The following is a 144,179-nucleotide window of genomic DNA, read 5'->3' on the forward strand; positions in this document are numbered from 1 at the left end:
GAGCAAGCGACGCCACTGCAGCAGCACAAAGAGTCAACCACTTAACCACTACAGGCATCTTAACTGCTCAGAGGAAACCTATACGGGGAATTCCAATGAAGGTTTGCCCTCTCCGTCTGTGTAATGCCAAGGAATCTCAACAGAGGAAGTAATCAATCTCGTCCTCAGCGGGCTCTTTCTGAAACCGTCGTGTCCCAGCCGCATGTGAGCACAGACGGACTGGTAGGCGCACACTGCCAGTTAGGAAGGCATGAATCAGAGGGGGAAAAGAGGTAAAAGCAAAACAGGAAAGACACAAATTAGTGTTGTTGGATCTATTGTGGTGAATGATGATTACTCATGGGGACCATCAGGAGGTGTAGCACATTACTGGAGCCACGCCAACAAGATCAACCACGGAGAGGAAGGGTTTCAACTTTGCTGTTAGAGCTGAAAAAAGACAGCTTCACATATTCACAACTTTTCTGGTTTTCCTAAAGCTGGAGTAGTTAAACTTCCATTTTCATGAATAACACTGGAATCAAGGTTTTGGAAATTTTAAACCGGTATCCAGGAAAATACAGCAATCTGAGGGCTGATCTTTGGAATGACTCTGCTCTGGTAGTAAATCTCCTGGGTTGGGATCCACATGTGGTGTTGATCAGTCACAGCTAATATCACCTAGCACCCTGTGTCCAGACAAACACAGCTGCTATGGAATTAATGTTATACAATCGGTGGACACGCAGAGGCAGATAGAAATCCAGGTTTTTAATTGGAGATAAAAAGTATGAAATTAAAATGATGAAATCTACACCACATAACCTTACAACAATCACATAATGGAGCGGCAATAAAAGTAGACAAGATGCTGACTTTGATGGATCATTCAAGCAATCCTTAACAAGATGATTAAATGAACTGGAAAAATGAAGCTGAAACTAATAGTCATGTTGTCGTTAGCTTACAATGAGCTCTTCATGTCTACATAGTGAGCTACAGTAAAACGAGCAAAGCAAACACCGGCTCCAGATAGAGCCTTTCGTTTTTATTGCCTGAAGGCCACCGTAGTTCTCCGACACTCTTGTGAAACTCTGCTAAAGTTAGCCACAAGGTGAAAAACCATGGTAACGCCTCCACCGCCTGACGTCCGTTACTCCAAAAGTAGGTGAAGTGAAGTTCACACTGTTACCACGGGTTTCCACTTGGCGACTCACACAACCACAGTCTTGGATGGGAAAGTGAACGGAGGGGTATTCAGTTGGTTGCAATCACACACACTGCAGGGTGACATCAAATCCGACACACTGTACCTTTAAGTGACATTTTGGGAAATATAAGTTATTTGCTTTTTTGTGAGTTACAAGCGTGCACAAAGGTGTTTCTTGTTGGTAGCATTATCCTCCAAAACAGCATAGGGCTTAAAGAAAGACGTCAAGAGTTAAATACATTTTAATGAAACAAAGGTTGGGCAGGGATAGACTGGTTACCTGTCTGTCTCTACATGTCAGCCCTGTGATAGACTGGTTACCTGTCTGTCTCTACATGTCAGCCCTGTGATAGACTGGTTACCTGTCTGTCTCTACATGTCAGCCCTGTGATAGACTGGTTACCTGTCTGTCTCTACATGTCGGCCCTGTGATAGACTGGTTACCTGTCTGTCTCTACATGTCGGCCCTGTGATAGACTGGTTACCTGTCTGTCTCTACATGTCGACCCTGTGATAGACTGGTTACCTGTCTGTCTCTACATGTCGGCCCTGTGATAGACTGGTTACCTGTCTGTCTCTACATGTCGGCCCTGTGATAGACTTGTTACCTGTCTGTCTCTACATGTCGGCCCTGTGATAGACTGGTTACCTGTCTGTCTCTACATGTCGGCCCTGTGATAGACTGGTTACCTGTCTGTCTCTACATGTCGGCCCTGTGATAGACTGGTTACCTGTCTGTCTCTACATGTCGGCCCTGTGATAGACTGGTTACCTGTCTGTCTCTACATGTTGGCCATGTGATAGACTGGTTACCTGTCTGTCTCTACATGTCGGCCCTGTGATAGACTGGTTACCTGTCTGTCTCTACATGTCTCCCTGTGATAGACTGGTTACCTGTCTGTCTCTACATGTCGGCCCTGTGATAGACTGGTTACCTGTCTGTCTCTACATGTCGGCCCTGTGATAGACTGGTTACCTGTCTGTCTCTACATGTCGGCCCTGTGATAGACCGGTTACCTGTCTGTCTCTACATGTCGGCCCTGTGATAGACTTGTTACCTGTCTGTCTCTACATGTCTCCCTGTGATAGACTGGTTACCTGTCTGTCTCTACATGTCAGCCCTGTGATAGACTGGTTACCTGTCTGTCTATACATGTCTCCCTGTGATAGACTGGTTACCTGTCTGTCTCTACATGTCGGCCCTGTGATAGACTGGTTACCTGTCTGTCTCTACATGTCGGCCCTGTGATAGACTGGTTACCTGTCTGTCTCTACATGTCAGCCCTGTGATAGACTTGTTACCTGTCTGTCTCTACATGTCTCCCTGTGATAGACTGGTTACCTGTCTGTCTCTACATGTCAGCCCTGTGATAGACTGGTTACCTGTCTGTCTATACATGTCTCCCTGTGATAGACTGGTTACCTGTCTGTCTCTACATGTCAGCCCTGTGATAGACTGGTTACCTGTCTGTCTCTACATGTCAGCCCTGTGATAGACTTGTTACCTGTCTGTCTCTACATGTTAGCCCTGTGATAGACTGGTTACCTGTCTGTCTCTACATGTCAGCCCTGTGATAGACTGGTTACCTGTCTGTCTCTACATGTCAGCCCTGTGATAGACTGGTTACCTGTCTGTCTCTACATGTTAGCCCTGTGATAGACTGGTTACCTGTCCAAGGTGTACCCTACCGTTGCCCAATGTCAGCTGGGATCGGCTGTAGCACCGCTTTGCATACATCCCTTTGGAAGAAGTGCATTCATAGAAAAGTGTCTGTGTGTCTGTTTACATTGAGAATAACATATCCATGTCCACTACAACACTTGACGACACCTAGGCCTCCGTATTTCTGCCATAACCACTCCTAACAAAAGCACTCAAGGGTTACTTATTATCACAGTGTGCGGTGCAACAGCCGAGTCACAGCCAGCCATGAGATTTATCGCAACACAGTCATGACTAAACTGAATCCTTTAAATCACCCCTGAAGCCATGTTTGAAGGTACACTCCTCTGGAAGAAAGTTATTGCGCTCGTCGTCCTCTGGGACGGCGCAAATAACTGCACACTTGCATAAAGCATCCCAACCCTGCAGTTTCTCCCCACCTGTCAGTACTAAAGACTAATTAGAAGCTGCTGTGTGAGCTTATCCTGCAGCTCCGAGGGCCCGCCGGAGCCCCGCTCAATGGCTCCCAGAGGCCCCCCTTCCCAGGCAGGAAGATGTCATAGAGGAACAGGAAGGAAAAGGCCTGAGCGCCCGACCCTGCCGAGGCCCTCCCTGTGGGGCCCTGGGCTCTGGGTCAGTGCCAGCTTAGACTTCAATGGGGGCCCAGATGACCCAACATGCTCAGCGGAAGTTTTTTTTTTCCTGGGTGGGAAAGAGTCAAACATCATACAAAACTATTAAGAAATGCAATGGCGATAAAGTAAAAGTTAATACTTGTCCATCAATAGCAATCTGTGGATGCAGGACATTTTAAAAAATAAACATGTACGAGGTTCTTGATGAAGGACAAACATGGAGGGAAACAATAAACACGTGTACGACTGAAAAGGCTGAATAACTGCATAGGCATAAGTGACAATAGATCAGTGCAGAGTGTCTTTGGCAAAAGATATGCTAATATAGCATTGTTGTCCATTAAAGCTTAGGATGGTAAAGGCAGACATAGATGGGGAAATATTTGTATCTTTTGTCAAGAGATATACAGGAAAGTATGGAGTAAGCACCCCTGACTGGTTTCTTATTAAAGTTAGCGATATCCCTGTACAGGAGAGTATAAAGTTCCATCTGAACGTAAATTAACTTGTCAAAGTCGTCAGCGGCGCTTTCCCAATCTTTGGCCCATCTGGTAAGCATTAGTGGAGGATACCATGGGGCAAATAGGAAGGGCTAAGATTGCGATACAGTTCCCCTCCATCACAGTCTTAACTTGAACAGAGCCTTATGGTGCTGTAGCTCAACGGTTTGACAGGGCAGACACCTTCCACCCACTCGCTGCCTCTTGTTCAGCCCTATAGTTCCAGCCAGTAATTGCCATTGGACACGCATTACGGGCCCTTTCATGGGACAGCAGCCTTGGATAGACCGCTTCTGATTTTTATGATTGTTTTCCATTGATGGGTGGAGTGGGAGAGCAGGGAGCAACCCAGTCCTCTGCAGCAGCCAAACGGCCAGACACAGTAGTGTGTGTGTGTGTGTGTGTGTGTGTGTCTGTGTGTACTTGTACTGATAGACAATTTGAAGGCCGATATTATTACTTTTTTTTTGTGTTACACTTTTTATCATGTTCATCATATTCACGAAACATTAGCCCAGGGGTCGGCAACCTTTTGGATATGAAGAGCCATTTTTAAATGTTCTTGTTAATCACTGTGCCATATCAACATTAAGATTAACATTAAGTTAAATTATGACCCCACATCAAAATTTAAATCTTTGTTCTATCCATAGAGGCAGCGTGCATAGCAACAATTAAAAAATGCAACTTTTGAGTGTAAAGTACAAGATCAATAAAATCGCTGAGCCCTCTGCAACTGTCTCGGATTAAGTCTTGACTGTAGAATTGTCTTAGTATTTCCAGAGGTGGAAAGAGTATTTCATTTGTCTCCAGTAAAAGTACTTGAGTAGTAATGTACTTCAATAAAAGTGTGTGAGTCAAAAAATAAAATTGCATTAAATGTCTTTACACTAGTGGAACAACATCACTGATGACCAACAGTCCTTTTCTATGGACACTTTGCAGCCGAGCAAACAACTGATTATCAATTATAAATATTTAGTCGCCTTCCTAAGTGTTGCCTTATAGAACCCATAGACACAAAACTCAGACAGTTACACAAAAATAACTGACAAACAAATAAAACATGTACAGACACTACGGTGGGTGCAGCGAGCATGATTATGCCTTCGACATCAGTCAGGAAGGAATCTCAAGTACTGTTTATCAGAGATGTGCGACGCTGCCTGCTGATCTCCAGCAGGGCCAATATCGCTGAAATATCGGTGTAGCCGAGCAGATGTGTGGGCGAGCGCTCTGTACGGGCTGACACACTCTCCTCTTAGCAGCGGACACTCTCGGGACTATTGTTTCCCTCCCAACATGCAGTGGGAGGAAGCAGTGGAATGACCTGAAACATTAGTACAGACAATATCAGTCCACCGGGGCAGGGCTCTGATTGCTCTCTGCTTGGCTCCTGCTCCTGAGCTCTACCTCAGTCTTTGGGCGGCGGTCCTTAATGCAGAGGTGAAAGGTGACTAATCTGAGGGCTGATTTCTCCTCCTGTCAAAATAATACGACAACATGCCTGCAGTGACCGCTCCGAAGGAGGAAAGAGGTCGGCTTCCGCAGCGGCCTGACGTCAATCACAGCGCCAGAGACTTTCTTAGCAGAGACGTGGCGTTTCCTTCATGTTAGCTTTGCCCTGTGGAATACTTCTCAAAAAGACATGTCCCTGATTTGTTTCCCTTTCAGAGCAAATGGAACCCCTTTTACCAACAATGAAGCAGATTCTTCAGAAGGGCATTTCCATCCCGGTTTTTCCCAGCATATAATTAAACTGCACTGTGCACTTCCCTTCAACCCTAGACTTTACTGCTGGATAATCACAGGTAGCATGTGTTTGGCAGAGATTCATAGGTGCTAACTGTCCCCTCGAACCAGAAAAACACACACACAAAGCAACATATATTAAATTCTGACACCGCATGGGAAATAGTCTCCGAAGTATAAAGGAAGCCTGAATCTGCATTTTAACAAGACATGAAGAATGATCTTGGGGCTAATAAATGCAATTGTTCAGTGCTTGGAGCCTCCTGTTACTGGGAGATGGATGGGAGGAAGAATATACGTCTGAAAACTTTGAACCAGTTTCAACACCCACAGCAATTGTTTAGAGGATATCCTCAATCAAGGCCCCCGAAGAGCACAATGAATAGTCTCGCTGACAGAAAGCTGCTGCCCCCACTAACCTCCTCGACCTGCCTGCTGTGGGGTGGAGGAGAATGAGTGTGCCGGCATAACCTGAAGGCTTATTCTTTTATCAGTGCTCATAGACAGCAGTGCCAATCTATTCAGAGGCTAATTGTGCATTTCCTAAACAAAACAGACATTTAAACAGAAGTTCAATAGCAAAACATGAACAAAACAGCAGCAGAGATAACCATAGACTGTATAATAGAAGTGGATATTCACGGTGATTCATTGGTTTGTGGCACTTCAACTTGGTTTCACTTTTTGGAACCGGAGGTTGGCGTCTGCAGATAACAGGGGTGGTGCAAGGGTGATATTGTTGTCCATTTTACAAACCTACTCAGGTGGGAGCAAGAACCTCTGATATATAGAGTTGGTCAGGCAATAAGTGAGGGAACAGAAAAATATTAATAAATAACTACAGATGAAATCATATTATTAATTTGGACAAAGGACTTGTGGACAATTGATTTACTTGTTTTGTTAAAATGGCAATAAGCTAAATTCAAATACGAATAAACCAGGTGTAGACTATGATGACATTCCTATGACATTCCTATTATTTCAAGTGTTTTATGTTCCATATTAAATCTTACATGTAAATGATTCTGTGTAAATGTAATATAGCACACATGGTAACCCCATGTGTAACGTCACAATGCTAGGATTTGTGGGTCATTCCCTCAGTCTGCATTGATGCCTTCATGGACCTGATGGTTTGACAGGTGGACTGACCTGAACCCTCAGGGACTTAATGGGAACATGTATCAAAGACCGTGAGTCTGTGAGTGGACATTGAAATTGGGCCAAAGAACATCTGGTACTCTTTTTTCATATATAAAATACTACAGGCCCCGAGATCTTCTTTCTGTCAATTAAAGGGACTACTTTTAAATAAAGTCAACTTGATTTCAGAATCTGCAACATGTGAGAATTTAAAATATTTCCAGTCTTGAAACTAGATTTGATAAAGAGACAGCATTATGCAGAGCATTGATGTTGTATTTAAGTATTGAAGATTCCTAATCATGTAATCTTTTCTGTTTTCTTTTTGTTTTGTTTGTCAGAAGTGTTCTTCAATAAAAAGGGGGTTGCTGAAGGATGAGCGGGGCTCAAGTACAACGGCATCCATGGTTTTTGAATGTTAGTACGCCCCCTTTTGGACATAAAAGGACTTTACCTCCCTATTGATTTCTTAAATGTTTTCCTGACTGATCCTCCTCCCATGACCCAGGTCCTGCTTTGGCATCCAATTCTACACGGAAAGAAAGGACATTGTGTCTGTGCTGTCATGTCATCCTTAACCTTACAAAGGGACAGCAAGCAGAAACCCATTCAAGTGTGACCTCTGTGTCACTTGCTGGAGCCAGAACATCTAAATAAGGCCAGAATGTGAGGAAGTTTGGTTGGAGGTGAGGTTGGACAAATAAATGACAACCAACACAGCTCAGCATGATCAATCCATCTGTTTTTAGTTTCATGTTTGTTAAAAGCCACATTTTCACTTTGACAGTAACATTGTTACAGGAGCTGAATGTTCAGGAATAGCCTACATATATTGATTTCATAGGGAGAAGCTAGCTAACAAATGTAACGTTATTTTACCTGATATGTTTTATCCAGCGATTCTTTTTATCAGTGAGGAAGAGAAAGAAGGAGTATGAACTGCTGTTAGGGTAAGTAACTTTACATCCTGGTACCAAACACACAGACATACTATAGCTTCACTGTGACATGGCACTTATGCAACTTTGGATAGTATTTCTAATCACATATTTTCACTCTTAGTTATACGACAAAATGGAACTTTCTTATGCACATATGTTTTCCCAAAGTAAGATGCCATGGTGGTCCGCCAGAAGCGAAGTTGCTAAGGAAAAGGAAGTATTGGCCTGGACATCTGCTGCAACATCAGAACCCTAGAGATATAGCCCCTGTGTACAACTGTTTGACCAATTATAAATGTTTTAAAAGGTGCATGGGATAAACGGATCAAGAGACGAAGGGGACCCCCAGAGACTGCTTTTGAATAGGGCCCAGAGTTTCGTGCTACACCACTGTCTGCCAAACAAACATAACAGTGACAGATACTCTTTTTCTGTTGGTCGGCGACTGCGACGTGGTTTGTCCCTCCACGGCCCCCGTTGCAGTACTCGCGGACGTAGGTGTCGGTGGTCAGCCATATTGTCTCTGATACAGCAGAAATCACACACTGGCATTGCCACACACCGGCGACGGAGGGAGGAGAGGACCGTTGGCTTGACGAAACTCAGCTCACTGGGAAGCATTTCGGTCGTGGAACTGATCAAGGGGGTAAATATACTCTCCGGTGTTCCCTACGGCTGATTATGTAGACTCCCTCTCTCTGTGGGAACTAGCGAACGGTCGCGTTAGCCATGCTAAGGCTAGCGGGCTAGCAACTTGGGCCCGCCTAGAGCTGATAAGTTACCAACACCTTCTGCTCATACCGACAGCTATACGCGTCGGGTGGTCTAGCTAACTAATGAGCGTTTGCTTTAACGTCGGTCATCGTAATATATTAGGGTTAGTTATTTTAACCACATCATGACCAAGTCCGTCAACACCCTGCAAATCTCCAGTTTGTACGCGTTTGTCGACATAACATTAACACATCGCATAATTTAATGTAGAATTTAACGTTAACTAAACTCGCCCACATAAGTTGTGCACCCAATGTTGTCCCTTTTGATGCAAGACGGTCGTGGGGGCATTTGAGAAAGTTCCGACTTCATTGCATTTAGTGCCGCCTGGTCTAAACTAACATAACGTAGAAGACCAATGCCAAATGGAGGAGTCGATCATTCGATACGCAATATTTAGTTACTGAAAATTCGTCCTTTCGTTTCTCGCCGTGAGAATAAGACATCGAGGCTAAGGCCAAATTGATATTACTGGTATTCACGTCATGCTAGCTAACGTTAGCTGGTTATCTGTTGATGTTGTGGGTTAACGTAAGGTTTTTAGTTAACGCTGGTTAGGGAAATACTTTGTCAAAAATGTGGTAGAATGTAAATCGGTCAACTGAATAAACCTTAACTAGTCGACCGTTAATACGGAGCGTAACGTCAGCTAACGCGACTACGTAGGCGACGTACATAATGACAAACGATTTACTTGTATAGCTCAATAATACAAATCGCAAATGCGACTCAAAGGCATTTACGATATGTAACCTGGAAGTAAGAAGTTAACGTTACTAACGCGTGTGGGTCACCTGGCTCATCCAGTCGTCCCATTATTTGACACATTGATCTCAGTGGGCGTCGTTTCACGTAAAGGAAGCTGCCATTGTATACGACTCGCTGCGGTTAATGTTATCTAATGCAACTGCTGCAAGATATTCTAACTACAAAGGTGAATATGTTAGAGTTCATTTTTTTACTGGGGTGCTGATGCATAGAGGTGTTTCTGTTATCAAGCCCCTCCTCGTTGATGGCATTGGAATTGGCGATAGAGACACCTGTCAGGTACATTGCATCATTGAGACAGTCTGTATTGCAAACTGTTAGGTCGTTCACTTGTTGTTTAAAACGTGCAGAAAGCGCTTGCTCTACCGCTTTCATCCTGCCTTTCTGTCCCACCGGCCATTACTTAGGAACCAAAACCTGTGTGCTAAGATGATTATGATGAAGTTGCAGTATGCTTTACGCTTTACCGACTAAACTAAATGAAGTCAAAGTAGCTTTACTGCTTTGTTTGTCTGTTCGTTTGTCTGACTTTCACCCAGATGTTGTGATGTTCTTAGACGGGAAGCCTTAAGGAAAGTTAGTCTAGGAGACTGATCAGAAAGCTCTGGGTAGCTAGGTTGCTCTGCACTAAAATCATTAACATCTCCAAGTAGGTATGGTAGATTGATTTATGGAAGAAAGAAAATATATCTGCTGGCTGTCATTGGTTGTTGGTCACATGACATGCAACACACACTGCAGCATTCAAAAAGTTGAGCTATTTTTATTTTGGGGTGCACACACTGAACCCTGAAAAAGAGGCGCTGAGGAACGTCTGCCGTGACATCATTGCTCTCTCTTTCTACATTGATGGTAGAGGTGTAACGATTCATTCAATTAATGGATGAATCGATTGTCAGTCCTACCGATTCAACTAAATCGATCTGCTAAAATAAATAAATAGACTGAATCATTTTGGCTTCACCAATAATCGATATAAATGCGTTTAATCGGATGAATCGTGATTCTTAATTATGATTGTTTTAATACGTTTAAGACACTCTCTCCCCTGCCAGCATGTAGTCTATTGAAAAATGTTAAAAATAACTGAGCAATACATTTTTGTATTCAGCATACAATATTATGCAGGACTACTGTTTTATAGAATAAATATGTTAAATAAGTAATTCTGTGGTCTGTTTATTTTTTCACCTTTCAGAAGAATACAGATAGTCTCACTCACATTATTGCATGTTTATTTCATGGATATAGAATTTTGGTTACAAGTTACTGAATCGAATCGTGGTTTACAGAATCGAATCAAATCGTTCCAAAAAAAATTGTCCTTGAATCGAATCGCCAACTACTGTATCGATAATCGAACCGCTATGAAGCCACAGATTCACACCCCTAATTGACGGTGTAGACACATGTAAACAAGGCGTCATGTGAACAGCTCCTTATGCTGCATCACGTTAGCTTGTTGAACTTAAAAACACTGGCAAATGAATGTATAATATCTACATTTAAGTGGAATCTCCCTTATTCCATTTCATGTAAATGGCCTAATCCAGTGAGGTAAATATTATTTCTTATCCCACTATAGTAAATATGATATGTGTTTGGCATAAGGATTTTAAAGCAGACCAGATACTGCACATACTTTCCTTATTATTTCATACATTTATGGAAAGGTTTCCATTGTACAGTGTTACTTGCTTCAACAAGCTCGGAAAGGAATTAAAGTGTTCGGTAGCTTTGATGGTCTGTCATTGGTGTTATTTAAAGAATGGATTTGGCTGTGAATGAGATCAATAATTACACCGCTTATCCCGTCCTGCCCTAGTAATTCAACAGGCTGTCAATACTTTCAGGAGTCAGTGGGGATGTTTAAAACATGGTGTTAAATGAACACTCAGCTAGAGCTGGAAGTTATTCTAGGCCTTTTCTATCTGGTCACCACTCGAGATGCATCGATCAATCGGCTGCTGAACAAAACTGGACAGTCATCAGCTGTAAACACTGTAGATGACAATAAAAAGTAAAAGGATAACATTTAGAATTTACACTAGCTTCGGTTAGTTGAATTTAATTTCTGTGATGGTTTAAAAAAAAGAAATTATCTGGAGCCTTGCAATCAATTATAGTTCTTAGAATGAGAATCCACAAGTCAGACTTTTAAATATAGACATCGGTCAAGAACATTGCAATTGGTCTATCTCTTGTCATTAGTCAATGCTTGTGACCATAGGTACAGGACGGTAAGAGCACCATTGTTGAGCTGAAGGCTGGGCTCCCTCCTCACTAACAGCCTGGCAGAGTGCCTGTGTGTGCTGCAACAATCCACCTTTGATCTGATTCTCCATCTTACCCTCACTAGTCAACAACTTGTATCTGTTTAAAAAAAAGAATTCCTACTCTTGTTTTCACTTTGTGGGGCGGATTCAATCAATGGTGACTTTGGACCTTTAAAAAAAAAAAAAAAAAAACGTATATAGATTTTAACCTTTCGTCGTTGTTTTACCAACTGAGGGGAAGGGTAATATGAGGACTCTGAATTTATTAAGGCACACGGTCAAACATGCTCTGGAGTGAGGATTTGTGACTTCTCTCTGTTTCATGTAGTTGTAAATGGATGGAGCTGCTGCTGACACCTGATCTATCGCTATTAATCAATTTCTCTAATCCTTAATTTCCTCTCTCTCCTCCATTGCCAGCTTTCCCACCGTGCCCCTGGTGGCCCCTCCCCCCGTCCTCAGGCAAAGCCCCCCTCCCCAAACCCCTTGCCCTGTTGGGATTAACCCCCCTCAACCCCTACCTCCCCTCCTCTTCCTCCCTCCCCCCCCACCCACCCACCCCTCTTCCCTGTACTCCAACCGTCCTCCGCTGCAGTGAGATCACCCAACCACCTCTGCCAAGCTGTCGGACATGTCAGGACCCGTGCCGAGCCGGGCGCGAGTGTACACCGAGGTCAACACTCACCGGCCCAGGGAGTACTGGGACTATGAGTCCCATGTGGTTGAATGGGGGTAAATACCTTAGTGACACATTTGCAGCATGCTGCTAGACAGCTCTTCAATTCAACTGATGTTTGGTTGTGACTTTCCCCCCTTCTTCACAGAAACCAGGATGATTTTCAGTTGGTGCGTAAACTTGGGCGTGGCAAGTACAGTGAAGTCTTTGAGGCAATCAACATCACCAATAATGAGAAGGTGGTGGTCAAGATACTCAAGGTAAATCTCTACAGAGACAGAGGCTTGGATCAAGTCAGTAGCTCTGACTGAATGATTTAATGCTTTAATCCCATCTGCCTAACTTTGCCTCGTCCTCTTCCCTTTAGCCCGTGAAGAAAAAGAAAATCAAACGTGAGATCAAGATTTTGGAGAACCTGCGTGGAGGTCCAAACATAATCTCCCTCATCGATATTGTGAAAGACCCTGTCGTAAGTATAGTATGTTGATTTTCAATGAGACTTGCGTAATTAGTACAGCAGATGTCATATCACTTTTTTTTTCTTGATGACATGATTTATGTCATTACTGTACCAATAGCGTGGCGAGTCCACCACCTGTGCAAGCTTATCGATTTCGCTTGGGAAGTATGTGTCTGTAAGTACTTAGCCAGCTCTGACTGTACGTTAGATAAATGTATTTAATGTTATAACGACTGTTCCTGTGTTGTCGGGCTCTCCACAGAATGAGAGAGTTATGACCCAGGACTGCCACCATAATCGTTGAAAAGTAGTTTCTTCCCCATCAAGATTTTATGTTTGGGTTTTAAAAAAAACATTGTTACATGCTGAATCCCAAGCAAAGATTTTCTGAAATGCATTCATAGAAACCACAGACAGTATTATTCACAGCCTGCGGAGTCCTTTCACATTGCAAAACTGAGAATATTGTAGGGCTGCAACGATTCATCGAGTTACTCGATTAACTCGATTATGAAAATTCCTCGAGGCAAAACATCTGCCTCGAAGCCTCGTTAAATTCCTATGACGCGCCTATGTGCAGGGATCCGATTGTTCCACACGGACCGTTGTTCAGGAAGCACCAGCGCGTCATACACGGTCATTCATTCTGAATTTAGTTGGCGCGATGGCGGAAAGTCAGACTCAGAATGTCCGTAAACGACAGAGAGTATCGGGGCTAAACAACGGTATCCTGCTTGCCCATGTGAGCGATTTATTTCTGACAACAAAACGAATGCGTAAAGTTGTAAAATGTGTGACTAGATGTCTCCTCGTCTCCGTGGCGCATTTATCCGTTTTGTTTATGTATATCGATCACTTCTCATCCGCCTTCTTGCGAGTGACGTATAGAGTTACGTTTATGCATCGGACGCTCGTATTGGCTCCCGTAGCAGCTTTTACAGCCAATCGGAAAGCCTGATTTACGCTTGGCTGTGAGTTGTTGTGTTTGCCCAAACGGACGGAGGAGTTCAAAGCAGAGAAAAGAACGGTCAAACAGTTACTGTAGTGATAGAGAAAGCTAAATACATAAATGGCACAAAGGAAGTATACACTATATACACACATATTTAGGGCAGGGAGAGGAAAGGGCCATTGCTGGCAAAACAAAACGTTAATTAAATGTTATCCATGTTTTATCCAAGTTGATTTAACTGTATTGTTGTTAAATTCTCACTGGCACTTAATAAATGGGCTTAGTTTTGGAGCCAAATTTTGGAGTTGGAATGAATACCTCTGTTTATTTTTTTTTAGAAATGCTTGATCATTTTACAGCCACATCATTTTCATTATGCATTATTTGTTTTGGTTGTTTAAAAACGATTTTTTTTTTATCCGATTCCTCGATTAATCGATCGATAAAGTGCTAAATTAATCGATTACAAAAAGAATCGATAGCTGCAGCCCTAGAATATTGTGACATCAACCCATAACTACATTGATAACAAATATTTGAATTGTAATACCATCAATCTATTGGCCTCAGCTCCGCGGATGATAACTTGGTGGTAACTGCAAATAGATCTCCATCATTTGCTTGTCCTCTGAGTTGAAACAATTATCTATCAAAAACATAGAATTAATACATTTTTGTAATTTATTGGTTGTTTGTCAAAATGTCCAGTTTTGCTGCTGCTATTTGTTCACTACCGTCATTTTAGTATCTTTAGGTTTGGACTGTTGACTAGACATAACAAAACGTTTGAAGATGTCTCCTCGAACCCAGGGAACTTTTGCCTTTAGAAATGAGACCCTAGATCTGCCTCCTCCCCAGATTGTAATTATATATTGACTGACGAAGATTGACTGACTATGCTGAGTGCTGATAACTGATGAATCAAGACACGGTCATAATGTAAAAAAAAAACTCTTCGTCTTTTCCCGTTTGCACCGTTGTAAATTAAATGCCTTTTGGATTGTTGCTCAGACAAATAAAGCAGTTTTAAGACTCATAAAAGAATATAACCATTAATAGATAAATGGTAGATGTTGGTTGATTGCAGCTCTAGTTCACACTGTGAGCATTTGTGGGTATGGTCAGCAGACTACTTGTTTATTTATCAAACGTTTAGTGTGCAAACACAATTGGCTAGCTACAAAAAAAACGTGAGCATTTAATTCACCCAAACAATATATTAAACTGCTCTTCAAACCCCATTTACCTAGAATTAGAGATGGGATGATTTAGGATTTAGGATTTTCATCACGGATCGTGATAAAAATATTAAGTTGATCAACGTTCAAAAGAAATGTGAGAATATTTACAAATACCCTGATAATGGACATTCAACACGTGTGGCATATGATCATCAAACGGAAAGTGATTCCACTATGTTTTAGTGCTATTTTAAGTTTAAGTTTTAAGCATATTTTGATGATTATTACTGACGTGAATGGTGATGATTTTGGCCAGGATAATGGTGAAACCAAATGTTCATCGGCCACAGATGTGTCTGTTGACTGTGTACATGCCGGCTGAGTTTCCTTGCCTTCATGTTTTACAGAAAGCAAATGGGCATGTGGAGACTTGGCTGTAGTGTTGCTCACGGTGTGGCTGCTTGATTAGTTTGTACAGTTTGTATTAGTACTATAGCTAATTTAACTGTGCCCACAATCTCTGCTAAATCTATTATTTAAACACTTTAAATACACAAACTCCTTTTTTTTTTTTTTCAGTCCCGGACGCCTGCCTTGGTCTTTGAGCATGTTAACAACACAGACTTCAAGGTAGGAACATTTTCTTTACTATACAAAACGTTGATGTGCAACATTGTGGAAACCTCCTTTTTGGCATACTTGTTTATTCCGTCCGTGCGTGCGTGAGATTGTGAGGTGTGTGAGATGGAGGAATATGAAAGTGCTATGTCTTCAGTGCCAGAAAGTCAACCATCCTCTGGTTCTATCCTCAATCATTGACACATTCCCACAGCTCGACGAGAGTGAATGCATTCCATTAATGTGCGTTTGATGTTTTTAAAGTAAGACATTGCCGTAGAAAGCCTAATGACATTGTTTTGGTCTCCAGCAACTGTACCAGACCCTAACAGACTACGACATCCGGTTCTACATGTACGAGATCCTCAAGGTGAGTCCTCCACGGTTCGACTGCCTATCTGCTCTAAATCTATAACCTCTAAACATCCTGAGGAAGGTGAAGCACAGAGTCCCGAAAAAAGTCTGTCCCTATTTTCTGTTCTTCTGGGTTTTTGAACATGCTTGTGTTCTCGAGTGTCTGTTTAGTCCATCAACATGGTGTGTTGTCTAGTAGGCAACATCTTCTAATCTCTTGCTGTTTTGGTGGTGACGTTCCTCTGCTCTTGTTTGTAGGCTCTGGACTACTGCCACAGCATGGGGATCATGCATAGGGATGTAAAGCCGCATAACGTGATGATCGACCATGAACACCGCAAGGTGAGGGAGCACTTTAACGCGGCCTTGTATCTGTTGTGATCCAATCCGAAATTACTAGTGGTCAAAGTCATCGCAAATGTCTTTTAGGGTTCATCACTAGGGTTGGGCATCGAGATCCGGTTCCAAATAGGAACCGGTTCCTAACCTCCGGTTCCGGAACCGTTAAGAAGCTGTTGGAATTGCGATCCTTTTTTTTTTTTTTTTTGGTTCTTAAACGTCCGCACTAGTTTGTTTGTATTACTCCGCTCGCACTAGTTTGTTTGTATTACTCCGCCCTGCGTGCGGAGACTCCGCGATAGAACGATCAGTAACGAGTAGTCTAACGCGCTACTATTGCCAAACCAGTAGTCAAATTAAAGTTACTTATCCAAATACACGGCGCGTTACTATTTTTGTCAGTAAAAAAAAAAAAAGATCTGCTTTCTTCTTGCGTCTCGGGGGTGACGTATGTTAGCCGACACCTTCACGGACAGTCGCGTGTAGTCGCTTTACCGGCAGAAACGCAAAAAATGGAGGGGGAGAGATACGCATTTTCCAGCTGGAAATACAAGCATTATTTCGACTTCATCTCAGCAAAAGATGGCAACATAAAGGTTCGTTGTTCACTCTGCGTTAACAACAAAGTGTTGTCTACTTTCAAGAATACAACGTCAAACTTGAAAAAACATTTAGAGTCACAGCATGGCACGACCACATTAAACGAGCAGGTCCCGCCCGGTGACGGTGAAAAGGCGCAGCGTGTGAATAAACAAGACGAGTTCTCGATTTCACGGAGCTCCTGCTAACTCAGTCTGTGCTGAAATGCGAGCGGAGTCTCTCTTGAGTGTTTAGTGGAGAAATGTCTCGCTGCTTGCTGGCCCCGCCCCCTCCCTTCGTCATCACGCCGCTCATACTTGAGGACTGTGCTCATCCTTGGTTTCATAAAAAACACTCCTAGCTGCTCTAATGCCGGTTCAATATTCATAAAATGTTCATTCATGATATTACTGCCATTACAATATGCAAACAATTATTTAAGTTAAGTGAAGTCAAGAAAGACTGTTTTTATTTTTTTTATATAAAAACATGTATTTTCTATCAGGACATAGTTTTCAAGTGCAACTTAAAATGGATACATTGTTGATGTTACTGTTAAAAAAGCACATCAATAAAGTGAGTATTGGCAAAATCGGTAGTCTGATGCAGCTGTTGAATGTAACTAATAAAGTAACTTGTAATCTAACTTAGTTACTTTTTAAATAGTCAGTAACTTAACTAAGTTACTTTTTAAAGGAGTAGTCAGTAGTCAGATTACTTTTTCAAAGTAACTGTGGCAACACTGGACCTGTTGACCTGCACCTCAAAGAATCGGAATCGAGAATCGTTTAGAACAGGAATCGAGGATCGGGATCGGAATCGGTAAAATCCAAACGGTGCCCAACCCTAGTCATCACACTGACAGCTGTTGTTGCCTGTTGGACTCAAATTCACCTTATGATTATCTAATCTAATCTAATTTTTATGGACAATAGTTGTCATTTTTTGTGATAATTGATTTCCAGTAATATACATACATATGCACTAAGCAAGCATATTTGTCAATTGCATTAGGGATGCACCGTTACCACCTTTTTTACAGACCACATACAAGTCCTTGCATTTCAGAACTTGTCATTACCAAGCACCAATATGAGCACCTAATAATACCATTCCAGTTCAATAACTTTGAAAACTTCTTTTGTTTTCATCAGATTGGTGACATTCAACTTTGTTGTAGCATTTACTCCCCGACAATCCAACTTTCTTTTTTGTCGATCATATTGATGGACCAAGTTGTGAGAATTCCATCATAATCTATTATTAGCTGTCATTTAAATTTGTATTAATTGTAAGACATGGCCTGGAGGATTCGACCATTCCACTTTTCTTTTCTTCTTTTTTTTACATTTAAAGCATCTTTTGATATTTTTGAATGATGCTGCCTGTCTGTTAATACAGGTGCGAGCCTTGCTTTGTGTCTGCGGCAGCAAAGTGTAGTGAAAACATTGTTTTAATTGTGGAAATGATTACTTGCATTTCGGGTCAGTCAGTCACGGTCCTTAGCCTAAAGCCAATGAGTAGTTGTGTAGCCTTTTTTTGGTTGCCTTCTCTTCTTTTTCACTATTGTGTATTTGGACTCATTAATGCAGCAGTGACAAATAAGTAAATAACTATTTATTTTCCTGTGTTGAACACCAATACATGCGTTGTCTGTTGCTCACTGCTTCATGTCCATGTCTGCAGTTGCGCCTTATTGACTGGGGTCTGGCGGAGTTCTACCACCCGGGACAGGAGTACAATGTCAGAGTCGCCTCCCGCTACTTTAAAGGACCCGAGCTCCTGGTGGACTATCAGGTACAGTTGTGTGCTACAAGTAACCAAACCCCAGTTTCGGCCTCTAGAATGGGAAACCGTGGGTGATGAAAGCTGCCTCCATACACCTATATCACCTGGCTCCAGATCAGCCCAATAGCAAAATTAGCTGGGTCTCAACCATACATATTTATGAAGCAGTTTGTAGAATTCATATACTTTGCATTTAAATTAGGGCCGGGACTTTAACGCGTTAATTAAGATGAATTAATTACACAAACATTAACGTGTGAAAGAAATGTACGCATTTTAATCGCACTTATTTTTGCACCGTGGAACGATGGGAAAAATCGCCATTCAGCTACAAAATATCGAGAAGATTTTTGGTCCATATCGCACAGCCCTAGAGTCAATCAACACCATGACTAAATACCCAGATACATTGGTTTTCAACTGAAAACTCTTCAATATTATCCAGTTATTTATTGCTGTCCGAGTGGATTGGATGTTAGTTTATGGGTGGAAATGTTGTGATGAACAAAATACCATCTGAACACAACATCAGAAACATTTGATAACATTGATGTCCTGGTTCTCTGCACATGCACCCTTGTCATGAATTGTTTTACGATTTCATAATCACATTATTTCCGTTACTGTTGGAATCACTGGATTTAATGAATGTTGATCAGAACCATCCTGCTGCAGCTGCTGCCTCAAACAAGGTTACATGCTTGTTTCCGATTGCCAGAGGGGAACTGCATCGTTTATGTAGTTTTCCATTCTATTGTATTCATGATCCATCGGTGCTCATTTAAACAGTAGCCCCTTTTAGACGGATGAATCCGCCGTAATGGCAGAAAGGCGAGTCAAAATATGCCGCGAACGGAGCGTTGATATAGAACTTTGTCTGTGTTTAGATAGCACCCCGGCGTTTATGGGGTCAGTTGACAATGCACAGAGAAGGATTCACAAATGTATTTTGTGATTTATATATAAATGACTCTCTTCTCATCTGATTGGCTACAGAGAGTTCCTTGTTGAAAGAAATGCATTCGTGAATCCAGCCACGTCAGGAAACATATATATTACATACATATTTTCATATATTTATGGATTTATATTAAATTTATTTAAAACAAGACACATTTGTGTGTGGATCAGAAATGTGTTTATGAACCTTATTTTTTTTACATTTTTACATACTGATATCCATTTGTGTGTGTATTGAATTGTATTTGTGAGAAGAGGGTAATTTATATATCTATATATAAATTACAAAATGCATTTGTGAATCCTTATTGCTTCGTGCATTAATTATTAACGAGACTGAACTGATCCCATAGGCGTTGCAGAACGAGTTGGCATCTCAGAGGTGTAATATTCTGTTGAGCCTTTTTGCCTCGGCGAGCGTTTAGACTGACGACCGGGGGGAATCGGCAGAATACTCCCGCGTCTCGTAGAGTTTTATGGAATTGAACTTGGGGTAATGTAGTTTTCTCTGCTTTAATCCTGTCTGTGGATTTGAGACGTGTCCTGTGTGTTGCAGATGTATGACTACAGTCTGGATATGTGGAGCTTGGGCTGTATGTTGGCAAGCATGATCTTCAGGAAGGAGCCCTTCTTTCATGGCCATGACAACTATGACCAGGTAAACACTCAGCAGGGTGTCGACTGCTTTGACTAATGTTTCTACTTTACTGCAAAGGCAATGGTTCTCTCTGTCAGAATGCTAGTTACAAGCTATGAGTGGTGGAGTGTTTTCATGATGACTGTTTACTTAAAACAAACAGAACTGCATTGACACATATTTTTGGCATTTCTGCCCATCGATCTTGAAGTGACACTGACTTGTGTCTGAAAGGGTTGAGGTGATCCATACATGCTAACCTTTCAGTATCAAATCATTGGCAGATTTTTTAGGATTGTCCAGTGATGAGAACTTTCTGAGTAGAGTCTTGCAAAGCAAAACATGTGTACATAACACTGATGCAATGTTCCACATTAACTTAAGGAAATACAGATTTTTCAAGCAAGGTGTCCTGATCAGGGCTGCACAATATTGGAGGGGGGGAAAACGTGCTATGATACCAAAAAATTCTACACATTTTGAGGCTTTTAAATATATGAATCTGGTGCTCTTTTAAGCAAACTTAAAGAGATGAGAATGTATTTTTGGTTGTAATAGAATTTATAGTTATGAATGGTGAAGACGAGTCAAAGTCACCCACCTGGCATGGGTAATGGGACAGGTCCATGTTTCGGGACAGGTCCATGTTTCAAGACGGGTCGCGACATCGCCGCTGACCCCTGATGCTCTGCAGTGAGAGAAGGAGCAGCAAGCATTAAGTCCACGGTGGCTGGAAGTGACAGGTTGAATCCTCCAGGCTGGCCCCACTCGTTGAGAGGTGGAAAATAAATCTACGGCTCATTATGAAACTGCCGTGTCGACCTAGACCCGGGAATGGATTAGTCGTGGCAAATGAAAACCATGCAACTTTTCCCTTTTTTATTTATCAAGCTGCAAATGTTGTAGCGTGACGTGTGTGAGTTAATTTGCTGACATCGCCCATCCTGCGATGCTGAACCGATATTTTTGTTTAGCTGTTATCCTGATGAATAAATGTTTGGCATTTTTATATCAGCTTGAAAAAAGGCACTCACATGGCGCAGGTTATTTCCTGAAAACCCCCTAACTTCACCCCCCCCCCCCCCCCCCCCCCCCCCATGATACACGAGTGGATAGATACAGTAAACACGTTTGTTTCATGGATGAGATTGCTTTTTTCTTTGTCTTCGGGGAAACTTGTTCATTAAATTCTGGATCAAGTGGGTCAAATATATAAGTCCCTATGCCCAGATTTTTTTTGTCTGTGGACAGCAGTAAAAAAATTAAATTGCCCTTGTGCCTTTTTAATAACAAATATGAACCGCATGGCAGCTCTCATAGAAACACTATGGTTTGTTGTTTCCATCACTTTTTCTTTCTGGTATATATTCCGGGTGCATCAAACTTCTTCTATAGTTGGGAAGAACTTCAGATCAGTTCAGCAATTTCCGATCATGCATCGAATCATTCATCAGATACTAGCGGAGTTAGCCAGAGCAGCGGGATCTCTGGATTGCTGAGCGGCAGGCATGTTGTTCTAATGTGGAATAATGCTGCACCTGATTACATGAAATTTACCTTGCAGTCCTACAAACTTATTATTTCAGCTTTTACTTTGCACATATCTTATCTCCTTCTTTGTCTATTTGATGTTGTTTTTAGTTATCCCTACTAGGGGTGTCACGATACCAAAAATTCAGTAGTCGGTACCAATACCAGTGAAATTACACGATTCTCGATGCCAATTTCGATACCATGGTAAAAAAAGGATTTTCCAAGATTCCATGAACTTGAAACATGAATTTCTTTATTAAAAATATCAAAATGTCATAAGACATACAAAACTCAGTGCAAGAGCACAGAACAACACAATAAAGTGCAATGTAGTGCAACAACTATTGTCCATAGACACATTCCAAACTTCCAGAACTTTCAACTTTCAAAGGTGCTGTGCAGAATCAAAACAGTGAATGTAACAGTGCAGCCATTCAGTTAACAAGATGCACATGCAACGTTCATGTAACGTTAACGTGTATTTCAGTATGGCAGATAAAAAAATCCTTTCATCCTTTTCATCCTTTGGATGTCGTTAATATGAATCAGAACTCACCGTGAATTCTTTGAATAAATCCGGATGACGGTCTTTCAGGTGCTTCGCCAAATTTGACGTATTTCCTCCTTTGGTCTGAAGACCACGGTAGCACCGTTTGCATATCGGCTTCTGCGGGTTCATTATTACGCCACGGTCATCTGCCTCAAATGCGAAATACTTCCATACCCGACTCTTTGTGCCTTTTTTATCCACAAGTCGCGGTGGAGCCGTAGCCGCAGTTGCCATCTTTCAAGTGTTTTTGTTTTGCTATGTGTAGTTCCACTTCTTCGTGAACTAATACTTCTGATGTAAGTATCGACTGGAGGCGTATACTGCCCCCAACAGTTCCGGAAGAGTAATGACACCGATGCCAACACTGGAATCGGTGCGATAGGTACTTAAAAAAACGGGCATCGTCGGTGTTTTGACATTTTAGAATCGAAAGGTACCGTAAGTATCGGTTCTCGTGACATCCCTAATCCCTACGGAAGTGTGTGTTTTGGAGATGCACAGCCAATCTTGTGGCATGATGTACACTGATGATGAAAGCATTCTGTTCTCTTGCTGTCTCCATAAAATAATTAAAAAAGAAAGTATCTCATACAGAGCTGACAAATAGTTTGTTCCTTGTTTGTGCTCCTGTAGTTGGTGAGAATAGCGAAGGTCCTGGGGACTGAAGACCTCTACGACTACATCGACAAGTACAATATTGAGCTGGAACCTCGCTTCAACGACATCCTGGGAAGGTGAGAGTTGTTACCGCTGTCGCATGATCATGATGATGTCTGATCTCCGTTATCCTTGGATTCAGTTGGTGAATAAGTTGTAGGAAGTCTGGTTTCTCCACAGTGGAAACGGGTCCATGTTAAGGTATTCAGCTACAGTCCTGTTTATTTTCTGTGTTTCTGGTAGCTCACTCTAGGGCTGCTCGATTATGGCAAAAATCATAATCACAATTATACATTGCCAACTCATGTAGGTGCTCGTGCATCTTAATAAATATAAAGATTTCATACAGAATGTTTTATTGCACTCAAGTAGTAATTCCTTTGTAAGATGTAATAAAAAAAATCCAATGTAACATTAACTTGATATTGGTATTAAAAATATTTTAATAGATAATTCATGTTTTGTTATGAATTAGGATGTTATGGTATTAATCTGAAAGGTAAAACCATCTCATTATACTCGATGGGCTTTGTGCCCTGTCATGTGACCCTAAATTGACGAAATTCCAACCCTGTTCTTAACGTTAGACGGGCAGGACTGATAACGTTAGCTGCCTAGCCCATCATTACGTTACTGTTAATATTAGCCGTTAGCCGCTAGCTTCATGATATCTAAAGGTGATATTGACAACATTCAGCCACTAGATGTCACACTTGCACTCCCGCCTTCCATTGCATTCATGTCACAACACCTCAATGGGTTGCCATTTCGTTTCACAACCTGAGTTTTCATAGTCGAGTGGTGTGACACTCGGACTCAGTCATGTCAACTGACCAATCTTTCTTGGTATTGATTACTTTTGCAACATGTAGCTATACATTTGGGTTACTTTGTTACTTGGGGCTGGTACCGAAATGTCGCCTGCTTACCGTCAAACTCAGCCATTTTCCCGTTTGTTCCACATTAACTGGCAACCCCAAAGACTCTTGACCCCTGACTACGCAGAGATACCACGTGATACCAACGTCGTTATTCTATTGGCTCACAAGCCTTGAAGCCGCAGCCACACATCACACATCTACACAGAGGTCAAGAAAACATTAATTTTGGACCCGTCAACCTTTTTTTAAATTATTAATTCACAATCAATAAATGTTATTGACAAGAAGTGATACTTTGATTCTGCACCTTTCAAAAAGCTCTGTGGATGTTTTTTTTAAATTTTTTTAATTCGTTTAAATAATGTTATCAATATGACCGTTAACAGACTTAACTTTAAAACTTTAATATTGTTGAAACGGGACATTAACTGACTCTGTTCCCCCAATAGACCGTGGTGTCAGTCTTGAAGATGCTTCATCAACTTTTTGTGCTACTCAACTTCCTCAGCATACATTAGGATTGTTTGCATATCAGCTTGTTCACATTCTTGCTTTCCCTGGGCGTAAGCCTCGTATACTAAATACTTCCAAACGGCACTTTTGCTTTGTTCATTTGTCTAAAACTGGTCTTTCATGTGTTCAGCTGCTAGAGTATCAGATTCGATACTAACGTAAAAGTATCAATATGTCTCCGCCTGTTGACGGGATTAGAAATGTGGGCTAAACCTTCCTCTGTCCCAGTGAACAGCTGATCTTACACCATAGGGTGATGGTATTCATGTTATATCTGACCCGTTTCCAGTTTATTTTTTATCCACAAGTTATCTATCAGCTCCAGAATGATTTTATGGCAGCTTGCGTGGTGAATTTCTATTATGAGGATAATCCTAAATGAATCAAACAAACAAGTAATTCAACCATTACTCTAAATGATTCACATGTGGTTCTCTCCTCCAAATAACCCAGCCTTATCATTCATGAAGTGAAATAGCCCATTAATCGACTGATGGTTTCATGCTGTCTGCTTTTTCCTGCTCCAAAATATTCTCATATCTGCCTTCAAAGTTCCACTATTGACCTCCATTTGTGACTATTCTTAGTGCTTATGCTGGAGGGAAAGAACTGCAGTGTAGTGTTGTCACGATACCAACATGTTGGTACCGGTACCGATACTGGTACCGATACCAACATGTTGGTACATGTATTTCGGCACTTTTCGATACTTTTCCATACTTTTTCAAATAAAAAGAGAATGCAAATAATGTAATAACTGACTTTATTTTAATAGAAAATCTTAGAACGATAACATATTAATCAGTAAATAAAATAAAATACCACAAAGACAAGCTTTTCTAAAGCACACAATTTTAAAATAATGCATGTATGCATTTTACAGCTCTGGAAAAAAAATAAGGGACCACTTCAGATTTATTGTAAATCAGCATGGCTACATGTATGGCTTTTTTTCCTGAGTAAATGACCTGTCGTTCCCTGAGCTCAGTGTGCAGGTCTGGGGGCTTCTCCTTTAAGTGTTTGGCTAAGTCGGAGGTGTTTACGCCGTTAGCCATGCATGTTTTAAACACCGTTAACACAGTGGTGCATTGCACATTTGTTTTTAAGCTAAAGTACGGCCATATCGCACTTCGCGCCCCTGGTTTGTCCACAAGTTGCGGCGTGGTGACGATTGCTGCAGCCATTCTCCTATCCGTGCTCCCCCCCTGCTGCAAGTACCGGTCCCATCCAAATGCCATATAGTACCGTTTTAAATGCCTCAGTACCCCGGTACCAAATTAGTACCGGTATACCGTGCAACCCTACTGCAGTGTAGTCCAAATGATTTCAGATGGAGAAGGAGTTTATCCCTGTCAGACGATCTTTTAAAAATTGTGTCTTTTGCGTCCAGGCATTCTCGTAAGCGGTGGGAGCGATTCGTCCACAGTGAGAACCAGCACCTGGTCAGCCCCGAGGCTTTGGATTTCCTCGACAAGCTTCTGCGCTACGACCACCAGGCCCGGCTGACTGCCCGCGAGGCCATGGACCACCCGTACTTCTGTAAGCCCATAATGAGCCAGCATCTTGGTTTATAAGAATGAAATCACAATCTGCAACAGCAATGACAAAATAAGTGCTTTCTTTATTTGTGTTGTTCCTGCAGTCCCCATCGTGAAAGATCAGTCTCGTGTGGCCGGAGCCAACCTGGCCAGTGGGAACACAGCTGTTAGCACCACCAGCATGATCACTGGTGAGAAAACACGAACGCCATGAAGTGATCACACTGCCAGAACCGAAATGCCACAATCACCACAATTCCTTCTTATGTGAAGACACCATTCTGCCAATTTACTGAGACGGTGGAGAATAGCCGACAGTTTAATGCTGCGTTCACACTGAAACGCTGCAAAGCAACCTGATTTATGGCGAATCACTGCCCGTGTCCTTTCAGCGATAGTTTCAATGTAGTGCGAGTGAATAGAAGAAAATACACTGTTGACCTAATATAAACAGTATAAACGATGTATGATATGTGATGATAAAAGAGGATTTATGATAAATGTGCATCCCATGCCTTTAACTTCCCCCTCTCCCTGATGTTCTCCTGGAGTTTCAGTTCCCCGATTCACCTCCCAAATGATCAAAACTTCATCCTACAGTCAGTGCTGTTTGATTCTATCGTTTAAATATGACCTACTCCTTCCACGTATTCATCAGCCGTGTCTAAACAGAGAGCCAGCATGATGCCCACGAGGCACGGCAGAGGAGCAGAATCAGTTGTTGACTTGGTGTTATTGTTGTAAATGTTTGGCAAATCTTTCAGAGCCGTTTCCAGATTCAACTTGGATCACTTAAGACACGATGGATGAACCATAATGTCCATTTTGTTCACCTTTACATGTATCTTGATCTTAAAGTCAGTGGTTCTCATAATGGGAACTATGCAGGTTTGAAACCTCTGTGACCAGTTTTCCTACATTCTCCGATCGCAGCATGTCGGCGTTGACATCAGCAGGCACCAACAGGAAGCTGTGCTTAAAACGGTACAAAACAAGGTGCAGGCTGAAAACATTCATGGTATGCTGTGATCTGATGTCTCCTATACTTGAGTTCAGTAGATTTCTTTGATAGTAGACTTCATATTTGTAACCAGACATCACATTCAACAGCATTTTATAAGACTTTTTCTGTAAAACGGTGCCCCCGCCAGTGCCTCGTTAACAGTTCAGGTGGAGAGTGGTACTGCAGGAGGGAGACGGACTGATGCGTCCAGAACAAAACACACTGGATGTTAATGCATTCAGATGAAGATCTGTGAGAAGTTGATGAGGGAAAGCTGCTAAAACCAGGAAGACACCACAGTAACTGTAGAAAGCTCTGTGTTGAGTTGAAGTGGATTATGTGGAAAAGATGCTCAGTCTAATTTTATCAGAACATTTGGTTATAAATTAGAACCAAATTGTTATTTTCCTTGTTTTTTGAATGGAGTTCTGCTTATGAGACACCAGCTCAGAGTGGGACGGTGTAACCAGCCAGTGGTTAATTTCCTGCTTTAATAATCTTTTAACTTAATTTGTTGACTCCTTCCTTCTATTTGGCTATGCCAGCTAAATCCTGGGCCTTGAGTTTATCTTTAGACTGCTGCAAACTCAAAACTGTTCTCTTTCGGATCCATTTAGTCCTCTAGCAGAGCTGCACACACATCACTACCCCGCTGTCACACATCCACACATATTTAAACACTGTCATACTTGAAGCCAGTATTAATAAAACAGGGTAACTTACTGTTTTTAACAGCAGCGTATCGCAATGTTTCTAGTACCAGTATACCGTGCAACGCAAGTTCCTGCTTCACCCTCCAGGCTGAGATCAGGGGAGATAATGGCAGCCAGATATGTGGTTGAGTCAGTCAGAAAATCCTTGGTGGAACAATGCAGAGTGAAGTCACACACAACCGTGGTGCTTTGTTCTTACCTACAGTGAGATGTGATTGTTGTATATTCAGGTTAAGGAGACAGTTGGAGTCCCTATGACCTAGATTTTTGATCCTTTGAACCTTTTTCCCTCAGGTATCTCTGCCTTGCCAGCCTCCACTGCCCTGGGCCCTCTCACTGGCTCGCCGGTCCTCTCTGCTGCCACTAACGTCCTGAGCACCCCGGTGCCCGCTGCTGCCGGTGCCCCACAGTGACACCCCAACCCAAATCCACACTCACCTCTCCCCAGGCTCTCCCACCTCCACCACCCAGCCTGGAGGAGGGGAGGGGGCGGGGACTAGACAGGTGCCACTCTGCCAGCCCTCACCACATCCAACCTAACTCAGTGTGACCGTGCCCCACCAACCTCCTGGCCGAAGGACGCCACCGTCTAACAAAAGAACGATGTATTTCCCTTCCGTTTTTCCTCCTCGAATGAACTTGTTAACCTGACATCTGAAATGAATGTTCTGTGTAATTGAAATATACAGGTGTTCCTTTCATTTTTCCCACACAAGCTGTAGTCGATTCAAAGGGATGTGCGCGTGTGTGTGTGTGTGTGTGTGTGTGTGTGTGGGGCGAGTCTGAGAGCGGCCGTCATCCCCGGTGTGTTTTTAGTTTGGATCGTGAAGGCAGTGGTCAGTAAGTACATCAGAAGAAGGCAAAAGACAGACGTTGGCTATCAGGACCAAAGTGAGCACGTCCTGTATAGTTTAGTAAACGAGAGCCAATGACACTGAATGGAGAAACGAGTGAGAACGCCCTCCAGATCCCAGCGTTTTGGAAGCGTTTGGTGCTGTTCAGTGCTCCAGCTGTATGTGAACACAATGACACTTCAACACTTTCTCTGCCTGAGTAGTTTTTGTCTTGCCTTTTTCTTACCAAACCAGATCACCAGTCTTCTTTTGATAATGCGACTCTCCGTCACGTCATCCATGTAATCATTTAGTTTTGTATGGAAATGTTGTGGACGCTGCTGGATGAGGTTCATCACCGTCGGAGAGGAAGCCAGGTAAGGTTCATTCAGGTTCTCTAAAGAAATGGTTTCTCAAACGTGCTGCTTTTCCACTTCCTTGAATTACTTCAAGTGGCTTTTTCTTGAATTCCTTCAAGACATAACCAAAGTTTACTCCGTTGGTTGGAAGATGAGACTGACCAAACCCGGTTTTGTTTTGTGGGAGTTACTCATATTATAACGCAGGTCAACAATGTGGCTAAATGAGATGAAACGTGAGCTCGTAATCATCTGCAGGTGACTGAAGTGCTGTCGGTGTTGGAGGTTATGTGACATGGGTGAGCTTTGTGACGAGTGACTCACTCTTACTGGCTTTCACCAGCATGTCGAGGGTGTTATCTGACTTGAACAGCACTTGAAGGGTAGAGTTCCCTGTGTCCTAGTGCCAGACTTGGAAAAGTGTAAGTTTTAGACCCTGCTGTACATATGCATTTTTTCTCTTTTTTTTCTCTTTTCATTTCAAAACCTAAAAATGCAAATAAATCAGAACATGTATACATTGACCTGAGAACGGAGCAGTTTGAGTCCCTACATCACTGTATATATTTTTATGTCCCTATGTAGAAGACTAGTATTTGAAAAGATTTGTGTAAATAAACATGTTTTATTTATCAGGTACATGTGACTGATTTATGGCCAATTTAAAAAAAAAAATACACCAGTTAGTTTTTAAATGCATACTTTCTCGTGCCAAGTTCAACAAGTGGTTGCTGTAATGATCCCTCTTGTCTATGCAGGCTGTTAAGTTGACACCAAAGAACCGATTTTTTTCCAAAAATAAGCAAAATTTATTTGTGAAGCATATTTCATACTCAAAGATGGTGCAAAGTGCTTTACAGTTTACACACACTTAAAAAAAGCATTGAGAAACATGAAGAAAAAAAACAAACAAACAATGAAACAAAATTGAAAGTAGTCGGCATTATCTCCTGTTTCAGCTCTTCTGGCAACTTGTTCCACATTTGCGTGGCAGAACCGTGGGACGAGCCAGTGAACCAGAGCCCGTCTGTACCGGTGATCTGAGAACATGCTTTGGCTTTCTGTTCCTCGTTTTAGCCCTGGAAGCTGCGTCTGGATCAGCAGAAACTGTCTGATCGTTGTTTGTAGACCTACATGCAGTCAAAAAGCATGGATACGTTCCTGGAAAACGCTTGACGCCAACTGGAAAACGAGGAAACGTCTGAGGCCCTGGAAATGAATTTCATTGTCTATTCTACATTCTCCGATTGCCCTTTAGCTGACAATGAACCGCTATATGTCAGAGATCCCCACCTGAAAGTTATGTTCAGGATCATAGTGATGACCCAATGGTAGTTTCTGGACATGTCACATGACGGCACATGCACGCTACAACATAAGTGGCCAAAGCTCAGAATAATGTGACATCTTTCAAATGTAAAAAATGTTCACTGCTGTTAGTTATCGTACTAATATGAGGATTTTGGTATTTGTAAGCAGGATAGCGTTGATTTCATAGAAAAGTTCTAGCCAGAAACTGCACGTCTTTTTAATTGGACTTCACAGAGAGAGGAAGATATTTATGTGCGAGCGCCGTCTATCATATCAGCTGGATCATCACTGAAAATAATCCCCAGAAAAGACGTTGAATCCTGCCGATCACTTCCAAGTTGGTCTTTTATTACTAAATAACCTCTGAGTTTAAAGAGAGTACAAATCGAGGACTGTAGATTTTGCCCCCACGTTCTTCACTGGAGTTGCATTAGGAAGGGGTTATTTGTATGGACAGGAGAAATAATGCTGAAGACTAATAACCACGCAATAACCACGCAAACGTGAGAAAGTCTATCCCTAAAAATGCTGAGACATTGACCCTTCTTGAAGAATGCAACGTGATCCGTATGTGAAACTAAATGTTTGCAATTAAGCGAGGAGAGTTTCCTGAACTCAGCTGACAAGCACTTAAAAATGTTTTGGCCTCGCTGAGATGAAGCTCTAACATAACCAGTGCTCAAGGATCACGGATCATTTAGTCAGACAGGTGATTCATCAATAATAATAGTGTTGTAAATGAACACACCCAAACTGCCCTTTACAAAAGTATCTGAAGGAAGGTCACAAGACACAGTGTGTAAGCTTCTAAGTGTCAAAGTGTCATGGTGTCGCTGTGCTAACATCTGCTGGATCAGTCCGGGCGTTCACTTGACAGGGCACTCTCTGGTACTGTGGGGAAGCCTTCCTGCAGCTGCTGGTGCAACAGCTCTTCTCGTTGTGGTAAAACCTGCAAGACGAGGCAGAGGACACACACACACCCCAGACTGTCAGCACGCCACCCGACATGCCTGTGCATATATTTGATGAGACGGATGTAGATTGTACTTGTTTAGACGCAGCTCCTGGTCTATCTCCTCCAGAGTCTTCCCTTTGGTCTCTGGCAGCAGGAAGTAGAAGAACACGGCAGCTGCCACAGCGGTCATCCCGTACAAAAGAAACATCTGCGACAGGCCGACGGCATCTGTTGATCAGACAGTTCACTTCACTTGGACCGTTGTCAGGAAGAACAGGCCAGCAGTGTTTGATGCAAGAATGGAAATTCATTCACAATGCTGTGTGGGAACGTCATTTTAGGATGGCAGGCTGTTCACTGATAAAGTTAGCAACTAGCTAGTGGAGCACTTAGCAGCTGAAGAGCCAGATATTGCCCTCAGGAGTTGGTGGAGACCCAAAACCGAGCTAAAGGAGGATGGAAATATAGGACTTATTCATCAGGTACTTTTGATCAAAGACGAGGCTGCATTCTAAGTTGAAGGTATGTTTACATGACAAACATATTGCGTTGTCTGTCGATGAACAGCTCACATGTAATTATTCACTTCAAGGACGAGGTGTAATGATTGCTGAGAGATGTTAAAGGAACAGCAGTTACAACCGGCACTTTTCCCGCTGTGAAAATGGTGCTTGGGAACTCACCGATAAAATCCAAGAACGTGAATGTGACCAACAGGTTGGCAGCCCAGTTGAAGCAGTTGGTGAATGCAAATGCCCTTCCTCTGATGGCAGCTGGAAATATTTCACTCAGGAGCAGCCAGGTCACTGGTCAGAGAGAAAAAAGCTGCTTAAAGTCCCAGTGAAACACAAGTTAGAGCATCTTTGTCCTCTGTACTGTGAGTCCTTCACATTTGATTAATGGATGAATGTCATCACTGGTTGAAACTAGCTTAGGAAACATCCTTTTTTTTGTTTTACGGAAAGAAAATATCCCTGACTTAAGTACAAAAATATGAAGAAATTGATTCATTTGTCATTATTTTCATATAATAGATGCACAATATGACCGGCGATCTAAAAGGTTTAAAAATCAATTTTTAATTTCATCACAACTTTAATTTCCCAGCTCTAATAACACACTATACAGGCTTAATTAGATCATGTTATTTTAAAGACGATAAAGTATCTTTGGATGAAAGAAGCTCATAAATGCAAATGAATTGAAGCTGATATTCTAATCAATCTGGCCTTGTTTTTCAAATGCACCATTCAGAATATGAACTCTTGTATCTGTAAGGAGTCCTTGAGTGTTTAGAAAGGCACTCTTAAATAAAATGTATTATTGTTATTATTATCTACACTTAAAAAAGAGTGAATATACGAACTTGGTCCAAATCCAACGGAGTATGCGCTGACAACCGCCATCATACACACAAGAATGATCCAGTTCACAGCTGTGCCATGGGCGCTGGGAGAAGGCCGGGGGTCCAGGGATTTCTGTCCAACTCCATCCAGAACTACATGTTCCTGTCGTGTGTCGTTATGAAGGAAAGGCATGTCAACAACTGAGCCGTTGCCATCGGTTAGACGAGGTACATCTGTTCTGTTAATGTTCAGGTCTCCTGAATTACAAGGCCTCTCAGCATCCATCGACGGATGTCCACTGAGGAGTCCAATCATTATGAGACACAGCGCCATAACGGAGCATCCGCCGATGAGCAGAGGCCTCCGCCCCACCCGGTCTGAGAACACCATGGAGGTCAGAGTCACGACCACTTTGACCAACCCCAGGCCCACCGACGCCAGCACTGCCGAGGCGTTGCTCTGAAAGCCCACTGAGTGGAAGATGGTGGAGGCGTAGAGAAGAAGATTGGGCTGACCCGTGAACTGCTGAAACAGCACCAGCCCGAGGCCGATCACTGTCCGAGTCCTCATGTTGTCTTTACGCTGGAAAAGGCTCATGCTGCTGTACTGGACCTTCTGGAGTTCCACTCTGGGTGAGACGGTTGAGTCATCTGCTTCTTGGTTTCCTGCAGTGCTCATGAGGTCACAATATCTTTGGCCTTGAGATTCCTTAGTGCTGGAGGGAAGAAACCAGATAGAGACCAGCTGAATCAGAGTGGGTACTACGGCTAACCCAAACATCCACTTCCACCCTCTTTTAGCGTCAGACAGGATGTAGTTCACGCCATAAGCTGCCAGGATGCCCACAGTGATCCCGGCTTCGTACAGCGTTACCAGGAAGCCTCTGCGGTCCGGGGTTACCATCTCGGACACAAAGATGCAGCAGGACATGGAGGATATACACATGGCGAAGCCCACGATCATCCTGCCCACCACCAGTGCAGAATAGGAGCTGATGAGCAGGACTAGGCTGCCGGTCAGGATCAAGACGTTGCTGAGGAGGATGGAGTTCCTGCGGCCCCGATGGTCGATCAAGAAGCCGCCCACGATGGAGGCAAGCAGGGCTCCGAGCAGCAAAGAGCTGACCAGAGCCTCCTGCTGGACACACGAGAGCCTGAACTCTGCCCTGAGCTGCAGCAAAGCCCCGGAGATGATGCCCAACTCATAACCAAAGACCAGGCCGCCCAGAGTGGACACCACGCTGGCCAACAGGAGGACGGAGACACCTGGGAGGGAGGAAAACATTCAGATGGTTTTAGACAACAAAAGAAATACATTTGCAAACCAGAATCATTTCTGTGGTGAGTTGATGAATTTTACATGAGTGCAGTACCACTAATGTCCACTAGATGAGGACTTCAAAAGATCAGCAGTTCCATTGTTATTCATAAAAAAAAAGAAAATAAATACGGCAAATTTGTACATGGGGGGGGGGGGGGGGGGGGTTATCTACAGCGGACCTTTTACAGTCACTTACATGCAGATTTATAGACTGTAGAAAAACATTTGACAATGTAGCATCAGACTGATCAGGATTTATACTTTAAGAGATTATCTTGCTGGTGAGATTAGAACAGATTAAACCAGCATGACAAATCCATGAGACAAGAACCTTTTGTTCATATACAAACAGCACAAGTGGAATCAATTCTTAACTCCGGTACAGATAGAAATGAGCTAAAGATTTCTGGTGTTTTTATGTATTTACTCAAAGCTCAATTGAAATACATCCAAACCATAGACTCTATATATTAAGTGGACATGGTCATCATGAAGTCATCCATGGGTTAGTGGACTACAGTTCAGCCTCAAGTTAGGCATTTAGGCAACCGGTGAAGGAAGTGAGCACCCCGAGCAGCAGCCTTGGATCTGGATCCAATTGAGTTCAAGTAATTTTAGTAGCTAAATACATTTATAGCGTGTTAGCGAAAGTAGCGGTAGGCCTGTCAATCACAAGGTAGCCCCACCCGAAAGCATCCCCTGCATTCTGGTCTGTTGGACCATAATGTACTAAATGAACATCATGCTGGATTGAAGAAGACGTGAAACTAGAGATTGAGACCATAAACTCATGTTTACAATGTTTACTGAGATAATACATCAAGAGAGAAGTAGGACCATTTTCTCATAGACTTCTATACAACCAGAGGAGTCGCCCCCTGGTGGCCAGCAGAGATAATGACAGTTTAAGGCACTGCTGCCAGGGCCACACGGTGGTGTCTTAGGTAGCACGGTTGCCTCACAGCGAGAGGGACTTGGGTTTGAATCCTGGTTTGGGCTTGTTGCATCTTAATTTTGTGAATAAATAATACACATTCATCACCCTAACGGTTCTGCAGCTGCACCTGACAGGAAGCTGTGTCTTTCATGTGCAGCGTCTATTAACAGAAATGCAAATAAGGCAAACAGAAATCCTACTAAAAGCCAGTGAATCTCAATACCGATTAAAGCGCGTCTCGTCTTCCATTCTTACACATGAACACATGAAGCTGAGAACAGTTCCTTACTGACTGCAGTTGTAAAACCTGTCAGTTAAGTTTCTTTGCACATTTGATTGATTTGATTTGGTTTTTACGGTCTTGAAGGACACTTGCAGCGTAGCATTCCTTACTAAACCTTACTAATAACTTACCCATTGTTTCAGTCCTGCAGTCACATCTCAGTCAGGCAGGTTCTCCTTGGAAGACATCGTCTGGGAAATACAAGCAAAACTTAGGGAAATCATATCAACACGGACAACCTCCAGCTCCTGCGGTGCTCTCCTGGTGTCCTGCTGCTCATAGAAAAGACAAGGGAGCCCACAAGAGCCTGTTGCAGCCCTGTCGCCATGACAACCATCTTGTTGATTGCCCCGATTTCATTAGGGAGTCCACTTGAGATGGGCTCAATTACATTTATGGCTGTTCTGCAATCAGTTAGCTTGTTTGATGCTTAAATTATTATGAATAAAATCAGCTGAAAAAACATTTAAATGTAATATTTAAAACTCCAAACAATATCCAGATGAACACACTCTTCCACCATTAAAGGTTCCTGTTACACTTATAGTATCATAGCTATTCAGACAGTTTCAATTTGATCAACAATCCTTTTTATTTATTTATTTTTCATTGTATTTAACTTTTATTTTTCCCGGGATAGTCGTGGAAGTCGTGGCCAAGATGGCGACATAAAGGTTTCACATGAAAAACAAAACAACAACATGTGATATGGTCGAAATATTCCCAATTTAAATTAAAGGATTATTAACATTGTTACAGGGAAGCAAATTGAATGAAAAGAACATCCCAATAACATTGCTATGGTATGCTTTGTGATTATTTTCTTTACTGATTAACCTGTCAATTATTTTTCTCATTAATCTACTAATTCAAGAAGTGGTCTTCAAATTGCTCCAACAAAAATGGTTGAAGCTCAAACATATTGAATTAACAAGAATATAAACCAGAGAAAGGCAAAGCTGTAACCAAACCCTCCCGTCTATAGAATCCACCAAATATTACAGTTTATATGACAAGTTTACCATCTGCTGTATGGAAATGCACAAACTATTGTTTGTAAATGCAAACCCCTGCTGAGTCGAGTCTAGAGTGTAAACTGGTTTATCCAGTGGGAGGAAGTATTCACATCCTCAAATAAAAGTAATACAAAAAATATATTTAAAAAAATAAATAAATACTTTAACTTGAGTAAAAGATGTGGAGATGTGATACTACTTGAGCAAACTTGGAAGTATCAAAAGTAATAATGCAGCAGAATTAACTGTCTGCGTTTTGTTTGCCTCATTTTAATGTCAAAGCGGATGTAACTGCTTCACAGAGTGCTGCTGGGGAATCCATGAAGCATTCAATAATATGCTGTGAGCTCGTTTGCGTTTTGTATGTAAATGTTGAAAGGAAAAAACGGTAGCGGAGTAAGAAGTAGTCCCAGTCAGTGGTTGTCCCGTTCCAGCAGCGGGGCCGTCTCACCTTAGTGAAGAGAACAGTTAGCACGGTCTCCCTGCTCCTCCGTTATTATCCACCGACGGTCCATCAGCGGGACGCACGCGCGCAGCCCCGCGTGCCCCGAGGTCACGTTAATCCGCCGCGGACGTGCTGGATGTCCGGCTACGAGGCGTGGAGCAGGAACGCGCCTCGCCAGCAGCTCGCGTCGGGGAGAGATGCTCCGGGAACACGGCGGGAGCTCCGAGCAGCGACGTGGCAGCGGTGTCGAGTTGCAAGCGGGGAAACTTGTTGGCGAAGTTTTGACGCCAGGGGTCGATAAGTGTCCAAGTTTCCCGAGAAGGCAAGTCCCGAAGAGGCTGACCCGGGGTCAGTTCACTTCCAGCAGCCCGGTGCAACGTAAATACAGTGTCGTGTGCTTCGAACATATACATGGACATAAACATATATATCTCCAATAGGATACACTGAACTATACTGTCCGGAAATCATCACACTGTTGACTATTTTTCATCAAAACACTTTTAAAATCACAATAAAACTTAAAAGTAATAGTAGGCCTAGTGTGGCATTACTAACATGTACTTATGTCAACTTTAGATATATTTTTAAATATGCTCAAAATTAACAATGCACTAGTAGTATATTTATAAAATGTATTATTCAGAATAAGCCATGTTCATGCAATTACTAATAACATTGCTTATATATTAGCAAGACATTCAATACATTTTATACTCGTAGCCAAAGCAAACTTTCATTTCATTAATCCAACATGTATATCAGTACACACATGAGTACACTTGAAGTTAGCACACAAAAGAACACAAATACACTTCAAAGTGTACTTGTATACCATTTATATACTACATAAATATGAATTAAATATAGGTGAGGAAAGGTGGGGCGAAGGCAGGGTTCACCCTGGACAGGTAACCAGTCTATCACAGGGCTGACATGTACAGACAGACAGGTAACCAGTCTATCACAGGGCTGACATGTAGAGACAGACAGGTAACCAGTCTATCACAGGGCTGACATGTAGAGACAGACAGGTAACCAGCCTATCACAGGGCTGACATGTAGAGACAGACAGGTAACCAGTCTATCACAGGGCCGACATGTAGAGACAGACAGGTAACCAGTCTATCACAGGGCTGACATGTAGAGACAGACAGGTAACCAGTCTATCACAGGGCCGACATGTAGAGACAGACAGGTAACCAGTCTATCACAGGGCCGACATGTAGAGACAGACAGGTAACCAGTCTATCACAGGGCTGACATGTAGAGACAGACAGGTAACCAGTCTATCACAGGGCTGATATTTAGAGACAGACAGGTAACCAGTCTATCACAGGGCCGACATGTAGAGACAGACAGGTAACCAGTCTATCACAGGGCCGACATGTAGAGACAGACAGGTAACCAGTCTATCACAGGGAGACATGTAGAGACAGACAGGTAATCAGTCTATCACAGGGCTGACATGTAGAGACAGACAGGTAACCAGTCTATCACAGGGCTGACATGTAGAGACAGACAGGTAACCAGTCTATCAACATGTAGAGACAGACAGGTAACCAGTCTATCACAGGACCAACATGTAGAGACAGACAGGTAACCAGTCTATCACAGGGCCGACATGTAGAGACAGACAGGTAACCAGTCTATCACAGGACCAACATGTAGAGACAGACAGGTAACCAGTCTATCACAGGGCCGACATGTAGAGACAGACAGGTAACCAGTCTATCACAGGGCTGACATGTAGAGACAGACAGGTAACCAGTCTATCACAGGGCCGACATGTAGAGACAGACAGGTAACCAGTCTATCACAGGACCAACATGTAGAGACAGACAGGTAACCAGTCTATCACAGGGCCGACATGTAGAGACAGACAGGTAACCATCCTGCATGTCTTTGGACTGTGGGAGGAAGCCGGAGAACCCGGAGAGAACCCACGCTAACACAGGGAGAACATGAAGTATTCATTTTAAAAACGTATTTATTGAAAGATATTGACATGAAGTAGTTATTAGTTTCCGCTCCACCGGGATCAGCTGCATCAGTAATAATAATCTCACGATAATATAACATTGAGAGGTTATGCAGGTCTAGTGCATAATGAGGCGTTGAATGTAGAGCACTGACTTGAACATAGTATTTTTACATTTCAGTACTTAAAATGAAGTAAAAGATGTTAATACTTCACTGTACAATTGAAACTATTGGCATTGCTGTGACTCTTAAACTGACTGAATGCAATTTTTAATAATAATAAATAACTGCATCAGTCTTGTCTAAGCCTCAATCGAGCATCGTTTTGTTGAAACCATGCTGTGTGGTGATGCTAAAGATCATTTTACACATCGCAAATGATAAAGTTTGGAATTAAGAGAATTATCTATATTTTTCAGTTGTAGCATTTATCATTTTGGGGTTTTGAGCATGTACGTCTGCTGAACAGTTTTGGTTAAGATTCCTCCAACAGCAGTCACCTGTAGACACCTGTCTAGTTCTACTAGAGTCACTATAAGTACAATAGCTGCAGCAGTAATAGCCGTGACTCATGGTACTTGTACTAGGAATGGTAATAGAACACCTGTAGATAAAGTAGCAGCAGTGATATGAATAGTGACAGTAACTCGCGGTAGCACAAGCATGTTTAATGTCATTTTTACAAGAATGATTCTCATTAAATGTGTTGCTGTGTGCAGTGACCCGCTCCATCGGCTAGTTTCTTCCTGGAAGGTCAGAGGTCAGAAGAGCACCTGAGCATCAACGAGTCCTTCCTGCAGCCCCCTCCAACGTGATGCCTCATCCACACACTGATCACCACATAAAGAGTACACAGTCCGATGCGGTCTGCCTCCATGAAAAGAAAAAACAAACAACGCCGTTCATTTCTTCTTGCCCGCTCTCTTCCCCTCTCCTTTCTTTGGTTTCCCTTTTCCTCTCAGTTTCCTCAGGCGACGCATCTCCTCCTTGAAGTCTTCATGCTCGTCTCTGAGAGGGAAGAGCAAACATACTGCTGGGTTAGGTCCACGCGACCGCTCCCAGTTTGTCTTTTTAACTGAAACGACATTCTCGCTCTCTCATTCACTTCACTGGGTTTTTATCACTGAACTAACTCAACTCTTCCTGCATAGATGTTTCACTTTAACATCCATCCAGCAGCTCTAAGGGATACTACCTCCTCATCCTGGTAGCTCTCAATGGGAAACACTCGGATTGAGTTTCACTGACAGTTACTAAGAGAGTAACTAAACCCCAAATCACTTCTTTCAGCTGAAAACCAGTGTAACTGCGTATTTAGTCATGTTGTTGATGGATGCGGGACCAAATCTTGACATGTAAGTGCAAAGTATTTGAATTCTACATATTGTGTTATAAATATACATAGCCACTGCTCTCGAATGGTTGAAACCTGGCTACTGATATTTAATTTTGCTATTGGGCTGATCTGGAGCCAGATCCAGCCATCGTTCGTGTCCAACCATCAGCAGCTAACCCCCACGTCTCTGCAGACATCGGAGAGAGGAGAGTCAGTGAAGAGTCGCCCTGACCCGTTCAGTTAGCTTGAGAAATGCTAATTGCTAACACTCATGGCTAACATACACATATCCAGGCCTCAAATTCACAAATGTTAACAAGAGTTTAAACTGTATTTTGTCACTATAACAGACGTTTACAGCACTAACCTAACCATAATCAGGACAATAGCCAGCATGCAGAGATTAGCATAATCTTATCGAAAGGACCGTCTGAACGGCAAATTAAAAACGGTGGAGTCTGATTACAAGTTAAAGTAACGTAGACCAAGTCCAGCAGTTCATGCGGTGCCTTTTATGCTTTGTAACTGTAGCATGAAATCAGCAAGGAATTAACATGCTAGCTAGCTAACAAGCCAGCCCCTGAATGAGTTAAAAAGACAGCTTAATGCTCAAGCTACAGACTGGAACCTTCCGACACCAGATAATTAGTCAATAACCCTGATGCACCAGACTTTGTAAAGCTAATGGTTTCATTGAAAGAACTCCTGTGCTGCAACTGTAACGCTATGCTCAAACTCAAACTCTGGGGTTTAGTTACTCTTTAACAATCACAGTCCAAAACCATGACTTTTGGTAATGAATCTGTCACATGCATGCACATATGTTTACATGCATATTATGGGATGGCTGGGCCGTTTCTATGTTACCTGAACAGTCCCATGAACCTGAGCTTCTGGGTCATGGAGTAGTAAATCTTGTGGTGTGGGTACCACTCATACACCTCCTTCCTCTTGGCCATGGGAGGCTCCTGGAACAGCTGGACCACCTTCATCGATCTGGAGTCTGTTGGACGCACAACCCCCCCAAAGATCTGTGCGCTCAGTCTGGCCATGCGCACGGCGTAACCGGACAGACCGGCCATGACTGTGGAGCAGAGAGACTGTGAGAATATAAACGCCCAAACATTAAAACGCCAAATAGTCCCTGGTGCTCTGGACTGTGCAATTCTTTTCCATCATACCTAATAGTAAGCCGAGTATGTTTAGGCCCTTAAATTTGAACGGATGTTTTCATACATGTTGAACCATGAGAGTGTAAGAGAAAGTTGACCCACATTCGCCGGCCACTCCTCCTGAAGATACAGATATCTAACACATGAATCCTTAAGGGATTTCCCCGTTTCATCTCAAGTATCACTTTTCTTTTTGTTTGGCATCACATCACTGAAAAACTAAAAATGTAAATGAAATCCTACAAGAAAGGAGGCCAAGTTAGAAAAAATGTGTAGTGAAAAAATGTCAGTTTCATGACCAAATACAGACATCTGTGGTAACTCACTGCTAATAAAGAGTTCAAGCTGAAGAAGTGGAATATTTCACAGTATCATAATCATTCCTACACTACGCCCGGTCACTGGCGGTCAGCCTCAGCATGCTAGCACAGGTGAAGACTAAGTCCTGAGCTCTGAAGAACCAGTGGCTTGGTCTGGTGCTGTTGCCTGAATCCGTATCAGCTAGAAACGAGGGCCTGCCAGTTCATTGATGTCCACTAGACGTCGGTGTGTTGTATAAACTGGCCTCAGTGGAGCCACACAGCAACGAGAGGTGAGCAAAGCCGTTTATTCTAGCGATCACACAGCATTAAAACACATTACAGACATATTTGGAGGTGTGAAATTAAAAATACGCTTTACAGGTAGAACAAACAGCCGGCCGGTGTCTGGTGTCTAACTAGCGACCTTACTGCCAGTCTGGTCATGTTCCTGTTGATGGAAAACCACGACGAAGAACAGTGACGTGACAACATGGCGTCCTACCTGTAGCCTGCGAGGAGGAGCACACCGTCTTCTTAGAGAAACACTCGACACAACGAGGAAATGCTCTTCACTCGACTAAATGACTACTCGTGTACTAACTAACATAACCTTCACACGCCACACTGCCATCACAAGCTGTACTACGCATGACACAGTTCCCGTAGAGCTGATTGGTTAGTTGCGCTCACTTCCGGTTTCTCGGTAAAGTGGTATATAATTTCCAACACGATGCATGCTTTATTATTTGCACATAAACGTGTCAATTATTCTTCAATAAATCTTACGTCGACGCAGACAGTATGTCCCGGTCGATGAATTCTGACGTGCATCAAGCGCTAGAAGGAAGTCCGTCGTTCTTAAGAGGTCCGTGTGTTTGACAGGTTTCACACAAGGTTCCGGTTAACAGTCTGTTGTCGTTCAGACACCAGGGCATATGTGAATTGTGTGATATTCTATGATATATATTCTTCAACGCAAGAGAAGACCTCCTGCTCCACACAGACCACCTACCTGTTCACAGGGCTCAGGTCGTATTCAAGGAACACATTTACAGTAACAAAACAACTGAATGTACGATCAAAAGTACAAAAATGAAGAGGAATAACCAAACAAAAAGTGGTCAATTAAAGCACGTACATATTCCTATACGAAATAGTTAAGGTAAGAAGTAACATAACATTTTCTCTTTTCGTTTGGCAATGTCACTGATGTCCGCTAGGTGGCAGCCTGTAGGAACAGAGCAGAGGAAGCAGGAGGACAGAAGGCGGGAGAAGAAGAGGAGCGGAAGTAAACATGGCCCAGGAGAAGAGCATGGCGGTGCCAGAGTTCCTCAGTGCGGCAGAGTTATTGAAACAAGGAGCAGAAGCTCGAGTTTACCGGACAACGTTTCTGGGAAAGCCGACTGTTGTGAAAGAAAGGTTCCCGAAACGCTACAGACACCCGCAGCTGGACGGAAAGCTGACCCACCGGAGGACGGTCCAGGAGGTCCGCTCCATACTGCGCTGCCGGAGAGCAGGTCAGTTCCGCCTGGCTGTAATACTGTGGAGGTCCTGATCAGGAGCGGCGTGATTAACGTCAGAACACGGATAACGAATAACAGTAGCCTAATTAACTTGAACCCAGTTAACGTCAACAGGGACGTCAACAGTTAACGTCTTAACGGCGCCAGTGTTGGAACAGAAACGTGACACTAGAAGGCGATTTGTATAATAATAATGAGTACAATCATAATGAGTTCAGTTTAGGAGCCAGGTGTTACAACAAAATCTGTGACCACAGAGGTTGCTGTGTTCTGCGTGTCTGTTACCCTTTCTGTCTGATACGCTTTTTTGGGGGGATTCTCCTGTGTGGATTATAACTTTGTATTTAGTGAAAATAATCTTGCTGTGTAGAATGAATTATCATTATGTCTGCTTGGAGAGACAAGGAAAGTCTTATATTCTTCTTCTCTGTGTGGATTTGCATCAGCTGCCTCTGTGGTCACAGAATCTGATGGGTCACAGAAAGTGGTATAACACCCACTGGAGCTCCAAATAGTTTGTTTTTTTACCCCTCTGTGCCAAACAAAATGTATTTGTTGTTGCTCCTTATATTTGATTAATTAGAGTTCACAACAGCATGGTGATTATTCTGTCAATTATTATTCTCATTCATGTTTTAGTTTATATAGTTTCTAAAATGTATGCAGATAACAACATCCCAAATCCCTAGAATAATGTCTTCATGTGATTACCTAAGATAATTAGTCCACCTGAAGTGGTCCTCGTCCTTTTCATTTAGGAGCAGAAAACACAATTTTGTATCCTTAAATTCCAACATACAACGTCTCTTCTCCTCAGGCATACATGCCCCTGTAGTATATTTTGTGGACTACACCTCCCACTGTATCTTCTTGGAGGAAATCGTGGGTTCCTTGACTGTGCGTGACCACATCGCATCCACTCAGCAGCAGTCTGATTCCTGTGAGGAGCTGGAGTGGCTGGCTGAGAGGGTCGGCCAGATCCTGGCCAAAATGCATGACGAGGACGTGATCCATGGAGACCTGACCACCTCCAACATGCTGCTGAGACGCAGCCTGGAGGACGGGGAGTCGGACCTGGTCCTCATCGACTTCGGCCTGAGTTACATCTCTGCTCTGCCCGAGGATAAGGGGGTGGACTTGTACGTGCTGGAGAAGGCTTTCCTCAGTACCCACCCGAACACGGAGGCTCTGTTTGAGAGGCTGCTGAAGAGCTATGCAGCGTCATCCAAGAAGTCGCCAGCAGTCATTAAAAAGCTTGATGAGATTCGGTTGAGAGGGAGGAAGAGGTCGATGGTGGGATGATGTCCATTTAGTTTACACAAATATTTTCAAATTACAATTATTTGGGGGGGGGTGGGGGTGCATAATAAATCTAAATCTTCTTATGGAAGGCTGATCAAATAAAAAGATGGAATTTGTACTGATGTTGGCACTTTTTGGAAGAGTTTGTGTTCACTTTCACAGACCGAGTCAGACTGTGAGCTCGTTAGTTAGACACCACAGCTGCTGAGATTATGCCAGTTGCTCGGCTTTACTCCCAAGCAGGCCTTTAAATGAAGCATGCGTGGCTTTACAACCCGTCATCACTGCCAAGGCTCCAATAATCAGCTGGGTCAGGTCTCCTTGGCGTCTGATACCGACGCTCATTTAGCGCGTGGGCCACCCGCTGCATTATGGGTAGAGCAATAGACATAGTATAAAAAGGAAGGTAGTCCACACCTGGAGGTGGACTGGACAGTCTAACACAGGGCTTCAGTCCAGGAGACTGCGGTTGGTGTCCCGTGTAAAACTAAAAGAAAACACTGACTTTTTGTCACGTCATTAATGTTATCAATATGTCATTAATAACATGAGTGGTTAACCCTAAGCCTATCTAGGTGGTTGTTTTGCCTAAAGCTACCTTCCTGGGAGGACAGAAGTTTACACATGTAACTACTGTGACACGCCGTCGCTGAGATGTGATAAATTGGCGTTAGAACATAGATCGTTGGAGTCAGAAGCTCTGGAGGTCTGACCAAGCTGAAGGATTTGACTTGTCGCTGCGAGAACGTGTTTCCTGCACTGCTTTTTCACGTCATGTGTTTGGTGTAAAAACATAGTGACATAAAAGCATCTTGTTGTGTTAAACAATGATTCTATGTATTCCCTTTTTATCCCTCCCATACTGTGTGAATGATATGCAGCTCGTATGCATATGACTTGTTCTGTGAATCAGGTCAGAGATCTGTGGAATAAAGAGACATATGGACAAACCATGGGAACTGACTGTAGAGCAGCTGAATTAAAATATTAAGATGGATCAGAATAACTATAAACAGCACATTCATCTAAATAACACATGGACATGTTAACTTCCAACTAACACAGTATCTGCCTTGACTCCAAGCTGTAGTTTGGTTATAAACTGAATCAAGGACTGAATGAATCTCACTTTTCACCAGTTTTGTGCATTTCAAAGCAATATGAATCTCCCAATATGTATTTATTATAAAACTAGAGCTGACTGAGGCTTTTAAATACAAAGTTGTCACAGCTGGATATGTCACACAGCATTTTAAAAAAAAGATAGTCACTTTACGTTATATGCTGCACATTGATTCAGAAACGCAACAAAGGTGGTGCAATAAAAGCAAAATGAAAAGTGATGAGTCAAATAACTAATGTTGATATGTAATAAAGAATGCAAAAATATAATCTTAAATCACTCTTATACTCTAATTATATTAAAATATATAAAAATTAAACTCCATTACAACCTTAATTGATCTCATCTTACAATGTTTCGACTAAACACTATATAATGTTACCACTTTTAATGATTTGTACACATTCTTCAAGTTCTTTATATATTTTTCTATATAATTTATAATATAATTTCTATATTCTACATTCATTATCTGTGTTGTTTGATACAACCTATACGTATAAGAAATGAATAAATACAATGAAATAAGACAATGAAAACCTGACTCTACAGTGGCATCTAGTGGCCACTTCTGTGAACTACATGCTCTGGCCTGTAGAGAAAACTCCTAATTATGTGCCACTATGAAATGAGTCGGTCTTAGGTTTCCTTAATTTAAGTAGAATACAGGTTGAATTAAAGAAACATTATTAAAAATAAATAAATGACACATTGTTATATGCAATACAATAATCAAAGATTTTTATTCAAAAATAATATTTGTTCACCTCTTTTTGAGCTGAGTCTGTTTCTTTTTTTGGATAACACTTCCCCTGCTTTTGAAAAAATCCTTTCACAGGGTACACTTGTTGCAGGGACACTTAAAAATGTCTTAGTCAGTTGGTACAAATTAGGGAAGACAGCACGTCGCTCTTGCCAGTATTTCAAAGGATCTGCCCGTCTTGGAATAGCCGTTTCGAAACAGAGGCGTTCCACAGAACTGACAGCAGACGCGCAACAACGAGGATAGAAGGTCAAAGTCTATCCAGTTGAAGTGGGATACAGAGGTTTTGTGGCTTCTTCTACCATCAGACTGCTGAAAGACCTTGGTATCTACAGACAGGCTCTCCGACAGACAATTAGATCAGTCTCTGAGGGGGCCGAAAGAAGCAGCCAGTGGATATGGCTCAAGCAGAAGGACCCTTGCTGGGCCCAAAGATCAGGACCTACCCAGTAACCCCCCTCCCCACAGATTCAGGGGAGAGGACGTCCCTGCCTTGCATAGTCCCGTGGTCTACGCCATTTAAACAACCAGGCAATATGCATGATTGGGCATGGGATACAAGCTTGATCACCCTGCAGCTGGCCACCTTTGATGAGGGTGTCTAGTGATGAAAGGCCAAAACACAACATGATTTAAAGGTACACTACTGATGATGTGTCCCCAAATGTACATCCCCGTCAGCTCCCACGCCCCTCTCAACATCAACCTCATGTGACTACCATATATTGGCACAATGGACAGTTTAACATCACGTCTGTGTTTTATGAATCTTTGTCTCTCTGTTTTGACGCCTCTAAACTACAGAATAAAAGCCTCTTGAATTTTGATTCTGCCCTGCATCTGAGTCCTCTTTTTAGTCCAGGCCTGACAGTGTCTTCCTTTTTAAAAATGTATTGGGAGGTGGTTTGCTCCATGGAGATAAGCAGTTATATGCTAACCTGGGCTTTAACTCAGCGTCAGTGTTTAGCTTTGACTTTGAGTTTGAGGTATGGAAACACCACTCGTGGGTCTGTTTTCCTCCTGGGACGTGTTCATATGTTCAAAGTCTGTTCAGGGTTCTCTATGTTTCAGCACATCTACTTTCTCAGTTTATTGCACATGTAATAAGTCATTTTACATTGTAGACAATATGTATGTTAAGAGGTCCAAGAAAGCACAGTGATGGAGAAATTACTTTGGTCAGCTGGAATGTAAGGGGGATGAATAGCCCATTAAAAAGAGGGAAAGTGTACGCTGATTTATGTACACTCAAAGCTATTAAATGTTTCCTCCAGGAAACACATTTTAAAAAAACTACAGCTAAGATATTATGTCCTTCACGGGCATCTCATGTTTTCCAATCAAACTTTAGCACAAAAGCAAGAGGAGCTACAATCCTTATTAAGAAAAACACTCCTTTTGTACACAAACTATTTCTGATGACAGAGGTAGATATTTATTTGTGAAAGGGAGCTAAATTCAGTACCAGTAACCTTGATACATTTATATGGCCCCAATTTTGATGATCCCATTTTTTTCAGAATCTTTTCAATACTATATCCAATATGTCTAAGACAAATATAATCTTAGGTGGAGACTTTAATTGTGTTTTGGATTCGGTCCTCGATCGGCAACACTTCCAAATTAATGTATCTAAGAGCAGTATCACTCTTAATAATCTGATACAGTCCTATAATTTGGTAGACGTCTGGAGGTTCCTTAATCAGCACAGCAAGAGTTTTTCATATTTCTTAGCCTCAGTCATAAATCTTATTCAAGGATTGATTATTTTATATTGGATTCTAAATTATTGTCACAAGTCACAGAATGAAATAATAAATAATGAATAATATCATAATATTCTAATATCAGATCATGCCCAGTCTCTTTAAAGCTTAATCTGAATCATAAACATGGAGAATTCAATTGGCGGCTAAATAATACTTTACTGAAAGAGAAGGAATTTTGCCCTTGCCTCTCAAGCAAAATAGATCTTTATACAAACACTAATGATAAATATAGCTGCAAGCAGGAATGAGGGGGTCAAGCTGGGCTGCGGAGCTGCTGGGCTGAAACTTCTGGCTATCTTGAGTCTATGTAGCAAGTTTGGTGTTGATACAGAAAAATGTGGATTATTATTGCACACCTAGTCGTAAATTCTTAATCATGAATCATTAGTGTGGTTTTGAGAATATACCAAGTTTTTGTTGGGTAATATTTCACAATGATGGTCACATCATAGCATTAGTTGAGCTTAGTTAAGCATTAACAAACATTAACAGATAACTAGTGGTAAAATCACTAAATCTGTTGAGCATCCTCAGGGTGGGGTCCCGAGTCCATGTACCAAGTTTGGTTTCCATACATGAAAGTGTTGCTGAGATAAGGATTCACTTCCTGTTTTAACTGATGGTGGCGCTAGAGCGTTCGATGCAGAGGCACAAAGATGTGAGCGATTGGAAAGGAATGCAGCAAAGAGCTGTAAGCATTGTAAGCTGTATGCACTTTAATGATCTTAAAATCAAATACGCATGTCCAATATTGAACTGATGGTGGCGCTAGAGTGTTCAATGCATTGGCACACAATTTGATGTGAGTGATTGTGACCTTATGCAGCACAGAGTTGTAAGCAAAGTAAGCAGCATGCATTTCAAAAGATTTACAAGCATAAATGCATGTCAAACATTGAACTACTGGTGGTGCTAGAGCATTCAATGAAGAGGCCTGAAAATTGGTGTGAGTGATTGGGACGGTGTCTTGACTCCAGGTACCAAGTTTGGTTACGTTGAGTCAAAGCATCGGTGAGACGTCAGCCCACTTCCTGTTTGGCGGCTTCGCCGCCATATTCAATTGCCTCTCACAGGAGAATAGACTTGAAATTGAAAAATCTTTGAAATAACTTTTGTGTGGATTAGTCTTAAGATCATCTGTGTCAAGTTTCGAGCGAATTGAACAAACTTTGTGACCCGTGAAGATTTTTAAAGCTTTCTGAGATAATCCAATATGGCGGAGGTCCAATATGGCCGAAAGTGACGGGCCATGTATCATTGAACTTGGGTTGATCCAAGGATCACAACGCTACCTCACTTGTGAAAATCAGATGCACGAGTCAAGGTCCACGTCAGGAATGCATGTCCAACTTTCACCCATTGGTGGCGCTAGAGTGTTGAGCATAGAGTTCTGTTAATTGGTGAGAGTGATCATGGAACAATCCTGAATCTGTGCGCTGAATTTCATTGACCAAGCGGTTAAATTTTCGGCCAAATTTTGACCCATCGGTGGCGCTAGACGGCTGGGTTTAGAGGTCAGTACAAATTTCAGCACTTTTTACCAAGGCGTTCTATGGGCTGCCATAGACTTCAATGGCAGAGGAATAATAATAAGAAAACATAGAATCACTATAGGGTGTCTCGCAGCTTCGCTGCTTGACCCCCAATGAAGTTATCGACTCCACCCTTTGGGAGCCATGGAGTCTGTTCTCAGGGGCCACATCATATCTTATGAGGCAGAAACGAAAATCTAAGGCCTAGTGGAGCCACCAGCGTAAGGCGGGGTTATAAATTATGACAGACAGATTTAAGGAGGCCCTAATCAGGCAGATAGGCAACTGTCTGTTTGCAGCCCTCAACAGCTAATTTGCTGCAGGCTGGTGAGGAGGATTGTGATTGTGTGCCGACTCTGTTAGGAGCTGTTCCAGGAGGTATGGTTATCGCTATGATTAAAGTGTGAGAGTGTCCACTGTTCACTCGGCATGTTGTGTCAGTGCATATGTTAATGCTAACCATATTGTAAGTTTGTTATCACTGAAACAGTTGCAGGGGGGAAACGAGCTGAGGAGTGTTGGGCAGATCAGTGTGTGATCCTGTGACAGTCCTAGGGTGCATGAGGAACGGCAGTGCATGGCCTGACTGCTGTTCCTTTTCCTCTTCCTATTTTTTGTTAAGTTGATGTGTTCAGCTGAGCAGCTATCGCTGAGCAGGATTGCGCTCCTTTGTATGGCTTTGGGTTCATATACACGGAGCGGAGCTGTTCAGCTGAGCTGTCACTTATTTTTTGTTGTTTGCTTTGTTTGTTTTGACCACTCTCCCAACCATTGATCAGGTTAAGCAGTCAACCTTAAATCCCCAAGTGTGCTCAGCCTGCCTTAAACCGAGGTGCTTGGGGGTTTGCTGTGTACACTGGCAGGAGTTGCTTTTGAGTGTCTGCAGTGGTTATGGTTGCTCTATAGAGGTGCTGTGTTATGGTTACTGCCAGGTCTGTGTGTGTAACGTTATAAATCACTGTTTTGTTTATCCCCTCTCTCACCTGCAGTAAGCCCGAGGGAGCCAGGCCGGCTGTGAACCTGATCGTTAGGGGAGGTGTTTTTTAGTCCTTGTTGCTCGCAACATTCATTGTATGTGCCAATAAATAAATATATTTGAGCCTAACTTGTGTATAAATAGAGAACAAGTGTTTAAAAACTTTATACTGGAGTCCTGGCTCATCTTTCAAACCAGAGGGGTATTCCATCAAACTCGCTAAGCGCAAAGCTGGGCTAATTTCGATAAGCCTCGCTACCTTTAGCGAGAGTTGCGTTCCATCAACGTGACTTGAGGGACTCTCCGCTAAGTAACCATGGGAATTTATCCGACCAAACTAGCCTGCTCCGTGGCAGGCTAACCATCAGGCTTACTTTAGCGGGGGTTTCAGAGAAGTCCGTCTGTCGGAAACAACTATACCAGCAGAAGGTTCCGCCAAGCCTAGTCGTGATTTCGTCATGTGACAGACCAAAAATTACATATATGAAGTACAAACGGACTATATTTTCATCAAGCATCTAAGAATACATGCTTGCAATAAAAAAAAATATGAATAAATCGTTTATTTTGTTTAAGACCGACTGGCCATATCATTATCTAAAGCCCCCAGTTGGGTGAGTGGTGATGCTCCTGCCCCCAAACATGGGCATCCAAGGTTCACATCCCGGCGAAGATGTCTCTCTCTTTTTTTTTTTTTGCCTGTATAATTGTCTTTAGATCAGAGAATTAGACCAACATTTTACCTTAACTATGATAAATGTCATACAATTTCCCCAGAACCCAAATATAACTTGCAAAAACATGATAGGCATAAAGATGTTATTATTAATAGCATGTTGATCCCAATGACAAAGGCATTGCTGCATGCAATTTTCAGCCACATAAATTCCTTTCAGGTGAGTTCATTAATAAGTTCATTGAGTTGTTGAGATAAATGTGTTGGTCAATGTAGATGCATTTACTAGGCCGAGAGAGAGAGAGAGTTCCGGCCAAAAAAAGAAGTTTCACAAAGTTCCATAGTCGGGAATTGAACCGTGGCCGGCTGCATGCAAAGCCGGCGCGTTACCTCTACACTATCCTCATGTTTGAGAAACTGTTGTTAGTGTTATATTAGAACATGTTACTCTTAACGGTACTTCCGTATTTAATCGCTCCGCAATTCTTGCCCAAGCAGCCTCGCAATTTTTATTTATCACTACAGTATTCCCTTTTTTGGTTATGATGGGTTTGTACTCCTCATACAGTTCCATCAATATTTTTTGCTCTGGTCTTTTCTGCCATTTTCTCGATGATTCGACATTCACGATTTTTGGCTGGCTTCATATCCCGTTAACGTGCGTAACACACGACAACGTTACCTGGCTTGAATTAGCCTCAACAAGGCGCGGCTGAAATGCGTTCATGGAATGGGTTTAGCCGCAAGTGGAAGTTGGCGTTAGTTCTAACCAGACTTAACCAGCGCCGCTTTAATTAGCGAGTTTGGTGGAATACCCCTCTGGGTAACACTAGGTTAACTGAAATAGATAGTCAATTATCAAAACTAGAGACATTATATATAGTGGATAACCAGCCTGAAGTACTGAAAAAAAACTCCGCATTAAAATATGAGTACAACTCTATAATGTCCAAAAAAGTTTCGCGTTTTCTGGTTCAAGTACTCCAATCTGTGAAATTCACGCTTTCATACCTGGCCTAAATGATATTGCTTTTTCCTGCTTGGAAACAGAAAGGCATTAATAACATAAATTATTTGTATATGGGGGGAAATTTAGCTTCATTTCACAGCTACAAGCCAAATATGGAATACCTGCCTCTGGTTTTTTCAGGTTTTTACAAATTAGAGATTTTGTAAAAAAAAACACAATGCTCTAGAGACTATTAATAGTCTGGACCCTGGCACCCAACCCTCTTGTTGCCATTCTAGGGTCCACAAGTGTCCTTTCTTCTGTCAATAAATCTGAAAGAAGAGCAGTTCAATTTGGGATGGTGATTGCTAAAAAGCGTGGAAAACAGTCTCTGTGTCTACTTATAACTTATGGTTGGGAGAATTGTCAAACACTTTACATCTGGAGAGACTGAGATTCTACAATGAAGATAGAGGGGATACGTTTGATAAAACATGTGACCCAGTACTAAATTACCTTCAAAATGTGAGCCCATAGACACTGGCTATTGTACAAAGCCTCACAGTGCAAACAAGAATATGATCTTGTACAAGTCTACCGACCTATTTATTTTACTATTATTATTATATATTTTTTTCTACACTAATATTCTGTCTATAGTAGATACTAATTTTATGACCACGACATATCGTTTTAATGCTTGATGTGCTGTGTTCTTTACTCTTTTTTTATTTTTCTCTCTTCATTATATATATATATATATATATATACACTCAACAAAAATATAAACGCAACACTTTTGTTTTTGCTCCCATTTTTCATGAGATGGACTTAAAGATCTAAAATTCATTCCAGATACACAATATTACCATTTCTCTTAAACATTGTTCACAAATCAGTTTAAATGTGTGATAGTGAGCACTTCTGCTTTGCTGAGATAATCCATCCCACCTCACAGGTGTGCCACATCAAGATGCTGATCTGACATCATGATTAGTGCACAGGTGTGCCTTAGACTGTCCACAATAAAAGGCCACCCTGAAATGTGCATTTTTTTGCTTTATTGGGGGTCTGGGGACTCAGAACCAGTCAGTATCTGGTGTGACCACCATTCGCCTCATGCAGTGCAACACATCTTCTTCGCATAGAGTTTATCAGATTGTCAATTGTGGCCTGTGGAATGTTGGTCCACTCCTCTTCAATGGCTGTGCGAAGTTGCTGGATATTAGTGGGAACTGGTACACGCTGTCGTATACGCCGGTCAAGCACATCCCAAACATGCTCAATGGGTGACATGTCCGGTGAGTATGCTGGCCATGCAAGAACTGGGACATTTTCAGCTTCCAAGAATTGTGTACAGATCCTTGCAACATGGGGCCGTGCATTATCTTGCTGAAACATGAGGTGATGTTCACGGATGTATGGCACAACAATGGGCCATCAATAAAATGCACCTGTGTTCTTCGTCCATAACAGATGCCTGCCCATACCATAACCCCACCACCACCATGGGCCACTCGATCCACAACATTGACATCAGCAAAGCTCTCACCCACACAACGCCACACACGCTGTCTGCCATCTGCCCTGAACAATGTAAACCGAGATTCATCCGTGAAGAGAACACCTCTCCAACGTGCCAGACGCCATCGAATGTGAGCATTTGCCCACTCAAGTCTGTTACGGCGACGAGCTGGAGTCAGGTCAAGACCCCGATGAGGACGAAGAGCATGCAGTTGAGCTTCCCTGAGACGGTTTCTGACAGTTTGTGCAGAAATTGTTTGGTTATGCAAACCAATTGTTTCAGCAGCTGTCTGAGTGGCTGGTCTCAGACGATCTTGGAGGTGAACCTGCTGGATGTGGAGGTCCTGGGCTGGTGTGGTTACACGTGGTCTGCGGTTGTGAGGCCGGTTGGATGTACTGCCATATTCTCTGAAACGCCTTTGGAGACGGCTTATAGTGGAGAAATGAACATTCAATGCACGAGCAACCGATCTGGTTGACATTCCTGCTGTCAGCATGCCAATTGCACGCTCCCTCAATGCTTGTGGCATCTGTGGCATTTTGCTGTGAGACAAAACTGCACATTTCAGAGTGGCCTTTTATTGTGGGCAGTATAAGGTACACCTGTGCACTAATCATGATGTCAGATCAGCATCTTGATGTGGCACACCTGTGAGGTGGGATGGATTATCTCAGCAAAGCAGAAGTGCGTTGGCCAGTGCGTTGTGTGGGTGAGAGCTTTGCTGATGTCAATGTTGTGGATCGAGTGGCCCATGGTGGTGGTGGGGTTATGGTATGGGCAGGCATCTGTTATGGACGAAGAACACAGGTGCATTTTATTGATGGCCCATTGTTGTGCCATACATCCGTGAACATCACCTCATGTTTCAGCAAGATAATGCACGGCCCCATGTTGCAAGGATCTGTACACAATTCTTGGAAGCTGAAAATGTCCCAGTTCTTGCATGGCCAGCATACTCACCGGACATGTCACCCATTGAGCATGTTTGGGATGTGCTTGACCGGCGTATACGACAGCGTGTACCAGTTCCCACTAATATCCAGCAACTTCGCACAGCCATTGAAGAGGAGTGGACCAACATTCCACAGGCCACAATTGACAATCTGATAAACTCTATGCGAAGAAGATGTGTTGCACTGCATGAGGCGAATGGTGGTCACACCAGATACTGACTGGTTCTGAGTCCCCAGACCCCCAATAAAGCAAAAAAATGCACATTTCAGGGTGGCCTTTTATTGTGGACAGTCTAAGGCACACCTGTGCACTAATCATGATGTCAGATCAGCATCTTGATGTGGCACACCTGTGAGGTGGGATGGATTATCTCAGCAAAGCAGAAGTGCTCACTATCACACATTTAGACAGATTTGTGAACAATGTTTGAGAGAAATGGTAATATTGTGTATCTGGAATGAATTTTAGATCTTTAAGTCCATCTCATGAAAAATGGGAGCAAAAACAAAAGTGTTGCGTTTATATTTTTGTTGAGTGTATAATAGGCATGGAAAATTTCATGAGTGTTGTTCTGGTGTTAAACAGTGACAGAGGTCACATCTTCTCCATGCCTTCCTGACATCTCTCTGATGTTTCTCCTTCCCCTCCCCCACTATTTACAGAGCTGATACGCAGGTGGTTAAAACATTTTTTTTTACCCACTTCCTGTTGACTTTAGATGGTGGGTCCGAGAGCCTTTTTTGTACATCTTCACATGGGCTATCTAGCAAAAAATATATTTCATGCATTTTTCGCCCAACCCTCTGGTTGCCATTCTAGGGGCCACAAGTGTCCTTTCTTCTGTCAATACATTTGAAAGAATTCAACAGTTCAATTTGGGATGGTGATTGCTAAAAAGCTTTTTTTTACGAGTGTGGAAGATTTTTTGTACACTCGTCTGCACATGTGTGCAAAATTTCATGTCACTGATTTTGTGACTTTTTCCAAGTAAAAGCCACACCTGATTATTTTTTTATTAATTCCACTCATTTCAGCCTGCAGAGAGGACACAGGGGGAGGAGGAGGGGTCACACTAGGGGAAGGAGTAGAGATGTCAGGAAGGCATGGACATGTGTGTGAGCTCTGTGACTGAAATGTAATTTCACTTTGGATCACACCAGATCAACAGTCATGAAACTTTCCACACCTGCTAATGATTTTATTAATTGTCTCATCTGCTCCACACTTTGCACGCACCTCAGACAGCAGTCAGGGAGATAGATGGCTTTGAATGTCGATCGCTTGTGTCTAAACTTGCTCCAAAAGAGGCGGCCCAGCAGGGGTAGGCCGCTGCAACACTGCCATGTGACCGCAGGCACTCCACAACCGCATATGAGCGAGGGCCCGTTGTGTCCTTGGGCAAGACACTTCACCCAGCTTGCCTCGTGTGAATGTGTATGACTGCTGTATATTTGAGGTGGTGGTCGGAGGGGCTGTAGGCGCAGAATGGCAGCCACGCTTCAGTCAGTCTGCCCCAGGACAGCTGTGGCTACTATCGTAGGTTTACCACCACCGGTATGACTGTGTGAATGAATGGAACCTGGAACCCTGTCAGAGCACTTTGAGTGTCTAGAAAAGCGCCATACAAATTCAATCCATTATTATTAGCTCAGCAGATTTCACAGTGCTAGTTCAAAGTTTGTGGGTTTGAAGCATCTGTTCACTTTGAAGTCTTCCAGCATATGTAGCCTCTGAATCCAGTTCATCCATTTCTGTTCAATAGAGTCTGGTACAGTATTGTCCCAACCCAACTATTTAATACACAAATCTTGCAGGATCTTCTTGGCAGTAAGGACTACAGGTGCCAATATTCCTAGAGGACCATACACTGAACTGACTGTTGAAAGAATCCTTCGTCTTGTGAGTGGTCGGTCTTTCAAGGTGATTCTGAATTTGAAGGTGTCTGATTGAACACACCACTGCACGCCTAGCACCCTCTCCACAGGAAGATCGTCGTGGTCCAAATCAAGATTTTTCATTTTGTTGGCTCTCTCTGTGTCTGGAATGGTAGCCAATACATAACGATTGTTACTTGGTAAGTAGAAATCCTCCCTTGATACAGATTGCTCGTAGTTCATGGTACAGAGCTATTGCCTCTTCCTCTGAAGCTGCTGAAGCGAGGCAGCCATCAACATAAAAGTTGTTCATGATGGTATTTACAGCTTGTGGGCTAAACTGTTTAATGTTGTCCTCAGCACATTTCTTAAGGGGCAAAGTTCACACAACTTGGAGATGAAGTTGCTCTGAAAACAGATGCACTGACATTCTGTATTCCATTATGCTTTGATTGTAGTTGCCATCAGGCCACCAGAGGAACCTCAACAAGTCGCGATCTTCACTTGGTACTTTAACATTGCTTCAATGTCTGCGGTGATGACAACAGGTCAGGTCTGGCCCCTGTAAGAGCTGAGGATTCAGTGAATCTCCTCCATATGTTGCTCCACAGTCAAACACCACTCAAACTTTTCTCTTTTGTGGATGCAAAACTCCATGGTACGGTAGATACCATTTTCTGCCATCACTACGTTCCAACAAGTAATATGGTACTTTCTCTCCGTAACCTTTGTATAGCATGTCAGACATAAGGTTGGTGTAGTCTGAACGTAAGGAAGAATCTTATTCACAACTGAAATCCTGTTGACTCTTATTGCCGACTGAGATTCCTGAGCATCCTCATTTTCTCCTCCTAATGGTCCATTAACTGTCCAACCAAGCATAGTTTCCCACACTCCGGATTACATGTAGTGGTTCCAGAGCTTTTGGTACATTTGATCCAATCAGCAAATCTATCTCAGAATTGATTTCAGGTAGATGAACATTCCTCAGATGAGACCACTCATTCATATCATGTTGACAGGGGATGTTTCCTTTGTGTACGGGCATAGACCTGTGAGTAAATATGCCTGGGAGATCACAAAAATCGCTGCTGTCCAGTCTAGCGACCTCTAGGCCTGAAACGATGCAGATTTAATGACCTTCCTTTGACCCATGGTTCTCAACAGAATATTTCATCTTCTTCCCTGAAGATTAAGCTTGTTCATTTTTTTGTATGATAGATCTACTGATGCTAAGCTAGGGCACATCGTCAGTGATGTACTTGATTTCATTGGGTGTTTCGGGTGTTTCGAAACATCAGACACCCTCCATCAGGTGACCCAGCTAAGGTTGATCAGGCCTTAGCTTGTGGCTTAGCAGCATTTGTCCACAGACAATCTGATTCTTCTCTTCGCAGACTGCATGGCTGGAGGGATAGTTTGCACCACTTGGAGGCTCTGGTCTCTGGGGTACTTCCAGGCCCTGCTCCTTCTCTGACTCACCAGGCACTAGGCCTGTGCATTGTGGTGCTAGCTGTTTCTCCAAACATTTCATCCGTGACTGATGGATCTTGAGTCCTCTTGCATTTTTGCAGATCTTTCCACACAGACATATCGCACTCGTAGTCGTTTTTATGTTGCTGTTGGTCGATAACCTTGAGTCCGTCCGACTGGGGTTCTCATCCTCCCCCCCTCTCGGGCTCCCCTGGGGGTATTGTTCATTTAATCGTTCCGTAGCTAGCTTTGGGGGCCTCTTCAGAAAGGCTGAGGCTAGGGGTGCTAGCCCATGCCGCCCCAGTTGCCGTCTTCCCGAGCTGCCATCTGTCTCTCCAGAAGTCACCAGCCTCTTCCTGGTTGTCACTGATTTCTTCAGACTGACAGTTTGTGATACATCTACTGATGCTAAGCTAGGGCACATCGTCAGTGATGTTCCTGACTTCATTGGGTGTTTCGGGTCTTTCGAAACATCACACACCCTCCATCAGGCGACACAGCTGAGGTTGATCAGGCCTCAGCTTGTGCCCTAGCAGCATTTGTCCACGGATCTGCTCTTTTGATCCAGAGCCGCGGCTCCTTTCCTTTTTTCTACTTTCAGAGCCCACTCAGCTATTAAGGACAGGGTTTCAAGTACTGACAATTTAGATTACGTGTAATGAACATCTTGAGTAACAATATCTAGGAGAAGTGGAGCTGAGACATGGAGTGGAGCTCAATCCAAGTCAAATCCACCTCTGAGGTGGGATCCAAATGATCCTGAAATTTTGGTATCAAGTTGATCCAGATCTCTGCCTTAAGTTTTGAAATACCCAAATCCAGCCTTTTATCTGGATTCAAGGGAGGATTGGATTACCAAAGCTGAATCCTGATCTTTAGGATCTGGATCTGTGTTGAAATACCCAGTTTTCAGATCAGGTCAAGATTTAATCCAATCGGACCAGGATAATCCAGTCAGATCACTTTTGAAATACTGGGCCCAGATGTTACCCTGTTTTGAGCACCTGGTCATGCAGCCTTCCCCAAAAGCTCTTGGCCAGCAGCTCAAGATGTGCTCAAGGGTTCCCTTTCTCTGGCACAGGGCACATCCTGGTGTATCGACAAGACCCCAGGTGTGCAGGTTAGATGGGCTGGGTAGGATATCATAGACTGCCTGTACGAGGAACTTGATGCGGTGTGGCTCTGCCCGCCAGAGGTCAGCCCACGTGATCTTCCTCTCCACAGCTTGTTCCCATCTAGTCCAGGCACCCTGCTGAGCCATTCCCACTGCTTTGCTGGACCTCTCCTCCTCCACCGCCGCCCTCACCTTGCCTTGGACTAATTGCCTCCGCTCCTTCCCCCGGGCCTTGTCAATCCAGGGTCTTTGAAAGGTACCTAGCCCGGCCCTTCCTCTGGCCACTGCTCCCATGAGGACACCATGGCGCAGACGTGACTCTGCCTAGTCTACTGCAGCCTCTGCCCTCCATTTCCTTCCAGTCTTGACCTCTACCCCTGCCACAGAGACCTTGGGGTCCTTAGACTCACAGAACTGCAACACCTCCCTTGCACGCAAGACCTTGAACTCCTCTTCGATGGATTTTAGTGGGAGGAGTAACTTGCAGGTTTTTCCATAGAGGGCGATGCTGCTTAAGCTCCTTGGGAGTCCCAGCCATCTTTTTAGGTGTATTGTTTCAGGTAATAGAGGCAATCTCTGGGATTCTTGTTCTTGCTTTCAATACTGTGGTCAAAGGATTTGATGAATGTTTGGTACTGAACACACAAACTTATTTTGGCTCCTACACACTTTTTAGGAATGGCCGAATTAATAAAGTTTTTTGATGGAGGGAAAAACCGGAGCACCCGGAGTAAACCCTGTCAAAATATTAGTTAATTAACTTTTTAGGAGAGAATGGCCGAATTAATAAAGTTTTTTGATGGAGGGAAAAACCGGAGCACCCGGAGTAAACCCTGTCAAAATATTAGTTAATTAACTTTTTAGGAGAGAATGGCCGAATTAATAAAGTTTTTTGATGGAGGGAAAAACCGGAGCACCCGGAGTAAACCCTGTCAAAATATTAGTTAATTAACTTTTTAGGAGAGAATGGACGAATTAATAAAGTTTTTTGATGGAGGGAAAAACCGGAGCACCCGGAGTAAACCCTGTCAAAATATTAGTTAATTAACTTTTTAGGAGAGAATGGCCGAATTAATAAAGTTTTTTGATGGAGGGAAAAACCGGAGCACCCGGAGTAAACCCTGTCAAAATATTAGTTAATTAACTTTTTAGGAGAGAATGGCCGAATTAATAAAGTTTTTTGATAGAGGGAAAAACCGGAGCACCCGGAGGAAACCCATATTGGCCCAGGCGACACTGGACTATGGAGAGTAGCTCGTCAAACTTTGCATACTTCTGTTTTTCCCACATGACTTTCTTATTTCCCCTGTTACATCCGTGGAAAATCTGGGCAATGGCTCCCTGGTAACCGCACAGAGGTGAAGGGACTGTTTTTCGGTCACATCTTTTGCAACTAAAGACACCTTAGCTGCATTGGGTTTGGGCAGGAGAAGAGGATTTGAGAACTTGTGGCGTTTCTCCAACAAGGGAGGTTCTGCGCTGTAGACGTGCTTTGGGGACTGCGCATGGCGTTTATTCAACAAGGGCATTGCTGAGATGTGGCATTCAGGCACTGCAGTGCTGTCTTGTTTATGCCTGAGTGCATCACTGGCTTGTCTATCCTTGGCTGCAGCACTGGCTTGTCTATCCTTGGCTGCAGCACTGTCTTGTCTATGACTGAGTGCATCATTGTCTTGTCTATCCTTGGCTGCAGCAGAACTGGCATGTCTATGCTTGGCTGCCCTGGTAACCGCACAGAGGTGAAGGGACTCCTGTTTGTTGGTCACATCTTTTGCAACTAAAGACACCTTAGCTGCATTGGGTTTGGGCAGGAGAAGAGGATTTGAGAACTTGTGGCGTTTCTCCAACAAGGGAGGTTCTGCGCTGTAGACGTGCTTTGGGGACTGCGCATGGCGTTTATTCAACAAGGGCATTGCTGAGATGTGGCATTCAGGCACTGCAGTGCTGTCTTGTTTATGCCTGAGTGCATCACTGGCTTGTCTATCCTTGGCTGCAGCACTGGCTTGTCTATCCTTGGCTGCAGCACTGTCTTGTCTATGACTGAGTGCATCATTGTCTTGTCTATCCTTGGCTGCAGCACTAGCATGTCTATGCTTGGCTGCCCTGGTAACCGCACAGAGGTGAAGGGACTCCTGTTTGTTGGTCACATCTTTTGCAACTAAAGACACCTTAGCTGCATTGGGTTTGGGCAGGAGAAGAGGATTTGAGAACTTGTTGCGTTTCTCCAACAAGGGAGGTTCTGCGCTGTAGACGTGCTTAGGGGACTGCGCATGGCGTTTATCCAACAAGGGCATTGCTGAGATGTGGCGTTCCGGCACTGCAGTGCTGTCTTGTTTATGCCTGAGTGCATCACTGGCTTGTCTATCCTTGGCTGCATAACTGGCTTGTCTATCCTTGGCTGCAGTGTTGTCTTGGCTATCGTTGGCTGCAGCAATGGCTTCTAAATGCTGAATTGCAGCAAGTCCCCATCTCTGCACAGCTTCATCATATTCCTGTGACTGCAAGGTTTCAGCATATTCCTGTCTCCGCTTGACTGTAGCACATTCGTGCCGCAAAACCTGTGAAGCAAGGTTCTCCATCTCTATGCGCCTAGCATGTTGCTGTGAGCTCTGGAATCCAGCAAGTAAGTGTTCCTCCTGGGCCGCAGCAGCTTTAGCTCTCCGGTCGTTCACGGCAAAGGTATGTTGGCGTCGGGCTTGGGCATTTTCATTTCGTCTCTGCTTGGCCTCATCTGCTAACTTTCTCTCCTGGGCCAAAGCAATTTCCTCTTTCCGACTGACCTCATTTAATAGCTGTGCCTCCTGGGACGCAAGAAGTTCTTGTCTCTTCAGGGCCGCATTGATATGACGTCTGCGCTTGGTTTCCAAAAGATCCTTTTTCCGCTTCTCTGCAGTACGTTCCATTCTCACCTGCATGCTAATCATGTGATCTTTCTCCTCGGCTCGAATTTGAGCAATAACCCGCCGGACCATTTTGTCTGCCTTTTTCTGTTCTTCTCTCGCTATGAGAAGGCGCGCACGATTAAAAAACTCAGTCTCCATTGCTCAGTCCCTTAATCTCTTTCAGACTGCCTTCAGTAAGTTTGTGTGATTGATTTGATTTCATCTGCTACCTCTCAGTCCGTGTCTGAATTTATTCCCAACCTGTATTCTAGAACTTTGAACATCAAAGGCACACTGTGTTGTGATGTCACTAGCTGAACATCAAAGGCACATCAAAAGGCACACAATGTTGTTGTAAGGCACACAATGTTGTGATGTCACTAGCTGAACATCAAAGGGACATTAAAAGGCACACACTGTTGTTGTGTATCGCTCAGCCAGCGCGAGAGCGAGAGTGAGAGCGAGAGCGAGCGAGAGAGAGAGAGAGAGAGAGAGAGAGAGAGAGAGAGAGAGAGAGAGAGAGAGAGAGAGAGAGAACGTTTTATGTTGTTACCCTTTGCATTATTTTTTTTATATTACAGGATGTCATTGTTTTTATTTTGTGTTTAAATGATGAGGTACGGAAGCCCTAAACGGCCATGCATACATATATTTAATTTCCTCCGTTTTCCCGTGATAACGAGATAATTCCTCCGTTTTCTCGTGATAACGAGATAATTTTACTCCGTTTTCCCGTGATAACGAGATCATTTTTCACCCGTTTTCCAGTGATAACGAGATCATTTTGAAGTTCGGTAAAATTGGAAAGACAGAGTCGAACTTCCGGGATCAATAAATCAGAAGTGAAACGTTTTTCAAACACAAATGATGCCTCTGTCTCACCGTAATATCAAAGACTACGAGCTACAAGCACCAAAACCCCGATTTTTTTTACATAAATAAGCCGTCCTGCGAGCTGAACGGAGAACATTGATCTCCATGCGCAACCGGCAGCCGGGCGAGTGCGCAGGCACCGTCTGCAAATTGCAAGACAATAAATAACTCCACTGTTATACAGTAGGCTACAGAGACTCCAAAATCACTACACACATCAAGGGTCTCTTTATGGTCAGTTCGAATCTGTGAATATCTTTCCAACTTTACCGAATTTGAAATCTCGCCTATCACGTTTCATTTGTTATCTCGTTATCACGGGAAAACAGAGGAAAATGATCTCGTTATCACGAGAAAACGGATGAAAATTATCTCGTTATCACGAGAAAACGGATGAAAATGATCTCGTTATCACGAGAAAACGGACGAAATAAAATGTATGTATGCATGGCCGTTTAGGGCTTCCGTAATACGGTATAATTAATTTTATTATTTTTTTAATTTAGTCTTTAATATTTTATTATTGAGTGAATGGGTGAATGACAGTCATTCCTGTAAAGCGCTTTGGAGAAAAGCGCTATATAAATGAGGCCATTTCATGATGTTGGTTCCGCGTGCTCTTGTTTTGGTGGGGACCGATAATACAGAGGCACCAGAGAGAGTTCTAGCTCTGCCCTGGTGTGCGTCGCCTCGTCGTTGAACCTGCAGTAAGTGAAGTAAAATAAAGTCTTCCTGTCCTGCCGTAACGGTGCCTTTTCATTGAAGAAGTGTTTAGCCCCTTGTAACCCGCAACAGCACGGTCCTGGCACGCTACCCATCCAGAAACCAGGGTTACAGCTTCTAATTTTATTGTTTGGTTCTGTCTCACTGCTCTCATTAACCACGTTTCCAGCACGCAGCTGCTTCTACTGGGGAAAAAAGCTGATTTAAACTGTACACTACCTGCCTAGTAACAAATGACAGACAAAGTAAGCTACTAGCTAGTGCAAAATTTAGCTGCAAGATATCCCCAGACAGAGGATTTTACAGAGTGGCCAAATCCTGGAATTACACGATGCCACGAGGCAGTTCTCTAACGAGTTGGCAGAAACCAGAATGAAGACAGAAGGAGAGAGGATGTTGCATTTTTCATGTGTTCAGAAACACAATTTAAAATGAATGCTAATGGGGCTCTAGGCTTTTTAGCCTCTTTTAGCTCATTGGTTTGGCCTCATGGCACTTTTACAGTATGAATCAGTCACGCAAAAAAACCCCTGAAGAACCAAATGTATGCTACCTGCTCAGCACCATGCAGTAAAAGAGAAATGTCTGTTTTAAAAGAGGTGCTTGCTAACACGTAGCTAAATGAAACTAGTGAACGTCATCACACCGAATGCCTACAACCCTCCTTATGCTACTCCACTTACATGTCCTGTAGGTGGAAAGATAAACGTCAAAAGAGAATTGTTTGTTAACAGAAGCCATGAACACTCCCGAGGGCTGTGTCTCTGTCAGCTCATTTTGGAGGTCTTTTTTGGAGATTCATGCTGCTTTAAACATGAGTTGAAAAGCATTTAGTGCTGCATGCGTCTCATTTAGAAGATAAAACATTTTCCAAGGTCATAAATCAGATGGAGAATCAAGGGAGAATTGGGGGGGGGGGGGCAGATGTTTGTTGTTAGAGCCAGGACACCAAGAGTCCTCCTGGTTTATCACAGCGCTGCGCTGAAGTGAACTTTCCATCAACACCCCCTCATGAAAACATGTTTTTAGTCCAATGTACACATTTTTCTTCTCTCTTTCTAGGTTTTAGAAGACGCTAAAAGAGATGCTGACCTCCACCATGCCGCCTGTAACATTGTGAAAGGGCCAGGCAACATGTATTACCTCTACCAGCGGCCATCTGGACAGAAGTACTTCTCCATCATCTCTCCTAAGGTCTTCATTATAGGGTAATTTCATCAAATGCCTCCCACCTGACCATCAGAATGTCCTGTAAAAATTCTAGTACAGAGACACACTTGTTAATAGGACTAATCCAAAATATTAGGTCTCTACTGTCAGCAGTTTTCTCATGAAACATCATTGAATGAAGGGTAGTTTAGAGGGTTTTTGGCATCATGCTCTGAAAAGCCATTTTTAAACAGCAATACCTGGAAAACTATCTCACCTGTGGCCTTCAAAGTTTCTACAGTGTATATCTGTTACTAATAGCCTCCAGACATGGAATATCAGGGGTGTAGCTCAATGATAACCTAGTATGGTAGGTACTTAAAATGTGGCTTGTTGAAATAAAGTAGTACATTTGAAGAGTGGCTCAGCCCCTATTTTTGCAGATAAAAGACTTCTATCACTTCTGCCTCTATCTCTGGTGTTAGCTTAAACATTCTACAAAATATGTTTTTTCTCAGATGATTAGTTTCACAGATATTAAGGCTCAAATACATCTGTTGCATGGGAGGCAGAGCTGGACTCAGGCCTGATGGATAATCCAGACTCAGCCGTACTGTCCTCTCTTATCTTGGGACCCATGAGCACGGTGCCAACCCTCCAGACCGGACCTGACTGTAAGGAGTTGCGTTCAGTCCTGTCCTCCCTCCTGGAGGAGTCCTACCTCCTCACTCCTCTGAGTCAGGCTGCACTGCTACTGAGACTGACAGAGGTGGTTGCCATGGTGCCCGGCGTCCCTCCAGCCGTATTCAGAGCTCAGCTGCTGCGACTGCTGGGCACGAGCAAGGTTTGTGTCAATTCAAAATATTCACAAATAATTATACATTTTACCCACTTGTTGGTGTGCACGAGAGCCTTAAACATTTGGTTCACCGAATAAAAAACAAACACAATAATTTAGTAATTAGTGTTTAGATTTAGTTTCCAACTTACTACAATCAAGGTAAATAGAATTGAGTTGGTGCATTTTCTTTAGCAGAAAGTAGATCTTCTCTTCAACTGAGAACAATGTTGGGTTGTACTGTGATACAGCTGTATATCAATGAGACAATGAATAGTGAATAGTAACGCTAGAATACATTCATGCTTTGATTACTGCAAAACATTTGTGTGTGAATATAATTTGAATACTACGCAGGAAAGGTGGATCTGCCAGTAAAACGACTACTACACAGAATGTCAATACATGAAAAGGGATCATAACTAAAACAATGCTGGTGATGTTGATGGGACGCATTTGGTTGTCTGTCTTTTCCTGAAATGTTGTTTATTTGTGTGACAGTTGCCACAGACACAAAAGTCATTTCTGACGGGATAATAAAATAATAACTAAATATGATACCACTCACATATCGGTATGCTAAATATAAAGCTGATCTTTTAGGTGGATTACATTACCTGTGGACAGTGCCAGGCTCATTGTTTCCTATATTCCCAATATTTATGCTAAGCTAACCGGCTGCTGGCTCCAGCTTCATCTTTGCTGTCCGGATGTGAGCGTGGTCTATAATTAGTCTTCCTTCGCCCCCTCTCAGGTTTGCCTCCTTCACACCACTCTGCTGATGAAGTGTGCGTTCACCGACAGCCTGTTCAGCGCAGAAGACGAAGCTTTTATCCTCCAGCGGCTGGTCGTGCTCTCCCAACACCCGCTGCTAAGTACGCCTGAGAAGCTTTTCTACATGGACAGCATCCTGCACTTCCCTGAGAACCGGCCGATTGGCTGCGGCGATGGCGACGAGGCCCTCCCCGTGCTGCTGACTTCGCGGCTGGCCTCGGCTCTGGTGCCCACCGTGTTCAACGACAGCGCCACCATGCTGGCCCGACTCAACCTGCTGTCTCTGGTCCACCTGGAGGAGTTGGAGGAAGCGGAGGGGGTGGCGGATGGAGAAATCGATATTCAGGCTAGTTGAGGCCGATTCTGAGCCACAAGAAGAAACACAAACTGATAAAGAAAGGGAGCTAAACCGGAGTGAGACGGAGCCTCGCCCAGGAGACTGGACCACAGCACTGAGGGCATACAGAGCTCAGTTTGACGTCCCAAGCTTCGCCTCAGAAATCCCCCTAAACTACAAGCTGACTCATATCGAAGCCGACGACTCCCGCTTTGACCGGCTCTTCAGCGTCCGCCTCCACTTCAACCTCACGGACGACCACTATGAAGAACTGAGCGACATCAGCGTGCCGTGTCTGTTCAGAGATCGACCGTCGCCCAAGGTCAGGCTGAGACTGAAGCCCAGGCGGCCCTACCCCACCACCCTCCACGCCAGCGCCATCTTCACCACCCAGGATGGCCACTCCTGGCTCACCGTCCTGCCGCATGTCCACGTGGCCTTCCAGCAGGCCTTCAGGCCGATGCCTGCTCCCCCGGCCTGGGGACGAGGCAACAGACTGAGTGTGTTTGAGGGTTTGTGGGATATATTCAGCTCTGAGAGCGGAGAGGAGCCGGCGGACTGTGCTAGTAGCCTGTTATGCTGCCAGCTTAAGGAGGCAGCTCTGGTCGCCCTAGTGGAGAAACACTTCCTCCCCTACCTTATATCAGAGCTGTCTGATGAAGAAGAGTTCAAAGTGCTTTTCTTCCTCCCGCCACAGTCTCACGTGCTGCTGAAGATCACGTCGGGAGACCCTGTGCACTTCAACATCGCCACAGACAACTGGCAGCTGCTGCGTCACATTAACTCGTACCTACTGGCAGTAACGCAGGACGACACCAGCAGTTGACTGATGCAGCTTACGGGGTGGTTCTTTTAAAAAAAACATTTTAAAAAGCGGACTTTTTAAACGTTTAAATGCGTCACAAATTGAAGTTGAAATTAAATTGCTGAAGACAAGTTGACATGAAATAAAGTTGCACTTTAATTGTCTTGATCTGAAAATAAATGTGTAAAATATTTTGTAATTTATTAAACAGATCAGATTAGTCAGTCAAAACAACCTTACTGGTTACCGTCCCATACACAAAACTGTATGAAAGACATCACAGGTACCCTGTAAAGTCACATCCTGCTATTTGTGGTAATGTTGAGCTTCCAAAATACTTTATGATCTCGTCCTTGTTGGGAAGATAACCAACGGAATGTGGGTGAAACAGCTTTGATTAAGCCTCATTTTAAAACTTGATTTGATAAGTGACCATTCAGACGCTTGCCAGTGTGTCCCAATCTCTTATTTCAGTTTGGAAAAAAAAAGAGCCCTCTGGTTGCAACTGTACATTCAACTCAAAATGTTTGAGATTTTGGCCTGTTTTACCCCATGACATCTTATTTCAGACCGATGGACAGAAAATGAAGGTGTTTATTTTACTACTTTGTCTATGTGCGGCCGTAGATTTCTCCTAAATTTACCAAAGTAAGCATAAGATAATACCTGCTTTGTATATTTTAAACATTTCAGAAAACTTGTAAAAATGATTAGAATTAGGGAGGGTTCATGTTGATATCTGTTGGTTTAATTAAAACGTGAATTATACAATCCATAACTTAAAAGAAAAGAAAAAGATTTAAAATTCTGTCTGTAAAATAAGTAATAGTAATATGTCACCAAAATAAAACAGGAATCTTGAAACTGGTCTCATTCATTGTTCGCGTCTCTGTTCCTGAGAGGCATTCACATTCTCACATATTTGATAATATAATGCCACATTTTCATATTTAAAGTAATGAACTGGGGAAGTTTCATGGTGATATCAGTTAAAATGCAAGCCTATTTTCCTGTAGCGTCTCTCCTCAGAGTCAATGTATGAAAGTGACGGATGCTTTGATATCAGAAAGTCCAATCCATGTATGGATTTCTGTCTGTAATCATTTATGTCCATTAAGACTTTACTTAGCATCCGCCGCATCCTTTAAAAATCCCAGTCCTTCAATCAGAGAGGCCCTTGAAGTTGGGCTCTGTGTACGGTGGTAAGGCGGTCTGCTGGCTGAGAAGTTTGTCCATGATGGCGATCTCTGCGTCCTTCTTCTCCACCTCGGCCACGGGGGTCCAGGACATGTCGTGTTGAAGTTTGAATGCACCGACAAACGCATGAGGGCAGCCAGGACCCCATTCCTTCAGAGGAGAAGACAAATATAGTACATGAGTCAAACTCAACAGAGAGAACATAACTAAATCTAAATCAGTTAAACCCACAATTCCCCACCGGATATCTCTTTTTGTTCAAGAACAGAAATTAAGTTGAAAAAGAGCATAATTACCAGAAATTCAAATTTTACATTTTTTTCATGATCAATTGTCATTTCATCTTTATCTTTTTTTAAATGACCACATCGAGCCTTCTGAATTTTAGCGATTTTCTTTGTCTTAAGTAATATGACAAACTTAGGTTTTGAAATGTTGGTCAGATTAAAGCAATTTTATAATGACATTTATTGAAGACTAATCAGTAGAAATACAGCAACAGATTAATAATAGATGAGAACGATCATTAAATAATCAGGAGTTGCAGCTCTTTTTTTCTGCTTCCAAATTCTCAAAAGGTTTTTAACAACCCTCTTTCCGGGTCTGGGACTCCCAGACCTGATTCCATAATTCCAGGACCAACAGAAACCCGTCTGCTTGGAAAACATGCGTAGATAAAACCTCAACCAGTCAAATCCAGCCTAACCTGCCTGTGTTTTGGCCACCTGCTCACTATCAGCTCACTTTGAACTTTGACCACCAAACAATCCAACTGTCACATTATATACAAGCTTGCAGGTGTTTAGTTTAACATTCACAAGTTAATGAAACTCTCCCTCAGGGAAAGTTAAGTAACAGGTTCTTTGCTGGAAAGTTTTAACACTTCATGTCCCTGCAGGGTGGTGCACCATTAAAGAACTAACTATCAACGGTAGTGCATGAATCAGTATAATGAAGACCTTTGGAGAGATGATGGAGAAGTACTTCTGTCCAGATGGCCGCTGGTAGAGGTAATACATGTTGTCTGGCCCTTTCACAATGTTACATGGTGGAGGTCAGCATCTCTTTTAGCGTCTTCTAAAACCTAGAAAGAAAGAAGAAAAATGTGTACATTGGACTAAAAACATGTTTTCATGAGGGGGTGTTGATGGAAAGTTCACTTCAGCGCAGCGCTGTGATAAACCAGGAGGACTCTTGGTGTCCTGGCTCTAACAACAAACATCTGCCCCCCCCCCCCCACAGCTTTAGACTTAGCTAATAGGGCAGAATACAGGATCATGTTCATTAGAAATGCACAGAAAAAGCACAAAGAGCTCTTCATGTAGACTTTTACTCCAGTGTGTGTGTGTGTGTGTGTGTGTGTGTGTGGAGCAATAATTAGGCTGCTACTTTACTAGTCCAAGAATGATAACGATGTATTTTTACGGGGAAAATAATGTAATCCATCCAGGCACGGGGCGATATGAACATTTCATGTCATGCTTATCTTGGCCAAAATAATTGCGGTTCACAATATCCTGATTATCATCAACATAAAACGGCACTACAATGGCCTAAAAATAACCACTGGGATCACTTTCCATTTTGCTAAATTTTTGTTGTGTCACAGATAAGATACACAACCTTTTTTAGTGAACATTTCTAATGAAAAACTATCATGTAAGCTGAAATAAGATCATTATAAATCGTAAGATCTCACTGTATAAAAAAGGATTAACAAAAAAGGTTTTTCCTGTCCTGTATTTTTTTAAACCAGCTGCATTTTCACTTCTCTACCATGATAACGAGCTGGACAGCTTTTTAAAGTCACTTGTGACAATATTTGCGATGATCCTGATGATGGAAATTCACCACGATCAACGTTGTCTTTATTGCGATCTGTGATAAAATATAAATCATCCCATCTCTAACATATTGTATACTCAAAGTCTGAGAATATTCCAAGTCACAATGTAATTTTGGCTCGAGATGAGAAGTCATATGGCTTTGATACAGGACTCTGAGCACAGAGAGGTGTGTTGTAGCGAAAAACCTTCAACTACATCATTTCTAGGTCCATTTCAGATAAACTAACTATCTAACAGATAGTCTCCCAATTGTAGTCCCAGATGAAAAGAAGTCCAGCCAGTCTTTAATCCAAAGAAAAAGAGATGTGTATTAGTCAATACAGGATCCAAACATCACGGGTCACCCCGAGGTAAGCGCCCGAGAGCCCCGTGTCCTCGGTTTATATGCTGTTGAACCCAGGATTTCCACGCCCATGTCAGGTTGCCACACTCACCTTTTCTACAAATCAGGATCTTATTTTCCTAAAAACAATGACTGTCATAATTTCCCCACACATAATTTGGAACTCTCCAAGCTGTCACACTTTGGCAGGGTTTTTCCCCATTAGCTTCCTAAAGCGTTCCTAAAACACCTCTCCTCACTGCAGCAGGCCTCAAGGCCATTATGACATAATGGTGTACACAGTTTGTGTGGACTCATGAACCCAGGTGCAGGGCCTTTAAATCACAGCCTGACATGGTATCTTAGATATCCTTAGGCTGCAGAAATAATTAACCCCTTAGCCACTACAATCCCCCCTTTGATCCTACATCAAACAACCAATAAACAAATCTTCGTTAATTCACACCACTATATGTTTGTCTAAAACACAAAATACAGACTAGTAACACTTTGTTAGCTACACCCCAACTTTGCCCCATAGTAAGTGTAACCAAGGTTAATTGAACCCCAGGTTGTTTATAGTCAATTACCTGTATATGTGTTACTGTCTCTTTAAATTAGGTGGCAGTTGTTATGCGCTGTTTTCGGTGAGCGAAAAGCTGACAGGAGTGTGCATCTCACCTTAGCGCCGATCTTTGCGAGTCCCTCTCAAACGATGTCTGGTGTGTTTGTGTGAGTAGCTGGGAGAGAAGAGAAGAAAGAGGAAAAAACTTAGAGTTGAACTGATAAAAAAAACTAACAGTTAGAAGTCAGGAAACTGAAGACAGAGAGACAGAAGACACCATCGGTGTGCCGCGAGTTCGAGTAGGACGACGTGAATTGTGTAAACAATAGAAATCCCGGCTGGTCCTTCACTTGGGTCCTTGGGTTGTCTGCTGCCATCTTCATCTCCATCCTGGTCTCCATCTCAATCCTGGTTGCTACCCCCCCGGTCATTCCCACCTCCATCCCCATCTTCACCCCCCCCTGCAATACTCCTCATTGGACATTCGTTGTTAAGAGGGCGGTAGGACTGAGTGCACTCATTTTATTCATTTTTTTCCTATTCATTTGAACTTTTGGGACAATTTGCTTTTTATTACCTGAGATCTCAGAGGGTTTCTTTGTTATTTTCATTTTTTTGGTTCAAATCAGACAGAGACACTTGAAATAACTGTGAACCCAATTTGTAATGGTTACATTCTAGGTACTGTCGATTTGTTTTATATTCACTTTAAGTCGCTCACTGTTGTAATATACTGCATCGACAAAAAAATTATTCATTGGGTCCAATATAACTCTTTTAAACCTTCAGTCTGTGTTTCCGTGTAATTTTTGGGGTAGATGTTACAGGTCTGGTCCAGCAATCCGCCTGGTAAATATCAGCAGTCTCCTCATCGGGTCTAGAATAAAAGCTAACCCTAATTTTATTGTTGATACTACGCTGTCTCAACATACAGGTACAAGTAGAAGGGGTTACATAAGGATCCCCACACCATCCCATTGGGTCAAACACCCAACAGGTGGATCAGAGATCATCACTGATGAGTCCCTAAACTTTCCTGGCAACCTGGCAGGGGAAACATCCTCTCCAGAAGCACTCGAGAGGTAAAAGCCCCCACCATGTGGCCTGTTTCTTGATGCTGACCTTTCCTGCAGGTGTAACAATGATTAAACATATTGTGAAACATTGTTTGTGAGCATATATAATGTTGACACCCAGCTGTTCCTCTCTTTTCCCCCGTCTTCTGACACTCACATTGCAACTCGCATCTCGGACTGTCTGGCTGACATCTCTGTCTGGACAACTGCACATCAGCTCAAGCTCAACCTGAATAAAACCGAACTCCTCTTCATCCCAGGGAAAGACTGCCCTCGCATGGACCTGTCGGTCACTGTCGAGGGCATCACAGTATTACCTTCCTCAACTGCGAGGAACCTGGGTGTAATCCTCGATGACCAACTATCCTGCACCCCCAACATCACTGCTGTGGCCCGATCCTGCAGATTTGCCCTCTACAATATCCGCAGGATTCGGACCTTCCTCACAAAGGATGCAACGCAACTCCTGGTCCAAGCACTGGTCATTTCCCGCCTTGACTACTGCAACTCTCTCCTGGCCGGACTCCCGGCCTCTGCGATTAAACCATTGCAGCGTATCCAGAACGCTGCAGCACGCCTTATCTTCAATCTACCCAAATTCTCCCACGTGACCCCCCTCCTCCGTGACCTCCACTGGCTCCCTGTTGCAGCACGCATCCAATTCAAGACGATGACACTGGCCTTCAGGGCCATCAATGGAACGGCACCCATCTACCTTCAAACACTGGTCAAACCTCATGCCCCGAAGCGAGCACTTCGCTCCTCTACTTCAGCTGGCCGGCTGGTACCACCATCGCTGAAATCAAACAAATGTCGCTCAGCAAAGTCCAGACTCTTCTCTGTTCTGGCGCCTCAGTGGTGGAACGAACTCCCGACCAATGTCAGGACAGCAGAGTCATTTGCCATCTTCCGAAAAAGGCTCAAGACTTCACCTCGACTCTACATAGCATGACCCACTAACACCCCACCCCCCCCCCCCCCCCCCCCCCAAAAAATAAAAAAATAAAAAAGCTTACCTATAGCACTCTGATCATAGCACTGTTGCTCTTAAGGTACTACTTTACTCAGACGAGGATCTAACACTTGTTCTATTTTTAGGTCTTACTTTATCGGCAATGATACGTTGTGGTTTCTTTGTTTCCTTCTTTTGACAAATGTACTTATTGTAAGTCGCTTTGGACAAAAGTGTCTGCTAAATGACCTAAATGTAAATGTAAATGAAGCAAACCATAGTGAGTCACTACATCTAACACAACATCTCCTTGTGACTTCATAAACATTAATATGTGCACTTGTGAACACTCCAGTGATTGTTAGTACAAACACAACATGATATATTATTACTTAAATAAACATTTGATCACATGACTATGATTTATTCATGACTACGACTATATTGATTAACATCCACACATGATTTTTTGGACCATTATGTCCAGGACTATGACTATTCATGACTTATGATTATAATGATAAACACTCATATGATTCTTGGATTATTATATCCAGGCAACTTTGGAGGTTATCCTCCTTACATTTTTGTTTTTGTTACTTTCTTGTGTTGTTTTCGCCAGTGATGCCCTTTCAGGCGAACATTCCATCGTATCCCCTATCGGGCTTACTGATTTCCTGCATATCAGTGTATAAACTAGATAGTTTTATAATAATCTCCTTCAGAGTGCAGTTTCACCTGCACTCTCCCTCCTATCTATCACTACTATTGCGGTGCTGTTACTAGCCACCTCCCACTTTTACCCTCAACCCTGTTTTTATAGCAAGAGAGACCCCCAGATCGGTGCTTGACTCATGGGTCATTCCGTGTCATTTCATCAAATTTCTGAAAATCTTCCCACCTGACCATCTCACAATGTCCTGAAAAAATTTGAGTACAAAGATACACTTGTTAATAGGAAAAATCCAAAATATTAAGTCTCTACTGCACTAGCGGTGCCAGGATTTTGATTGTGGGTGGGCCACAAGAAAAGTGGATGGGCCAATTAAAATAAGCAAAAAAAAACAAAAAAAAAACAGGGTCTGTTCTGTCTGATTTCTCATCTCAAAGCTTGCGCGCCAAAGTCATTCATTTTATTGGATCACTTGCTGGTGACGATGCAGCCTGTGGGCGGGCTTAGTAGTCCACACTAATCAGTAGGCATGAGTCAAAATGGGCGGGCCCAGGCCTAAAATGGGTGGGCCCAGGCCCACCAGGCCCAATAGTAGCGCCGCGCCTGCTCTACTGTCAATAGTTTTCTCATGAAACATCATTGAATGAAGGGTAGTTTAGACGGTTTTTGGCATCATGCTCTGAAAAGCCATTTTTAAACAGCAATATCTGGAAAACTATCTCACCTGTGGCCTTCAAAATTTCTACAGTGTATATCTGTTACTAATAGCCTCCAGACATCGAATATCAGGGGTGTAGCTCAATGATAACCTAGTATGGTAGGTACTTAAAATGTGGCTTGTTGAAATAAAGTAGTACATTTGAAGAGTGACTGAGCTCCCATTTTTGCAGATAAAAGACTTCTATCACTTCTGCCTCTATCTCTGGTGTTAGCTTAAACATTCTACAAAATATGGTTTCTCTCAGATGATTAGTTTCACAGATATTAAGGCTCAAAAATGGAAGTTAACACATCTTTGCCCAACTTCAGAGTCATATTCCAAAAAACTGACAACACGTATCAGGTCCAAACTTACTTTTTTTGAAATATCATATTCTTGTTAAAATCATATTAAAAAATCAGGAGGGTGTTTTGCCTCAATTTGTCGCAGTGATTTTTTAAAATCCTGATATTGGTGGGGTTTTTGTGGCCGTTTTTGGTACTGCATGTCTTAATATCCTACAAGTAAACATCACAGCAGGGCATTTCAATTGTGTTTTTTACCATTTACCAAAGACTTATATGTGACTAAATACTACTGATAAATTTAGCCTTATGAAAACATTAAATTGTAGCACAGTTGTAGTTATAGAGGCAATAAGTCCTTGGATGTGAGTTGAACATGCTGAAAGCAGCTTTTAATGTCTTAAACCATGAACAAATGAATTGAAGACTGTACATTTTGTCATACTTTAAGTATATAAATTACACAACCAAATCAAATAATAATCTTAATTTGAGCATAAAGATTTTACATTACAGTAGAAAAGTCTCCAAAGTTTGATATTGAATAACAGTTTGTCTCTGTGCTCACTAGAGACAATATGTGAGTTGTGTGTATGATCAGAAATGGTGGATAGGAAGTATCAGAGATGTTTCAGATGAAGATGTACTGGTTCAGCTCATGCACCCACATGGCCCTGCCAAGAGTTTCTACTGGCCAAGAAGAGAAGACATGTGCAATGTCCCACTGCAGCATAGAATTGCAAGGATTGACGTTCCCTCTACAGAAACTGGGTGCATGTATGCCATCAAAAAAGATGAGCACAATAGAGCAGAGATGTACATTAGACTATTTGTAAAGTCACTGCCAAATTAATGAATGTGACTAAGGAATTGGATCTAAAAGATGAAAAATGTGTGATCCCTCATAGTGAGCATAGAGACAAACTGTTATTCAATATCAAACTTTGGAGACTTTTGTACTGTAATGTAAAATATTTATGCTCAAATTAAGATTATTATTTGATTTGGTTGTGTAATGTATGTACTTAAAGTATGACAAAATGTACAGTCTTCAATATTTTGCTATGTTTGTTCATGGTTTAAGACCTTAAAAGCTGCTTTCACCATGTTTAACTCACATTCAAGGACGTATTGCCTCTGTAACTACAACTGTGATCCATTTTAATGTTTTCGTGAGGCTAAATGTATCAGTAGCATTTAGTCACATGTAAGTCTTTGGTAAATGATAAAAAGCACAATTGAATTGCCCTCCTGTGATGTTTACAAGTAGGCTGTTAGGACATGCAGTACCAAAACCAGCCACAAAACCCCCACCAATATCCATCCATCCATCCATTTTCTACCGCTTATCCTGTATTTAGGGTCACGGGGGGGCTGGAGCCGATCCCAGCTGTCATTGGGCGAGGGCAGGGTACACCCTGGACAGGACGCCAGTCTATCACAGGACCAACATGTAGAGACAAACAACCATTCACACTCACATTCACACCTACGGGCAATTTAGAGTCACCAATCAACCTATCCCCATCCTGCATGTCTTTGGACTGTGGGAGGAAGCCGGAGAACCCGGAGAGAACCCACGCTTACACGGGGAGAACATGCAAACTCCACACAGAAGGAACCCAGGCCGACCCGGGGATCGAACCCAGGACCCTCTTGCTGTGAGGCGAGAGTGCTACCCACTACACCACCGTGCAGCCCCCCCCCCACCAATATCAGGATTTTAAAAAATCACTGCGACAAATTGAGGCAAAACACCCTCCCGATTTTTTAATATGATTTTAACAAGAATATGATCTTTAAAAAAAAGTAAGTTTGGACCTGATACGTGTTGTCAGTTTTTTGGAATATGACTCTGAAGTTGGGCAAAGATGTGTTTACTTCCATTTTTGAGCCTTAATATCTGTGAAACTAATCATCTGAGAGAAACCATATTTTGTAGAATGTTTAAGCTAACACCAGAGATAGAGGCAGAAGTGATAGAAGTCTTTTATCTGCAAAAATGGGAGCTTTATTTCAACAAGCCCCTTTTTAAGTACCTACCATACTAGGTTATCATTGAGCTACACCCCTGATATTCCATGTCTGGAGGCGTTTAGTAACAGATGTACACTGTAGAAATTTTGAGATAGTTTTCTAGATATTGCCGTTTAAAAATGGCTTTTCAGAGCATGATGCCAAAAACCGTTTAAACTACCCTTCATTCAATGATGTTTCATGAGAAAACTGTTGACAGTAGAGACCTAATATTTTGGATTTGTCCTATTAACAAGTGTGTCTTTGTACTTGAATTTTTTCAGGACATTCTGAGATGGTCAGGTGGGAGGCATTTGATGAAATGACACGGAATGACCCTCATGGCAGTTTCAACAGTTCGGTTTATTGGCCATGGCTTTGACCGTCTGGGTAATGACTGCCTCCCATTGTAGTCATCCCCATTCTGAGTAGCTCCAGTACATTTGACTGATGTACCAGTTTATCATTGCAGAACCTCAACAGTCCAGCATTCTGATGTTGTAGCTGGGCCAGTCTGCGCTGTGTGACGTTGGCAGTCTGCCGCAGGTTTTCGTTATCCGCCTGCAGTTCTGCATTCTCTTCTCTCAGCTGGGCTGTCTCATCCATCAGCAGTCTCCTAGATGTTTTTAATTCTTTGATCTTAACCCTTCGTCTGCGTTCGTATGATCTCCTCCGGCTTCTGAACATTGCAACTTGTGCTTGGGTCGTCAGACGTTTCTTTGTGTTGATGTAGTTGTCTTTAGACAAGTTGCCTATTATGTTTTCTACCTTGCGGTACGCTGACCCTGTACCTAACGACTGTTCCAACACTCTGTTCAGTTGGTCCATGTCACTCGAGTCAAATCCATCCTGCTGCATGGGCCTCACTGGTGAGGGGCTTCCTCTGTCCTCACTTGCCGGACCGAGAGGGCTGAACATGTTGTCTGCTGGCCGCTGATTTGGCATTCGTGGATCCACTCTTGCTTCTAGTAATGTAGATCGGCTGTCCTTCGTGATCATGCACCCGTGGAAAGTGACTCCCAACCGTTCTGGTGGTTGAATACCGGGTCTCTTTTCTGCATTCCACCAATCCCGCCACGTCCGTCATTATCGGGGTGTCTGTTTTTCGTCAGGTTCTCCAACTCTTCCCCTCGTGCTACACAAAAATGGAAAAATCAAATAATTTGGTTTGCGTACAACAGGTGATAATGCTGTTATTATTTCATTGTTATTCTGTTTTTTAGTCTATATGGACATATTCTTGAGTTTTCACTCCATCCATTTAAGTGTCCTGCCATGATCATTGCACAGAAGGCAAAACATTCAGCTATCTCTGGACAGCTTCCTATGCTACTTCCAGGGAGTGGCATGAGCTGTGGAATTTGTTTAGCATTATAACAGGCAATGCACTCCTGTCGCTCTTTCTTCTGTGCTTTATACATTGCTTTAGCTGAGTATGTTATCCATTGTTGAAACATGTTGGAGTCCCATTGTGAGGTCGTTAGTTTGGTCAAATCTCGTTTTTCTCGTTTACTCACCAGCCGAATCCATTATTGGCCTCTACTGTTGTCATTGTCTGTTTTGTGTCCATTTCTTGACAAAAAATGTTGGTGCATGTTACCTGCATTGTCACCATCCCTTCTTCTTGGCATTCAGTGGTGCGGGGTAGTCCCACCCAGTATTTGCTTGGAGCGTTAGCTGTTGTGATGTCAATGGTTAGTACATAATCATAGGTGTCAGTTTTTACATACAGGTAGTTTTGCACTTTTCCTTTTGTTAGTAGGTTTTTGTCAGTAGCTAATGTGACCATAGCCAATGCACACTTAGCATGTGGGATGTTATTAGCGGCTGCTAGGGACGGAGAGGTCATTAGGACATCCTCCCCCCTTGCGAAACCTGAAAGGGTTAGCACAAAAAGAAAGAAAGCAAACAAACTATTCCGGGTCTGATCTGAGGGTAATTGTGGGCGGGCAATCAGTGTCTCATACACCCGATGGCCCTGTTTGGACACTCTCTGGGGCATCCTTATCGGCTGTAGTGGCAGAGTCATCTTCTGTGGCCGGCCCATTGCTGCTGTCAGTACCTTTATGACAAGAAGTTGCACGCCGAGCCTGTAGGCGGGCTGACTGTCTTTCACCTTGAGGTGAAGTTGATGGACCGCTGCGCGGGGTGCTTTCTGCATCCCCATCAGCAGGTAGAGTAGAGCAGGGGGTGCCTTCCGCATCCCCCTCAGCATGCTCTGGCAGGCGGCCAGGCGGGTTAGGAGGTTGGTGACGGGTGCAGTGGTTACGATGGTACCAAAAACTCTTACCTTCAACTTTTAAGGCAGTGGGTGTAGTGAGTACCACCTTAAATGGCCCTTCTCTACGGGGCTCGTGCCAATGACGTCTAAATACTCATATGAACACCTGGTCCCCCACTTGGGTCTGGCGAGCATCCAACGGGATTCTGCTATCGTCTTTGCCGTTGGCCTCTTTCACCTGTTGGAAGACAAGTCTGTGGATTTGAGTTAAACTTTTCAAATAGTCACCCGATTCTCGTTCAAGTTGTAAGAGTGATGGCCCTTCTAGGGGGCCCCTACATTGTGGTAACGGCATTGGTCGGCCAGTGAGCATTTTATGTGGGGTTAGGTGAGTTAGTCTGTTAGTTTGTGATCGCATAGCCATCAATGCTAATGGCAAAGCATCCACCCAGGTGAGCCTGCCATTGCTGTCAGCCATGATTTTGGCTATTTTGTTCTTCAACACACCGTTTGCTCGTTCCACAGAGCCTTGTGACTGTGGATGATACACACAACCATACTTCTGTTGTATGCCTAACATTTTAAACATTTCTTTTAAACTTGTATCACTTTGGATACAAAGTGTGGTCCATTGTCAGATGAGATGGTATCTGGCATACCAAATCTTGGAAATACTTCTGTACACAGAAACTTAGCAGCAGATTTGTGGTCAGCTTTAGTTGTGGGGCATGCTTCAACCCATCTACTAAACCTACAGATGACCACAAACATGTATTTTTTGTTTTGAACTCTGTCTAGCATGTCTATATAATCCATCATTAGATGTTTGAATGGACCTTCTGGCACTGGGATGTGTGCCAAGGGATGAGTAAACATTTTTCGCATGTTATATTTTGGACAGTGTCGGCATGTGGCCAATTGCCTATCTACCATAGCGTTACCATGGCGTTAATGTGACATACGCCATAGCCATAGGCACTATCTGTGTAAATAGTTGCCCTTCTTCCTGCAGCTAGTTTGCAAGCTGTAGTTAATGCTTTTATTTCTGCTAATTGAGCTGAACATGGCTGGTTTATTCGCGCTGATATGAGTTTAGTGAACGTATTATTGGGGTTCAGCTGTACCACTCCATATCCTGCAAGATTGCCTATATCGCCACGTACACAGGATCCATCTACAAATAGGGTCAATTCTGATGGAATTGGTTGATTATGCAGTTTGTCGCGCACTTTCATGAAACTATCTGTTTCTTTAAGGCAGTCGTGAGGGGTGCCCTCTGTTGGCAATATAATTCTTGTAGCTGGGTTTATAGTATTGCAACGTTGTATCATTAATTCTGATCCTCATAGGAGAACTTCATAACCAGTTTGTCTGGCTTGAGTTAATACAAACCGTGGGCTAGTTAGCATGGCATGTAGCTGGTGTGATGTATACAGGGTGACAGAATGTCCCATTGTCAGGACTGATGCTTTTTTGTGAGCAAATGCAGCAGCAGCCAATCCTTGGTAGCAAGGTGGCAGGCCTTCCTCAATGATGTCCAATCTTGTGCTGTAATAAGCTGTTTGCCTTTAGGAGACTCCTACATTAACACAGCACATGCATAGCCCTGTCGCTCTGTTGCATAGAGATGAAATGGTTTACTATAGTCTGGAGTGGCCAGGGCAGGAGCGGTTTGCATATCTGTTTTAATGAGGAAGAACGATTTTTCAGCTTCCTCTGTCCAATTCAGATGAGCTGACCTGTCTGTCTGGCCGGCAGTGCGAATCAACGCTCTTAATGGAGCTGTCTTGATTACATAGTCACATATCCAGGACCTACTGTAACCAGCCATTCCTAGAAAAGATAACATTTGCCCTACCGTTTGCGGCTTTGGGGCTTTCGTCACAGCCTCAATTTGTGAGGGTGCAATTTGTCTTTTATTTCCACTTAGTTGTCGGCCCAAGTATTCTACTGTCTGTTGGCAGAACTGTAGTTTACTTTTACTGACCTTGTGACCACCATCTGCCAGCGCTGTTAGGACAGTTAGTGAGTCTTTTTCACACTGCTCTTTGCTGTTTGAGCATATTAGAATATCATCAACATACATTAATGTCGTGGACTGAACATTTAAATGTTGGAGGTCTTCAGCTATGTTGGGGTTGTAGCAGGAGCAGATTTGGTTATCAACAGTTAACTATCAATATCAATATGATTATCGGTATTAATAATTATATTTAATATATTATCATGATATAATCATGAATAAACGGGGCACCACCCTGGGATCAGGGAAAAGATAACCTAAAACTGTATTCAGTCTCAATATGAAGGTTTTATACTCACATGCCAATCATCGTGATCATTGGCATAGGAGTACAAAACCAATCGAACAATTAAAAAGGCGTGAAATTCAAGCACTAGCCTTCACAACCTGCTGTTATCCAGTGACACATACACAACAAGCACAAGAGACCGCTAGTTATAATATAATAAGATTTATTAAAATCAGTAATAATGATCACAATCAATAACACTGCAATTAACAAAGCCTTATTACCTAACTACCTAAAACACAAAGCTAAGCTTAAACAAAGGGAGATACACACGTGGAGTGTGTGTGTGCGTATGTGTGTGTGTGTGCGTGCGTGTGCGTGTGTGCGTGCGTGTCGAGAGAGAGAGAGAGAGAGAGAGGGAGAGATAGCTGATGTGCGGCCACCAGATGGAGCTATTCCTCGCAGCGTTCAGGGGCGGAGCCACTGAGGTTCGATGGGGTAGCGAGAGAGAGAGAGAGGTGGAGCTATTCCTCGCAGCGGTCAGGGGCGGAGCCACTGAGGTCTGACGGAGTAGCGAGAGAGAGAGAGAGAGAGAGAGATAGCCGTATGTAGCCACCAGATGTAGCTATGTCCCTAGCGCCCGCCGGGAAAAGCTGGCTTAGGACACGTGTGTGCGGCGTGTATGTGTGTGTGTGTTAGCGGGACACAAACAAAGAGAGAGAGGATGCGCGAGCGATATTCGGAGGGACAGAAAGCGTGCCGTTACCACACGGGCTCGCGTGAATGAACTGGCGTTTTTTCCGCGAGACCGGTCTTTTAACTGATAGTAGAGGCTTTCTGAGCTCGCGAATATGGCGGAGGTTAGTCGGAAACACTGTTACAGAAATCAACCCAGCTGCGTGGTACACAATCAGTATTCAAATACAGCAGCACATGAACCAACGGACTCGGCGGTCCGCGATCAGAACTTAAAACACATTAACAAGAATTACAAGCATATCCTACACTATCACTTGTGTCTCTGCCCAGACTGATAGCCTCTTACTGGTATCGTTGCATAAGACGATGACGGCGTTCCGTAACGGCGGTGGTTCGTGAGTCCCCGGCGTCAGCGGGGGACGTGATGAGTCGGCTTCGTCCAGACGAGAGCAGAGCGTGTTTCCTCTCGTTGATCAAACTCAAATAAAGAAAACAGTCCGTGTTTCTTTCTTCCACGGACGGCGATATAATCGCGGCTTGGCGATTTAGTCAGCTTACTTCAGACAGCGTCTGGTAGCTGGACGGCAGGAACCGGCTTGGTTCCTCTTGTTGCAGCGGTGCGCTGCGGGAGGGGGTCGCCTCCCGTTGCAACGTGGTGTTGCGCCGGTTGTAGGAAGAGGCCAGAGTAGGAGTCGGAGTAAGAGTGAATAAGAGAGCGTTCTCCGGGCGGCTTCGGTTTATAAAGCTCAGGCCGCTCCAGGGGACCCCCTGGGGCGCCCGTTGTGACGTCACATTCCTCACCTGGGTGAGAAGTGAAACTAAAATGGCGGTGTAGTTTTAATCCCCTTTGTCCCTTTGTCCTGACCGCATGTGTAGGCTTTTGTAGGCCGCATTGTGTAGTCCTAACGGTTAGGTCCCCAACAGCTAGAACTTTGGTAAAAATAGATGGCGAGTGCACGAACCCTTGTGGTAACCTGTGATAGGTGTACTGTTGATTCTGATAGGTGAATGCAAACAAGTATTGTGACTCTGGATGAACTGGTACACTAAAAAAATGCTGAACATAAATCTATCACCGTATACCATTTTGTCCCTGTTGGACAATAAAGTATGTGGATCAGGCACAACTGGTGTTTCTTCTGTCACTATGGCATTTATTGCTCTTAGATCATGCACTAGCCTGTAGTCTTTAGAATTTATTTTCCTAATTGGTAAAATAGGTGTGTTACATGGGCTATTAGTTTTCACTAGAACTCCTGCTTCTAACAATCCTTCTATAGTTGGTTTTATTCCATCAATAGCTTCTTTTCTGAGTGGATATTGTTCTTGGTATGGCAAACGTATGTCTATTTTCACCTGGAATCGCCTTGGGGTTGCTGATTTTACTAACCCTACATCAGTTTTATGTTTTGACCATACTTGTGGTGGGACTTGTAATAGCAGGTCTTCATTTTCTTTGGTTAATAGCATTTGTGTTCTTGCTTCTGTGGGCAGCAACACTTTTTTTTGCTGTTGCTTCATCTGCTTGTTTGTATGATATTCTACAGAAACGTCTGTCTGGAGATACATGTATGTACTGATTGTCTGTGGGGATCCATTCCTTGATTTGTTGTGCTTCTTTAATCACTGGTCCTAGATCATGTGATTCATATCCGTCCGCTATTAGTAGTGTCACATGTGGTGATGAGTTAGGAACCTGGAACCATTCTTTTATGTCTTTTGAGAGTGTGATTGCAGCTCCTTGAGGTCCTAGTATGATGTCATCATATTGTCATACTGTAGGGGAGTGATTAATCAATTCATTCCAACAGGCATCATACTCTTCTTGACTTTTGTCTACATCGTACAACATGGTACAATGAAAAGGGAGTGTTGGTTCATTAGCCATTTCATAGTAGTGTGTTATGAACAGCTTCCATATTTCCCACTCTTGGTGTAGGAAGGAGTTTGGTGAAGTTAACTTCATCCAATATACTTGGGCTTCTTTTATGTCATCATCTTGTTCCACCACTGGTGCCATTACCACTGGTGTCATTATGCTTTGTAGGTTTTCTTCCGGTAGATCAAAATAAAGTCCATCTGGAGTACACATTATTTTTGCTTTTAATGCACACAGAATGTCTCTTCCCAATAGATTGATGGGCATATCTACTGAGTAGAGTAATGGTGCATGAATTGTTTTTCCTGCAATCTTTATTGGAACTGGTTCTGTCATTGGTATTATTTGAGTTTTCCCAGAGAAACCTACGGTCCGAATTTTTGATGATGATAGGGGAAGTCCAGCTCCTTCTTTTCCAATGCAGGTGTATGTTGCTCTTGCATCCACCATGAACTGATGCTGATGGTCCTGTATCGTTACTTCTATGGTGGGTTAAGTGCGTGGCTGCTTGGTTAGGACAGGTGTTATTACTTCCCCTTCAGATTTCTCTAGGCATCCCTATTGCCATTGTGCTGCTGGTCCCATCCACGGACCAGTATTTTGGCCTGCTGCCCATGGATTAGTTAGGCAGCTTCTTTGCATGTGTCCTGGCTGTCCACATTCCCAGCAGCGATTCTCTCGTTGCTGTGCGTTTTGTTGCATTGGTGGGCCATACGGAGATGGCTGACGTTGATATGGCATTTGTCTCCATCTTCCTCTTTGAAATGGTTCTCCATTTTGATTCATTCTTCCTCTACCTTGTGGTGGGTAGCCGTTATTTCCTCCTTGGCCTAGGTACACATGTATTGGTGGGCCTTGTTGCATCGGTGTTGGGGCTGGTGCATATCCATGTTGCTGATTAGCTTGTGGCTGTTGAGGGGCCTGTGGTGTAGCCGTTGTTGTAAACACTGGTGCTTGTGTTATTGTTGGTCCGATGTGTGCCTCAGGTGAAGGCTCTGGCTTACTCTCTGGAGCTGTAGTCATCACTGAAGCCTGTGCTTGGCCTTTTCTTTATCTTTCTTCATGTTTTTAGTCAGCTCTCTAATCTGAAGCTGTGTTAGTTTTCCTGCCAGCATTTTGCATTGTTCCTCTTGGGTTGATTTCTCAGTTCTGTAGGCATCCACATAATGTATGATGTGTTCTGAGAATACTGGCCAGTCCATTTTCATCAAACCAACCACATTGTTTAGTTTGTCTCGTACTTCTTTTGGTATGGCGTTCTTCACATACAGTTTGAAGAGGGCTTTGGATGCCTCATTTGTGTTCCACTCACTTCCTGTTTCTTCTTTCCATTTTCTCTGAAATTCATGGAGAAATTGTGCTGGATTATCTCCATCCTTAAGTGTTTCTTTTTCCAGTCTGGATGGGTCCATTTTAGATGGATATTTGGCCCGTAGTGCATCCCACACCTTCATACGATAAGGCCCAAATGCAGTGACGTCATATTGATGATTGTTGTTTACTGCTTTCACGCCTCCTTCTTTGAGGATTTCAGCTGTTATATACTGGCCAACTATCTTGATTAGTACGGCCTTGATGTCTCCCATAGCCAGCTTTATTCCTCCTGTGTTGTCTCAGACCCATTCATCTGCCCCTTCTGTTAGTGCAGGCAGGTGGTTTATTAACCCTGTCATGTCCATAAACCTCCAAGGCACATATCTCTCTGCCCGATTCGGCCCTTTGGCCAGCAGGGGTCCCATCATTTCTCCTTCCTCTTTGTTCTCCTCTCTCGCCTCATCACATGATATTCTGTAGTCCTGTGTCTTCCTACTGGGCATTCTGCCAGTACTGTGGTATTTCGGGAGGGTCCTCCCCCGCAGTTGCAAGTCCTCCTCCCCTTGCTCTTATTTGCCAGTCGTTATCTTGGGAGCAGTAGCTTTGCCCCTCCTTTCTTGCTCTCACTTCTTCATGTGAGGGGGTGTGTGTGTGTGTGCTCAGCTGCTGTCTCTCTCTCAGGTCTACCGTCACTGTCCCGCTTATTCTCCCGTCCACTTCTGCCCCTCGCTGCATTTGTGTAAATTGTCCAGCACCCTCCTGGTGTCTGCGTTTCTGGACCTGGAGCAGCTGGCTTTATGCCATTTCGCACCATTTTTTGTTGCATTGCCATGTGTTTATGTGTTCCTTCTATTTTAAAATATTGCAGCACATCTCTCTGCTCCGCATAACTTATTTTCTTTCATTGGTGTCATTTATCATTGTTTTTGTCTTTATCTCTTAACTCTGATTCCACTCGGTCACAGTAATTTAGATCAAAGGTTCCCGTCACTGGCCATCTTGTGCCTCCTGATGTTATTCTATGCCACTTTGTCATGCATTTTTTTTTTGTCTTGGGTGTTTCAACATTACCGATTCAACTGCTGTCAGTCCTTCCGACTGTGTACTGTAATTTGTACCCATTTTTCTTTTACACACTGGCTGGGTGCAGCGGCCCGATGGCGCTGTAGCCTACTATCTTGCTCCTGTGTTATTATTTTTCCGCTGGCCTTCTCCTAATCTGGCCCTCCACCTGTTGATTTATTCTTTAATTTAATGTCTTACTTTTCTTATTTTCTCTGCTTTTTCCTTTAAATCATTACTGCTAGAATCGGCTCCGGCTCCCCCGCGTACAGGATAAGCGGTAGCCGACAAACGGACCTTTAAATAACTCCTTTCACTTTCCTCCTTTAAATAACTACAGCTGGGATCGGCTCCAGCTCCCCCGCGACCCTGCGTACAGGACAAAGCGGTAGCCGTTAAGACGGACTTTTAAATATTTTTCTTACACATTTTATTTCTCTTTTTCTTTTCTTTCTCTAATTATGCCCTTTTCACCTTTAACTAATTTTCTCTTAATTCTTACCTATTTGATTTCTCTACTTTTATTATTATTATTTACTACTTTTACTTTTACTCTATCACTTTTACTCCCTTTTTTATTTAGACTGCACTCCTGCTCTCCTCTATTTCCCGACAGAATATCACATATTTTGTCACTTTGCGCACTTTACAGGCAACAGCCCTCTTGTAGGCGCTGTTCCTATATCTGATCAGTCTCCAGCCCTCTTATCGGCGCTGTATCTTATCTTATCAGGCTATAATTCTACTCACGAATTATCCCTGGTGCCCAAAGGCGACAACCTACCATTTTGAGGTTGCCCCTCGACACTAAATCCTCTATTTTCACACAGAACTCTTAAGTCTAGATCACCCCAAAAAAAGGTTCCAGCAATCTTCCAATTCAGACTTTTTCAGTTATTTTACAATATAAACGACAGACCACATAAATAACCGACATATAGGCAACAGTCCTCTCTTAGGTGCTGTTCCTATATCTTATCAGCTTATCGGCAACAGTCCTGCCCTAGGAACTGTTCCGGTGCCTAAAGGCGACAATCTAAGGGCCTGTCCACACGAAAACGTTTTCAGTGCGTAAACGCAGAAGTCTTGTGCGTTTCGCCCTTCCGTCCAGACAACTCTGGCGTTTTCGCGGCCTGAAAACGCACTTTTTTAAAACCAGCTCTCAGGGTGGAAAAGAAAAAAACGACACGCCTCCGTTTCGTGATCGTTTTCGTGTGGACGGCGAAAACGAATACGCTGACGTCATCGCCCCGCTCCTCGACCCTCAAGCCTGACTTCTTCCCCCGCGACGTCTCGTAACAACAACAATAACGGCGGCCTCCGTGCTCGTAGCAGATATTCTGCTCGTCTGTACGACGGCGTATCAGGGCCGCTGTATGAAAAAAAAAACGGAGCCGAGAGAGGGGGCGATATTCCGGGAAAAAAGCTACTTTATTACGATGCTAACAAACAACCGCTAGCTAACTTCCCATGAATGTAGGCATTTATTTGTCTAATTAATCCATCCCAACGTGTGACAACGCCTCGTCAAGGTCGTTAGGGTGACGGCTGTTGATGCTTACTGTTGGTTTTATTTATACGGGCCAAATTGTCATCTTATGGGTGTTTATTGATCGGGTGGTCGGGCGGAGATTAGCCGTAACTCACGTGTTACCATAGCAATGGCAAACATCCGGTCAAGCTCCGTCTCTTCTTCTGCGTTTTTGTAGCAGAAACAGCGCCACATATAGGCCTGGAATATGTACTACAGCGCGCTGAGACGTTTTCAGTGGATTCGTCTGGACGCGGATTTTCTTGAAACGACGCCAAGGCAAAACGGAGAAAAAAAGTTTGTTTTGCTTCGTCTGGACGCCCCCTAACCTTTTGAGGTTGCCCCTCTACACTAAATCCTCTATTTTCAGGCAAAACTCTTAAGTCTAGATCACCCCAAAAAAGGTTCCAGCAATCTTCCAATTCAGACTTTTTCAGTTCTTTTACAACATAAATGACAGACATTAACATACATCTATCCTCAGCTGAGCTTTAAATTTCTCTACTCCCCCTTCCCAGTTCCATTTACTTGATTAAACAGTGAGTTAGTATTATTTTCTTGCGATATATTATGCATTATTCTCATTATAACCATATTTATTGCAACACACCATATTATTCCACTTATTATACTAAAACCCATGCAAATCCACATAAAAATTAACACATTAATCAATTAAGCAAGCTATGTGGATTATGTTTGTTTTTCTTTTCTCTTTCCCCTAAATTACTGTTCTTATTCGTAGAACTATCTGCTTTACCCAAATCCATGATATTGATTTGATGTTTGAGGGGATTCACAAAGAATGGGGGGAGAAGATGAGAGGGAAAAGCTGAGAAGGAAAAGCAGAGAAAAAAATAAAATAAATATATATATATAAGTGCTATTTAAGGAGGATAAATATCATTACATTACTGTTAATTTTTGTTTTGTATATGTACTCAAGGATATCTTGACTGCCTATATTACAGATGTAGGGAGGGGAGGGGGGGGGGGGGGGGTGATGGAGACGGTGGGAGGCATCCAATGGAAACTATTGGTTTAAATAGCTTATGGCTAATTCACTTGTTGATTTGGTCAAAGAGAAAATAGAGATATGGAAGAATAATTTTTGGTTAATCCTTGTACTGCCTGAAAGTATTGGCTTGTTTCTTTGTTGTATTTCTGATGGATTATTTTACCAATAGTATTTTTTATTAAATTTGTTTCTTTTCCAGAAATTGAGGGGGGGGGGGGGGGGGGAACAAACAAAATATTTGAATAAAAAAATTTAAATGAATTTATGAAAATGGCAACTGTAAATGATAAACGCTAAGTTTAGTTATAATTTTTTTATTGTATGTATTCCCCCAGTTAATAATTTGAAATTAAATTAACTTTAAAAACAAAATAAAATAAAAGAAAAAGTGAAAAAAAGAAAAGAAAATGGAATTAAAAATAAGAAAGATAAGCGGTTGCTTTGGTTGTTTTGTTTTGGGTGTGTACACATGGGTCTGGGTCTGGGTGTGTGTGTGTGTGTGTGGGGGGGGGGGGGGGGGGTGCTGTGGGTGTGTGTGTGTTGAGAAGGGGGGTTTAGTGGACGCATGTGTGGATGTATGTATTTCTGCCTGTATATATGTATATATAATATATGTGTGTATGTATGCATGTGGGTATGCATGGAGGGGTGTGTGTGGGTGAGTGTATGTAGATATGAATGAAAAGGACTAAAGCCATACTGGGCTTTATTATCTTCCTTTTGTGGGGAATATGGATACTAGATACAAATCAGAAATAAAGGGGAGGGCGAGGGGGGTTTTTCTTTTACAAGCTGACACAATAGGGTATGTACATGCTTACAATGTTGGCTGACACCCTGATCCCAAAGATGTTCATAACAACAGTCACCAAGGGTTATCACCTCTGCCTGGGGTGGTACAAATGGAACTTAATTTTTCTGTTTTTCTGTTTTCTGTTTTTTCATTTATTTATTTATTTATTTTTTGGTTTACCTCTAATAACAGCTTCATGATCACTACACAGACATGTAGGTCCATACACATGCATTCATGCACGCACACATACATATATGCACCTGGATACACATATATCTGCCTGCGCCACTCTGTAGGAGTACATCAGTCAGATAAAATCAGACGAATACAAAATATAGTTTCCCCGAGGACTTGTCAGCTGTTTCATGTGTGATTTAAAGGTAATATCTCTGAATTTCAATGGGATAAATAATGTCATAAAAAGGAAAAAGATTTTGTTGGAGATGGAGAAAGAAAAAGCGGACATAGTTTACTTGCAAGAAACCCACTTGGAAAAAAAAACAGGAACATGAAAAATTAAAGAAAATAACAAAGAGCCAGGTATATTATAGCACATATAACTCAAAACAAAGAGGAGTAGTAATAATAATTAAACCTCATGTAAGCTTTGAATTAGAAGACTGCTATACGGATAAGGAAGGAAAATATGTTTTAGTAGTTGGTAAAATAGAAGGACTGGAAATTTCTTTTTTGAATACTTATTATCCACCTGACACGGGCCCTGAACTTATGGTACAGTTGATAGATCTATTAGCCACAAGGACAAAGGGAGTGGTAATAATGGCGGGGGACTTAAATTTGGTGATGAATTCAAAACTAGATTCATCAAGTACCAAGGTACAGCAGAGAAAAACGCCAATCTATTGAGGAAAGCATGCTCTGAACTGGGACTTGTAGACATATGGAGAGAGCTCAATCCAGATACAAAGGAATACACCTGTTACTCTGGGAGACATTAAATCTATAATAGGCTTGATTATTTCTTTATGTATAAACATAATGTAACGCTAGTTAAAACATGCTACATCAGCTCAATAAACCTGTCCGATCATGCAGCGATTTCCCTGACAATAACATTACAAACTAGTAAGGGCAAGAGCCTATGGAGACTAAACAATTCACTTTTGCAGGAACTAGAGTTTATAGAACGAATAAAAAAAGAACTAAAAGATTATGTGGAAATAAATGACACAGAAGATATAGATCCAATTACATTATGGGAAGGAGCCAAAGCAGTTTTGGAAGGATATATTATTTCATATTCCTCAACTAGAAAAAAAAGAAGAATAGCACAAGAGAAACAGCTAATTGAGGATATAAAAACAATAGAGAATAGACACAGTAAAACTAATAGCAATGAAGATAAGCTACAATTAAAAGAAAAACGGACACAATTAGAAAAAATACGTATGCTTGAGATTGAAAAGTTAATGACGTTTACAAAGCAGGAAAGCTATGATGGTGGGCCAAAGTCCTTAAAAATACTGGCTTACAAACTCAAGAAACAAATGAAGAAAGCGTACATTACAAATTTAAAACCAGAACAAGCTAGAATAATAACTGATAAGGATCAGATCGTAGAAGAATTTGCTAGTTACTACGAAAAACTGTATAGGGCAAGGCAAGTGCAGATCGCGAACAAATTCAGGCATATCTAAGAAATTTGGAGCTACCAAAAATAACACAAGTAAATAACGAAAAGTTAACAAAACCAATAACGGCACAAGAGGTTCATGAGCAAATACAGGGGTTGAAAAATGGGAAATCTCCAGGTGATGACGGTTTTACAAATGAATTCTACAAAGTTTTTAAAGATCAATTAAGTCCGCTACTGATTAGAGCATACAGGCATGCACTAGATACAAGAAAGTGGGCTCAAACATGGTCATCATCAATAGTAACATTAATACATAAAGAAGGGAAAGATGCCACAAAATGTGCATCATATAGACCTATATCACTACTCAACACAGATCATAAGATAATATCATCAATATTAGCGAACAGGCTAAAAGATACAATTACAGATATAATTACTCCCGATCAATGCGGTTTTATCCCAGGAAGACTCCTGGCTGATAATATTAGACGGACATTGAATATAATTGATTAGGCACAAAGAGAGAAGGAAGAGCTATTATTGATGACATTGGATGCTGAAAAAGCTTTTGATTTAGTTAGCTGGCCTTTTATGTTTGAAACAATTAAGAGTTTTGGTATGAATGAGACATTTTGCCAATGGTTACAAGCACTTTATAGTAAACCTGTGTCTATAGTTAAAACAAATAGTACCCTGTCGAGGAAATTTACTATCCAAAGAGGCACTCGACAAGGAGATCCTCTCTCTCCGCTATTATTTGCCATATATATTGAGGTGTTGGCAATAGCCATAAGACAAAACTTAAATATTAAAGGGATGAAGATAGGGAAAGAAATACATAAATTAGCACTATATGCAGACGATATAATTATTTATTTAACCTCGCCTGAAAGTACAATGCAACACTTATTTAAGGAGATTGAAGAATACAGCAGAGTATCAGGATATAAAATAAATGAAAATAAATGTGAATCCCTAAGTATTGGAACACAGATGAATCAAGCTTTTAAACAACGTTATAAGTTTAAATGGGATACAGAGATTATAAAATATTTAGGGATTTCTATTAGTACAAATTTGGATGAACTATATAAAAACAACTACTGCACCCTGGAAAGAAAGATAAGGCAGGATTTAAATAGGTGGAAATTAATACCAGATGGGATACTTAGTAGAGTGGAAACGATTAAAATGATGATACTTCCGCAACTTCTTTTCTTATTTCAAGCACTACCTCTTATTCTACCAGAAACCTGCTTTAATACTTGGAATAAAATAATTGCAAATTTTATTTGGAATAATAAAAAACACAGAGTTAAATTTAAAATACTAACTCAACATAAAGACAAAGGAGGGCTAGGCCTCCCGAATATACAAAATTATTATTATGCAACACAAATTGTAACAATAATGAAATGGATGAAAGGTGACACAGAGATAAAGTGGATAAATATAGAGAACGAGTTAACAACAGGGTCAATTGGAACATTGCCTTTTTTAAGGAAAGAGAGCCAAAAACAACAGCTACATCTATTCTGTATAGGAAATACTGTAAGGAATTGGAGACGACTGTGCAAAAAACTTAAAATACAGAGTGAGAATGTACAACTCAGAGAAATGAGGCATGACCCGGACTTTATACCAAATCGAAGTGATAAGATTTTACAATCTTGGGCTGGTAAGGGATTATTTTCATTTTCACAATTTCTCACTGAAAATATAATAAACACATATGAAGCCATGGCTTCTATGTATGGTCTGGAGCAAAAACATTTTTTTTTAAATATTTACAGGTAAGGAGTTACATTAAGAAAAATTCAGAAAAAGAAAAAAAGGGAAATGAGTTATTGCAATATTTGGTAGAAAACCGAAATAAAGGTAGGATGAAACTTTCATGTATATACAAAATATTGCAAAAATTAACAATTGTGGAAAGTAAAGTAAAAGAAAAATGGGAAAAAGAGTTATCCATAAATATCACAGAGGAAGCCTGGAGAGAATCTTTGAAGGAAAACTTTGAAATCACACAGTCAAAACATTGGAGAGAGTTGGCATGGAAAATAAATCTGAGATTTTTCATTACTCAACATATCACTGGAAGGATCTCTTCTGTAACAGGATCTGGTTGTTGGAGAGGATGTGGGGAAAGTAAAGCAAATCATATGCATATTTTTTTTACATGTCCGGTAATAAAGTCTTACTGGGAAGAGGTAGAGAAAGCTATTAAAGACATTCTTGACATTAAGGAATCCCTGACATTAGACAATTGGCTGGGTATCAACATGCACCATTTGACAAAATTAAAGGAGCGAAAGGTCTTTAATATTTTGCGCCTAACCGCACTGAAGCAGCTGATCAGGATATGGAAACAAACCAAAACACCAGAATTACACCTGTGGTATGAAACAATACAACAAGTATTTGAAATGGAGAGGCTTACACTTGTGGCTAATGGCAACTTGGAGAGGTGGAATAGAGAATATTTGGGATACATTGACAAGGTGACGAAGTACTTTGATAGTCTGGTGTAGGACAGATGTTGTGTACATGATGCATTCACACACGCCACATGTACGCACATACACGCACGCTAGAGCATGACACGGGAGTGGATTTTCACTCCCGTCCCATCCCACTCCCAGAGAAAAAATCCCATCCCATCCCAATCCCGGGCCGGAGTAAAAAAAAAAATCCCATCCCGTCCCACTCCTGTAGAATGACTCCCGCTCCCATCCCGCTCCCACTCAAAATTACTCCCACTCCCATCCCACTCCATCCAACTCCGTTTTTTTTTTTTTTTTCATCACATTCAACTCGCATGAATCTATGCAATATTTGCGACTTCCCAATAAAGTCAGTTAATCTCACCGACGGATCATTGTGTCGGACTTTAGTCTGTAGCTCTCGCTTCCCGGCTTCATCGCCTCTACTTCCCTCCGCGCATTAAACTTCCGGTAGTGGCCGGCCCGGCCGGAAGTCAAAGCACTGTTGAATGTGTAGTTCTTTTGACTTGCTAAAGCAAGTCAAAATAGTTTTGGCTCACTGAAAGATGACTACAAAAATGGACGTGTCTGTCCTTTTGGTTGTTAAACACATGTTTAACAATGAGGCCATTTAACACGGCTGAAAATCATCATCTATTAATGGCGTTCCCGCTCCTGCCCGCTCCCGTTGATTTTTATTCCCATCCCGTCCCAATCACGGGATTAATAAAACTTTGACTCCCATCCCGCGGGAATCCCACGGGAATCACGTGACCCGCGGGAATTCCCGAAAAATGTCATGCTCTATGCCACATCTCAGCAATGCCCCTGTTGGATAAACGCCATGCGCAGTCCCCAAAGGACGTCGACAGCGCAGAACCTCCCTTGTTGGAGAAACGCCACAAGTTCTCAAATCCTCTTCTCCTGCCCAAACCCAATGCAGCTAAGGTGTCTTTAGTTGCAAAAGATGTGACCGAAAAACAGAAGTCCCGTCACCTCTGTGCGGTTACCAGGGAGCCATTGCCCAGATTTTCCACGGATGTAACAGGGGAAATAAGAAAGTCATGTGGGAAAAACATAAGTATGCAAAGTTTGACGAGCTTCTCTCCGTAGTCCAGTGTCGCCTGGGACAATATGGGTTTCGTCCGGGTGCTCCGGTTTTTCCCTCCATCAAAAAACGTCATTAATTCGGTCATTCTCTCCTAAAAAGTGTGTAGGAGCCAAAATAAGTTTGTGTGTTCAGTACCAAACATTCATCAAATCCTTTGACTATAGTATTGAAAGCAAGAACAAGAATCACGGAGATTGCCTCTATTACCTGGAACAATACACCTAAGAAGATGGCTGAGACTCTCAAGGAGCTTAAGCAGCATCACCCTCTATGGAAAAGCCTGCAAGTTACTCCTCCCACTAAAATCCATCGAAGAGGAGTTCAAGGTCTTGTGTGCAAGGGAGGTGTTGCAGTTCCGTGAGTCTAAGGACCCCAAGGTCTCTGGGGCAGGGGTAGAGGTCAAGACTGGAAGGAAATGGAGGGCACGGAGAGCAGCCTTCATGTCACCAGCGTACAGAAAAAGGCCGACAAAATGGTCCGGCGGATTATTGTTCAAATTCAAGCCGAGGAGAAAGATCACATGATTAGCATGCAGGTGAGAATGGAACGTACTGCAGTGCAGCGGAAAAAGGATCTTTTGGAAACCAAGCGCAGACGTCATATTACTGCGGCCCTGAAGAGACAAGAACTTCTTGCATCCCAGGAGGCACAGCTATTAGATGAGGTCAGTCGGAAACAGGAAATTGCTTTGGCCCAGGAGAGAAAGTTAGCAGATGAGGCCAAGCAGAGACGAAATGAAAATGCCCAAGCCCGACGCCAACATACCTTTGCCGTGAACGACCGGAGAGTTAAAGCTGCTGCAGCCCAGGAGGAACACTTACTTGCTGGATTCCAGAGGTCACAGCAACGTGCTAGGCGCATAGAGATGGAGAACCTGGCTTCACAGGTTTTGCGGCACGAATGTACTACAGTCACGCGGAGACAGGAATATGCTGAAGCCTTGCATTCACAGGAATATGATGAAGCTGTGCAGAGATGGGGACTTGCTACAATTAAGCATTTAGAAGCCATTGCTGCAGCCAACGATAGCCAAGACAACACTGCAGCCAAGGATAGACAAGACAACACTGCAGCCAAGGATAGTCAAGACAACACTGCAGCCAAGGATAGACAAGCCAGTGATGCACTCAGGCATAAACAAGACAGCACTGCAGTGCCTGAACGCCACATCTCAGCAATGCCCTTGTTGGATAAACGGCATGCGCAGTCCCCTAAGCACGTCTACAGCGCAGAACCTCCCTTGTTGGAGAAACGCCACAAGTTCTCAAATCCTCTTCTCCTGCCCAAACCCAATGCAGCTAAGGTGTCTTTAGTTGCAAAAGATGTGACCGACAAACAGGAGTCCCTTCACCTCTGTGTGGTTACCAGGGCAGCCAAGCATAGACAAGCCAGTGCTGCAGCCAAGGATAGACAAGACAATGATGCACTCAGTCATAGACAAGACAGTGCTGCAGCCAAGGATAGACAAGCCAGTGCTGCAGCCAAAGATAGACAAGCCAGTGAGGCACTCAGGCATAAACAAGACAGCACTGCAGTGCCTGAATGCCACATCTCAGCAATGCCCTTGTTGGATAAACGCCATGCGCAGTCCCCAAAGGACGTAGACAGCGCAGAACCTCCCTTGTTGGAGAAACGCCACAAGTTCTCAAATCCTCTTCTCCTGCCCAAACCCAATGCAGCTAAGGTGTCTTTAGTTGCAAAAGATGTGACCGAAAAACAGAAGTCCTGTCACCTCTGTGCGGTTACCAGGGAGCCATTGCCCAGATTTTCCACGGATGTAACAGGGGAAATAAGAAAGTCATGTGGGAAAAACATAAGTATGCAAAGTTTGACGAGCTTCTCTCCATAGTCCAGTGTCGCCTGGGCCAATATGGGTTTCGTCCGGGTGCTCCGGTTTTTCCCTCCATCAAAAAACGTCATTAATTCGGTCATTCTCTCCTAAAAAGTGTGTAGGAGCCAAAATAAGTTTGTGTGTTCAGTACCAAACATTCATCAAATCCTTTGACTATAGTATTGAAAGCAAGAACAAGAATCACGGAGATTGCCTCTATTACCTGGAACAATACACCTAAGAAGATGGCTGAGACTCTCAAGGAGCTTAAGCAGCATCACCCTCTATGGAAAAGCCTGCGAGTTACTCCTCCCACTAAAATCCATCGAAGAGGAGTTCAAGGTCTTGTGTGCAAGGGAGGTGTTGCAGTTCCGTGAGTCTAAGGACCCCAAGGTCTCTGGGGCAGGGGTAGAGGTCAAGACTGGAAGGAAATGGAGGGCACGGAGAGCAGCCTTCATGTCACCAGCGTACAGAAAAAGGCCGACAAAATGGTCCGGCGGATTATTGTTCAAATTCAAGCCGAGGAGAAAGATCACATGATTAGCATGCAGGTGAGAATGGAACGTACTGCAGTGCAGCGGAAAAAGGATCTTTTGGAAACCAAGCGCAGACGTCATATTACTGCGGCCCTGAAGAGACAAGAACTTCTTGCATCCCAGGAGGCACAGCTATTAGATGAGGTCAGTCGGAAACAGGAAATTGCTTTGGCCCAGGAGAGAAAGTTAGCAGATGAGGCCAAGCAGAGACGAAATGAAAATGCCCAAGCCCGACGCCAACATACCTTTGTCGTGACCGACCGGAGAGTTAAAGCTGCTGCAGCCCAGGAGGAACACTTACTTGCTGGATTCCAGTGCTCACAGCAACGTGCTAGGCGCATAGAGATGGAGAACCTGGCTTCACAGGTTTTGCGGCACGAATGTGCTACTGTCAAGCGGAGACAGGAATATACTGAAGCCTTGCATTCACAGTAATATGATGAAGCTGTGCAGAGATGGGGACTTGCTACAATTAAGCATTTAGAAGCCATTGCTGCAGCCAACGATAGCCAAGACAACACTGCAGCCAAGGATAGACAAGACAACACTGCAGCCAAGGATAGACAAGACAATGATGCACTCAGGCATAGACAAGACAGCACTGCAGTGCCTGAATGCCACATCTCAGCAATGCCCTTGTTGGATAAACGCCATGCGCAGTCCCCAAAGGACGTCGACAGCGCAGAACCTCCCTTGTTGGAGAAACGCCACAAGTTCTCACATCCTCTTCTCCTGCCCAAACCCAATGCAGCTAAGGTGTCTTTAGTTGCAAAAGATGTGACCGACAAACAGGAGTCCCTTCACCTCTGTGTGGTTACCAGGGCAGCCAAGCATAGACAAGCCAGTGCTGCAGCCAAGGATAGACAAGACAATGATGCACTCAGTCATAGACAAGACAGTGCTGCAGCCAAGGATAGACAAGCCAGTGCTGCAGCCAAAGATAGACAAGCCAGTGAGGCACTCAGGCATAAACAAGACAGCACTGCAGTGCCTGAATGCCACATCTCAGCAATGCCCTTGTTGGATAAACGCCATGCGCAGTCCCCAAAGCACGTCGACAGCACAGAACCTCCCTTGTTGGATAAACGCCACAAGTTCTCAAATCCTCTTCTCCTGCCCAAACCCAATGCAGCTAAGGTGTCTTTAGTTGCAAAAGATGTGACCGAAAAACAGAAGTCCCGTCACCTCTGTGCGGTTACCAGGGAGCCATTGCCCAGATTTTCCACGGATGTAACAGGGGAAATAAGAAAGTCATGTGGGAAAAACATAAGCATGCAAAGTTTGACGAGCTTCTCTCCGTAGTCCAGTGTCGTCTGGGCCAATATGGGTTTCGTCCGGGTGCTCCGGTTTTTCCCTCCATCAAAAAACGTCATTAATTCGGCCATTCTCTCCTAAAAAGTGTGTAGGAGCCAAAATAAGTTTGTGTGTTCAGTACCAAACATTCATCAAATCCTTTGACCATAGTATTGAAAGCAAGAACAAGAATCCCAGAGATTGCCTCTATTACCTGGAACAATACACCTAAGAAGATGGCTGAGACTCCCAAGGAGCTTAAGCAGCATCGCCCTCTATGGAAAAACCTGGAAGTTACTCCTCCCACTAAAATCCATCGAAGAGGAGTTCAAGGTCTTGTGTGCAAGGGAGGTGTTGCAGTTCCGTGAGTCTAAGGACCCCAAGGTCTCTGGGGCAGGGGTAGAGGTCAAGACTGGAAGGAAATGGAGGGCATGGAGAGCAGCCTTCATGTCACCAGCGGCCTGGATGTCAATCAGTTCACTGTGATTGGCCGCCTCGTCCAGCGGCATCACCTTCCCCACGTTAGCAGTTGACAGCCTCATGAATATGAAGCCTAAAATACCGTTTTCGCCCTCTAGTGGCTTGCTACCATGCAAGTAATATGAGTCTGTTAACACTGACAAAGGCTAAACAATATATATATAATATACATTTCAAAAGGCAAATTGATATATAAAATAATAATATATTACTTAGGATACAATATTAATATAATTTTACGTCAGCGTCTGGCCCTGATAGTGACTAGTTGATGACCCCTGGTATACAGTGACAATAATCCCCTGACATATGTCACAAAGTCAGCGAAACTCAATGCAGCTGGACACTGCTGGGTGGCAGAGTTGGCGGATTATAGATTCACATTGAAATACAGGCCCGGAACAGCAAATACAGATGCAGACTTCCTCTCATGCAGACCAAAGCCCATTGAAGAGGTCATGCGAGAATGCACAGAAGAATGCCAAAAGTAAGCCACTGAATGTATTGGGAAAGCCTCAAAGAGAGATGAAGCAGGACAAGTGTGTAATATTCTATATTAAACTTGCACTTGTGTTTGTTTTCAGGTTATGTAGGTGATGCTGGAGCCAATCTCATCTGTCATTGAGTGAAGGCAGGGTACACCCTGGACAGGTCACCAGACTATCACAGGGCCGACATGTAGAGACAAACAACCATTCACACTCACATTCACACCTACGGGCAGCCGGAGAACCCGGAGAGAACCCACGCTTACACGGGGAGAACATGCAAACTCCACACAGAAGGAACCCGGACCCTACCCGGGAATCGAACCTGGGACTCTCTCGCTGTGAGGTGACAGTGCTACCCACTACACCACCGTGCACCGTTAAATAACCAACGTAGACAGACAAAAGTTGCTTTCAGTATAGTCCTATGATTGATTAAATCTTGAAAGAACTGTCAAGCTGGTTCTCCTCTGCAGAAGAATATGGTCTTGTGGACCTCCTAAAATCTATTTCTTAATAGAATATTATTCTCCACTATTGACCACCTACTCAACACTGCCCCCATCTGACCACATTTCTCTGCATCACATTGTGAAGAACTTGCATTGTTTTTCAAAAACAAAATAATTTAAATTAGAGCTAACATTGCTGCCGATGTAAACACAAATTACTTTAGAAAACCCTGCAAAAGACATGTAACCATGGAAAAATTCACCTGTGTTACATCACATGATCTTTGTAAGATTGTCACTGAATGTAACTCCTCCACCTCATGTATTGACCCTGTGCCCACAGCATTTCTAAAGAGGGTATTCAATAGTGTCTCAGGATCAGTGATGGGAATAACGGCGTTGAAATAAACGCCGTTACTAACGCCGTTACTTTTTTCAGTAACGAGTAATCTAACTAATTACTTTGACTGTCACTATAACGCCGTTATCATTGCAGACACCCCGTTACTGCACGTTACTCAAGTCGCACAATGAACTTTTTTTTAACTTCATGATAGGACTCGTGCGCGTGTTGTCATGAGAGAAGGGAGGATGAGATAACCTCTCAGCAATTATTGGCTGATGTATAGTAAGATTACGTCTTCAGGTCGTGCCTGGTCTCGGCAGCCTGTTGTCCGTGGAGAAACGTGCAAACTTGCCGCGAGCTGAAGCCGGAGTTTGGGCTGCTGCTGGTCTGAGCGGCGCGCAAGGGCCACGCGGGCCCCGGTGTCCCGCCGTTCTGGTGTTGGACGGGAATCCGGTACAGCTGTGGAGCGCGGATGGTGAAGACGGTGGTGATGATGATGATGATGAACGGCGCGGCGGCTCGAGGCACCGGGGTCATTATGTCTACTGCTGTGCGCTCTGACCCTGTTTTGTGATATATGACAGACACAGCGTCTCCCACTGTATAATTTCTCCTCAAGTTTTAATTATTCCCGCATGCGAGGTGCGGAGAATGCGATCTCAATTATTATACACAAGACAACACGCTACGCGACTATAGGAGTAGACTACAAGACTACAGTTTGCCATCTCATTACAAGAAAAATCCAAATTCTTTGACATAAAGCAACTTTTTTTTTTACAGTAACGCAAATAGTTACTTTCCCTGGTAACTAGTTACTTTTATTATAAAGTAATTCAGTTACTAACTCAGTTACTTTTTGGAACAAGTAGTGAGTAACTATAACTAATTACTTTTTTAAAGTAACGTTCCCAACACTGCTCAGGATATATCCTCAAGATTTTAAATACATCGCTCCAAACAGGTGTCTTTCCAGATGCCTTGTAAAATCCCTACTAAAGAAACCAAACATAGACAGTAATACACTAACCAACTATAGGTCGATATCTGACCTCCCGTTCATCAGTAAGATACTTGAGAGGGTTGTTTCAGTGCAAATCAACTCCTTTCTTAAGGAAAATAATATCCTGGAGGAATTTCAGTCAGGTTTCAGAATACATCACAGCACTGAAACTGCTCTCACAAAAATAATCAGTGACCTCAGACTAAAGTCTGATAAAAATAAGCTCTCCATTCTTGTCCTCTTAGACCCAAGCGCGGTATTTGATACAATGGACCATGATATCTTAATTAATCATCTTGAAAAGCTGGTTGGTCTTTCTAATTATGTGCTAAACTGGTTTAAAACGTATATTAAAGGGAGAAATTTCTTCATCAGTCTTGGAGATCATGTGTCTGAGAAACATGACATTCATTTTGGGGTCGCACAAGGGAGCTGCCTTGGTCCGCTATTATTTTCGTTATATATGCTCCCACTTGGTGACATCATTTGGAAGTACAATGTCTGTTTCCATAGTTATGCAGATGACACGCAACTGTACATTTCTGTATGATGCTGCACCTATAGACTCCATTACTAACTGTCTATTGGCAATAAATAAATGGATGAGCAATAATTTTTCAAAGCTAAATGAGGACAAAACTGAAATCCTACTCGTCGGCCCTCAAACAAAAAGAGAAATGCTTTTTTTGTAACCTGGGGAAATTGACTCCCTGGATTAAATCAGAGGTCACAAGTCTTGTGTTATCCTTGACTCTGATCTTAGCTTTCAGTCTCACATCAACAAGGTGACGAAAATAGCATTTTTTTCACCTTAGAAATATAGCAAAAGTACGACCATTCATAAATCAAAAAGATGCAGAAAAACTGATTCATTCAACTTTATTTCAAGCAGACTTGATTACTGTAATGCACTTTTTACTGGTCTACCGAAAAAGAACATTGAGAGACGTCAGCCCATTCAAAACTCTGCAGCTCGGCTTGTAACCAGAACCAAGAGAAGAGAACATATAACTCCAGTTTTAGCTGCTCTGCACTGGCTTCCTGTAACCAGACCTGCCAACCTTGGCAAAATATTTTGAGTACCACTTGTGTCGCGCGGCTTTGGCGAGGAAGACCCCGAGGGTGAGGTGATTTCATTTTCATCGTCTGAAGAGGAGAGTGGAGTTGATGTCACCGGTGATGAGAAGTAGGTCAAACTAATCATGATTTTATAGCCTTTGTTTGTTTACTGCTGTATTGTAAATGTTATAAACTACCTAAACTAACTAGTTTTATATGTATATAACGGTGTATATTTAGGTAGGGTTATGTGTAGAGAAAAGCAGGGCTGAAATAGGATACAGAGATGGGTAAATGTTCAGCGTTTTATTTTTCCCTTTCCTGACCTCTCATACTCATTTCCAAAAGATGATATACTGATTTTCATAGGTTTATTTAGTGTTATAGCTTTTATTATTGTTATTTTATTATTTATGTATTTATTACTTGTAAGGTTTTCTTTTGTATTCACATGCTGTGTTGTAGGAAACCAGAGAATTACAATTTAGTGCCCACATTTGAATTCACTATTCATAAAATGTGTTATCTTATAATATTATAAAAACACTGCTGTGATTAAAAAAATTCTGAACTCCTCCTAATTAAAAAACAGCAAAGTGTTGTTTAAACTTGAATATGAACTTCTTTTCTTTGCGTTACTGGAGTTCTGAAAACTGTGATTTCTGTGATTCTGACCAGTTTTTATTTTCTGTTAATACATACTCTAAATTGCATTATTTTTTTATTTTGGATTTGGGAGAAATGTTTTCAGTAGTTCATAGAATAAAACAAAAGTGTTCATTTCACTCAAACACATACCAATAAATAGTGAAATCTGAGAAATAGATCATTTTGAAATGGTCTCTTAATTTTTTACAGCACATAGGCACACATCACAGGCCTGAGTCATATATTACCTGCAGCTCCCTGGTGGCTGATATCCACATCACAATTGCACACTGTGCAAAATGCGTTATATGGGGTTTTTGACGGCTGCAGACATGGCCATTGTTCTTTATATTTGGCCAGATATTTCTGTGGGACATGGACCCTCTGCTTTTTCATTGGTCTGCTGCTCTCTCCCTCCCTGACATCTTCATCTGCCATAGTGGCAGGGTTGTTGCTGCAAAAGATTTTGTATTGTATTTCAACTGTAGAAATAATTCCTTCCCTCCTTATACAGGCCTAGAGAAAAACAGTGAGGAAAGTAACTACATTTAGGCCTACTCATAATCTTACAGTGGCTAGCTTACTTGGCCTACAATCTAGGTACGCTACTTTATTCTCTCTCTCTCACACACACCGCGCACACACACACACACACACACACACACACACACACACACACACACACACACACACACACAGAGCTCGCGCTAATGTCAATAGGAAAAAAAACTCTCGGTGCTTATCTCCCCGATATGACATCGTATTTTCAACGTGAAAGTAACGTTATTAACAGTACACATTTGCCAAAAGACACACACGTGCGCACACACACACACACACACACACACACACACACACACACCAGTTTACCGTTTTAACCGCCAGCTGCTGCGGGTGGGGGCACGGGGAACGGGGAGAGAGGCGGAGGGAGGCAGAGGACAGGAGAGAGCGGGCCAACGCTGTGGGTTCGGCAGACTCGTTATTCTCCGCTACTGATGATTGGTTGAAACTGCACCACTACACGGCTGCATCGTGTTGTCAGACACGAGTCTTGCACGTGCACATTTCTAACAGCACTCACAGATGTCTGCAACTTTTTGAGTAGTTTAATGAGGCGGAGCGTACCAGCGTATTTTGATGTCAAATTGCGTACCTGCTACGCAAAATGCGTACAGGTTGGCAGGTCTGCGTAACTTTTAGAATTGATTTTAAGGTACTTTTACTCACCTACAAAGAACTTAATGGGCTAGGGCCGAGTTACATGGCTAACTCCCTTGTTCCCTACTTACCATCACTGTGATCATCTGCAGCTGGTTAAAATCGGGGATGCAGCGTTTGTCACTTATACCCCAAAGCTGTGGAACAAACTACCGTCAGACATCAGGGAGGCCAGCTCGCTAAATATTTTTTAAACCAAACTAAAAAATATGCAGAATCATCACTGCAACTATCAGTGAGATATAAAGTTCTTAAAGCTGATAGCTAATGTCTACACTGATTCAAAAGTAGCCATAAGAGAATACGTTTCAGAAACAGCTGTCTGTCAGAATCTGATTTTAAAAACAAAAGCCTAATTTCTTCTTTGTCTTGGCTCCCTCCTCCCCCCTCTCTCCTCTCTCTAAGAAAAAGAGGCAAGCCTGTCGCTGGAAGACATCCTCATGTTTGGAACTGGGCTGGGGGAAGTTCCCTTTACGTCAATAAAGCCACAGCCACAAATAGCTTTCCAGAAGGGCTTGCGCTTTCCTGTGGCAAATGTGTGTGCCAATACAATCAAACTTACAATTTCAAACACCTATGAAGCCTTTCAAGAAGCCATGGATTTTGGCTTACAAAACACACCTGGGTTTGGGCTTCCTTAACTCTTGTGCTGTCCTTGACCATTATTTTGGTCATTTGAGTTGTGTTTTCTGGATTCATTTTGGCTGTGATCATTCCCCAGCAGAGAGTAGAGATGGCTAGTTTTTACTGAAGTTTTGATGGTTGTGAAATTGTGATTAGAACAACTTTCTACACTGTAATAATAAAAAAAATAAAAATAAAAAAAAGCTATATCAAGTCTCCTTTGACCAAAATGTGATGCATTAACTTGACCACGTTTCCCCCCCAAATCTCCATGGAAACAAGGTTAATAAAGGGTATTCTCAATTCCATATCAGTGCTGTTATTATATGTCCACACACGTACATTTCTACATTGCTCTGATTTGTACATGTAAGTACTTACACATGCATTCCACACGTGCCCATGAAATAATAAAATATAATATAAAAAAGTCACATGCCTGCAACCAATGGCACTGAGATTATTGCAGATACAAAAAGTGCCTATTTTTCCTTAAAGGTCAAACATAAATGTGTTCTTAGGTAAGTGTTCTCCTTGCCCAACAACAACATAATCAGCTTTCCCATAACAATATTTATTGCAGATAACTGCAAAGTGCAAAACAAAAAATGCTTGATACCGTTCTGACAGCATGAATATTCCCTGTATTTGCAGGGGGCAGATCAAGCTACCCAGTGGCAGAGAAAAACAGATGGGGTCATACTTTGTAGACGGATTTGGTCTAATTGACAACAAACCGTACGTCTGGGAATTTCAGGGGTGTTTTTATCACGGGTGCCCAACGTGTTTCGAACCCAGCGCCATATGTCCTTTGACAAAAACTCCTTACGGGGAGTTGCACAGGGCTACCGAGGAAAAAATAGAGGCGTTAAAGCGCGATCACAAAGTCAACACGATCATCATAAGAGAGCACGAGTGGAATGAGATGAGAAAATCACACCCTGGGGTAATGGACTTTCTCAAAACTCGCAATTTTCCCGAACCTCTTATCCCACGACACGCTCTTTTTGGGGGTAGGACGAGCGCCTTCAGCTTGAGGCACACGGCGGGGGAAGGGCAGCGCGTATTATATGAGGATGTCACATCTCTCTACCCGTATGTCAACAGCGCATTTCCTTATCCGTTGGGTCACCCCGTCATCATCCACACGGATTTTGACGACGTTCAAACTATTTCGGTCTGGTCAGGGCCATCGTTCACCCTCCTCGAGGTCTCTACTTCCCCACGCTACCCTACAGAACCGCTAAGGGTAAACTAGTGTTTACACTTTGTCGCACATGCGCCGAAAACAATAACCAGCAGGGACCTTGTGAGCACTATGAGAAGGCCAGCGCACTGACGGGGGTCTGGGTTACGGTTGAATTCAACAAAGCTCTGCAGCTGGGGTACAGAATTGGCGAGATTACGGACTTTAATGTCTGGGCTGTGCAGTGCCTCTGCCTTAGTTCACACACACGCGCACACACACACAGTTTCCATGACACACATACCAGGCGAGTGCATTTTCTGCATAACGTAAATCATATATTTTTTTTTATCATAGTTAGAGCCCTGATTATTTCACCCCTGATCCCTTAGCCCTTAAAGAACAGCTGTATAACATTTAGAAATAATTTCATAATTTTCTGTGTTTCCATAAATGTGTGAAATAAATCCATCCATCCATTGTCTACCGCTTATCCTGTATTCAGGGTAAATAAATGATCTGTTTTTTATGTTTCTTTCTATATCTGAGCATACGAGTTGTGGAGCACGAGAGGTACCAGGATCTTCATCATAAACATCAAAGAATGCAGGAAGACTATGAGAAGCAGCTGAAGGCGGCAGAGGAAAGCAAAGTCCAAACCCTTGAGGAGCTGACCCAGCTCTCCGAGGCCAAGCTGCAGGAGAAGACTCAGCTCCTGGTCCAGATCAGTCAGGAGGAGCAGGCAGCAGAGGCTTAGGGACCAGATAGTGTCGTATGAAGAAGACGGGTGTTTGACGTCCTGCTTTTATATTGTGCAGTGTCAGGAGGATACGCAGCAGCAGATCTCTGAGTTCAAAGAGATCATAAGGCAAGTAGAGGAAGACGAGGAGAGGAAGATCCACGACATCCAAGTCAAGTATGAGAGGAAATTGCAAAGTGAGAAAGAGACCAACGTGAATCTGAAAGGAGAAACTGGTCTCATGACACAAAAGGTGACCACAGCTCCTTTCATCTCCTTCTTATTGCATCTGCAGACACAGACAACAGACAACTTTCTTTCTCATGTAATCTCCAACTCTTTGTCTCGTCTTCCCTTTTTGGTGGATGATGGTGCGATGAAGTTTACCCAGCAGATATAATCTCTGAAAACAATCCAACAGGTCTGCTGGTCACCAGACAGCTCGACTCCAAATAGTCAATACTGTTATAATTTAAGATCAAAACCAACACTGTTCATATTTAATTATTGAAACTAGTAAGATTACTCTCTAGTATTATATTGTAAAGAATCAAAAAAAGAATATAGACAACCTATTTTCTGGATTATGATGCCTCTATTGTCTCAACTGTATAACTTAATGCTGAGGTAGGCAGTTTATATTTTTTGGCGTACCGCAGCTTTATTGCTTATTCATAACATCTACTGGACCTGTAGTAGAATAACCATCTGTGTTTTCTTTATCAGTGGCAACCGGGCTGAAGAGTCTGAGGAAGATGTTGGCAGGAGGTTTCATACACCACTGAAGTTTCAGCCTTTATTGAAACTGATGGTGAAGATTAGACATCAAACGCAACACTGCCTTCTTTTGCCTCAGAAAATAGGTATTTTGAAAATAGGTATTAGATTATTTTACGAAGTCGCTTCTAAATTCATTATGTTTCTAATAAAATAAATGATTTTTAAGAATTATTTTTCAATCTGCTAATAATTACGCAACATGTTAGTTTACCTAGGCTGCACTGTGGTGTAGTGGGTAGCACTGTCACCTCACAGGGGGGGTTCGATTACTGGGAAACATAGTCTCAGTTCTCTGCTGCAGGTGGTAGAAGAAGAGGAGCACAGGAGGAAAGCCGAGGGCGCAAGGAGAGAGGCGAAGACAGAGCTGGAGAAAAGAAATCAAACACTATGGAGACAGAAAGAGGAGCACCAACGGAAAAATGAGAAACTGAAGGATGTATCCCAGCAGGCCAATGACCTGAAGCAGCAGCTGTATGTGTGTTTATTAAATGCCAACAAGAAGAAGCTTAAAGAGAAAACGAATGAGCGGCACCTACAGCAGATACAAAGGGAGACCAGTGAGACTGAGAAGCTGCTGGAGGACCAACGGGAGCTGCTGCAGATTCAGATGAAGGAAGAGAGACGTTCACCAGGAGTCAGAGATATTCCTGCAAAATAGACAAGAGGAGTTGCAGCAGCAGCTGCAGCTGTGGCAGCAGCACACAAAGCAGAAGAAGCAGCAGCTCCACAATGTGTGCTGCAGAAGAAAAGTGAATTTAGACAGACTGATGGAGATGAGGAGGAAGTTCAGGGAGATGGAGCAGGTGGTGATGGAGGACAGGGAGAGGAGCAGGAGCAACTACGTCAACAGCAGGTGGAGGCTAGAGCTGCTACCAAGCAGCAGGCGTGGTGGAGAGGCCATATGCCAGGGCCTCTGTACTTTTAAAAAAGCAGAGGAAGACAAAAAGGGCAAGAAGAAGTATAGAAAGAAGAAGAAAAAGAAGAAATTACTTTTCTCCCACTCTCCTTTGAGACACTGGAATTTTGTAGGCTACATCATTAAAAAACAACAAGCAGTAATCACTTCATCTTCATTGTAATTTATTTAAAACTCTAAAAACAAGTTTTTTTTTGTAATTTCACACATACAGTATGTTACAAAATCCCACCACTGCCACCATATGTGAGGGACCAAGCGGTTAGGCATGAAGAAGGTAAAAACAACATTGTACTGTGTAAATTTGCTTGAAAATTATTTATATAAATACTTAATTGAAACATAGGCAATGCAACACACTACAGCAACCTTGTGAAAGTTTTCAAATTGAAATAAATCAGTGTGAATCTAGGATCATGCAGCTAAAATCACACAGATCACCCATTCAATAAGTTTATATGGCCTGAGCTTTAAAAGACTGCATAACCATCTGCATTATCACTAAACTTGTATGCACAGTAAAACGGGCATGCAAAGACAGCATCTGTGCAGCAGGTTTAAACCACGTCCAACCTGGCTGTCCCATATTTCGACCGTTGCTGCACAGACGGAGGACCCAGCCTACGCGGTCTACGGAGGCTACGCCTTCGGAGACTCCTCCGAAGGCTGGGTCAACTGTCGGTAAATGGGACGGTCTAACTTACGGAGCATTTCCTGATTGCGTCGCAACGTCATCACTTTTGCCGGCCAAGCCCGGGAAAAACACCGGTCACAACTCAAAATCCAACGGATAGACGACATTACATTAATACAACTGACAGACGACATTACTGACAGACAATACAACAGACGACAATGATGGAGCTAGAGGTTTTGCTTTTGTTTTTTTTTTATATATTTTTTGTTGGAGGAAGAGGAGAGGCGGCTACTGCGAGAGGAGAGGCGGCGGCGAAAGCACCGGCGGCTTGTTTATCTCCGGCTGGGAGAGAGCCGGGAGGTAACGTTAAAGCTGTTATTTTAACCCATATTAATGTTCATACATAGCTAGCGTAGTCCGTGGTGATTAATATACCCGTTAATAAACGACACTGTTAAGTGACGAGCCATATTAAGTATAGATTGACATGGTTAATGTCATCTAACCATAAGACTTAATACAGGGTTCGTACAGGTGCTTAAAATCTGAGTCGACAGGATGATACGTGCGTGGTGGATTTTTGCAAAACAAACAGGCTCTACGTGCACGTAGAGGCGCGTTTTTTTTTTATAAAACCGGATGATTTATGTTGTTCTATCAGAGCATAATAATGGCTTCAGTGAACAAAATGTCTGCTATTTCAGGTTCGTCTATATCACTTATTCAAAATGAATAAGCAAGTTTAACAGCAAAACAGTGCAGTCCATGCTTTCCTGAGCCGGATTTAAGCTAACGACAATCGTTAGCTAGATGTTAGCGCCTTGATAACATTCAAGCTAGACTCTAGACAGACATTAGCTGTGTCCCAATTCAGGGTCTGCAGCCTTCGGAGGACCCAGCCTACGCGGTCTACGGAGGCTACGCCTTCGGAGACTCCTCCGAAGGCTGGGTCAACTGTCGGTAAATGGGACGGTCTAACCTACGGAGCATTTCCTGATTGCGTCGCGACGTCATCACTTTTGCCGGCCAAGCCCGGGAAAAACACCGGTCACAACTCAAAATCCAACGGATAGACGACATTACATTAATACAACTGACAGACGACATTACTGACAGACAATACAACAGACGACAATGATGGAGCTAGAGGTTTTGCTTTTGTTTTTTTTCATATATTTTTTGTTGGAGGAAGAGGAGAGGCGGCTACGGCGAGAGGAGAGGCGGCGGCGAAAGCACCGGCGGCTTGTTTATCTCCGGCTGGGAGAGAGCCGGGAGGTAACGTTAAAGCTGTTATTTTAACCCATATTAATGTTCATACATAGCTAGCGTAGTCCGTGGTGATTAATATACCCGTTAATAAACGATACTGTTAAGTGACGAGCCATATTAAGTATAGATTGACATGGTTAATGTCATCTAACCATAAGACTTAATACAGGGTTCGTACAGGTACTTCAAATCTGAGTCGACAGGATGATACGTGCGTGGTGGATTTTTGCAAAACAAACAGGCTCTACGTGCACGTAGAGGCGCGTTTTTTTTTTATAAAACCGGATGATTTATGTTGTTCTATCAGAGCATAATAATGGCTTCAGTGAACAAAATGTCTGCTATTTCAGGTTCGTCTTAGAGCATGACACGGGAGTGGATTTTCACTCCCGTCCCATCCCACTCCCAGAGAAAAAATCCCATCCCATCCCAATCCCGGGCCGGAGTAAAAAAAAAAATCCCATCCCGTCCCACTCCTGTAGAATGACTCCCGCTCCCATCCCGCTCCCACTCAAAATTACTCCCACTCCCATCCAACTCCGTTTTTTTTTTTTTTTTCATCACATTCAACTCGCATGAATCTATGCAATATTTGCGACTTCCCAATAAAGTCAGTTAATCTCACCGACGGATCATTGTGTCGGACTTTAGTCTGTAGCTCTCGCTTCCCGGCTTCATCGCCTCTACTTCCCTCCGCGCATTAAACTTCCGGTAGTGGCCGGCCCGGCCGGAAGTCAAAGCGTAGTTCTTTTGACTTGCTAAAGCAAGTCAAAATAGTTTTGGCTCACTGAAAGATGACTACAAAAATGGACGTGTCTGTCCTTTTGGTTGTTAAACACATGTTTAACAATGAGGCCATTTAACACGGCTGAAAATCATCATCTATTAATGGCGTTCCCGCTCCTGCCCGCTCCCGTTGATTTTTATTCCCATCCCGTCCCAATCACGGGATTAATAAAACTTTGACTCCCATCCCGCGGGAATCCCACGGGAATCACGTGACCCGCAGGAATTCCCGAAAAATGTCATGCTCTAGTTCGTCTATATCACTTATTCAAAATGAATAAGCAAGTTTAACAGCAAAACAGTGCAGTCCATGCTTTCCTGAGCCGGATTTAAGCTAACGACAATCGTTAGCTAGATGTTAGCGCCTTGATAACATTCAAGCTAGACTCTAGACAGACATTAGCTGTGTCCCAATTCAGGGTCTGCAGCCTTCGGAGGACCCAGCCTACGCGGTCTACGGAGGCTACGCCTTCGGAGACTCCTCCGAAGGCTGGGTCAACTGTCGGTAAATGGGACGGTCTAACCTACGGAGCATTTCCTGATTGCGTCGCGACGTCATCACTTTTGCCGGCCAAGCCCGGGAAAAACACCGGTCACAACTCAAAATCCAACGGATAGACGACATTACATTAATACAACTGACAGACGACATTACTGACAGACAATACAACAGACGACAATGATGGAGCTAGAGGTTTTGCTTTTGTTTTTTTTCATATATTTTTTGTTGGAGGAAGAGGAGAGGCGGCTACGGCGAGAGGAGAGGCGGCGGCGAAAGCACCGGCGGCTTGTTTATCTCCGGCTGGGAGAGAGCCGGGAGGTAACGATAAAGCTGTTATTTTAACCCATATTAATGTTCATACATAGCTAGCGTAGTCCGTGGTGATTAATATACCCGTTAATAAACGATACTGTTAAGTGACGAGCCATATTAAGTATAGATTGACATGGTTAATGTCATCTAACCATAAGACTTAATACAGGGTTCGTACAGATGCTTAAAATCTGAGTCGACAGGATGATACGTGCGTGGTGGATTTTTGCAAAACAAACAGGCTCTACGTGCACGTAGAGGCGTGTTTTTTTTTATAAAACCGGATGATTTATGTTGTTCTATCAGAGCATAATAATGGCTTCAGTGAACAAAATGTCTGCTATTTCAGGTTCGTCTATATCACTTATTCAAAATGAATAAGCAAGTTTAACAGCAAAACAGTGCAGTCCATGCTTTCCTGAGCCAGATTTAAGCTAACGACAATCGTTAGCTAGATGTTAGCGCCTTGATAACATTCAAGCTAGACTCTAGACAGCTATTGGCTGTGTCCGAAATCACTCCCTACTCCCTATATAGTGCACTCAAGCAGTGGCGCCGCCAGCCGGAATCCTGTACACACTGTGCATGCTTTTTTTGAAGGTGAAAAAAAAATTGAAGCAATTTTTTTTTTTAGGGTGGTGTAACAGGGCGTACCCACCAAACGCGATGAAACTTCATCGCGCGACAAGATTACATGTAAAGTCAATGCAAAGACGCGATTAGACGCTTCATCGCGCCGGGCGACGCGATGGACGCGATAGCGCGGCGCGATGGACGCGAAAAATCGCTTCATCGCTTCATCGCGCCATCGCTTCATCGCGCCATCGCGCCATCGCTCGAGTTGAAATAATTTAACTTTTGCACATTTAAATACTTCTATAGCTATTATAACATAATCTATAATACATCTACTTTAAATGCACTGGATATAGTGCATAAAGTATACTGTGCTTATATACATGCATTCATTTCATTTTATTTGTGTCAGTATAGTGATACTGCAGGACATATGCTCTTTAGTATGTGTGGGTGGCTCTTAAAAGAGCCGTTGGAGGAGTGCTCGTGCACTACATGTCAGCCTGCCACTGGACTGCTCCCTCTGCGGAGAAGTAGGCCGCAAAGGTCTCCCGCACCGTGATGGCCTCTCGTCCAGAGTTGTTGGCTGCAACTCTGCCCAGACCTGGCAGCGGCTCCACGTCACCACCTGGGACGATGCTCCTCACCGCAGGCGTAGGGGTCGTCTTCCGCAGGAAGTTGTGGAGCACACATGTTGCCTTGACGCACCTCTCGGCAACATCTGGCTGGACCTCCAGAGCACGCCGGTACAGCCGCCACTGAGATGCCAGGATCCCGAAGGCACACTCAACCACCAGCCGTGCCCGGGACAGGCGGTAATTGAACACCCGTCGGTCTCTGGCAAGGGTGCGCCCAGGGAACGGCCTCATGAGGTTCCTCCGGAGCGGAAAAGCCTCATCAGCCACAAAGACGTGTGGCTGGGGTCCCCTGTGGTCAGCTCCGGGCAGCAGACGGTCAGCAGGCAGCTGGAGGGTGCCAGAACGAAGGGCCTGACCAAAGGCAGAGTTGGCCAGGATGCCACCGTCGCTGGTCCTCCCGTAGCCCCCGACATCTATCACCCGGAAGCAGTAGCTGGCATCCACCACAGCCAAGAGGACGATAGAAAATGTCCCCTTGTAGTTAAAAAACTGGGAGCCAGAGTTGTCAGGGGCCTGAATCCTGACGTGCTTCCCATCCACAGCACCGCAGCAGAGAGGAAAGTTCCACCGCTCCTCAAACCCCTCTGCGATGGACCTCCACTCCTCCGTGGTGGGCACAGCCATGAACTCCCCCACAAGGCAGTCCCAAATGGCGGAGACCACATCTGGCACGATCCTGGACACACTGGAGACGCCAACGCGGAAGCTGTTGGCGATCGTCCGGTAGGAATCACCAGTGGCCAGGAATCTGCAGCATAGAAAACATTCAATTTAATCTGTGCCCTACAGTGTTGCACAATGATAGATTGCCACAATATTTATATATTATATTATATTATATATTGCCCATAATCAAAGTTGGGGGGCGCACGCACGCGCGCACACACACACACACACACATACATACATATCAATCCCAGCTCTTTCACACACAGAGATCTTTTTTTTTAGCGATTGTTTATCACTGGGGCTTATGGCCGGCTATGAAGCACCAGTTCTGGGCAGAGCAGCAGCTAAACCTCCCGGTCCTGTACCGGTCGGAGTCTTGCTAACTACAGTGAATATTGATTGATTGAATTTGACAAACTGATAAACTTAAACTCACCGGAGACAGATGGAAAGGCGCTCCGCAGCTGGAATGGAGCGCCGATAGTTGGTATCCAGGCGGGAGATCCTGGCACCAACCCTGGTTAGCAGGTCTTCAAACTGGGCAACAGTCAGCCTGAAGTACCGCTGGAACCGGCCGTCGTCCAGGCGCAGCTCCTGCAGGAGACGGTGGAACTCGCCGAGCTCACGCCGCCTCCGTAGGGTAGCATGCACCCAGAACCGACGTCGGCGCCTAGCCCGCAGACGAAGCTGGGAACTTCTCCAGAGTAGATACAGTGCAGCGATGGTGGTTATCTCAGCCATGATCGACGAGAGAATGAAATGGCGGAAGAAATGTTGTTGTTTGGGCGGGCTCGTCGCGCGACGCGATGACGCGATGCCGCGATGAGGCGTTTTTTGGCATATTGGACCGGCGTCAAAACTGGAGCGTCTAGCGCGACGCGATTTCATTTGTCGCGCGATTAAATCGCGTTCATCGCGTTTGGTGGGTACACCCCGTAATAAAGATGCTTGTTTGTAATAGGCTGCTAACTGATTGTTAAGCCAATCACTGGAAGCCTAACATAAAGGCCAATGATTGTCGTTTATGTCATCTGTCACTTTTGATTTTGATTTCTGGTGCCTATTCTTCTTCTGCTGTATAAGTATAAAAATGTCAAAAAGACAGTTGAGCCTTTTCCAGGCATTTGAAAAAAAGAGAACCAAGCCCACGATCCCAAACACGCAGCAGAGCAGCGAGAATGAAGGCGCTACCAGCAGACAGGCAGGACATGAAGATGAGGTAGCTAGCTCTTCTGCCTCTTCGGTGGTTGCAGCCGCCGTCAGTGCAGATCCAAGCCCTGAGCCCACACATGACACACAGCAGCAGCAAAGGATGCTGAGTACTGCTGCATATGAAGATGACCTTGGCTGTGTTAAGGCTAATGCACTCAAAATGACATCTGACTCCGTTAAACTGAAAGCGATACAGTCAAGATGAGCGCAGTAATTTCCAGGTGCTTCTGGAATACCGCGCTAAAGGAGATGAGAAACTAAAAGAGTATCTCGAAAATGCACCAAGCAATGCCAAATACTGCAGTCATATGATCCAGAACGAGTTGATTGAGCTATGTGGGAAATGGATTCAAGACACAGTTCTGAAGAAATGCAGGGATGCACAATGGTTCTCCCTTTTGGCTGATGAGACTGCTGATATAAGTAATGTTGAGCAAGTAGCTCTTGTATTGAGATATGTGGACTGTGTTAACTGCAGCTACTCTCTTCGCAAGGACTTTCTGGGATTTTTTTCTACTGCTGACACTACAGGCGAGACCTTAACCCAACTCCTGCTGGACCGTTTAAGAGAATTGGATCTGGACCCTACTCATATTGTTGGATAGGGGTATGACGGGGCTGGGAATGTCAGCGGAAAGGTGCGAGGTGTCCAGGCGCGCATCAGAGAACAGTATCCAGCCGCTGTGTATGTGCACTGCAGAAATCACGCGCTGAACCTGGCAATTGTGCACTCAACAAAAATCCCTGTTGTCCGCAACAGTCTGGATACAGCTCAAGAGTTAGTGAGCTTCATTACAGCCTCCCCAAAGCGCCTGCAGTGTTTACTGAGCAACAGTAGCAGCAAAAAACGCCTCCAAAAGTTTTCAAACACACGCTGGTCTCAGCATGATATGTGCCTGTCTACAATAATCGAAAACTACGAGGACGTGGTTACCACACTGGCTGCGCTGAAAATGGACGCTGACGCCAAGTGCAGCTCCAAAGCATCCTCGCTCAGTTGGGCCATGGAGACATTTGAGTTCATTGTCTGCCTCATCATCACTCAGGAACTTCTTCACTGCCTAACACCACTGAGCAATGGGCTACAGAACCCAAAATGTGAACTGCCTATGGCTGCGCAAATGGCCACAGATCTCGTGACAGTGCTTGAGAAAAAAAGAAATGACTCCACATACGGCAATATATGGGGAAAAGCATGCTCGCTGGCTGCGCTTGTTGAAGTCGTCCCAAAAAACCAGCTCACAGGTCTAACACACCTGCAGAAAACCCACAAGAGTACTGGAAAAGGAACATTCTCTTGCCGTTCATCGACCACCTGACCACAGAAGTGAGAGACAGAGTATGCCTTGCATTGCCACGTCTTAAAGCCCAGTACCTTCTCCCTGACAAACTGCCACTGCTGACAGACAGTTTATGGATGGAGATAAAGGAGGAGTATGGTGCGTTGATGCCCAGTGCTGACACTGCAGACGTGGAGCTGAATCTATGGAGGCAGCACAACAGGCCGAAGGATGACACACCTGTCACCAGAGAGTGTGACATTCTCCAAGCTCTGAGACTAACTGCACACTTCTATCCTAATGTGCATACTGTCATGAAGGTTCTCCTAACAATGCCTGTGTCCACTGCCAGTGCTGAGCGATCATTCAGCTGTTTGCGACGCTTGAAAACATACCTCCGGAACACCATGACAGACAAGAGACTGAGTGGACTTGCCCTGTTGAACATTCATCGTGATATTCCTATCGATTCTGAGGCCATTCTGCGGGAGTTCGACGTGACAGGGAGGCGTAGGCTTTATTTCAAATAGACAGGAACATTAGTAGCCTAGAGTGTGTTAACTTTTAACCATGTGTTTCTGGTGCGCCTTCGCCGTAATGTTTTGCTGGGCTGTTTTCATCTGTGTTTCTGTGAAGTGACTGAATAAAGCCTAACTGATCTTCATTTTTTCGTTGAGTAAAAATCTACTTTGAATTATGGAATTGATTAGAGTCGTTTCTTGTTGATATTTTTTTATATTTTATTACTTGTGAATAAACGAATGTTTACAACTCTCACGCTCCTCCCTCACGACCACCAAGCTCCTTCCCCTCAACTCCGTGCCCTTTGAAATCTCTTAGATCACGCCACCTTTGAAACGTTGGTCCGATATTGACTCTTGTTTCATCACGGGCACCGTCGCAATCTTTCTTTTTTCCTTATTTTCCGCCAGTGTTTTCTTTTCCTTGGTTGTTTTGGACCTCCTTGTTTCGGTTTTTGACGAGGAATTGGAAGCTTGTTGCTACTTCCCCCCACCCTGTGATAGTGGAATGACCCGAGGGGGAGGGGCTCTGTGTCTGCATGAACACAGCCCCCCTCTGTCCGCAAAACAAACAAGGCAAGGTGAATAGTTTTTAAAGCTATGGTCTACGATTTGAAAGGTTTGAAAAAAGCATTATTATTAACATTATTAAGCAATTATTATTGAAATACTAGATGTGGCGTGTGAACAGGTTAAAATGCGTGTGACTTGAGAGCCCTGCTGTTAAACAGAAACTCCGCTGTATCAGCATCGCTCTTCAGATCCATATCCTCGCGGAGCTTTTGCCACTGTTCAAATGGTGACCCGAGAACACAAATATTATTGATGCCATTGCGCCCACTAAGCTGAAAGTGGTTCCTGGCAAAAAAAAAAAAAAAGGTCACCATGGTGAAATGCCACGTTGGTAAGAACAGAAAAAAGAGAGTGTCGGAGAGCTAAACGTAGGTGGCGTAAAACAAATCTCCAGGTTCACCATGATATCTATAAATAAAGACTTAGAATCTCCAACTGAACTGAGAAATGAAAGACATTCCTTTTTCTTGGACATCATTGCCAAAAACAATAACGCACAGACCTTGTTTGCTACTGTCCACAGGCTAACGAACCCTCCTGTGTCAGTAGCCCCTGAACTGCTTTCCCCCTGAACTGCTTTCCGCCAGGGCCTGCAATGACTTTGCCTCCTTCTTCACAGAAAAAATCCAGAAAATTAGTCAAGCAGTCAGCGCCTCCACATCAGGTGCAGGACATGTGTTGTCCATGTGTCCACTCAAGGTCAATTCAAAAACCATGGCACAATTTCATGTGATTAACCATAAAACCTTGGAGGACATCATACAACATCTGAAATCCAACAGGCCTTTTCAAAAATGCATCAAACTGCATGACCCCAGATCTTTTACAGATTGTAAACACGTCTCTTCTGTCAGGTGTCTTCCCACAGGCCTTGAAAACTGCTATCAAGCCTCTCTTAAAAAGAACAATTTAGACACTTCACTTATGAACAATTACAGACCAATATCAAACCTTTCTATTGCTGAGTAAAATCATCGAAAAAGCAGCTGAACGACTTCATGGTAATGAACAACTGTTTTGATGTCGGGGCAAACCTGAGCCAGCCCTAGCTATAAGCGGTGTAAAAGAGAAAGGTTTTAAGCCTACTCTTAAATGTGGGAACAGTGTCTGCCTCACGAACCAGAACCGGAAGACGGTTCCACAGAAGAGGAGCTTGATGGCTGAAAGCTCTGGCCCCTGTTCTAATTTTGGAGACTTTAGGAACTACAAGTAACCCTTTATTCTGAGAGCGTAGTGCTCTAGGAGGACAGTAGGGTTTAATGAGCTCTTTAAGATATGATGGTGCCTGCCCATTAAGAGCCTTGTAAGTGAGGAGAAGGATTTTAAATTCTATTCTGGATTTTACTGGGAGCCAGTGCAGAGAAGCTAATACAGGAGAAATGTGATCCCTTCTTCTGGTTATAGTCAGACCACGAGCTGCAGCATTCTGGACCAGTTGGAGAGATATTTAATAGCGGGGGTGTCCCATTTAAAATCAAATCTGCCTTTCAAGTCAGTAGTCGGTGAAAAATTATATGAGAGTATTTGGGTCTTATGTGTATTCAATTTGTACCCAGAATAGGAGCCACACAGTCACAAAAGGGACATCAATTTAGGTGCACTTCTCTGAAAGTTAGGGCCTGTCCACACGAAAACGTTTTCAGTGCGTAAACGCAGAAGTCTTGTGCGTTTCGCCCTTCCGTCCATACGAATCCGGTGTTTTCGCAGCGTGAAAACGCACTTTTTGAAACCAGCTCTCAGGGTGGAAAAGAAAAAAACGGCACGCCTCCGTTTCGTGATCGTTTTCGTGTAGACGGCAAAAACGAATACGCTGACGTCATCGCCCCGCTCCTTGACACTCGAGCCTGAGTTCTTCCCCCGCGACGTCTCCTAACAACAACAAGAATGGCGGCCTCCGTGTTCGTAGCAGATATTCTGCTCGTCTGTACGACGGCGTGTCAGGGCCACTGTATGAAAAAAAAAAAACAGAGCCGAGAGAGAGGGGCGATATTCCGGGGAAAAAGCTACTTTATTACGATGCTAACAAACAACCGCTAGCTAACTTCCCATGAATGTAGGCATTTATTTGTCTAATTAATCCATCCCAATGTGTGACAACGCCTCGTCAAGGTCCTTAGGGTGACGGCTGTTGATGCTTATTGTTGGTTTTATTTATACGGGCCAAATTGCCATTTTATGGGTGGCTCTATGAAGAGTGCAAAGAGGGCGGGGTTCAGTGGGCAGCCTTGGCGACAACCTCTCTGTAGCTTGATGGATTTAGTTAGGTGACCATTGATTCTTTGATCCTGGCAGTGGGGTTCGAATAAAGAGCACTTTACAGATTGACACACTGAACAGATTTCTCATTAAAGCCAAAACGTTAAAATACTTGGTAAAGGTAGCCTCATCCAACCGAATCAAAAGCTTTCTCTGCATCTAAACTAATCAGTGTTGCACTAATATTTCCCTTTATCACATAGTCCACCACATCATCAGAGTGTTCATCTAATATTGTCCTGTGTTTGTCTTTCTCGGACAAACCCTGTTTGGTCTGGGTCTATCATTTCAGAGACAATGTGTTCGATCCTTTTTGCCATAATTGACATCTCTAGGACCTATCTTGCATTCACTTATTCTATGTCTATCTGAAGCTGAGATAAAAAAGTAATCCAATCTGGAATATTATGCGTGACAAGAGGAATAGTAGGTAAATTACTTTTCTGTGGGATGTAGGTCCCTCCATATGTCATTCCAAATTCCCATAGCATAAATATTGAGTTTTGATTAGTCCTGTTGTGTAAATTTGTTGAGTCAAGTTTGGGTTTCAATTGGATATTCAAGTCAACTCCACGGATTAAAGTTCCTGACGACTCTAGGGTTAATAAGTCAAATATTTGTTTAATAAATGATCTGTCATGCCCTGGTGGCATACATTTAACAGAGTGACTTCTTTACGATCAATCTTGCCTTTGACTAAGATATAGCGACCTTCCTTATCTTTAGTTTGAGCAGTTAATTGGTACTGTAGCTTGTTTGAGAGTAAAATTGCCACTCCACTCTTACGCCCAGATTTGTGCGAGGAATAAAATGTGTTAGTAAACCCCATCTTTTTTAATTTATCATTTTCTGAGTTGGAGAGATGTGTCTCTTGCCAAAATGCCACTTGAATATTTTCCCTTTTAATTTTAGCTATAACTCTGCTCCTTTTCACTTGATTATGTAGCCCATTCACGTTAAGTGTTATCATCTTATATTCCTGATTACCCATTTGCTTTGTGTCCTTGTGTCAATAATAGCCTGTTGCAACCTGTAACACCTTACCTGAACTTGGGTATGAGAAATGATAGATATATGAACAAAACAGAACACAATGAGCATACAACATATTGACTTCCACAATTAAAGAACTTACATGCTCTTTAAAACTGAGGGGAAAGCCTGATTTAACAAAAGGGCCCCTCTTTAAAGTTACAATAGTTACTTCAATAGACATTGTACTCTACCATGGCAGTCTTTCCACCAGTCCACTCTCCCACTGTAAACAAACCTGCTTATCTTAATCTAAAAGTCAGACACATTCAGATCCTGGCATTGGGGTCAGGTCTCCTGGGGGTCGTGGTGGAAAGTGCGCAGTTTCTCTGATATCTGCTCCGAATGGGATGCTCGTTGACGACGCTTTCCTCCGACCCTCTGCCATGCTGTGATGCGGGGTCCTGAAGCCAGACTGGGCTGAAACCGCACACCCTTCTTTTTAAGCACTTTCCTTATTCCTGCATACTCTCTTCTTTTCTTAATTATCTCCGTCGGGTAGTCGTGGTCAAAATAGACTATTGTGCCATTGTAAAAGACCTCCTTCTTCTTCCAAGCAGATGACAGGGTCAGGGTCGTATCCTCGAGATCGAGGTTGCACTCCTCGAGCTCGGCCACGCGCTGTTCAGCTTCCTTGACTAGCATTGTTGTGTTTTTCAGGTCCCCCCTGATATCTCACAGGGCCAGGTTAATCTCGTCTCGAAGTTCAGTTAGCTCCTTCTTCACATCCTCCCTCAACGCAGACCTGAATGAGTGCACTCTTTACGTCGGCGCGCATCGCCTTATCTCTGTGTGAATACTAGCTAGCATGCTGGCTTCAGCTGGATAAGATCCGGCCGGGCTAGGTGAGCTAGCAATAGCGTCGTCGTCGCTTCGTCACAAAGATTTTTATTCATTTTTTGGAACCAAGGAAGAAGGGTTAAAAGGTAGCACCCGACTTCCGGTTTGAGCATGTAGTGAGCAGACGTACGAGAAGTGGCTCCCGAATTACTTTTTATTTTCTACCTCATTTTTTCGGCATACAGTTTGGCGAGTCTTGGTTTGATTCAGTGTACTTTAAGAAATAACTTTGCACGACTAAATGAGTCCAAAGAGATACGGCCGAGGGCAAAAAACTGCCGAAATGGACGAAAATGCTAGTGAAGACAACATGGACGCACAAGCTAGCCCAAGCTCGAGGTTACCTGCTGATCTTGCTCAGCTCCACTCGGTGCTTCTTTCCGACCTCGCACAGTCAATGGACTCCCTCCTGAAAAAAGCACTCGGCGAGGCACTGGCACCAATCTCGGCATCCCTGGAGCGGGTAAAATCGTCTCTTGACTCCCACGAAGAACGCATCCATGACATGGAAGAAGGGCTAAACGGCCACAGCGACAGGATCGAGGCTATCTAAACAACATGCGCCGCACTTGTAGCTGAGAACGGGAGGCTGAAAAACAAAGTGGATGACTTGGAAAATCGCTCCCGTAGGTCCAATCTGCGAGTTGTCGGCATCCCGGAGAATCTGGAGGGGCCGGACACAGTTAAGTTCATGACTGAATTTTTCGAGGAAGTCCTGGGAAAAGAATTCTTCCCGCATCCCGTCATTCTCTCCCGTGCGCACCGAGTGGGACCCAAGTTGACCGCGGACTCCGGCCCCAGCCCCAAACGGCCGAGGATATTCCTTGTTCTCTTCCACTCCTTCCAAAACAAACACCGCATAATAACGAGGAAACGAGAGCAGCTGCTCTTCAGGGGACATAAGGTATTTTTCCATGAGGATGTCAGCGCGGAACTCGGCAAGAAACAAGCTGCCTTTAAAGAAGTGAAATCCCTCCTGTACAAGAAGAGCGTCAGGTTCGCTCTCATCTATCCCGCCCGGCTCCGCGTCCTGCACGACGGACAGACGTTGTTCTTCGAGACACCGGAGAAGGCCAGGGAATTCTACGAGCTTCACTGGGGAGAGTAAACGATGCTGGAGAACAAACAATCTATGAAAAGGTGAAATTAAGCCTTGCTTTCGGCTTTGACACTTTGATTCTTTGGGACTGTTTGCTATATGGCTTGGTTAATACTTATTGTATTGTAAAAAAAAAAAAAAAAAAAAAACTAACCTACATGCCTATTGACACGATTATATTTAAGTTAATGTGGTCTAATGTGGTTCATACACTTTTATGGTACAATAACAATGCTGGGGCCTCTGTGATTTAAATATACAACAGTTATGTTTTATTCTCTAGCATGGCACAGTTATGTTTTAGTTGGTGTGGCTTTCACACATAACTTTGCATATGGCCATTTTACAGACCATGGTCAATTTTAGTAGGGTTAAATAAGTGACATTATCTGTCCTGAAAAGGCTGAATTCATTTTATTTTAACCAGGCCACCGACTCTGTTTATTTGAAATACTTTTTCTAGTCCAACCGTGCCCTTTGTAATTGTACAGTGAGCACTGGTGATCCAGATGCAAACTGGGGATATATTATATTATTTTCCATTTTATTTATTTATTTAGTTTGGTCCCTCTTTTCTTTTTTCTCAAGGTGATCCGAATAGATAATTGTATATAGGTAGAACATACATCATTTACTGAGAGGGGAGCCACCCTCAGGTTAGGATAGGAGTTATAGACAACGCTGGATGTCTTGGAAGTCTTTCATCGGGGAATTCCTGCGGTTTTCTTCGTAAGATTGGGCCAGCACTGAAGCTTGCCTGACCAGTATTTCACTGGGTCATCGGTGAGGCTGATGTCCCCATCTGCCAGGTAGGCCTCCACATCACCTGATGGTAAATGTGTCCTCATTGGAATGGCCGATTTCTTTTTCTGCAGGAAAGACAAGACTGAAGTGCTGCTGGTAGCAGGTGTCTCTTCTGTGTTTCTTGCAGGTGGAGCCACAGGGTCACAGAGCTCCATCCTGAGGAGTAATGTGCTCTTCAGTGCCTCCACATCAACAGTGTTTGGAAAACAGCTGGCCTTATATCTGGGGTCAAGGAGAGTGGCAAGCAGAAATGTGGAGTTTGAAAAAATGGGTTCAAAACGCCATTCTAGTTCTCTGCTCAGATTGGCTGCCAGTTTCCTTGCTGCTGTACCTAACATTTCCCTGGACTCAGCTGCAACATCTTGGCCCAGCCCCACTGTGGCATCCTGATCATCATCACCAGCCATGAACTGATCAGATTCATCCTCAGATTCCTCACCAGCTGCAAGACCTCCCACATGCAGTGATCTGATGATGGAGCACAGGCCATGCAGGAGGGGGATGACCTCAGAGAGGGAGGCGCTGTGTTTTGAGATCGCCCGTGTGACCTCCTCAAAAGGACTAAGAACAGTGAGCATGTCTGATGCTAATCTCCACTCATTTGGATAGATGATTGTTGGAGCTCTACCCATGTTAGACTCTTGAGTCATAATCTGCACAGCCCTGCGCTGCTCCACCAGCCGCTGGAGCATGTAGAACGTATAGTTCCACCTTGTTTTTATATCTGTTATGAGCGTGTGCTGGGGGAGGTTCAACTGTGTTTGCAGCTCATGTAGTCTGTTGCTGGCTTTGCTTGAACGATGAACATGGCCAGATATGCTCCTGGCTTTGGAGAGAAGAGATGTCACAACCCTGGCCTTCTCCAGTGCTTTGATCACCACCAAGTGAAGTGTATGGGACACGCAACGGATGTGCCCATATTCAGTCAAAGCTTTCACCATGTTGGCTGCATTATCTGAAACAACAAACCGTATTGTGACTGACTGACCAACAGACTCTTCCCACTCTCTCATCTTTTCCTTAAGGCAGCACAGAATGTTGTTTGATGTGTGCTCAATGTCCAGCACACCGACATTTAGCAGCCCAGCTTTCCTCTGTACTGAAGCTTCCCCTACACGTTCACACCAGTGCCCAGTAAGACAGAGATATGCATGTGCGTTGTGATTGCTGGTCCAGAGATCTGTAGTGAGGTTGATGACACCTCCTTCAGCTGCCTTAAGTGACTGGACCAGCTCCCCTCTCATTGCCTCATACAGCTCAGGCACTACAGTTCGACTGAAATAGTGCCTCGATGGGATCTTATACCTGGGCTCTAGAAAGCCAACAAGTGTCTTGAAGCCTCTCCTCTCCACCACAGAGAAAGGTTCAAGATCAGTGCAGATCATTTTACCAATCATGTCTGTAATTTGTTTTGACCGGGGATGGTTTGCTGAGAATGGCTGCTTTGCTGCAAATGCAGTGAGTATTGGTGAAGAGGAAGATGAATGTGAGCCCATAGCAGCACCCAGCTGAACACCAGTGACCCGAGAAGGAAGAGGAGAGGAGGAGGAGGAGGAGGTGGCTGATACAGTGGGCTTTCTCATGTGATGGACATATAGCAGATGGTTATGTAGAGATGTTGTGTTGTAATTAGGGATGAGCGAGTACAGCATTATCTGTATCTGTATCTGTATCTGTTAACCATATGAATTATCTGTATCTGTATCTGTACTCGGAGTGGGCGGGGCCTAACCCGGAAATGGGCGGGATTTAACCCGCAAGTGGGTCTGGTTGTCTTGAAATGAGCGAGGTTTTAACTGGTATGTTATTTTAAGCATGCAATTGATATGGGCTGATCAGAAATTGTTATTTATTGCTGATTAGAAAACTATTTACAGGACAGCATCAGCATTGAGCTTCAGATCAATGGTTTTGATCACGATAGCAAACAAACTATTTACAGAACAAGTTTTGCAACAATGAATACAACACATGCGGTTGCAATTATCAAGTAAAATGTAATGAACAAGAGTTTTCATACTCAACAATAACTTTTTTCTTTTAACTTTAATTTTTTTTATGATCAGTGTGATCTTTTTTTTATATATATATATATATATTTTTTTTTTCCCACACCAGGTGTGTGTGTGTGTGTGTGTGTGTGTGTGTGTGTGTGAGTGAATAAGAGAGTGACAGAGACATAGAGGGAGAGAGACAGAGAGAGAGAGAGAGAGAGAGAGAGGGGGGGGGGGGGCGTGTGTGTAGCTTAATATTATTTATACCACTACTAGCTTTATTTTTTCATCCAATACAGCAAGAAAGTGTCAGACATCAGTGCGTGGAGTCAAAAAACAGTTAGAGCCAGTTGACGGTTTAAAAAAAAACAAACAAAAAAACTCTGACGACCTGCAGGGAGAGGGAGAGGGGGAGAGAGAGAGAGAGTTTTATTTAATCCGAGCACAGATATTGACTCGTATTACTCGTATAATACTCGTACTCGGCAAAAGTGCTTTATCCGTACCGGATACTCGGCTCAACTCTAGTTGTAATGTTTCGCATCTCTACCTCTGCTTAGCTTGGACTTGCAAAGCTTACAGATGGCTTTGGAGGGATCATTTTCAGAAACAGTGAAAGAGTCCCATACTGTAGAAGTCCTCTTGGTCTTTGGTGGAGGAGGACCTCCATCACCAGATGCAATGTTGGTCTCAGTGGGGGAAAGGTGGGTGCTACTGCCACTGTTTTCATTGTCACTGATTTGACCCTCACTGTCCTGCAAGGTTAAGAAAACTCTGACTGGTGGTTCAGTGTCAGCTGAAGTATTCTCTGTGTCACTCATTATTCTGTATCACTGATCATGAGAGAGGGAGGGGGTGGGGGGGGCGTGTGTGTAGCTTAATATTATTTATACCACTACTAGCTTTATTTTATTTTTTATCCAATACAGCAAGAAAGTGTCAGACACTCAGTGCAAGAAGTAAAAAAAAAAAAAAAAAAAAAAACGTTAGAGCCAGTTGACGGTTAAAAAAAATAATAAACTCCCGACGGCAGAGAGAGAGAGGTGGAGGGAGAGAGAGAGAGAGTGTGTGTGTGTGTGTGTGTGTACTAGCTTAATTTGCGATATTTATACCACTACTAGCTTTATTTTTTCATCCAATACAGCAAGAAAGTGTCAGACATCAGTGCGTGGAGTCAAAAAACAGTTAGAGCCAGTTGACGGTTTAAAAAAAAACAACAAAAAAAACTCCGACGACCGGCAGAGACGCAACGCGAGTCGGCACCACGTCTGAACGAAGTACCAGAACTCTACTAGTTCATAAGTAAGTACCAACCTAAGTAATAAACCTGAAGCTGAAGAAAGAAACCCTAAACATTAACGGAAAACGACCCGCGAACCTGAGTGACTGAGGGAGAGACCAGTGGTGTAGTCTAGTTTTTTGCAGTGGGTATACTCATAGCACCTCATAAGCACCATCCCGACCTTGTGGCTGATGCTTCCTCCTAGCATGTTGCTAACATACCCAGTCTTTCAGAATGCTCTCAACAAGATGTATAATGTAGGCAATGCATTAGTGAATGTGATTCAGATTCAGATGTTTATTTAATACATGCATAAAAAACATCTGAATCTTAATCACATTTAGTAATGCATTGCCTACACAGTATACATGTTGAGAGCATTCTGAAAGACTGGGTATGTTATCAACATGTTAGGAGGCAGCATCAGCCACAAGGATGCAATGAGACTGGACAAATCAATTAGGAAAGCTGGCTCTGTGATTGGTTGGACACACTGGGAGGAGGTGGAGAGATGCACACCAAAGATGTTAGAGGTCATTTTGAACAACTTCATAACCATGATGGACCAAAGAAACAGCAGCTCCTCTCTCCTCACTGCAGGACAGAGAGATACTGAAAATTCTCCATACCTACAGCCATCAGGCTTTCTAATTCTCCTGCAAATGGTAGATGAGCTGACAGACAAATTATGTCCCCTTGGGGTTTAATAAAGTCATTCTTACTCTTATTCATGTGTTAATTTATTGTATGCAACACAATACTTTTAACAGTCAATGAATAAATTATTACTATTAAATGAACAAGAATTGGCTTCAAATAAGACAAAACCAGTTAATCAACAAATAAACTTCAAATGAACAATAATGATAATTTAGGCTAGTAGCTAAAAATTAACATTTTTAAATCAATTATTATAATTATTATTATTAAATGACCAAGAAAACACCTCAAATTGGCTTCAAACAAGATAAAACCAATTCATAGACTCATAAACGTTAACCGTTCATAGTTCTGTGATTTCCCTGATGTTCATGAACGTGACATACACAGGGGCTGAGAAGCCCCTGAAGTGGGCGGGATCGGTGTGTGAGCCGGCCGGCAAGTGAGAGAGCCGAGCTGAAAGTTGGTCCGCTCATGACTCTAACAGAAGTTGGTTAGCTTGTCTTGGTGTCGGCCGCAGCCCACAGCAGCCTGGCTGTTCACGAGTAAAGCACGGAGAAACCATCTGATGGTAGCGAATGTACTGAGGGACGCTACAATAAATATACCAACAATCCCCTGCTATGCTAATTTCACTTACCGGTTGGCGTTATGGTAGCGTCGGGCTCCTCCTCCGGTGTTAACTAGAGAAACATTCTCATCTGCCTGTTTTCTTTGGTACCCAGCATCTTCTGCTGATGCTGCAGCGTCACCCGAAGCGGCTGTGGGTTCCATGGCGGCGCGCTTCGCAAAACACTGAAAAAGTGTTGTCTGCTGTTGTTTACGCTTCATTTCTCTCGCCGATTTTCTCCTTTGTGCCAGAATTGAGAATGCCCGCGAAATAAATTTGTTGCTGTTGTCGTCACAGGCAACGGAATGTGTGAAGGCTGTCACAAAATAATGTTGTTACGTATGCTCGCGAATCAAGTGGATATATGGGAAGAAAAAAAATCTAGCGAGTATAGGGCGTATACTGGCGTATCAGGTAGACTAAACCACTGAGGATACGCAAATCACTGATCTTTTCCAGTGGGTATACGGCGTATACCTGCGTATCACGTAGACTACACCACTGGGAGAGACAGAGAGCTGTTCTGTGTGTGAGTGATCAGAGCGGACACAACAACACGTCTGCGAGTGTGTAGGGGAGGGGCTGTAGCATATCACAGGACGCAGACACAGTCAGCTACCCAATGAGGATTTTTATTTAATCCGAGCACAGATATTGACTCGTATTACTCGTATAATACTCGTACTCTGCAAAAGTGCTTTATCCGTACCGGATACTCGTTTCAGCCGAGTATCCGGCTCAACTCTAATATCTTCCATTCTAAATTTAATAACAGATCACGAGGGGTGGCAATTTTGATTAATAAACAAACTCAATTCTCACTAACTGCTATAATTGCAGACCCCAATGGTCGATATGTCATTGTTTCGGGCCTCCTATTTCAAACACCTGTTCTGTTGGTGAACGTCTATGCCCCTAATTGGGACGATGCTGAATTTGCCAATAAGCTTCTGTCATCCCTCCCTAATTTAGATACACATAGATTAATCCTTGCAGGAGATCTGAATTGTACAATTGACCCATTGCTCGATAAATCTAGCCCTAAATCTGCCACACCATCTGTAATGTCAAGGGTCTTCTCAGATTTTATGAGACAAAATGGCTGTGTAGACCCATGGAGGTTTCAAAATCCAACCTCCAAACAATTTTCTTTCTTTTCTCATGTCCACCATTCTTTCTCAAGGATAGATTACTTTTTTATAGATAGCTCTTTCATTCCTGCAGTGGAATCTGTTGAATACTTGGCCATCATCATTTCAGATCATGCACCACTCATCTTAGACCTTTCTTTTACTTTGAACGTTAGAGAGCAATCCTTCTGGAGACTTAACTCCTTGTTGCTTTCAAATGAGAAATTTTGTGAACATGTGACTACTAATATAGATACTTTTCTGGAAGTAAACAAGAAGGAAGGTATATCATATTCCCTACTTTGGGAAACTCTAAAAGCGTACTTAAGAGGACAAATTATCTCCAATGTAGCGCATGCCAATAAGGAACGGCGTAAACAAATACAAGACTTGACAGATTTAATTTTTAATTTAGACCGCAGCTACTCTGAAAGCCCCTCTCCAGAATTATATAAAGAACGGATAGCTTTACAGTCTAAACTCAATCTTCTATCCACCAACCAGGCTGAGTACTTGTTACTGCGGACCCGGAGCACTTATTATGAGTACGGAGAAAAAGCTAGTCGTCTGCTGGCTCACCAGCTGAAACGCCAGGCTGCGTCACGGCTCATACCCCAAGTGAGAGATCAGGATCAGAATATAGTCACCAACCCAAAGGAAATTAATAATACCTTTGCAACATTTTAATCTACACTGTACACCTCTGAATTCCCATCAGATGTTACAAATATGAACCGTTTCTTAGATAATTTGGAAATACCTACTATTGAGCCTGGAGATAGGGAAGAGTTAGACCGACCTCTTACACAGTCAGAGATCACTGCAGCCATCGGGGACGTTCGAACTGGTAAATCTCCAGGACCTGACGGTTACTCCCCTGAATTTTTTAAGAAATTTAAAGATAAACTTGCACCCATTATGCTAGAAGTATTTAACGAATCATTGGGAAAGGGTTCTTTGCCCCCAACCCTCACACAAGCTACGATTACACTACTCCTCAAAAAGGACAAGGACCCTACTAACTGTGGCTCTTACCGTCCTATCTCCCTCCTAAATGTTGATATAAAAATTTTAGCCAAGGTGATGGCACATCGCTTAGAATCCGTTCTCCCTAAAGTAATCTCTGAGGACCAGACGGGCTTTATAAAGGGTCGCCACTCTTTTTCAAATATTCGCCGACTTGCCAATGTGATCTACTCCCCCGGTCCCTCCTCGACGGCAGAAGCTGTTATCTCTCTAGATGCGGAGAAGGCCTTTGATCGGGTGGAGTGGAAATACGTATTTGCTGTATTGCAAAGGTTTGGGTTTGGTGACATATTTCTGGCATGGATCCGTCTGCTCTATTCGTCCCCACAAGCATGTATTCAAACTAATCAATCTCATTCCAAATTTTTCCCCCTGTCACGTGGGACACGTCAAGGATGTCCGTTATCTCCGCTCCTGTTTGCAGTGGCAATTGAACCTCTTTCGATTGCATTGAGGTCATCGTTGTTGTTACGGGGGGTGGGCCGTGGGAGTGAGGAACATCACGTCTCTCTATATGCAGACGATCTCTTGATCTATGTAAGCAATCCGGAAGCTAGCGCCCCTGTAATCGTATCACTATTGAACAATTTTGGGTCTTTTTCTGGCTACAAACTTAATTATCAGAAAAGCGAATGCTTCCCCATTAATGATTTGGCAATGCAAATCAAACAAGAGTCATTCCCCTTCCACTTAACACATTCTGGATGCAAATATCTTGGAATAAACATCACACGTTCATTCACCTCTCTTCTTGGAGCTAATTTTACTCCCCTAAATAATCAAATGAAAGCTGACTTTCAAAGGTGGAGCAGTCTACCTCTGACTATTGCAGGGAGGGTACAATCGGTGAAGATGAACGTACTCTCAAAGTATTTGTATTTGTTCCAATGCCTACCGTTATTCCTGACAAAATCATTTTTTCAATCAGTCAACACATCCATTACCTCCTTCATCTGGAATAATAAAGTCCCAAGAGTTAATAAAGGCTTACTTCAGCGGGGACGCGATGTTGGGGGACTAGCTCTCCCCAGTTTTATTCACTACTATTGGGCAGCTAATTTGCAGAAAATTTTATTCTGGCTCCATGTGCCAGATGCCGATTGGTGTACACTTGAGGCACACTCTTGCCACTCGTCATCCCTTTCTTCATTGGTTTACTCCTCCCTGCCCACAAAGTGGTGCAGGTTTACCTCCAATCCTGTAGTACTGTCCACCCTTAAAATATGGGCCCAGTTCCGAAATCATTATAAATTCACCTCTCCCTCCCCTCTAAGTCCTATTTGTAAGAATCATTTATTTCCAGCCTCCTCTCTCGACTTAACATTTACTCAGTGGGGCAGGAAGCAGCTTTCCTGTTTTAAAAGCTTGTACTGTAAAGAAGGGTTCGATAGTTTTGAAAATATATGCCAGAAATATGATCTATCTCGCAGTAATTTTTTTAGGTATCTCCAAATACGTCACTGTGTCAAAACGCTGTTTCCCTCATTCCCTGTCCTCCCTACTGGGGCAGCATGGGAAGAAATGACCCTCCTCTGTCCAAAAAAAGGACTGATATCATTGTTATATTCGCAAATAATGTCTCTGGAAAACCATGACCTTTCAAAAATTAAGACCAGGTGGGAGGGCGAGTTGATGATTGAGTTGTTGGACAAGCAATGGGAGGATGCTCTACAAAGGATTAACTCATCCTCATCATGTGCACGCTTGGGACTCATTCAGTTTAAAGTAGTGCATAGGGCTCATTTCAGTAGGGCTAGGTTAGCAGATATATATCCAGGAACAGACAGCAGCTGTATTAGATGCTCCCTCTCTCCAGTTGATTTAACACACACGTTTTGGTTGTGTCCCCGTTTAAATCAATATTGGTCATCTGTTTTTCAAACTTTATCTGAAGTCATAAAAATTCAAATTAAGCCCTGTCCGTTGATTGCAATATTCGGTATTCCAAGCGAGAGTTTAACCTTAACCCGGAACCAATCGGACATTATTGCTTTTACATCACTTCTTGCCCGTCGAAGAATCTTAATGGTCTGGACTTCCCCTGCTCCCCCAGCGGTGGCGGCATGGTTACAGGATGTTTTATTTTTTCTTAAACTAGAAAAAGTTAAATTCACGGTGAGAGGCTCAGTCCAAACATTTTACGTAAAATGGCAACCTTTTGTGACATATTTTGAGAATCTTAAAGTAATGCCTGAAGAATAAGACACTCTTATGCTCTCCCATCTATTCTCTGTTTCCTTTGTTTATTTTTCTATGTATTTTTATTCAAATCAATGATCATCTACCCTAATGGGGTGGGAACTGATTAGCCTGACTGACAACTGTGAAAACGTGAGTTTGTAGCGTTGTAAACCATTTGTGTAGAAATGTTGGCATACAGATGTATGCTTGTTTTCAGTTTGTAGATCCTTAAACCGTTTTGAAGAAATGTGTACCCAGATTGTTGTCAAAATATGGGGGGTGGGAAGGGTGGGATACTTTTGTTGGCAGGGGGGATAATACTTAGCAATGTTCTTTTTGCTACTTTTTTTTTTTGTAATATTTTTTATTTTGGTATAAAAAATAAAAAAATTAAAAAAATGAAAATGGAGAACTGTCTTCTACTCCTGTATAATGTAACATGCTTGTTTCTCCAATAAAAAGATAAAAAAATTAAAAAATTAAAAAAAGGTAGCACCCAGCTTCAAGCTGTAATCCTAAAAACCACAAACAAAGCCAGAAACCTAGGTGTAGTGATGGACTCAGACCTGAACTTAAGAAGTCAGCCTACTATCATCTAAAGAATATTCGCTTAAGACCTCTTTGTCAAGGAGAAAACTGGGACCCTCAAAGCACCCATAAGGGAGCTAGAGGAGCACCTGAGGAAGACCTACTCTGACTACAAGAGGCATGTGCCAGTCAGCATTCCAGATGACATGCCACCAATCCAACCCCCTGAGCACCAGATGGAAACAAGGCCCCCCACATGGAGCGAAGTTCAGAGCACAATAAAGCGGGCAAGAACAGCCTCAGCCCCTGGTATGGTGTTCCATATAGGCTCTAAAAGAACACGCCGGCCGTGAAGTACCTCTAGAAGCTGATGAAAGTGGCATGGGAAAAAGGAATTATACCAAAGGCATGGCGAAGAGTACCAGAGGACATCACAAGGCTGGTCAAAGCCTACTTTTGGGACCTCCAGTTCTGTGTGCACAGGCTAGTACAACTAGGGATGGGTACCGAATTCTGTACTTTTAATGATACCGACCGAATTCCCCCCGAAGTAACGAGTATCGATTCATGTGAAGTCAATCGGTACCACATTTCGATACCTGAACGCACCTGGGTGTCACATGTCCACAGGGGCGTTTTTAAACGCTAGTTGACGTGCCGCTTCCCAGTATTGCACGCTTGGTGGGCTGCCACTACGAGGGTGAATGACAGGCGCTCCCCTTCATACAATCAGTACCGTACCCATGAAAGATACCCATCCCTAAGTACAACTGCCTGGCAGCACCTCGACAGAGGCATAATGGCGGGCTGCACCATCTCCCCACTGGCGTTCACCATGGCAATGGAGCTCATTATTCGAGCAAATAACAACAGTTCTGGAGAAGGCTATCAAAAGCCTTGGCCACTGGTATAGCGCAGAATTTAAAGACTCGAAGCAGGTGGAACAACTCAGGCAGGATACCATCAGGGGCCTCAAGCAGATTAACAACACTGCTTACCCTGGGAAACTAAAGCTGTGGTGCTTTCAGTTTGGACTGCTGCCCCGTCTCATGTGGCCAATTTCAATTTATGTGGTCACTCTATCCCATGCCAATTGGCTGGAGAGACTGGTGAATGCACATTTGAGGAAGTGGCTTGGACTGCCAAGATGCCTTAGCAGCATTGGCCTGTATGGCAACGGAGCCCTCTCCCTACCAATCTCAAGCCTAGATGAGAAGTACAAATGTGCCAAAACAAGGCTGGAAATGACTCAAAGAATCCCAGGATCCATTTGTCAGAGGTGCTGCTCCAACCCTAACAACGGGGAGGAAATTGAAGCTGTGCAAACTTCCCTGCTCTGCCGTGTTTGTGACGTCACCGTCATATTACCGAGCGCCGAGTGACGGATCCGAAAGTCTGATTGTATAGAAGTCTATGAGAAAAGAACAATCATACTACCAGCTGCTGTACGTCACCTGGGTCTCAAGGGCAAGGAAGAGATCCTGTCCCTGAGGACAATTAGACAGGACAAGGTGCAATTAACGGGTGCTACAGTTTCCCTCAAAGTGTCACCCATGATGAAGAAAGGGATGAAACATGACATTCAACATGCTTTTACAGCAGCAGACCTGAATCTGGCTGAACAATCGTGTGCAGCTGAAAATCTGAAACGGAGCTACCAACACTTGAGAGACATTCCCTTGCACTCATACAGCAGAGTCAAGCCTATGCTACTCATCGGTTCTGACAACGCTCACCTGATAACTCCAGTATCCCCAGTCCGGTCTGGCCCGATCGGTGGACCTGTAGCTGTGTGCACGGCTCTGAGATGGGCTGTGCAGGGACCTGCCACCCTCCTGCAGCATTCATCAGGTGAGAACAGCTGTCTGCATTCTTCATTCCTCTCCCCGTCCGATGAGCTACATCAAAATGTTGAAAGGCTCTGGCAGCTAGACACATTACCATTCAGAAACAGTAAGGAGGTGATCCGCTCTGGTGGGGATAAAGTAGCTATGGAACAACTGGAGCAGAAGACCATCAGAAAAGTTGACGGCATGGCCCGCTACGCTACTCCATTGTTGCGTAAACCAGATGCACCTAAGCTCCATGCTCCACCCATGGCCGTGATGGCTCTCCTCAGAGCAACAGAGCGCCGCCTTGCTACTAACCCTGAACAAGCTGCAGTGTACAATGAGGAGATACACAAATTGGAGAAAGCTGGATATGCTGTCAAGATCAACGCTGATGAGGTGAGCAGGACAGAGGAGTCATGGTTTCTTCCTCACCATCTTGTTTATCATAATGGTAAAGCCAGAGTTGTCTTCAACTGCTCATTCAACTATCAACACGCCTGCCTCAATAACAACCTGCTTCCTGGTCCTACTCTGAGTGCACCACTGCTTGGTGTCCTACTGAGGTTCAGAGAACACGTTGTGGCCATCAGTGGAGATATACGCGGCATGATTCATCAGGTGCGTCTCCTCCCTGAAGATCAGCCACTCCTTCGCTTCCTGTGGCATGATGGAGAGAGAGACCGCAGCCCAGAGGTCTACGAGTGGCGTGTGTTGCCATTTGGGACTACCTGCAGCCCATGCTGTGCATCTTATGCTTTTCTTATGCATCTTATGCGTCACGTGCAACAACACTGTGAGAGCAGTGAAGATGTGGTCCAATCTGTGCTTCAAGCATTTTATGTCGACAATTGTCTCCAGTCTCTGCAGTCTCACGATCAAGCCAGACAGCTAATTGACTAGATGCGAGCTCTCCTTGCCAGCGGAGGCTTTGATATGAGACAGTGGTCCAGCAACATGCCTGAGGTTATTGCTCATCTACCTCCCGAAGCCAAATCAGCAGGATGTGAGTTATGGCTTACAGCAAATAAGACCGACCCACAGGAATCAACACTCGGTCTCCTGTGGCGCTGCAGACCTGATACTCTTGGATACAAACACAGAGCCATCCCAGTGACAGAACCAACCATGAGATATATATATCGGGTTCTAGCCAGTCAATACGACCCTGTAGGCTACATCATACCTTATACCACACGTGCCAAGATCCTGGTTCAAGCTCTATGGAGAAAAGAGAGAGGATGGGATGAGCCCATAGGGGACAGTCTCCTCCCTGTATGGAAAACATGGGAGAACGAACTCCCACAGCTTCAACACGTCACACTGCCACGTTGTTACACTGCTAATGTGACTACTGACACTCCTGTTGAACTACATATTTTCTGCAACGCCTCAGAAAGAGCCTATGGTGCTGTAGCATACATGAGGGTTGAAGACAGTGAAGGAAAGGTACAGGTGGCATTTGTGATGGCAAGGTCTCGCGTAGCATCCAAGAAACAACTGTCAATACCTCGCCAGGAGCTGTGTGCAGCCCTGTCAGGTGCACAATTAGCCAAGGTCCTGCACACGGAGCTGACTCTGCCAGTAAAGGAAACAACACTGTGGACAGATCCCACGACCGTTCTGCACTGGATCCAGTCCGAATCCCAGCAGTACAAAGTGTTTGTGGGGACACGGATAGCAGAGATTCAAGAGCTGGTTGGAGCAGACAAGTGGAGAGATGTTCCCTCAGAAGTGAATCCTGCTGACGATATCACGCGTGGGAAATCAATCGCGGATTTAGTGAAGCCCAACCGCTGGACATGTGGCCCGACTTTCCTCCACCAGCCTCCAGCCGAGTGGCCAACTAATCCTGGCATAATTTCCACACACACACCAGTAGAAGAAACACGTGATACTATCTTCTGTGGCAACACCACAGTAAACAGCCTTCCAGTCCAAGATGTAACCCAGCTGAAATCATGGTCAGAACTGGTCGACGCCACATTTCAGTCCCTACACGGGGCGGCTGCATTCATGGGGGATGCAGCCGCCCCGTGTAGGGACCGAAATGTGGCATTTTGTGACATTTTGTCTGGAGCAAGGAAGGAAGCTGCTTTGTCTGTTGTTGGCTGTCACTACAGCGTCAGCTGCAGCGTCTGGCCATCTGAACGAAGACAGCTGAACAAAGACAAGGGAGTCTATCTGTGGGAGTCCATCGAGGACGTCCACCGAGGTAGGCATAACATCTTACCCCCCATCGCAGCCATGTGTCTTATCCCAGTCAGGACATCACACTGGAGAAGATTCCACCGAAGACCCTTCACTCGAGGCTGTAACCCATCCAATCTCTGCTACCCACCATTCTCCACCGGTAAGGACCTTGAAGTACTAGGGGGGTTATGGAACTGCCAGTCTGCAGTCAAAAAGGCGGACACCATTTCAGCCTATGCCTCCCTGCAGTCTCTCCACTTCCTGGCCCTCACAGAGACCTGGATCACCCCGGAAAACACTGCCACTCCAGCTGCCCTTTCAACTGCCTACTCGTTTTCACACTCCCCAAGACGAACAGGGCGAGGAGGAGGAACTGGGCTCCTCATCTCACCCAGATGGTCCTACCAGGTCCTTCCTCTAGACCACCTACCCCGATCTACACTTGAATTCCACGCCGTCTCTGTCACCCTTCCTTTCAAACTCAACATCATAGTGATCTATCGCCCACCCGGTCCTCTCGGTGACTTTTTGGATGAGATGGATGCCCTCCTGAGCTGCTCCCCTGATGATGGCACGCCACTCGTCGTCCTCGGTGACTTCAACATCCACTCGGGAAAGCTGCACTCATCTGAATGCATCGACTTCTTTTCCGCATTTGACCTTACGCTCTCCCCCTCTCCACCAACTCACCGCGCCGGGAACCAACTTGACCTTGTCTTCACAAGATCCTGTGGCATCTCGGCACTCTCTGTTACCCCGCTCACCGTGTCCGACCACCACTTTGTGACTTTCTCCCTCCCCATGGAGCCCACCACATCCCTCCCCTCTACGCCTCGAATGGTCACCAGCCGCCGCAACCTGAAATCCCTACCATCCTCAGAACAGTTCTCCCTAATACCTACTGAGGAAGCCTCCTCCATCCTGATGTCCTCACTCTCCTCTTCTTTGGACACTCTCTGTCCCCCTATCTCACGACCTGCGCGATCATCTCCCCCCCCTCCCTGGCTGTCTGAACCTCTGCGAACCAACAGATCATTGTTGCGAGCGTCAGAGAGAAAATGGAAGAAATCGGGCCAGCACGAGGACCTTGCTCACTACCACCGCCTCCTCTCTGACTTCACCTCAACTGTTTCGGCAGCTAAATCTGCCTTCTACCTGGCAAAGATCAACTCTTCTGCCTCCAACCCCAGGAAACTCTTCTCCGTGTTCTCCTCCCTCCTCACCCCTCCTACCCCTCCGCCCCCTTCCTTCCTTACTGCCGATGACTTTGCTACTTACTTTACCAAGAAAGTAAATGACATCAGCTCCTCATTTACGCCTATTCCCTCCCAGAAGACATCTCCCCCAACCCTCAACTCGGATGGTCTTACCAGCTTTACCCCCCTCACCTCTGAAGATGTTCACGCACTTGTTACATCTAACCGTGCCACCACCTGCTCCCTCGACCCGATCCCCTCCTCTCTTCTCCAAGACATCTCCCACGACATCTTGCCATTCCTCACCACCCTGATCAACTCCTCCCTCACCTCAGGTGTCATTCCAGCGGATTTTAAGACAGCTACTGTGAAACCTCTCCTTAAAAAACCCACCCTAGACGCTACGGACATCCAAAGCTACAGACCTGTATCTCTTCTTTCATTCCTCTCTAAAACCTTGGAACGTGCCGCCTACAACCAACTGTCATCCTATCTCTCGCTGAACAACCTCCTAGACCCTAATCAATCAGGATTCAGGACTGCTCACTCCACTGAGACGGCCCTCCTCACAGTGACCGAGTCCCTGCGAGACGCCAGAGCCTCGTCCCACTCCTCCGTTCTCGTTCTCCTCGACCTATCTGCTGCGTTCGACACAGTCAATCACCAAATCCTCCTCTCCACTCTGGCTGAACTTGGCATAACTGACTCTGCTCTCGCCTGGTTTACATCATACCTGACAAATCGCACCTTTCAGGTCACATGGAATGGCTCTATGTCTGTCAAGTTATCTGGGTGATGTTTTCATTTGTGCTTGCCCAACTTGAAATGGCACTGTTACACAGAGTACGCAGGACAGCTCAAATCCTTCTCCTTCCTTTTATTGAACATGAATTGTTTTAAACGTGAACAACAAGCATTCCGTATTGCGATTCGGATTCGGATTCGGATTAGGATTAGGTTGAAAACCTATTGATAAAGACAAATTCAATCAAGTTAGTTCTCAAATAAACCAAAATGCCTAATCAAACATTTAAATCAAATCCAAATATCTGTTAGATATCAAACAAATCCAAGTAATTCGGTTAGATATCATAAACAAATATATAATTACAATATCACTATGATATCTAATATCACTGTGTTGTAAAATAACAATGGTCTTCCACACAAACATTTCCACCATGTGCGCCTCCCCCAAACGTGCCCAAGACGTCACTAAGGACGTCTGCGCCGTCCTATGCGCTGTCCCATGGAAGACATGACAAACGGGAACAAGTGCCAGAAACATACGCATTGTGCAAACTACACCTTAGTTCAAAATATAAATTACATACCAATGCGTTCTCTCGTGTCCTCCAATGCACAAACCCTTCTAAGCCCGGCCGGAAATCGCGGACCTTTATAGCCTAGTGTGATTTGCGCATTTCCCCTCCACGCCACTAGAGGTCGTCCTCAACGATGCGATGCTATTTCTTTTAATCTAAATGCGATCTCTGTCTTTACACCTCCCACTTGACCTCCTGGTTGCTCAACCCAAGGAGGTCACACTCTATCTATTCATTCTATCATTGCTCTTCAACAGGAAGAAGGATGACCAGTCGTCTCACATCCCTGCAGAGAATGGACACAGGGATCCTCTTCAAGCGTCTCCTGGCTCCTTGTCTGCTCGTGTCCCCTATGCTTGGCTTCATGACTGGAACAGGGTAGCTTGGAAAGGTCCTCACATTTACATCTCTGACGATTCCTCTTCGGTCAGCATTAACACTGACTACCCTGGCCAATTTATATTGACTCCTCAAGGCATTTTGGTCAGCCAGCCAGACCACATCTCCCACTGCAACGTTCCTCTCTCTTGTGTGCCACTTGCTCCTTATGAACAGGTTAGGACCAGCTAGCTGGCACCACTTCTTCCAGAATTTGCTGACCTCTGCTTGTATGGTTTGGAGTCTCTTGTATGGGTAACCTTCAAACTTGAAATCTCCCGGGTCTCCTCTTGGGTTGGCTCGTCCCAGTATGAGGGAATTGGGACTGATGTATTCCACACAGTCCTCTCGGCTTTGAATCCTGGCATCTATCGGTCTTTCATTTGCCAGGTTGGCTGCCATGAAGAGGAATGTTTGGAATTCCCCCCATGTGAGAACTCCATCACCACCAAGGTTGTTCAGGGCCCGCTTCACTATCTTGACAGCTGCCTCTCCTGCTCCATTTCTGTGGGGAGAGTCTGCAGGGTGAATCCTCCATGACCACTCTGTTCCATGATTTACAGCTTCCTCTTCAATCTGAGACCTGTTCAGTCTGCTCAGGAATCTGTGAAGCTCCTCCAGAGCAGGTCTGGCCCCTACAAAGTTTGTGCCAGGATCTGTCCACAATTTCCTAGGGTGTCCCCTCAGTGCAGAGAACCTTTGGTAGGCCAGCAGAAATCCCTCAGAAGACTGGTCACTCACAACATCAGTGTGTATGGCTCTTGAAGCCATGCAGCAGAATACAACCGCCCAGACTTTGAGTTTGACTCTTTTCCTCACTTCATCTTTTACCTCATAAGGTCCGAACGGGTCCATGGTTGTAAACTCAAATGGCAATGCTGGGCCTGTTCGCTCTGGTGGCAAGTCACTCATGATCTGCTGGCACTGTTTTGCCCTGTTTTTCCTGCATACCACACAACTGTCTACTACTTGTTTTGCAATTCTTCGACCTTTGATTACCCAGGCTTTTTTCCTCATCCTGAGCAAGGTTCCTGCTATTCCCTCATGGTTTGCCTTGTGGGCTTCCTGTGCCAGCAATGTAGACACCCATGCCTTGTATGGTAAGACGGGCACTGCAGTTTTGTCTTCATCAAACATCTGAATCCTGCCTCCACAAACCAAGAGCTCAGAGTCCACAGTATCCTCTGTATACTGCCAGTCTACTTCGGGTAGTGTCAGGAAAAGCTACACCTTCCTGAGCTTCACCAAAGAGATCCCTGAGGGCATCTTCACGCTCTCTCACTGTAAGCACAGTTTGCTTGGCCTTTTCCTTTAGTGATGCCACTTTATGCTTAGCTTCTTGAGTTCTTGACTGGCTTTTCATCTCTATCCACTTCTTGGCAGCTCGCCATATCCAGGCAATGATCCTGACCAGCTTGGACAAGGAGCTGTAATTCCTCACTTCCAGTAGGTTCTTTATTTTCCATCTCCTGGGTGGCCTTCCTGCCAGAAGAGCTGGATCAGCGGCCATACTTTTCTCTTCACCTTCATCCTTCAGGTCTTTTTGAGGGGCACTTGCTTGGCTTATTTTTGCTTGAGCCCTTGTCATTCCTGCTGAGAATGCCTTTCTCTGGAGTCTGTTGACACTCTCTCTAGCGTGCACTGCAACCTCTCCTGCTGACTTTTTAGGCCACTCCTCCACTGGCCACTTTAGGAACTCTGGTCCATCCTGCCATGTGGAATCCTCCTTTAGATCTTCTTGAGTGCCTCCTCTTGTAATGATGTCAGCAATGTTAAGCTCTCCAGGGATCCACCACCAGTCTTCAACTGGGCCAGCCTTCTGGATTTCACCCACTGTTCGCAAAGAAAGTTTGGTACCCATAACTCTCTCTTTGAATGGCTCCTAGGACTGTTTGACTGTCCACCAGATGGAGCCATCGCTCTATCTCCAGGCCTCCATGCTTCTCAACATACTTCCTGAGCCTGGCTGCAAAGACTGCGCCGCAGATTTCAGCCCTCACGGCCTCCCCTTTCTGATCCAGTGGAGTCAGCTTGGCTTTCGACTCTACAAACCGGATATCGACTCCTTCACTAGTGTTCCACCTCAGGTACATCACAGCTCCATATGATTTGTCACTCCCGTCTGAGAATGTGATTCCCCATGGTTTCCCTCTCCAGTGAGCTGGTGTCAGGCTTCTTTGAAACTGAACTTGTCCAAGCTGCGCATACTCCTCAAACAGCTGAATGGCTTCTTCTCTGAGGCTCTCTGACAGTGTCCAGCTACTTGGCTTAATAGGTCCCTTCTTGTCAGCGGGTTAGGTGTTCCAGGTTTCACCTCCATTCTGAGAAGATCCTTGCCTACTCTCATCTTCTTTTTCCTTTTGGAAAAGTTGATCGAGGTCATCATGTAGAGCTTGTCATCCTCCACCTTGTATCCAATGCCCAGGGCTTTGTTATCTTCATCCCTCATTTGGTTTGGGAGGATGAAGGTTTTCTTCTTCTCCATCCCTTCCACTCTTGATGTCAGGACCTTTGCTGCAGCCTCTGGCCTCCCACTTTGGCCTGACCGGACCCACGGTTTCAGAAAGAAGCCTCCGGCTCTCAGAATTTCTTCCACCCCTTCAGTGATCTTGTCTAGTTCCTCCAGGCTGTTATGGGAAGTTAGAATGTCATCCACATAACTGTCCTTTTCCAGGACTCTGCGCTCCTCTTCCATGTGATCAAAGATGGCCAATCTTGCCGTCTCTCGCATAGCTACCTGTGCAATGCAACCGGCTGGTCTGTCTCCAATGTTCACCCTTGTGATGGCATATTGACCCATCTCCTCGTCTGGATTGTCCCTCCAAAGGAATCGGTGGAGATGCATCTCTCGCCCTTCTAGCCACACTGAATTATACATCTTCCTGATGTCTCCAAGTGCAGCATACACACCTCTTCTGAATCTCAGCAGCACAGCTCTGATCGGGTTTAGAACATCTGGCCCCTTTAGCAGAATATCATTCATGCTCACTCCCCTGCACTTCTGGCTGCTGTTCCACACAAGCCGGACTGGAGTCGTCACTGAGTGAGGGTTTGGCGCCACCAAATGGCTTACATACCACACTGGTCCTTTCCACTTGCTGATGACATCATTAGTGAGTTTTACGGCTGCGCCCCTCTCAACCATCTCGTGGACCTGGGCTGTGTATGCTGATTTCCACTCTGGCTCCCTCCTTAGTTGTCTTTCTGTTCTCAAGAATGTAGCTTCAACTGCACCTTTGTTGTTGGGGAGCGAGGCAGGATCTTCTGTCCATGGATACTTTGCATCCCAATGCGGAGATGTTGTGTGAGAGTCTCCTTGGACATAGGTGAGTCCTTCTTTTATTATTTCAAGCTCCCTTTCTTCAGCCAGTGTCATTTCCTTTCCTCCTGGTTGGCAGTTTCCACAGCGACATCCTCCGCACTTTGGCTCACAGGCTGCTCCGATGCTGTCCCATCTCCACCACTCCAGGAACTCACGGTTTGCAGCAGCTGTAACCGTTTCCTTGGCACTGTCCTTTCGCTGCATACGGGCTGCTTCAGTACTTGGGCTCCCAACTATCTCCTCATACTTGACTGCAGCAGTTCTCATGGAGCGAGCGAAGTGTGTTTTGGACTCATGTGCTGCCACCTCTATCTCCTCGAACAGGTCGGGGTGTGCTCCGCCCACTGTCATTCCCAATGGACTCTCCCACAAGACGAGGTCCCCAACAACTTTAACCCTTTGTGGAGCAAGTCTTCCCTCGCGATGGCTGATGAGCAGATCAATCTTTTCCGGCCTCCTTAATTCCTCAAGCTTCACTTCTGGGAAGAACTTCTGCAACTTTTCCGGCTTGACAACTTTGTGCACCTTGGCAATCTCATCCAGGCCGTAACAGATCAGTTCATGAGCCTTCTCCGCTCCTTTGGGGGTTTTCACTCTGACTCGAAGAAGATATCTTTCCGTGTTCACCTTGATGGTCATTCCGCCTACACCATGCACAACCAGGGTTACTTCTTCACTCCGCAGCCTCAGCCTGTGTGCAGCCTTATGGGTGATATAGTTCGTGTCTGAGGCAAGATCAACAAGAGCTCCCATCTTCTGCCCAGCATTAGCAGTTACCTCCATCAGCATCATAATGACAGGAAGCTCGCACAGGCCGCTTTTCTTCAATAGCTGGGACTGGTGGTACCTCATGCCACCCTCTGTAGCTTTGTTTGTGAATGCCATTCTGCACCTTTCTGCTTGCACTGAGGACAGCTCAGCCAAGAATCCTTCCTGTTCGGCTGTCAGTTTGCTCTTTCCTCTGCCGTCTTTCCCACTTCTCTCCTCGTTTCCACTCTTGTATTCTCCTTTGGGGCAAATAAAGTAATGGTGATCTGAGGAGTCTCCCTTCTTACAGTCTTTGTTCCTGCATAGGAAAGTGTCTCTGCAGTATCCATCATCTTCATGACATCTGTTGTGGAAAAATGAATCTGCCCAAAAAAGATCAACAACCAGGATCTGCTTGCTCTCCGAGGTTTATTCCACTAAGTATT

General features: G+C 43.7%; 5 protein-coding genes and 1 pseudogene across 7 annotated transcripts; 3 read left to right on the forward strand and 3 right to left on the reverse strand.

The window, feature by feature from the left end:
- Positions 1 to 8,333: 8,333 nt before the first annotated feature.
- LOC311029547 (casein kinase II subunit alpha) lies at positions 8,334 to 29,405 on the forward strand. The gene is made up of 13 exons (XM_084034743.1): positions 8,334 to 8,472; positions 12,065 to 12,376; positions 12,469 to 12,580; positions 12,688 to 12,789; positions 15,493 to 15,543; positions 15,842 to 15,901; positions 16,144 to 16,227; positions 18,490 to 18,600; positions 20,108 to 20,209; positions 22,905 to 23,005; positions 25,713 to 25,861; positions 25,965 to 26,051; positions 27,871 to 29,405. Exons 2-13 carry the CDS (start codon positions 12,276 to 12,278, stop codon positions 27,987 to 27,989), a joined length of 1,179 nt encoding a protein of 392 aa, XP_083890869.1. The 5' UTR covers positions 8,334 to 8,472; positions 12,065 to 12,275; the 3' UTR covers positions 27,990 to 29,405.
- Positions 29,406 to 29,502: 97 nt separating this feature from the next.
- Positions 29,503 to 36,656, reverse strand: slc2a10 (solute carrier family 2 member 10). Its single transcript, XM_084034727.1, has 6 exons — positions 36,388 to 36,656; positions 35,052 to 35,111; positions 32,401 to 33,645; positions 31,718 to 31,840; positions 31,127 to 31,262; positions 29,503 to 31,028 (listed from the first exon to the last, which is right to left on the reverse strand). Exons 2-6 carry the CDS (start codon positions 35,053 to 35,055, stop codon positions 30,902 to 30,904), a joined length of 1,635 nt encoding a protein of 544 aa, XP_083890853.1. The 5' UTR covers positions 35,056 to 35,111; positions 36,388 to 36,656; the 3' UTR covers positions 29,503 to 30,901.
- A 2,355-nt stretch (positions 36,657 to 39,011) lies between these two features.
- mrps33 (mitochondrial ribosomal protein S33) lies at positions 39,012 to 42,067 on the reverse strand. Of its 2 annotated transcripts, none has more exons than XM_084024437.1 (3): positions 41,961 to 42,067; positions 40,568 to 40,784; positions 39,012 to 39,372 (listed from the first exon to the last, which is right to left on the reverse strand). In XM_084024437.1, the coding sequence occupies exons 2-3, from the start codon at positions 40,780 to 40,782 to the stop codon at positions 39,267 to 39,269; spliced, it is 321 nt and encodes a 106-aa protein (XP_083880563.1). In that variant the 5' UTR covers positions 40,783 to 40,784; positions 41,961 to 42,067; the 3' UTR covers positions 39,012 to 39,266. The 2 variants fall into 2 exon arrangements, with proteins under 2 accessions (XP_083880563.1, XP_083880562.1); XM_084024436.1 differs by lacking the exon at positions 41,961 to 42,067 and adding an exon at positions 41,677 to 41,846.
- Positions 41,448 to 46,622, forward strand: tp53rk (TP53 regulating kinase). The gene is made up of 3 exons (XM_084024423.1): positions 41,448 to 41,464; positions 42,395 to 42,691; positions 43,515 to 46,622. Exons 2-3 carry the CDS (start codon positions 42,469 to 42,471, stop codon positions 43,997 to 43,999), a joined length of 708 nt encoding a protein of 235 aa, XP_083880549.1. The 5' UTR covers positions 41,448 to 41,464; positions 42,395 to 42,468; the 3' UTR covers positions 44,000 to 46,622.
- A 17,322-nt stretch (positions 46,623 to 63,944) lies between these two features.
- LOC311021271 (AP-5 complex subunit beta-1-like) lies at positions 63,945 to 68,452 on the forward strand (annotated as a pseudogene). The gene is made up of 4 exons (XR_014599421.1): positions 63,945 to 63,971; positions 64,268 to 64,334; positions 64,897 to 65,198; positions 65,947 to 68,452. The product of XR_014599421.1 is annotated as an AP-5 complex subunit beta-1-like (transcript).
- Positions 68,453 to 112,723: 44,271 nt separating this feature from the next.
- On the reverse strand, positions 112,724 to 114,646 carry LOC311026511 (uncharacterized protein). Its single transcript, XM_084030112.1, has 2 exons — positions 114,152 to 114,646; positions 112,724 to 113,794 (listed from the first exon to the last, which is right to left on the reverse strand). The coding sequence occupies exons 1-2, from the start codon at positions 114,601 to 114,603 to the stop codon at positions 112,900 to 112,902; spliced, it is 1,347 nt and encodes a 448-aa protein (XP_083886238.1). The 5' UTR covers positions 114,604 to 114,646; the 3' UTR covers positions 112,724 to 112,899.
- Between the last annotated feature and the right edge of the window lie 29,533 nt (positions 114,647 to 144,179).

This window comes from Eutrigla gurnardus, assembly GCF_963514095.1.
Source record: "Eutrigla gurnardus genome assembly, chromosome: 2".
Taxonomy (NCBI): Eukaryota; Metazoa; Chordata; class Actinopteri; order Perciformes; family Triglidae; genus Eutrigla; species Eutrigla gurnardus.

What these genes read in the sequence shown, in the direction of transcription:
- LOC311029547 (XM_084034743.1), top strand. Translation starts at nt 12,276, where the DNA reads ATGTCAGGACCCGTGCCGAGCCGGGCGCGAGTGTACACCGAGGTCAAC. An exon ending in GCCATGACAACTATGACCAG is followed by an intron (nt 20,210 to 22,904) that starts GTAAACACTCAG and finishes GTGCTCCTGTAG; the next exon opens with TTGGTGAGAATAGCGAAGGT. An exon ending in CACCACCAGCATGATCACTG is followed by an intron (nt 26,052 to 27,870) that starts GTGAGAAAACAC and finishes TTTTTCCCTCAG; the next exon opens with GTATCTCTGCCTTGCCAGCC.
- slc2a10 (XM_084034727.1), bottom strand. An exon ending in CACGTTCTTGGATTTTATCG is followed by an intron (nt 31,263 to 31,717) that starts GTGAGTTCCCAA and finishes TCTGATCAACAG; the next exon opens with ATGCCGTCGGCCTGTCGCAG. An exon ending in CAGGAGCTGCGTCTAAACAA is followed by an intron (nt 31,029 to 31,126) that starts GTACAATCTACA and finishes CTCGTCTTGCAG; the next exon opens with GTTTTACCACAACGAGAAGA.
- mrps33 (XM_084024437.1), bottom strand. Translation starts at nt 40,782, where the DNA reads ATGGCCGGTCTGTCCGGTTACGCCGTGCGCATGGCCAGACTGAGCGCA. An exon ending in AGGTTCATGGGACTGTTCAG is followed by an intron (nt 39,373 to 40,567) that starts GTAACATAGAAA and finishes CTTCCCTCTCAG; the next exon opens with AGACGAGCATGAAGACTTCA.
- tp53rk (XM_084024423.1), top strand. Translation starts at nt 42,469, where the DNA reads ATGGCCCAGGAGAAGAGCATGGCGGTGCCAGAGTTCCTCAGTGCGGCA. An exon ending in ACTGCGCTGCCGGAGAGCAG is followed by an intron (nt 42,692 to 43,514) that starts GTCAGTTCCGCC and finishes TCTTCTCCTCAG; the next exon opens with GCATACATGCCCCTGTAGTA.
- LOC311026511 (XM_084030112.1), bottom strand. Translation starts at nt 114,603, where the DNA reads ATGAAATCGCGTCGCGCTAGACGCTCCAGTTTTGACGCCGGTCCAATA. An exon ending in CGCCTTTCCATCTGTCTCCG is followed by an intron (nt 113,795 to 114,151) that starts GTGAGTTTAAGT and finishes TCTATGCTGCAG; the next exon opens with ATTCCTGGCCACTGGTGATT.